Source organism: Prunus avium, chromosome 3, assembly GCF_965620075.1.
Source record: "Prunus avium chromosome 3, drPruAviu1.hap1.1, whole genome shotgun sequence".
Lineage (NCBI taxonomy): Eukaryota > Viridiplantae > Streptophyta > Magnoliopsida > Rosales > Rosaceae > Prunus > Prunus avium.
Genome location: NC_142286.1, coordinates 14879462 through 15023640, shown reverse-complemented (window position 1 = coordinate 15023640; position 144179 = coordinate 14879462).

Here is a 144179-nt window from a genome sequence, read left to right as displayed (position 1 = left end):
GGACAATTCAAGTTCAACGACAGTTCGTTCCTAATTGGAGTGGTTGGTGTATTCCATACTTCTAGCAATTGGATTTCACTCAAAACTCACCAAATGACTCCTCCCACCATATTATGATGTTGCCCAAGTTTTGGGCTCGATCCGAAATCGATTGGTGTTCCAAATTGGACAATTCAAGTTCAACGGCAGTTCGTTCCTAATTGGAGTGGTTGGTGTATTCCATACTTCTAGCGATTGGATTTCACTCAAAACTCACCAAATGACTCCTCCCACCATATTATGATGTTGCCCAAGGTTGGTGCTCGATCCGAAATGAATAGGTGTGGGAAATTGGACAATTCAAGTTGAACGGAAGTTCGTTCCTAATTGAAGTGGTTGGTGTATTCCATACTTCTAGCGATTGGATTTCACTCAAAACTCACCAAACGACTCCTCCTACCATATTATGATGTTGCCCAAGTTTGGGGCTCGATCCGAAATCAATAGGTGTGAGAAATTGGACAATTCAAGTTCAACGGCAGCTCGTTCCTAATTGGAGTGGGTGGTGTATTCCATACTTCTAGCGATTGGATTTCACTCAAAACTCACCAAATGACTCCTCCCACCATATTATGATGTTACCCAAGTTTTGGGCTCGATCCGAAATCAATAGGTGTTCGAAATTGGGCAATTCAAGTTCAACGACAGTGCGTTCCTAATTGGGGTGGGTGGTGTATTCCATACTTCTAGCGATTGGATTTCACTCAAAACTCACCAAATGACTCCTCCCACCATATTATGATGTTGCCCAAGTTTTGGTCTCGATCCGAAATCAATAGGTGTTCCAAATTGGACAATTCAAGTTCAACGGCAATACGTTCCTAATTGGAGTGGTTGGTGTATTTCATACTTCTAGCGATTGGATTTTACTCAAAACTCACCAAATGATTCCTCACACCATATTATGATGTTGCCCAAGTTTTGGCTCGATCCGAAATCAATAGGTGTGAGAAATTGGTCAACTCAATTTCAACGACAGTTCATTCCTAATCGGAGTAGTTGTATTCCATACTTCTAGCGATTGGATTTCACTCAAAACTCACCAAATGACTCCTCCCACGAAATTATGATGTTGCCCAAGTTTTGGGCTCGATCCGAAATCAATAAGTGTGAGAAATTGGACAAGTCAAGTTCAACGGCAGTTCGTTCCTAATTGGATTGGTTGGTGTATTCCACACTTCTAGCGATTGGATTTCACTCAAAACTCACCAAATGACTCCTCCCACCACATTATGTTGTTGCCCAAGTTTCGGGCTCGATCCGAAATCAATAGGTGTAACAAATTGGACAATTCAAGTTCAACGGCAGTTCGTTCCTAATTGGAGTGGTTGGTGTATTCCACACTTCTAGCGATTGGATTTCACTCAAAACTCACCAAATGACTCCTCCCACCATATTATGATGTTGCCCAAGTTTTGGGCTCGATCCGAAATCAATAGGTGTGAGAAATTGGTCAATTCAATTCCAACGACATTTTGTTCCTAATCGGAGTAGTTGTTGTATTCCATACTTCTAGCGTTTGGATTTCACTCAAAACTCACCAAATGACTCCTCCCACCATATTATGATGTTGCCCAAGTTTGGGGCTCGATCCGAAATCAATAGGTGTGAGAAATTGGACAAGTCAACTTCAACGGCAGTTCGTTCCTAATTGGAGTGATTGGTGTATTCCATACTTCTAGCGATTGGATTTCACTCAAAACTCACCAAATGACTCCTCCCACCATATTATGATGTTGCCCATGTTTTGGGCTCGATCCGAAATCAATAGGTGTTCCAAATTGGACAATCAAGTTCAACGGCAGTTCGTTCCTAATTGGAGTGGTTGGTGTATTCCATACTTCTAGCGATTGCATTTCACTCACCACATGACTCCTCCCACCATATTATGATGTTGCCCAAGTTTGGGGCTCGATCCGAAATCAATAGGTGTGAGAAATTGGACAATTCAAGTTCAACGGCAGTTCGTTCCTAATTGGACTGGTTGGTGTATTCCATACTTCTAGCGATTGGATTTCACTCAAAACTCACCAAATGACTCCTCCCACCATATTATGGTGTTGCCCAAGTTTTGGGCTCGATCTGAAATCAATAGGTGTTCCAAATTGGACAATTCAAGTTCAACGGCAGTTCGTTCCTAATTGGTGTGGTTGGTGTATTCCATACTTCTAGCGATTGGATTTCACTCAAAACTCACCAAATGACTCCTCCTACCATATTATGATGTTGCCCAAGTTTTGGGCTCGATCCGAAATCAATAGGTGTTCGAAATTGGACAAATCAAATTCAACGGCAGTTTGTTCCTAATTGGAGTGGTTGGGGTATTCCATACTTCTAGTGATTGGATTTCACTGAAAACTCACCAAATGACTCCTCCCACCATATTATGATGTTGCCCAAGTTTGGGGTTCGATCCGAAATCAATAGGTGTGAGAAATTGGACAATTCAAGTTCAACGGCAGTTCGTTCCTAATTGGAGTGGTTGGTGTATTCCATACTTCTAGCGATTGGATTTCACTCAAAACTCACCAAATGACTCCTCCCACCATATTATGATGTTGCCGAAGTTTTGGGCTCGATCCGAAATCAATAGGTGTTCGAAATTGGACAATACAAGTTCAACGGCAGTTCGTTCCTAATTGGAGTGGTTGGTGTATTCCATACTTCTAGCGATTGGATTTCACTCAAAACTCAACAAATGACTCCTCCCACCATATTATGATGTTGCCCAAGTTTTGGGCTCGATCCGAAATCAATAGGTGTGAGAAATTGAACAATTCAAGTTCAACGGCAGTTCGTTCCTAATTGGAGTGGTTGGTGTATTCTTACTTCTAGAGATTGGATTTCACTCAAAACTAACCAAATGACTCCCCCCACCATATTATGATGTTGCCCAAGTTTTGGGCTCGATCCGAAATCAATAGGTGTGAGAAATTGCACAATTCAAGTTCAACGGAAGTTCGTTCCTAATTGCAGTGGTTGGTGTATTCCATACTTCTAGCGATTGGATTTCACTCAAAACTCAAAAAATGACTCCTCCCACCATATTATGGTGTTGCCCAAGTTTTGGGCTCGATCCGAAATCAATAGGTGTTCCAAATTGGACAATTCAAGTTCAACGGCAGTTCGTTCCTAATTAGAGTGGTTGGTGTATTCCATACTTCTAGCGATCGGATTTCACTCAAAACACAACAAATGACTCCTCCCACCATATTATGATGTTGCCCAAGTTTTGGGCTCGATCCGAAATTAATAGGTGTGAGAAATTGGACAATTCAAGTTCAACGGCAGTTCGTTCCTAACTGGAGTGGTTGGTGTATTCCATACTTCTAGCGATTGGATTTGACTCAAAAGTCACCAAATGACTCCTCCCACCATATTATGATGTTGCCCAAGTTTTGGGTTCGATCCGAAATCAATAGGTGTTCCAAATTGGACAATTCAAGTTTAACGGCAGTTCGTTCCAAATTGGAGTGGTTGGTGTATTCCATACTTCTAGCGATTGGATTTCACTCAAAACGCACCAAATGACTCCTCCCACCATATTACGTTGTTGCCCAAGTTTGGGGCTCGGTCCGAAATCAATAGGTGTGAGAAATTGGACAATTCAAGTTCAACGGCAGTTCGTTCCTAATTGGAGTGGTTGGTGTATTCCATACTTCTGGCGATTGGATTTCACTCAAAACTCACCAAATGACTCCTCCCACCATATTACGATGTTGCCCACGTTTGGGGCTCGATCCGAAATGAATAGGTGTGGGAAATTGGACAATTCAAGTTCAACGGCAGTTCGTTCCTAATTGGAGTGGTTGGTGTATTCCATACTTCTAGCGATTGGATTTCACTCAAAACTCAAAAAATGACTCCTCCCACCATATTATGGTGTTGCCCAAGTTTTGGGCTCGATCCGAAATCAATAGGTGTTCCAAACTGGACAATTCAAGTTCAACGGCAGTTCGTTCCTAATTGGAGTGGTTGGTGTATTCCATACTTCTAGCGATTGGATTTCACTCACTACATGACTACTCCCACCATATTATGATGTTGCCCAAGTTTGGGGCTCGATCCGAAATCAATAGGTGTGAGAAATTGGACAATTCAAGTTCTACGGCAGTTCGTTCCTAATTGGAGTGGTTGGTGTATTCCATACTTCTAGCGATTGGATTTCACTCAAAACTCACCAAACGACTCGTCCCACCATATTACGACGTTGCCCAAGTTTGTGGCTCGATCCGAAATGAATAGGTGTGAGAAATTGGACAATTCAAGTTCAACGCCAGTTCGTTCCTAATTGGACTGGTTGGTGTATTCCATATTTCTAGCGATTGGATTTCACTCAAAACTCACCAAATGACTCCTCCCACCATATTATGGTGTTGCCCAAGTTTTGGGCTCGATCTGAAATCAATAGGTGTTCCAAATTGGACAATTCAAGTTCAACGGCAGTTCGTTCCTAATTGGTGTGGTTGGTGTATTCCATACTTCTAGCGATTGGATTTCACTCAAAACTCACCAAATGACTCCTCCTACCATATTATGATGTTGCCCAAGTTTTGGGCTCGATCCGAAATCAATAGGTGTTAGAAATTGGACAATTCAAGTTGAACGGCAGTTCGTTCCTAATTGAAGTGGTTGGTGTATTCCATACTTCTAGCGATTGGATTTCACTCAAAACTCACCAAACGACTCGTCCCACCATATTACGATGTTGCCGAAGTTTGTGGCTCGATCCGAAATGAATAGGTGTGAGGAATTGGACAATTCAAGTTCAACGGCAGTTCGTTCCTAATTGGAGTGGTCGGTGTATTCCATACTTCTAGCGATTGGATTTCACTCAAAACTCACGAAATGACTCCTCCCACCATATTATGATGTTGCCCAAGTTTGGGGCTCGATCCGAAATCAATAGGTGTGAGAAATTGGACAATTCAAGTTCAACGGCAGTTCGTTCCTAATTGGAGTGGTTGGTGTATTCCATACTTCTAGCGATTGGATTTCACTCAAAACTCACCAAATGACTCCTCCTACCATATTATAATGTTGCCCAAGTTTTGGGCTCGATCCGAAATCAATAGGTGTTAGAAATTGGACAATTCAAGTTCAACGGCAGTTTGTTCCTAATTGGAGTGGTTGGGGTATTCCATACTTCTAGTGATTGGATTTCACTCAAAACTCACCAAATGACTCCTCCCACCATATTATGATGTTGCCCAAGTTTGGGGTTCGATCCGAAATCAATAGGTGTGAGAAATTGGACAATTCAAGTTCAACGGCAGTTCGTTCCTAATTGGGGTGGTTGGTGTATTCCATACTTCTAGCGATTGGATTTCACTCAAAACTCACCAAATGACTCGTCCCACCGTATTATGATGTTGCCCAAGTTCTGGGCTCGATCCGAAATCAATAGGCGTGAGAAATTGGACAATTCAAGTTCAACGGCAGTTTGTTCCTAATTGGAGTGGTTGGTGTATTCCATACTTCTAGCGATTGGATTTCAGTCAAAACTCAACAAATGACTCCTCCCACCATATTACGTTGTTGCCCAAGTTTGGGGCTCGGTCCGAAATCAATAGGTGTGAGAAATTGGACAATTAAAGTTCAACGGCAGTTCGTTCCTAATTGGAGTGGTTGGTGTATTCCATACTTCTAGCGATTGGATTTCACTCAAAACTCACCAAATGACTCCTCCCACTATATTACAATGTTGCCCAAGTTTGGGGCTCGATCCGAAATGAATAGGTGTGAGAAATTGGACAATTCAAGTTCAACGGCAGTTCGTTCCTAATTGGAGTGGTTAGTGTATTCCACACTTCTAGCGATTGGATTTCACTCAAAACTCACGAAATGACTCCTCCCACATATTATGATGTTGCCCAAGTTTGGGGCTCGATCCGAAATCAATAGGTGTTCCAAATTGGACAATTCAAGTTCAGCGGCAGTTCGTTCCTAATTGGAGTGGTTGGTGTATTCCATACTTCTAGCGATTGGATTTCACTCAAAACTCACCAAATGACTCCTCCCACCATATTATGATGTTGCCCAAGTTTTGGGCTCGATCCAAAATCAATAGGTGTTCGAAATTGGACAATTCAAGTTCAACGGCAGTTTGTTCCTAATTGGAGTGGTTGGGGTATTCCGTACTTCTAGCGATTGGATTTCACTCAAAACTCACCAAATGACTCCTCCCACCATATTATGATGTTGCCGAAGTTTTGGGCTCGATCCGAAATCAATAGGTGTTCGAAATTGGACAATTCAAGTTCAACGGCAGTTCGTTCCTAATTAGAGTGGTTGGTGTATTCCATACTTCTAGCGATCGGATTTCACTCAAAACTCAACAAATGACTCCTCCCACCATATTATGATGTTGCCCAAGTTTTGGGCTCGATCCGAAATCAATAGGTGTGAGAAATTGGACAATTCAAGTTCAACGACAGTTCGTTCCTAATTGGAATGGTTGGTGTATTCTTACTTCTAGCGATTGGATTTCACTCAAAACTAACCAAATGACTCCCCCCACCATATTATGATGTTGCCCAAGTTTTGGGCTCGATCCGAAATCAATAGGTGTTCGAAATTGGACAATTCAAGTTCAACGGCAGTTCGTTCCTAATTGGAGTGGTGGGTGTATTCCATACTTCTAGCGATTGGATTTCACTCACCACATGACTCCTCCCACCATATTATGATGTTGCCCAAGTTTGGGGCTCGATCCGAAATCAATAGGTGTGAGAAATTGCAGAATTGAAGTTCAACGGCAGTTCGTTCCTAATTGGAGTGGTTGGTGTATTACATACTTCTAGCGATTGGATTTCACTCAAAACTCACCAAATGACTCCTCCGACCATATTATGAGGTTGCCCAAGTTTGGGGCTCGATCCGAAATGAATAGGTGTGAGAAATTGGACAATTCAAGTTCAACGGCAGTTCGTTCCTAATTGGAGTGGTTGGTGTATTCCATACTTCTAGCGATTGGATTTCACTCAAAACTTACCAAATGACTCCTCCCACCATATTACAATGTTGCCCAAGTTTGTGGCTCGATCCGAAATGAATAGGTGTGAGAAATTGGACAATTCAAGTTCAACGGCAGTTCGTTCCTAATTGGAGTGGTTGGTGTATTCCATACTTCTAGCGATTGGATTTCACTCAAAACTCACCAAATGACTCCTCCCACCATATTATGGTGTTGCCCAAGTTTTGGGCTCGATCTGAAATCAATAGGTGTTCCAAATTGGACAATTCAAGTTCAACGGCAGTTCGTTCCTAATTGGAGTGGGTGGTGTATTCCATACTTCTAGCGATTGGATTTGACTCAAAACTCACCAAATGACTCCTCCCACCATATTATGATGTTGCCCAAGTTTTGGGCTCGATCCGAAATCAATAGGTGTTCCAAATTGGACAATTCAAGTTTAACGGCAGTTCGTTCCAAATTGGAGTGGTTGGTGTATTCCATACTTCTAGCGATTGGATTTCACTCAAAACTCTCCAAATGACTCCTCCCACCGTATTATGATGTTGCCCAAGTTTTGGGCTCGATCCGAAATCAATAGGCGTGAGAAATTGGACAATTCAAGATCAACGGCAGTTTGTTCCTAATTGGAGTGGTTGGTGTATTCCATACTTCTAGCGATTGGATTTCACTCAAAACTCAACAAATGACTCGTCCCAACATATTACATTGTTGCCCAAGTTTGGGGCTCGGTCCGAAATCAATAGGTGTGAGAAATTGGACAATTCAAGTTCAATGGCAGGTCGTTCCTAATTGGAGTGGTTGGTGTATTCCATACTTCTAGCGATTGGATTTCACTCACCACATGACTCCTCCCACCATATTATGATGTTGCCCAAGTTTGGGGCTCGATCCGAAATCAATAGGTGTGAGAAATTGGACAATTCAAGTTCAACGGCAGTTCGTTCCTAATTGGAGTGGTTGGTGTATTCCATACTTCTAGCGATCGGATTTCACTCAAAACTCAACAAATGACTCCTCCCACCATATTATGATGTTGCCCAAGTTTTGGGCTCGATCCGAAATCAATAGGTGTTCGAAATTGGACAATTCAAGTTCAACGGCAGTTCGTTCCTAATTGGAGTGGTTGGTGTATTCTTACTTCTAGCGATTGGATTTCACTCAAAACTAACCAAATGACTCCCCCCACCATATTATGATGTTGCCCAAGTTTTGGGCTCGATCCGAAATCAATAGGTGTTCGAGATTGCACAATTCAAGTTCAACGGAAGTTCGTTCCTAATTGGAGTGGTTGGTGTATTCCATACTTCTAGCGATTGGATTTCACTCAAAACTCAAAAAATGACTCCTCCCACCATATTATGATGTTGCCCAAGTTTGGGGCTCGATCCGAAATCAATAGGAGTTCCAAATTGGACAACTCAAGTTCAACGGCAGTTCATTCCTAATTGAAGTGGTTGGTGTATTCCATACTTCTGGGGATGGGATTTCACTCAAAACTCACCAAATGACTCCTCCCACCATATTATGATGTTGCCCAAGTTTGGGGCTCGATCCGAAATGAATAGGTGTGAGAAATTGGACAATTCAAGTTCAACGGCAGTTCGTTCCTAATTGGAGTGGTTGGTGTATTCCATACTTCTAGCGATTGGATTTCACTCAAAACTCTCCAAAATGACTCCTCCCACCATATTATGATGTTGCCCAAGTTTTGGGCTCGATCCGAAATCAATAGGTGTTCCAAATTGGACAATTCAAGTTCAACGGCAGTTCGTTCCTAATTGGAGTGGTTGGTGTATTCCGTACTTCTAGCGATTGGATTTCACTCAAAACTCACCAAAATGACTCCTCCCACCGTATTATGATGTTGCCCAAGCTTTTGTTTCGATCCGAAATGAATAGGTGTGAGAAATTGGACAATTCAAGTTCAACGGCATTTCATTCCTAATTGCAGTGGTTGGTGTAGTCCATACTTCTAGCGATTGGATTTCACTCGAAACTCACCGAATGACTCCTCCCACCATATTATGATGTTGCCCAAGTTTTGGGCTCGATGCGAAATCAATAGGTGTTCCAAATTGGACAATTCAAGTTCAACGGTAGTTCGTTTCTAATTGGAGTGGTTGGTGTATTCAATACTTCTAGCGATTGGATTTCACTCAAAACTAACCAAATTACTCCTCCCACCATATTATGATGTTGCCCAAGTTTTGGGCTCAATCCGAAATCAATAGGTGTTCCAAATTGGACAATTCAAGTTCAACGGCAGTTCGTTCCTAATTGGAGTGGTTGGTGTATTCCATACTTCTAGCGATTGGATTTCACTCAAAACTCACCAAATGACTCCTCCCACCATATTATGATGTTGCCCAAGTTTTGGGCTTGATCCGAAATCAATAGATGTTCCAAATCGGACAATTCAAGTTTAACGACAGTTCGTTTCAAATTGGAGTGGTTGGTGTATTCCATGCTTCTAGGGATTGGATTTCACTCAAAACTCACCAAATGACTCCTCCCACCGTATTATGATGTTGCCCAAGTTTTGGGCTCGATCCGAAATCAATAGGCGTGAGAAATTGGACAATTCAAGTTCAACGGCAGTCCGTTCCTAATTGGAGTGGTTGGTGTATTCCATACTTCTAGCGATTGGATTTCACTCAAAACTCACCAAATGACTCCTCCCACCATATTACGTTGTTGCCCAAGTTTGGGGCTCGGTCCGAAATCAATAGGTGTGAGAAATTGGACAATTCAAGTTCAACGGCAGTTCGTTCCTAATTGGAGTGGTTGGTGTATTCCATACTTCTAGCGATTGGATTTCACTCAAAACTCACCAAATGACTCCTCCCACCATATTACGATGTTGCCCACGTTTGGGACTCGATCCGAAATGAATAGGTGTGAGAAATTGGACAATTCAAGTTCAACGGCAGTTCGTTCCTAATTGGAGTGGTTGGTGTATTCCACACTTCTAGCGATTGGATTTCACTCAAAACTCACCAAATGACTCCTCCCACCATATTATGATGTTGCCCAAGTTTGGGGCTCGATCCGAAATCAATAGGTGTGAGAAATTGGACAATTCAAGTTCAACGGCAGTTCGTTCCTAATTGGAGTGGTTGGTGTATTCCATACTTCTAGCGATTGGATTTCACTCACCACATGACTCCTCCCACCATATTATGATGTTGCACAAGTTTGGGGCTCGATCCGAAATCAATAGGTGTGAGATATTGGACAATTCAAGTTCAACGGCAGTTCGTTCCTAATTGGAGTGGTTGGTGTATTCCATACTTCTAGCGATTGGATTTCACTCACCACATGACTCCTCCCACCATATTATGATGTTGCCCAAGTTTGGGGCTCGATCTGAAATCAATAGGTGTGAGAAATTGGACAATTCAAGTTCAACGGCAGTTCGTTCATAATTGGAGTGGTTGGTGTATTCCATACTTCTAGCGTTTGGATTTCACTCAAAACTCACCAAATGACTCCTCCGACCATATTATGAGGTTGCCCAAGTTTGGGGCTCGATCCGAAATGAATAGGTGTGAGAAATTGGACAATTCAAGTTCAACGGCAGTTCGTTCCTAATTGGAGTGGTTGGTGTATTCCATACTTCTAGCGATTGGATTTCACTCAAAACTCACCAAATGACTCCTCCCACCATATTACGATGTTGCCCAAGTTTGTGGCTCGATCCGAAATGAATAGGTGTGAGAAATTGAACAATTCAAGTTCAACGGCAGTTCGTTCCTAATTGGAGTGGTTCGTGTATTCCATACTTCTAGCGATTGGATTTCACTCAAAACTCTCCAAATGACTCCTCCCACCATATTATGATGTTGCCCAAGTTTGGGGCTCGATTCGAAATCAATAGGTGTGAGAAATTGGACAATTCAAGTTCAACGGCAGTTCGTTCCTAATTGGAGTGGTTGGTGTATTCCATACTTCTAGCGATTGGATTTCACTCACCACATGACTCCTCCCACCATATTATGATGTTGCCCAAGTTTGGGGCTCGATCCGAAATCAATAGGTGTGAGAAATTGGACAATTCAAGTTCAACGGCAGTTCGTTCCTAATTGGAGTGGTTGGTGTATTCCATACTTCTAGCGATTGGATTTGACTCAAAACTCACCAAATGACTCCTCCCGCCATATTATGATGTTGCCCGGGTTTTGGGGTCGATCCGAAATCAATAGGTGTGAGAAATTGGACAATTCAAGTTCAACGGCAGTTCGTTCCTAATTGGAGTGGTTGGTGTATTCCATACTTCTAGCAATTGGATTTCACTCAAAACTCACCAAATGACTCCTCCCACCATATTATGACGTTGCCCAAGTTTTGGGCTCGATCCGAAATCCATAGGTGTTCGAAATTGGACAATTCAAGTTCAACGGCAGTTCGTTCCTAATTGGAGTGGTTGGTGTATTCCATAATTCTAGCATTTGGATTTCACTCAAAACTCACCAAATGACTCCTCCCACCATATTATGATGTTGCCCAAGTTTGGGGCTCGATCCGAAATCAATAGGTGTGAGAAATTGGACAATTCAAGTTCAACGGCAGTTCGTTCCTAATTGGAGTGGTTGGTGTATTCCATACTTCTAGCAATTGGATTTCACTCAAAACTCACCAAATGACTCCTCCCACCATATTACGATGTTGCCCAAGTTTGGGGCTCGATCCGAAATCAATAGGTGTGAGAAATTGGACAATTCAAGTTCAACGGCAGTTCGTTCCTAATTGGAGTGGTTGGTGTATTCCATACTTCTAGCGATTGGATTTCACTCAAAACTTACCAAATGAGTCCTCCCACAATATTATGTTGTTACCCAAGTTTGGGGCTCGATCCGAAATTAATAGGTGTGAGAAATTGGACAATTCAAGTTCAACGGCAGTTCGTTCCTAATTGGAGTGGTTGGTGTATTCCATACTTCTAGCGATTGGATTTCACTCAAAACTCACGAAATGACTCCTCCCACCATATTATGATGTTGCCAAAGTTTTGGGCTTGATCCGAATTCGATAGGTTTGAGAAACTGGTCAATTCAATTTCAACGACAGTTCTTTCCTAATTGGAGTGGTTGGTGTATTCCATACTTCTAGCGATTGGATTTCACTCAAAACTCACCAAATGACTCCTCCCACCATATTATGATGTTGCCCAAGTTTTGGGCTCGATCCGAAATCAATTAGTGTGAGAAATTGGACAATTCAAGTTCAACGGCAGTTTGTTCCTAATTGGAATGGTTGGTGTATTCCATACTTCTGGCAATTGGATTTCACAAAAAACTCACCAAATGACTCCTCCCACAATATTATGATGTTGCCCAAGTTTGGGGCTCGATCCGAAATCAATTGGTGTGAGAAATTGGACAATTCAAGTTCAACGGCAGTTCGTTCCTAATTGGAGTGGTTGGTGTATTCCATACTTCTGGCGATTGGATTTCACTCAAAACTCACCAAATGACTCCTCCCACCATATTATGATGTTGCCCAAGTTTGGGGCTCGATCCGAAATCAATAGGTGTGAGAAATTGGACAATTCAAGTTCAACGGCAGTTCGTTCCTAATTGGAGTGGTTGGTGTATTCCACACTTCTAGCGATTGGATTTCACTCAAAACTCACCAAATGACTACTCCCACCATATTATGATGTTGCCCAAGTTTTGGGCTCGATCCGAAATCAATAGGTGTGAGAAATTGGACAATTCAAGTTCAACGGCAGTTCGTTCCAAATTGGAGTGGTTGGTGTATTCCATACTTCTAGCGATTGGATTTCATTCAAAACTCACCAAATGACTCCTCCGACCATATTATGATGTTGCCCAAGTTTTGGGCTTGATCCAAATTCAACAGTTTTGAGAAATTGGTCAATCCAATTTCAACGACAGTTCTTTCCTAATTGGAGTGGTTGGTGTATTCCATACTTCTAGCGATTGGATTTCTCTCAAAACTCACCAAATGACTCCTCCCACCATATTATGATGTTGCCCAAGTTTTGGGCTCGATCCGAAATCAATAGGTGTGAGAAATTGGACAATTCAAGTTCAACGGCAGTTCGTTCCTAATTGGAGTGGTTGGGGTATTCCATACTTCTAGCAATTGGATTTCACTCAAAACTCACCAAATGAATCCTCCCACCATATTATGATGTTGCCCAAGTTTGGGGCTCGATCCGAAATCAATAGGTGTTCCAAAATGGACAATTCAAGTTCAACGGCAGTTCGTTCCTAATTGGAGTGGTTGGTGTTTTCCATACTTCTAGCGATTGGATTTCACTCAAAACTCACCAAATGACTCCTCCCACCATATTATGATGTTGCCCAAGTTTTGGGCTCGATCCGAAATCAGTACGGGTGAGAAATTGGACAATTCAATTTCAACGGCAGTTCGTTCCAAATTGGAGTGGTTGGTGTATTCCATACTTCTAGCGATTGGATTTCACTCAAAACTTAGCAAATGACTCCTCCCACCATATTATGATGTTGCCCAAGTTTTGGGCTCGATCCGAAATCATTTGGTGTGAGAAATTGGACAATTCAAGTTCAACGGCAGTTCGTTCCTAATTGGAGTGGTTGGGGTATTCCATACTTCTAGCAATTGGATTTCACTCAAAACTCACCAAATGACTCCTCCCACAATATTATGATGTTGCCCAAGTTTGGGGCTCGATCCGAAATCATTTGGTGTGAGAAATTGGACAATTCAAGTTCAACGGCAGTTCGTTCCTAATTGGAGTGGTTGGTGTATTCCATACTTCTAGCGATTGGATTTCACTCAAAACTCAACAAATGACTCCTCCCACCATATTATGATGTTGCCCAAGTTTTGGGCTCGATCAGAAATCAATACGTGTGAGAAATTGGATAATTCAATTTCAACGGCAGTTCGTTCCTAATTGGAGTGGTTAGTGTATTCCATACTTCTAGCGATTGGATTTCCCTCAAAACTCACCAAATGACTCCTCCCACCATATTATGATGTTGCCCAAGTTTTGGGCTCGATCCGAATTCGATAGGTGTGAGATATTTGTCAATTCAATTTCAACGTCAGTTCTTTCCTAATTGGAGTGGTTGGTGTATTCCATACTTCTAGCGATTGGATTTCACTCAAAACTCACCAAATGACTCCTCCCACCATATTATGATGTTGCCCAAGTTTTGGGCTCGATCCGAAATCAATTGGTGTGAGAAATTGGACAATTCAAGTTCAACGGCAGTTCGTTCCTAATTGGAGTGGTTGGTGTATTCCATACTTCTTGGGATTGGATTTCACTCAAAACTCATCAAATGACTCCTCCCACCATATTATGATGTTGCCCAAGTTTTGGGCTCGATCCGAAATCAGTACGGGTGAGAAATTGGACAATTCAATTTCGACCGCAATTCGTTCCTAATTGGAGTGGTTGGTGTATTCCATACTTCTAGCGATTGGATTCCACTCAAAACTCACCAAATGACTCCTCCCACCATATTATGATGTTGCCCAAGTTTTGGGCTCGATCCGAAATCAGTACGTGTGAGAAATTGGACAATTCAATTTCTACGGCAGTTCGTTCCTAATTGGAGTGGTTGGTGTATTCCATACTTCTAGCCATTGGATTTCACTCATAACTCACCAAATGACTCCCCCCACCATATTTTGATGTTGCCCAAGTTTTGGGCTCGATCCGAAATCAATAGGTGTGAGAAATTGGACAATTCAAGTTCAACGGCAGTTCGTTCCTAATTGGAGTGGTTGGTGTACTCCATACTTCTTGGGATTGGATTTCACTCAAAACTCACCAAATGAATCCTCCCACCATATTATGATGTTGCCCAAGTTTTGGGCTCGATCCGAAATCAATAGGTGTTCCAAATTGGACAATTCAAGTTCGACGGCAGTTCGTTCGTAATTGGAGTGGTTGGTGTATTCCATACTTCTAGCGATTGGATTTCACTCAAAACTCACCAAATGACTCCTCCCACCATATTATGATGTTGCCCAAGTTTTGGGCTCGATCCGAAATCAGTAGGTGTGAGAAATTGGACAATTCAATTTCAACGGCAGTTCGTTCCTAATTGGAGTGGTTGGTGTATTCCATACTTCTAGCGATTGGATTTCACTCATAACTCACCAAATGACTCCTCCCACCATATTATGATGTTGCCCAAGTTTTGGGCTCGATCCGAAATCAATGGGTGTTCCAAATTGGACAATTCAAGTTCAACGGCAGTTCGTTCCTAATTGGAGTGGTTGGTGTATTCCATACTTCTAGCGATTGGATTCCACTCAAAACTCACCAAATGACTCCTCCCACCATATTATGATGTTGCCCAAGTTTGGGGCACGATCCGAAATCAATAGGTGTGAGAAATTGGACAATTCAAGTTCAACGGCAGTTCGTTCCTAATTGGAGTGGTTGGTGTATTCCATACTTCTAGCAATTGGATTTCACTCATAACTCACCAAATGACTCCTCCCACCATATTATGATGTTGCCCAAGTTTTGGGCTCGATCCGAAGTCAATGGGTGTTCCAAATTGGACAATTCAAGTTCAACGACACTTCGTTCCTAATTGGAGTGGTTGGTGTATTCCATACTTCTAGCGATTGGATTTCACTCAAAACTCAAGAAATGACTCCTCCCACCATATTATGATGTTGCCCAAGTTTTGGGCACGATCAGAAATCAATACGTGTGAGAAATTGGATAATTCAATTTCAACGGCAGTTCGTTCCTAATTGGAGTGGTTGGTGTATTCCATACTTCTAGCGATTAGATTTCCCTCAAAACTCACCGAATGACTCGTCCCACCATATTATGATGTTGCCCAAGTTTTGGGCTCGATCCGAATTTGATAGGTGTGAGAAATTGGTCAATTCAATTTCAACGACAGTTCTTTCCTAATTGGGGTGGTTGGTGTATTCCATACTTCTAAGGATTGGATTTCACTCAAAACTCACCAAATGACTCCTCCCGCCATATTATGATGTTGCCCAAGTTTTGGGCTCGATCCGAAATCAGTACGTGTGAGAAATTGGACAATTCAATTTCTACGGCAGTTCGTTCCTAATTGGAGTGGTTGGTGTGTTCCATACTTCTAGCGATTGGATTTTACTCATAACTCACCAAATGACACCCCCCACCATATTTTGATGTTGCCCAAGTTTTGGGCTCTATCCGAAATCAATAGGTGTGAGAAATTGGACAATTCAAGTTCAACGGCAGTTCGTTCCTAATTGAAGTGGTTGGTGTATTCCACACTTCTTGGGATTGGATTTCACTCAAAACTCACCAAATGACTCCTCCCACCATATTATGATGTTGCCCAAGTTTTGGGCTCGATCAGGAATCAATAGGTGTTCCAAATTGGACAATTCAAGTTCAACGGCAGTTCGTTCGTAATTGGAGTGGTTGGTGTATTCCATACTTCTAGCGATTGGATTTCACTCAAAACTCACCAAATGACTCCTCCCACCATATTATGATGTTGCCCAAGTTTTGGGCTCGATCCGAAATCAGTAGGAGTGAGAAATGGGACAATTCAATTTCAACGGCAGTTCGTTCCTAATTGGAGTGGTTGGTGTATTCCATACTTCTAGCGATTGGATTTCACTCATAACTCACCAAATGACTCCTCCCACCATATTATGATGTTGCCCAAGTTTTGGGCTCGATCCGAAATCAATGGGTGTTCCAAATTGGACAATTCAAGTTCAACGGCAGTTCGTTCCTAATTGGAGTGGTTGTTGTATTCCATACTTCTAGCGATTGGATTTCACTCAAAACTCAACAAATGACTCCTCCCACCATATTATGATGTTGCCCAAGTTTTGGGCTCGATCCGAATTCAACAGGTGTGAGAAATTGGTCAATTCAATTTCAACGACAGTTCTTTCCTAATTGGAGTGGTTGGTGTATTCCATACTTCTAGCGATTGGATTTCACTCAAAACCCACCAAATGACTCCTCCCACCATATTATGATGTTGCACAAGTTTTGGGCTCGATCCGAATTCAACAGGTGTGAGAAATTGGTCAATTCAATTTCAACGACAGTTCTTTCCTAATTGGAGTGGTTGGTGTATTCCATACTTCTAGCGATTGGATTTCTCTCAAAACTCACCAAATGACTCCTCCCACCATATTATGATGTTGCCCAAGTTTGGGGCTCGATCCGAAATCAATAGGTGTTCCAAAATGGACAATTCAAGTTCAACGGCAGTTCGTTTCTAATTGGAGTGGTTGGTGTTTTCCATACTTCTAGCTATTGGATTTGACTCAAAACTCAGCAAATGACTCCTCCCACCATATTATGATGTTGCCCAAGTTTTGGGCTCGATCCGAAATCAATAGGTGTGAGAAATTGGACAATTCAAGTTCAACGGCAGTTCGTTCCTAATTGGAGTGGTTGGTGTATTCCATACTTCTAGCGATTGGATTTCACTCAAAACACACCAAATGACTCCTCCCACCATATTATGATGTTGCCCAAGTTTTGGGCTCGATCCGAAATCAATAGGTCTTCCAAATTGGACAATTCATGTTCAACGGCAGTTCGTTCCTAATTGGAGTGGTTGGTGTATTCCATACTTCTAGTGATTGGATTTCTCTCCAAACTCACCAAATGACTCCTCCCACCATATTATGATGTTGACCAAGTTTTGGGCTCGATCCCAAATCAATAGGTGTGAGAAATTGGTCAATTCAATTTCAACGACAGCTCTTTCCGAATTGGACTGGTTTGTGTATTCCATACTTCTGGAGATTGGATTTCACTCAAAACTCACCAAATGACTCCTCCCACCATATTATGATGTTGCCCAAGTTTTGGGCCCGATCCGAAATCAATAGGTCCTCCAAATTGGACAATTCAAGTTCAACGGCAGTTCGTTCCTAACTGGAGTGGTTGGTGTATTCTATACTTCTAGCAATTGGATTTCACTCAAAACACACCAAATGACTCCTCCCACCATATTATGATGTTGCCCAAGTTTGGGGCTCGATCCGAAATCAATAGGTGTGAGAAATTGGACAATTCAAGTTCAACGGCAGTTCGTTCCTAATTGGAGTAGTTGGTGTATTCCACACTTCTAGCGATTGGATTTCACTCAAAACTCACCAAATGACTCCTCCCACCATATTATGATGTTGCCCAAGTTTTGGGCTCGATCCGAAATCAATAGGTGTGAGAAATTGGAAAATTCAAGTATAACGGCAGTTCGTTCCTAACTGGAGTGGTTGGTGTATTCCATACATCTAGTGATTGGATTTCACTTAAAACTCACCAAATGACTCCTCCCACCATATTATGATGTTGCCCAAGTTTTGGGCTCGATCCGAAATCAATAGGTCTTCCAGATTGGACAATTCAAGTTCAACGGCAGTTCGTTCCTAATTGGAGTGGTTGGTGTATTCCATACTTCTAGCAATTGGATTTCACTCAAAACTCACCAAATGACTCCTCCCACCATATTATGATGTTGCCCAAGTTTGGGGCTCGATCCGAAATCAATAGGTGTGAGAAATTGGACAATTCAAGTTCAACGGCAGTTCGTTCCTAATTGGAGTGGTTGGTGTATTCCATACTTCTAGCGATTGGATTTCACTCAAAAGTCACCAAATGACTCCTCCCACCATATTATGATGTTGCACAAATTTGGGGCTCGATCCGAAATCAATAGGTCTTCCAAATTGGACAATTCAAGTTCAACGGCAGTTCGTTCCTAATTGGAGTGGTTGGTGTATTCCATACTTCTAGTGATTGGATTTCTCTCCAAACTCACCAAATGACTCCTCCCACCATATTATGATGTTGCCCAAGTTTTGGGCTCGATCCGAAATCAATAGGTCTTCCAGATTGGACAATTCAAGTTCAACGGCAGTTCGTTCCTAATTGGAGTGGTTGGTGTATTCCATACTTCTAGCGATTGGATTTCACTCACCACATGACTCCTCCCACCATATTATGATGTTGCCCAAGTTTGGGGCTCGATCCGAAATCAATAGGTGTGAAAAATTGGTCAATTCAATTTCAACGACAGTTCTTTCCTAATTGGAGTGGTTAGTGTATTCCATACTTCTAGCGATTGGATTTCACTCAAAACTCACCAAATGACTCCTCCCACCATATTATGATGTTGCCCAAGTTTGGGGCTCGATCCGAAATCAATAGGTGTGAGAAATTGGACAATTCAAGTTCAACGGCAGTTCGTTCCTAATTGGAGTGGTTGGTGTATTCCATACTTCTAGCGATTGGATTTCACTCAAAACTCACCAAATGACTCCTCCCACCATATTATGATGTTGCACAAATTTGGGGCTCGATCCGAAATCAATAGGTGTGAGAAATTGGACAATTCAAGTTCAACGGCAGTTCGTTCCTAATTGGAGTGGTTGGTGTATTCCATACTTCTAGTGATTGGATTTCTCTCCAAACTCACCAAATGACTCCTCCCACCATATTATGATGTTGCCCAAGTTTTGGGCTCGATCCGAAATCAATAGGTCTTCCAGATTGGACAATTCAAGTTCAACGGCAGTTCGTTCCTAATTGGAGTGGTTGGTGTATTCCACACTTCTAGCGATTGGATTTCACTCAAAACTCACCAAATGACTCCTCCCACCATATTATGATGTTGCCCAAGTTTTGGTCTCGATCCGAAATCAATAGGTGTTCCAAATTGGACAATTCAAGTTCAACGGCAGTTCGTTCCTAATTGGAGTGGTTGGGGTATTCCATACTTCTAGCAATTGGATTTCACTCAAAACTCACCAAATGACTCCTCCCACCATATTATGATGTTGCACAAATTTGGGGCTCGATCCGAAATCAATAGGTGTGAGAAATTGGACAATTCAAGTTCAACGGCAGTTCGTTCCTAATTGGAGTGGTTGGTGTATTCCATACTTCTAGTGGTTGGATTTCACTCAAAACTCACCAAATGACTCCTCCCACCATATTATGATGTTGCCCAAGTTTGGGGCTCGATCCGAAATCAATAGGTGTGAGAAATTGGACAATTCAAGTTCAACGGCAGTTCGTTCCTAATTGGAGTGGTTGGTGTATTCCATACTTCTAGCGATTGGATTTCACTCAAAACTCACCAAATGACTCCTCCCACCATATTATGATGTTGCCCAAGTTTTGGGCTCGATCCGAAATCAATAGGTCTTCCAGATTGGACAATTCAAGTTCAACGGCAGTTCGTTCCTAATTGGAGTGGTTGGTGTATTCCATACTTCTAGCGATTGGATTTCACTCAAAACTCACCAAATGACTCCTCCCACCATATTATGATGTTGCCCAAGTTTGGGGCTCAATCCGAAATCAATAGGTGTGAGAAATTGGACAATTCAAGTTCAACGGCAGTTCGTTCCTAATTGGAGTGGTTGGTGTATTCCATACTTCTAGCGATTGGATTTCACTCAAAACTCACCAAATGACTCCTCCGACCATATTATGATGTTGCCCAAGTTTTGGGCTCGATCCGGAATCAATAGGTGTGAGAAATTTGAAAATTCAAGTTCAACGGCAGTTCGTTCCTAATTTGAGTGGTTGGTGTATTCCATACTTCTAGCGATTGGATTTCACTCAAAACTCACCAAATGACTCCTCCCACCATATTATGATGTTGCCCAAGTTTTGGGCTCGATCCGAAATCAATAGGTGTGAAAAATTGGTCAATTCAATTTCAACGACAGTTCTTTCCTAATTGGAGTGGTTAGTGTATTCCATACTTCTAGCGATTGGATTTCACTCAAAACTCACCAAATGACTCCTCCCACCATATTATGATGTTGCCCAAGTTTGGGGCTCGATCCGAAATCAATAGGTGTGAGAAATTGGACAATTCAAGTTCAACGGCAGTTCGTTCCTAATTGGAGAAGTTGGTGTATTCAATACTTCTAGCGATTGGATTTCACTCAAAACTCACCAAATGACTCCTCCCACCATATTATGATGTTGCCCAAGTTTTGGGCTCGATCCGAATTCAATAGGTGTGAGAAATTGGTCAATTCAATTTGAACGATAGTTCTTTCCTAATTGGAGTGGTTAGTGTATTCCATACTTCTAGGGATTGGATTTCACTCAAAACTCACCAAAGGACTCCTCCCACCATATTATGATGTTGCTCAAGCTTTGGGCTCGATCCGAAATCAATAGGTGTTCCAAATTGGACAATTCAAGTTCAACGGCAGTTCGTTCCTAATTGGAGTGGTTGGTGTATTCCATACTTCTAGCGATTGGATTTCACACAAAACTCACCAAACGACAACTCCCACCATATTATGATGTTGCCCAAGTTTTGGGGTCGATCCGAAATCAATAGGTGTTCCATATTGGACAATTCAAGTTCAACGGCAGTTCGTTCCAAATTGGAGTGGTTGGTGTATTCCATAGTTCTAATTGGAGTGGTTGGTGTATTCCATACTTCTAGTGATTGGATTTCTCTCCAAACTCACCAAATGACTCCTCCCACCATATTATGATGTTGCCCAAGTTTTGGGCTCGATCCGAAATCAATAGGTGTGAGAAATTGGAAAATTCAAGTATAACGGCAGTTCATTCCTAACTAGAGTGGTTGGTGTTTTCCATACTTCTAGCGATTGGATTTCACTCAAAACTCACCAAATGACTCCTCCCACCATTTTATGATGTTGCCCAAGTTTTGGGCTCGATCCGAAATCAATAGGTATTCCAAATTTGACAATTCAAGTTCAACGGCAGTTCGTCCCTAATTGGAGTGGTTGGTGTATTCCATACTTCTAGCGATTGGATTTCATTCAAAACTCACCAAATGACTCCTCCCACCATATTATGATGTTGCCCAAGTTTTGGGATCGATCCGAAATCAATAGGTGTGAGAAATTGGACAATTCAAGTTCAACGGCAGTTCGTTCCTAATTGGAGTGGTTGGTGTATTCCATACTTCTAGCGATTGGATTTCACTCAAAACTCACCAAAAGACTCCTCCCACCATATTATGATGTTGCCCAAGTTTTGGGCTCGATCCGAAGTCAATAGGTTTGAGAAATTGGTCATTTCAATTTCAACGACAGTTCTTTCCTAATTGGAGTGGTTAGTGTATTCCATACTTCTAGCAATTGGATTTCACTCAAAACTCACCAAATGACTCCTCCCACCATATTATGATGTTGCCCAAGTTTGGGGCTCGATCCGACATCAATAGGTGTTCCAAATTGGACAATTCAAGTTCAACGGCAGTTCGTTCCTAATTGGAGTGGTAGGTGTATTCCATAGTTCTGGCGATTGGATTTCTCTCAAAAGTCACCAAATGACTCTTACCACCATATTATGATGTTGCCCAAGTTTTGGGCTCGATCCGAAATCAATAGGTGTGAGAAATTGGACAATTCAAGTTCAACGGCAGTTCGTTCCTAATTGGAGTGGTTGGTGTATTCCATACTTCTAGCGATTGGATTTCACTCAAAACTCACCAAATGACTCCTCCCACCATATTATGATGTTGCCCAAGTTTGGGGCTCGATCCGAAATGAATCGGCGTGAGAAATTGGACAATTCAAGTTCAACGGCAGTTCGTTCCTAATTGGAGTGGTTGGTGTATTCCATACTTCTAGCGATTGGTTTTCACTCAAAACTCACCAAATGACTCCTCCCACCATATTATGATGTTGCCCAAGTTTTGGGGTCGATCCGAAATCAATAGGTGTTCCAAATTGGACAATTCAAGTTCAACGGCAGTTCGTTCCAAATTGGAGTGGTTGGTGTATTCCACACTTCTAGCGATTGGATTTCACTCAAAACTCACGAAATGACTCCTGCCACCATATTATGATGTTGCCCAAGTTTTGGGCTCGATCCGAAATCAATAGGTCTTCCAAATTGGACAATTCAAGTTCAACGGCAGTTCGTTCCTAATTGGAGTGGTTGGTGTATTCCATACTTCTAGCGATTGGATTTCACACAAAACTCAACAAATGACTCCTCCCACCATATTATGATGTTGCCCAAGTTTTGGGGTCGATCCGTAATCAATAGGTGTTCCAAATTGGACAATTCAAGTTCAACGGCAGTTCGTTCCTAATTGGAGTGGTTGGTGTATTCCATCCTTCTAGCGATTGGATTTCACTCAAAACTCTCCAAATGACTCCTCCAACCATATTACGATGTTGCCCAAGTTTTGGGCTCGATCCGAAATCAATAGGTGTTCCAAATTGGAAAATTCAAGTTCAACGGCAGTTCGTTCCTAATTGGAGTGGTTGGTGTTTTCCATACTTCTAGCGATTGGATTTCACTCAAAACTCAGCAAATGACTCCTCCCTCCATATTATGATGTTGCCCAAGTTTTGGGTTCGATCCGAATTCAATAGGTGTGAGAAATTGGTCAATTCAATTTCAAGTTCTTTCCTAATTGGAGTGGTTGGTGTATTCCGTACTTCTGGCGATTGGATTTCTCTCAAAAGTCACCAAATGACTCTTACCACCATATTATGATGTTGCCCAAGTTTTGGGGTCGATCCGAAATCAATAGGTGTGAGAAATTGGACAATTCAAGTTCAACGGCAGTTCGTTCCAAATTGGAGTGGTTGGTGTATTCCACACTTCTAGCGATTGGATTTCACTCAAAACTCACGAAATGACTCCTGCCACCATATTATGATGTTGCCCAAGTTTTGGGCTCGATCCGAAATCAATAGGTCTTCCAAATTGGACAATTCAAGTTCAACGGCAGTTCGTTCCTAATTGGAGTGGTTGGTGTATTCCATACTTCTAGCGATTGGATTTCACACAAAACTCAACAAATGACTCCTCCCACCATATTATGATGTTGCCCAAGTTTTGGGGTCGATCCGTAATCAATAGGTGTTCCAAATTGGACAATTCAAGTTCAACGGCAGTTCGTTCCTAATTGGAGTGGTTGGTGTATTCCATCCTTCTAGCGATTGGATTTCACTCAAAACTCTCCAAATGACTCCTCCAACCATATTACGATGTTGCCCAAGTTTTGGGCTCGATCCGAAATCAATAGGTGTTCCAAATTGGAAAATTCAAGTTCAACGGCAGTTCGTTCCTAATTGGAGTGGTTGGTGTTTTCCATACTTCTAGCGATTGGATTTCACTCAAAACTCAGCAAATGACTCCTCCCTCCATATTATGATGTTGCCCAAGTTTTGGGTTCGATCCGAATTCAATAGGTGTGAGAAATTGGTCAATTCAATTTCAAGTTCTTTCCTAATTGGAGTGGTTGGTGTATTCCGTACTTCTGGCGATTGGATTCATCTCAAAAGTCACCAAATGACTCTTACCACCATATTATGATGTTGCCCAAGTTTTGGGCTCGATCCGAAATCAATAGGTGTGAGAAATTGGACAATTCAAGTTCAACGGCAGTTCGTTCCTAATTGGAGTGGTTGGTGTATTCCATACTTCTAGCGATTGGATTTCACTCAAAACTCACCAAATGACTCCTCCCACCATATTATGATGTTGCCCAACTTTTGGGCTCGATACGAAATCAATAGGGGTTCCAAATTGGACAATTCAAGTTCAACGGCAGTTCGTTCCAAATTGGAGTGGTTGGTGTATTCCATTGTTCTGGCGATTGGATTTCACTCAAAAGTCACCAAATGACTCTTACCACCATATTATGATGTTGCCCAAGTTTTGGGCTCGATCCGAAATCAATAGGTGTTCCAAATTGGACAATTCAAGTTCAACGGCAGTTCGTTCCTAATTGGAGTGGTTGGTGTATTCCGTACTTCTAGCGATTGGATTTCACACAAAACTCAACAAAAGACTCCTCCCACCACATTATGATGTTGGCCAAGTTTTGGGCTCGATCCGAAATCAATAGGTGTTAGAAATTGGACAATTCAAGTTCAACGGAAGTTCGTTCCTAATTGGAGTGGTTGGTGTATTCCATACTTCTAGCGATTGGATTTCACTCAAAACTCTCCAAATGACTCCTCCCACCATATTATGATGTTGCCCAAGTTTTGGGCTCGATCCGAAATCAATAGGTGTTCCAAATTGGACAATTCAATTTCAACGGCAGTTCGTTCCTAATTTGAGTGGTTTGTGTTTTCCATACTTCTAGCGATTGGATTTCACTCAAAACGCAGCAAATGACTCCTCCCTCCATATTATGATGTTGCCCAAGTTTTGGGCTCGATCCGAATTCAATAGGTGTGACAAATTGGTCAATTCAATTTCAACGACAGTTCTTTCCTAATTGGAGTGGTTAGTGAATTCCATACTTCTAGCGATTGGATTTCACTCAAAACTCACCAAATGACTCCTCCCACCATATTATGATGTTGCCAAAGTTTGGGGCTCGATCCGAAATCAATAGGTGTGAGAAATTGGACAATTCAAGTTCAACGGCAGTTCGTTCCTAATTGGAGTGGTTGGTGTATTCCATACTTCAAGCGATTGCTTTTCACTCAAAACTCACCAAATGACTCCTCCCACCATATTATGATGTTGCCCAAGTTTTGGGGTCGATCCGAAATCAATAGGTGTTCCAAATTGGACAATTCAAGTTCAACGGCAGTTCGTTCCAAATTGGAGTGGTTGGTGTATTCCATAGTTCTGGCGATTGGATTTCTCTCAAAACTCACCAAATGACTCCTCCCACCATATTATGATGTTGCCCAAGTTTTGGGCTCGATCCGAAATCAATAGTTGTTCGTTCCTAATTGGAGTGGTTGGTGTATTCCGTCCTTCTAGCGATTGGATTTCACTCAAAACTCACCAAATGACTCCTCCCACCATATTATGATATTGCCCAAGTTTTGGGCTCGATCCGAATTCAATAGGTGTGAGAAATTGGTCAATTCAATTTCAACGGCAGTTCGTTCCTAATTGGAGTGGTTGGTGTATTCCATACTTCTAGCGATTGGATTTCACTCAAAACTCTCCAAATGACTACTCCCAACATATTATGATGTTGCCCAAGTTTTGGGCTCGATCCGAAATCAATAGGTGTTCCAAATTGGACAATTCAAGTTCAACGGCAGTTCGTTCCTAATTGGAGTGGTTGGTGTTTTCCATACTTCTAGCGATTGGATTTCACTCAAAACTCAGCAAATGACTCCTCCCTTCATATTATGATGTTACCCAAGTTTTGGGCTCGATCCGAATTCAATAGGTGTGACAAATTGGTCAATTCAATTTCAACGACAGTTCTTTCCTAATTGGAGTGGTTGGTGTATTCCATACTTCTAGCGATTGGATTTCACTCAAAACTCACCAAATGACTCCTCCCACCATATTATGATGTTGCCCAAGTTTTGGGCTCGATCCGAAATCAATAGGTGTTTCAAATTGGACAATTCAAGTTCAACGGCAGTTCGTTCCTAATTAGAGTGGTTGGTGTATTCCATACTTCTAGCGATTGGATTTCACTCAAAACTCACCAAATGACTCCTCCCACCATATTATGATGTTGCCCAAGTTTTGGGCTCGATCCGAAATCAATAGGTGTTCCAAATTGGACAATTCAAGTTCAACGGCAGTTCATTCCTAATCGGAGGGGTTGGTGTATTCCATACTTCTAGCAATCGGATTCCACTCAAAACACACCAAATGACTCCTCCCACCATATTATGATGTTGCCCAAGTTTTGGGCTCGATCCGAAATCAATAGGTGTGAGAAATTGGTCAATTCAATTTCAACGAAAGTTCGTTCCTAATTGGAGTGGTTGGTGTATTCCGTACTTCTAGCGATTGGATTTCACTCAAAACTCACCAAATGACACCTCCCACCATATTATGATGTTGCCCATGTTTTGGGCTCGATCCGAAATCAATAGGTGTTCCAAATTGGACAATTCAAGTTCAACAGCAGTTCGTTCCAAACTGGAGTGGTTTGTGTATTCCATACTTCTAGGGATTGGATTTCACTCAAAACTCACCAAATGACTCCTCCCACCATATTATGTTGTTGCCCAAGTTTTGGGCTCGATCCGAAATCAATAGGTGTGAGAAATTGGTCAATTCAATTTCAACGAAAGTTCGTTCCTAATTGGAGTGGTTGGTGTATTCCGTACTTCTAGCGATTGGATTTCATTCAAAACTCACAAAATGACTCCTCCTACCATATTATGATGTTGCCCAAGTTTTGGGCTCGATCCGAAATCATTAGGTGTTTCAAATTGGACAATTCAAGTTCAACGGCAGTTCGTTCCTAATTAGAGTGGTTGGTGTATTCCATACTTCTAGTGATTGGATTTCACTCAAAACTCACCAAATGACTCCTCCCACCATATTATGATGTTGCCCAAGTTTTGGGCTCGATCCGAAATCAATAGGTGTTTCAAATTGGACAATTCAAGTTCAACGGCAGTTCGTTCCTAATTAGAGTGGTTGGTGTATTCCATACTTCTAGCGATTGGATTTCACTCAAAACTCACCAAATGACTCCTCCCACCATATTATGATGTTGCCCAAGTTTTGGGCTCGATCCGAATTCAATAGGTGTGAGAAATTGGTCAATTCAATTTGAACGATAGTTCTTTCCTAACTGGAGTGGTTGGTGTATTCCGTACTTCTAGCGATTGGATTTCACTCAAAACTCACCAAATGACACCTCCCACCATATTATGATGTTGCCCATGTTTTGGGCTCGATCCGAAATCAATAGGTGTTCCAAATTGGACAATTCAAGTTCAACGGCAGTTCGTTCCAAACTGGAGTGGTTTGTGTATTCCATACTTGTAGGGATTGGATTTCACTCCAAACTCACCAAATGACTCCTCCCAACATATTATGTTGTTGCCCAAGTTTTGGGCTCGATCCGAAATCAAATGGTGTTCCAAATTGGACAATTCAAGTTCAACGGCAGTTTGTTCCTAATTGGAGTGGTTGGTGTATTCCATACTTCTTGCAATTATATTTCACTCAAAACTCACCAAATCACTCCTCCCACCATATTATGATGTTGCCCAAGTTTTGGGCTCGATCCGAAATGAATAGGTGTGAGAAATTGGTCAATTCAATTTCAACGACAGTTCGTTCCTAATTGGAGTGGTTGGTGTATTCCATATGTCTAGCGATTGGATTTCACTCAAAAGTCACCAAATGACTCCTCCCACCATATTATGATGTTGCCCAAGTTTTGGGCTCGATCCGAATTCAATAGGTGTGAGAAATTGGTCAATTCAATTTGAACGATAGTTCTTTCCTAACTGGAGTGGTTAGTGTATTCCATACTTCTAGGGATTGGATTTCACTCAAAACTCACCAAATGACTCCTCCCACCATATTATGATGTTGCCCAAGTTTTGGGCTCGATCCGAAATCAATAGGTGTTTCAAATTGGACAATTCAAGTTCAACGGCAGTTCGTTCCTAATTAGAGTGGTTGGTGTATTCCATACTTCTAGCGATTGGATTTCACTCAAAACTCACCAAATGACTCCTCCCACCATGTTATGACGTTGCCCAAGCTTTGGGCTCGATCCGAAATCAATAGGTGTTCGAAATTGAAAAATTCAAGTTCAACGGCAGTTCATTCCTAATCGGAGGGGTTGGTGTATTCCATACTTCTAGCAATAGGATTCCACTCAAAACACACCAAATGACTCCTCCCACCATATTATGATGTTGCCCAAGTTTTGGGCTCGATCCGAAATCAATAGGTGTTCCAAATTGGACAATTCAAGTTCAACGGCAGTTCGTTCCAAACTGGAGTGGTTTGTGTATTCCATACTTCTAGGGATTGGATTTCACTCCAAACTCACCAAATGACTCCTCCCACCATATTATGTTGTTGCCCAAGTTTTGGGCTCGATCCGAAATCAATTGGTGTTCCAAATTGGACAATTCAAGTTCAATGGCAGTTTGTTCCAAATTGTAGTGGCTGGTGCATTCCATACTTCTAGCGATTATATTTCACTCAAAACTCACCAAATGACTCCTCCCACCATATTATGATGTTGCCCAAGTTTTGGGCTCGATCCAAAATGAATAGGTGTGAGAAATTGGTCAATTCAATTTCAACGACAGTTCGTTCCTAATTGGAGTGGTTGGTGTATTCCATACGTCTAGCGATTGGATTTCACTCAAAACTCACCAAATGACTCCTCCCACCATATTATGATGTTGCCCAAGTTTTGGGCTCGATCCGAAATTAATACGTGTTCCAAATTGGACAATTCAAGTTCAACGGCAGTTCGTTCCTAATTGGAGTGGTTGGCGTTTTCCTTACTTCTAGCGATTGGATTTCACTCAAAACTCAGCAAATGACTCCTCCCTCCATATTATGATGTTGCCCAAATTTTGGGCTCGATCCGAATTCAATAGGTGTGAGATATTGGTCAATTCAATTTCAACGACAGTTCTTTCCTAATTGGAGTGGTTGGTGTATTCCATACTTCTAGCGATTGGATTTCACTCAAAACTCCCCAAATGACTCCTCCCACCATATTATGATGTTGCCAAAGTTTGGGGCTCGATCCGAAATCAATAGGTGTTCCAAATTGTTCAATTCAAGTTCAACGGCAGTTCGTTCCAAATTGGAGTGGTTGGTGTATTCCATAGTTCTGGCGATTGGATTTCACTCCAAAGTCACCAAATGACTCCTCCCGCCATATTATGAAGTTGCCCAAGTTTTGGGCTCGATCCGTCATCAATAGGTCTTCCAAATTGGACAATTCAAGTTCAACGGCAGTTCGTTCCTAATTGGAGTGGTTGGTGTATTCCATACTTCTAGCGATTGGATTTCACTAAAAACTCACCAAATGACTCCTCCCATATTATGATGTTTCCCAAGTTTTGGGCTCGATCCGAAATCAATAGGTGTTCCAAATTGGACAATTGAAGTTCACCGGCAGTTCGTTCCTAACTGGAGTGGTTGGTGTATTCCATACTTCTAGCGATTGGATTTCACTCAAAACCCACCAAATGACTCCTCCCACCATATTATGATGTTGCCCATGTTTTGGGTTCGATCCGAAATCAATAGGTGTGAGAAATTGGACAATTCAAGTTCAACGACAGTTCGTTCCTAATTGGAGTGGTTGGTGTATTCCATACTTCTAGCGATTGGATTTCACTCAAAACTCTCCAAATGACTCCTCCCACCATCTTATGATGTTGCCCAATTTTTGGGTTCGATCCGAAATAAATAGGTGTGAGAAATTGGACAATTCAAGTTCAACGGCAGTTCGTTCCAAATTGGAGTGGTTGGTGTATTCCATACTTCTAGCGATTGGATTTCACTCAAAACTCACCAAATGACTCCTCCCACCATATTATGATGTTTCCCAAGTTTTGGGCTCGATCCGAAATCAATAGGTGTTCCAAATTGGACAATTCAAGTTCAACGGCAGTTCGTTCCTAATTGGAGTGGTTGGTGTATTCCATACTTCTAGCGATTGGATTTCACTCAAAACTCTCCAAATGAGTCCTCCCACGATATTATGATGTTTCCCAAGTTTTGGGCTCGATCCGAAATCAATAGGTGTTCCAAATTGGACAATTCAAGTTCAACGGCAGTACGTTCCTAATTGGAGTGGTTGGTGTATTCCATACTTCTAGCGATTGCATTTCACTCAAAACTCACCAAATGACTCCTCCCACCATATTATGATGTTGCCCAAGTTTGGGGTTCCGTCCGAAATCAATAGGTGTGTGAAATTGGACAATTCAAGTTCAACGGCAGTTTGTTCCTAATTGGATTCGTTGGTGTATTCCATACTTCTAGCGATTGCATTTCACTCAAAACTCACCAAAATGACTCCACCCACCATATTATGATGTTGCCCAAGTTTTGGGGTCGATCCGAAATCAATAGGTGTTCCAAATTGGACAATTCAAGTTCAACGGCAGTTCGTTCCTAATTGGAGTGGTTGGTGTATTCCATACTTCTAGCAATTGGATTTCACTCAAAACTCACCAAATGACTCCTCCCACCATATTATGATGTTGCCCAAGTTTTGGGCTCGATCCGAAATCAATAGGTGTGAGAAATTGGACTATTCAAGTTCAACGGCAGTTCGTTCCTAATTGGAGTGGTTGGTGTATTCCATACTTCTAGCGATTGGATTTCACTCAAAACTCACCAAACGACTCCTCCTACCATATTATGCTGTTGCCCAAGTTTGGGGCTCGATCCGAAATCAATAGGTGTGAGAAATTGGACAATTCAAGTTGAACGGCAGTTCGTTCCTAATTGGAGTGGTTTGTGTATTCCATACTTCTAGCAATTGGATTTCACTCAAAAATCACCAAATGACTCCTCCCACCATATTATGATGTTGCCCAAGTTTGGGGCTCGTTCTGAAATCAATAGGTGTTCCAAATTGGACAATTCAAGTTCAACGGCAGTTTTTTCCTAATTGTTGTGGTTGGTGTATTCCATACTTCTAGCGATTGGATTTCACTCAAAACTCACCAAATGACTCCTCCCACCATATTATGATGTTGCCCAAGTTTGGGGCTCGATCCGAAATCAATAGGTGTGAGAAATTGGACTATTCAAGTTCAACGGCAGTTCGTTCCTAATTGGAGTGGTTGGTGTATTCCATACTTCTAGTGATTGGATTTCACCCAAAACTCACCAAATGACTCCTCCCACCATATTATGATGTTGCCCAAGTTTTGGGCTCCATCCGAAATCAATAGGTGTGAGAAATTGGACAATTCAAATTCAACGGCAGTTCGTTCCCAATTGGAGTGGTTGGTGTATTCCATACTTCTAGAGATTGGGTTTCACTCAAAACTCACCAAATAACTCCTCCCACCATATTATGATGTTGCCCAAGTTTTGGGCTCGATCCGAAATCAATAGGTGTTCCAAATTGGACAATTCAAGTTCAACGGCAGTTCGTTCCTAACTGGAGTGGTTGGTGTATTCCGTACCTCTAGAGATTGGATTTCACTCAAAACTCACCAAATGACTCCTCCCACCATATGATGATGTTGCCCAAGTTTTGGGCTCGATCCGAAATCAATAGGTGTTCGAAATTGGACAATTCAAGTTCAACGGCAGTTCGTTCCTAATTGGAGTGGTTGGTGTATTCCATACTTGTAGCGATTGGGTTTCACTCAAAACACACCAAATGACTCCTCCCACCACATTATGATGTTGCCCAAGTTTTGGGCTTGATCCGAAATCAATAGGTGTTCCAAATTGAACAATTCAAGTTCAACGGCAGTTCGTTCCTAATTCGAGTGGTTGTTGTATTCCACACTTCTTGTTATTGGATTTCACTCAAAACTCACCAAATGACTCCTCCCACCATATTATGATGTTGCCCAAGTTTTGGGCTCGATCCGAAATCAATAGGTGTTCCAAATTGGACAATTCAAGTTCAACGGCAGTTCATTCCTAATTGGAGTGGTTGGTGTATTCCACACTTCTAGTGATTGGATTTCACTCAAAACTCACCAAATGACTCCTCCCACCATATTATGATGTTGCCCAAGTTTTGGGCTCGATCCGAAATCAATAGGTGTTCGAAATTGGACAATTCAAGTTCAACGGCAGTTCGTTCCTAATTGGAGTGGTTGGTGTATTCCATACTTCTAGTGATTGGATTTCACCCAAAACTCACCAAATGACTCCTCCCACCATATTATGATGTTGCCCAAGTTTTGGGCTCCATCCGAAATCAATAGGTGTGAGAAATTGGACAATTCAAATTCAACGGCAGTTCGTTCCCAATTGGAGTGGTTGGTGTATTCCATACTTCTAGAGATTGGGTTTCACTCAAAACTCACCAAATAACTCCTCCCACCATATTATGATGTTGCCCAAGTTTTGGGCTCGATCCGAAATCAATAGGTGTTCCAAATTGGACAATTCAAGTTCAACGGCAGTTCGTTCCTAACTGGAGTGGTTGGTGTATTCCGTACCTCTAGAGATTGGATTTCACTCAAAACTCATCAAATGACTCCTCCCACCATATTATGATGTTGCAGAAGTTTGGGGTTCGATCCGAAATCAATAGGTGTGAGAAATTGGAGAATTCAAGTTCAACGGCAGTTCGTTCCTAATGGGAGTGGTTGGTGTATTCCACACTTCTAGCGATTGGATTTCACTCAAAACTCACCAAATGACTCCTCCCACCATATTATGATGTTGCAGAAGTTTGGGGTTCGATCCGAAATCAATAGGTGTGAGAAATTGGACAATTCAAGTTCAACGGCAGTTCGTTCCTAATGGGAGTGGTTGGTGTATTCCATACTTCTAGCGTTTGGATTTCACTCAAAACTCACCAAATGACTCCTCCCACCATATTACGGTGTTCCCCAAGTGTTGGGCTCGATCCGAAATCAATAGGTGTTCCGAATTGGACAATTCAAGTTCAACGGCAGTTCGTTCCTAATTGGAGTGGTTGGTGTATTCCATACTTCTAGCGATTGGATTCCACTCAAAACTCACCAAATGACTCCTCCCACGATATTATGATGTTTCCCAAGTTTTGGGCTCGATCCGAAATCAATAGGTGTTCCAAATTGGACAATTCAAGTTCAACGGCAGTTCGTTCCTAATTGGAGTGGTTGGTGTATTCCACACTTCTAGCGATTGGATTTCACTCAAAACTCACCAAATGATTCCTCCCACCATATTATGACGTTGCCCAAGTTTTGGGCTCGATCCGAAATCAATAGGTGTGAGAAATTGGTCAATTCAATTCCAACGACATTTTGTTCCTAATCGGAGTAGTTGTTGTATTCCATACTTCTAGCGTTTGGATTTCACTCAAAACTCACCAAATGACTCCTCCCACGATATTATGATGTTGCCCAGGTTTTGGGCTCTATCCGAAATCAATAGGTGTGAGAAATTGGACAAGTCAAGTTCAACGGCAGTTCGTTCCTAATTGGAGTGGTTGGTGTATTCCATACTTCTAGAGATTGGATTTCACTCAAAACTCACCAAATGACTCCTCCCACCATATTATGATGTTGCCCAAGTTTTGGGCTCGATCCGAAATCAATAGGTGTTCGAAATTGGACAATTCAAGTTCAACGGCAGTTCGTTCCTAATTGGAGTGGTTGGTGTATTCCACACTTCTAGCGATTGGATTTCACTCAAAACTCACCAAATGACTCCTCCCACCATATTATGATGTTGCCCAAGTTTTGGGGTCCATCCAAAATCAATAGGTGTGAGAAATTGGACAATTAAAATTCAACGGCAGTTCGTTTCCAATTGGAGTGGTTGGTATATTCCATACTTCTAGCGATTGGGTTTCACTCAAAACTCACCAAATAACTCCTCCCACCATATTATGATGTTGCCCAAGTTTTGGGCTCGATCCGAAATCCATAGGTGTTCCAAATTGGACAATTCAAGTTCAACGGCAGTTCGTTCCTAACTGGAGTGGTTGGTGTATTCCGTACCTCTAGAGATTGGATTTCACTCAAAACTCACCAAATGACTCCTCCCACCATATTATGATGTTGCAGAAGTTTGGGGTTCGATCCGAAATCAATAGGTGTGAGAAATTGGACAATTCAAGTTCAACGGCAGTTCGTTCCTAATTGGAGTGGTTGTTGTATTCCATACTTCTAGCGATTGGATTTCACTCAAAACTCACCAAATGACTCCTCCCACCATATTATGATGTTGCAGAAGTTTGGGGTTCGATCCGAAATCAATAGGGGTGAGAAATTGGACAATTCAAGTTCAACGGCAGTTCGTTCCTAATGGGAGTGGTTGGTGTATTCCATACTTCTAGCGTATGGATTTCACTCAAAACTCACCAAATGACTCCTCCCACCATATTACGGTGTTGCCCAAGTGTTGGGCTCGATCCGAAATCAATAGGTGTTCCGAATAGGACAATTCAAGTTCAACGGCAGTTCGTTCCTAATTGGAGTGGTTGGTGTATTCCATACTTCTAGCGATTGGATTTCACTCAAAACTCACCAAATGACTCCTCCCACGATATTATGATGTTTCCCAAGTTTTGGGCTCGATCCGAAATCAATAGGTGTTCCAAATTGGACAATTCAAGTTCAACGGCAGTTCGTTCCTAATTGGAGTGTTTCGTGTATTCCATACTTCTAGCGATTGGATTTCACGCAAAACTCATCAAATGACTCCTCCCACCATAATATGATATTGCCCAAGTTTTGGGCTCGATCCGAACTCAATAGGTGTGAGAAATTGGACTATTCAAGTTCAACGGCAGTTCGTTCCTAATTGGAGTGGTTGGTGTATTCCATACTTCTAGCGATTGGATTTCACTCAAAACTCACCATATGACTCCTCCCACCATATTATGTTGTTGCACAAGTTTGGTGTTCGATCCGAAATCAGTAGGTGTTTGAAATTGGACAATTCAAGTTCAACGGCAGTTCGTTCCTAATTGGAGTGGTTGGTGTATTCCATACTTCTAGCGATTGGATTTCACTCAAAACACACCAAATGGCTCCTCCCACCATATTATGATAATGCCCAAGTTTTGGGCTCGATCCGAAATCAATAGGTGTTCCAAATTGGACAATTCAAGTTCAACGGCAGTTCATTCCTAATTGGAGTGGTTGGTGCATTCCATACTTCTAGCGATTGGATTTCACTCAAAACTCACCATATGACTCCACCCACCATATTATGATGTTGCACAAGTGTGGTGTTCGATCCGAAATCAGTAGGTGTTTGAAATTGGACAATTCAAGTTCAACGGCAGTTCGTTCCTAATGGGAGTGGATGGTGTATTCCATACTTCTAGCGATTGGATTTCACTCAAAACTCACCAAATGACTCCTCCCACCATATTATGATGTTGCCCAAGTTTTGGGATCGATCCGAAATCAATAGGGGTGAGAAATTGGACAATTCAAGTTCAACGGCAGTTCGTTCCTAATTGGAGTGGTTGGTGTATTCCATACTTCTAGCGATTGGATTTCACTCAAAGCTCACCAAATGACTCCGCCCACCATATTATCATGTTGCCCAAGTTTGGGGCTCGATCCGAAATCAATAGGTGTGAGAAATTGGACAATTCAAGTTCAACGGCAGATCGTTCCTAATCGGAGTGGTTGGTGTATACCGTACTTCTAGCGATTGGATTTCACTCAAAACTCACCAAATGACTACTTCCACCATATTATCATGTTGCCCAAGTTTTGGGATCGATCCGAAATCAATAGGTGTGAGAAATTGGACAATTCAAGTTCAACGGCAGTTCGTTCCTAATTGGAGTGGTTGGTGTATTCCATGCTTCTAGCGATTGGATTTCACTCAAAACTCCCCAAATGACTCCTCCCACCATATTATGATGTTGCCCAAGTTTTGGGCTCGATCCGAAATAAATAGGTGTTCCAAATTGGACAATTCAAGTTCAACGGCAGTTCGTTCCCAATTGGAGTGGTTGGTGTATTCCATACTTCTAGCGATTGGATTTCACTCAAAACTCACCAAATGACTCCACCCACCATATTATGATGTTGCCCAGGTTTTCGGCTCGATCCGAAATCAGTAGGTGTGAGAAATTGGACAATTCAAGTTCAACGGCAGTTCGTTCCTAATCGGAGTGGTTGGTGTATTCCGTACTTCTAGCGATTGGATTTCACTCAAAACTCACCAAATGACTACTTCCACCATATTATCATGTTGCCCAAGTTTTGGGCTCGATCGGAAATCAATAGGTGTGAGAAATTGGACAATTCAAGTTCAACGGCAGTTCGTTCCTAATTGGAGTGGTTGGTGTATTCCATGCTTCTAGCGATTGGATTTCACTCAAAACTCCCCAAATGACTCCTCCCACCATATTATGATGTTGCCCAAGTTTTGGGCTCGATCCGAAATAAATAGGTGTTCCAAATTGGACAATTCAAGTTCAACGGCAGTTCGTTCCCAATTGGAGTGGTTGGTGTATTCCATACTTCTAGCGATTGGATTTCACTCAAAACTCACCAAATGACTCCACCCACCATATTATGATGTTGCCCAGGTTTTCGGCTCGATCCGAAATCAATATGTGTGAAAAATTGGAAAATTCAAGTTCAACGGCAGTTCGTTCCTAATTGGAGTGGTTGGTGTATTCCATACTTCTAGCGATTGGATTTCACTCAAAACTCACCAAATGACTCCTCCCACCATATTATGATGTTGCCCAAGTTTTGGCTCCATCCGAGATCAATAGGTCTTAGAAATTGGACAATTCAAGTTCAACGGCAGTTCGTCCCAAATTGGAGTGGTTGGTGTATTCCACAGTTCTGGCGATTGGATTTCACTCAAAAGTCACCAAATGACTCCTCCCACCATATTATGATGTTGCCCAAGTTTGGGGATCGACCCGAAATTAATAGGTGTGAGAAATTGGACAATACAAGTTCAACGGCAGTTCGTTCCTAATTGGAGTGGTTGGTGTATTCCATACTTCTAGCGATTGGATTTCACTCAAAACTCTCCAAACGACTCCTCCCACCATATTATGATGTTGCCCAAGTTTTGGGCTCGATCCGAAATCAATAGGTGCTCCAAATTGGACAATTCAAGTTCAACGGCAGTTCGTTCCTAATTGGAGTGGTTGGTGTATTCCATACTTCTAGCGATTGGATTTCACTCAAAACTCACCAAATGACTCCTCCCACTATATTATGATGTTGCCCAAGTTTTGGGCTCGATCCGAAATCAATAGGTGTGAGAAATTGGACAAATCAAGTTCAACGGCAGTTCGTTCCTAATTGGAGGGGTTGGTGTATTCCATACTTCTAGCGATTGGATTTCACTCAAAACTCACCAAATGACTCCTCCCACCATATTATGATGTTGCCCAAGTTTTGGGCTCGATCCGAAATCAATAGGTGTTCCAAATTGGACAATTCAAGTTCAACGGCAGTTCATTCCTAACTGGAGTGGTTGGTGTATTCCATACTTCTAAAGATTGGATTTCACTCAAAACTCACCAAATCACTCCTCCCACCATATTATGATGTTGCCCAAGTTTTGGGCTCGATCCGAAATCAATAGGTGTGAGAAATTGGTCAATTCAATTTCAACGAAAGTTCGTTTCTAATTGGAGTGGTTGGTGTATTCCATACTTCTAGCGATTGGATTTCACTCAAAACTCACCAAATGACTCCTCCCACCATATTATGTTGTTGCCCAAGTTTTGGTCTCGATCCGAAATCAATAGGTGTTCCAAATTGGAAAATTCAAGTATAACGGCAGTTCGTTCCTAACTGGAGTGGTTGGTGTATTCCATACTTCTAGCGATTGGATTTAACTCAAAACTCACCAAATGACTCCTCCCACCATATTATGATGTTGCCCAAGTTTTGGGCTCGATCCGAAATCAATAGGTGTTCCAAATTGGACAATTCAAGTTCAACAGCAGTTCGTTCCTAATTGGAGTGGTTGGTGTATTCCGTACTTCTAGAGATTGGATTTCACTCAAAACTCACCAAATGACTCCTCCCACCATATTATGATGTTGCCCAAGTTTTGGGCTCGATCCGAAATCAATAGGTGTTCCAAATTGGACAATTCAAGTTCAACGGCAGTTCGTTCCTAACTGGAGTGGTTGGTGTATTACATACTTCTAAAGATTGGATTTCACTCAAAACTCACCAAATGACTCCTCCCACCATATTATGATGTTGCCCAAGTTTTGGGCTCGATCCGAAATCAATAGGTGTTCCAAATTGGAAAATTCAAGTATAACGGCAGTTCGTTCCTAACTGGAGTGGTTGGTGTATTCCATACTTCTAGTGATTGGATTTCACTCAGAACTCACCAAATGACTCCTCCCACCATATTATGATGTTGCCCAAGTTTTGCGCTCGATCCGAAATCAGTAGGTGTTCCAAATTGGACAATTCATGTTCAACGGCAGTTCGTTGCTAACTGGAGTGGTTGGTGTATTCCATACTTCTAGCGGTCGGATTTTACTCAAAACTCACCAAATGACTCCCCACACCATATTATGATGTTGCCCAAGTTTTGGACTCGATCCGAAATCAATAGGTGTGAGAAATTGGTCAATTCAATTTCAACGACAGTTCGTTCCTAATTGGAGTGGTTGGTGTCTTCCATACTTGTAGCGATTGGATTTCACTCAAAACTCACCAAATGACTCCTCCCACCATATTTTGATGTTGCCCAAGTTTTGGCCTCGATCCGAAATCAATAGGTGTTCCAAATTTGACAATTCAAGTTCAACGGCAGTTCGTTCATAACTGGAGTGGTTGGTGTATTCCATACTTCTAAAGATTGGATTTCACTCAAAACTCACCAAATGACTCCTCCCACCATATTATGATGTTGCCCAAGTTTTGGGATCGATCCGAAATCAATAGGTGTGAGAAATTGGACAATTCAAGTTCAATGGCAGGTCGTTCCTATTTGCAGTGGTTGGTGTATTCCATACTTCTCGCGATTGGATTTCACTCAAAACTCACCAAATGACTCCTCCCACCATATTATGATGTTGCCCAAGTTTTGCGCTCGATCTGAAATCAGTAGGTGTTCCAAATTGGACAATTCAAGTTCAACGGCAGTTCGTTCCTAACTGGAGTGGTTGGTGTATTCCATACTTCTAGCGATCGGATTTTACTCAAAACTCACCAAATGACTCCCCACACCATATTATGATGTTGCCCAAGTTTTGGACTCGTCCCAAATCAATAGGTGTGAGAAATTGGTCAATTCAATTTCAACGACAGTTCGTTCCTAATTGGAGTGGTTGGTGTATTCCATACGTCTAGCGATTGGATTTCACTCAAAACTCACCAAATGACTCCTCCCACCATATTATGATGTTGCCCAAGTTTTGGGCTCGATTCGAAATCAATAGGTGTTCCAAATTGGAAAATTCAAGTATAACGGCAGTTCGTTCCTAACTGGAGTGGTTGGTGTATTCCATACTTCTAGCAATTGGATTTCACTCAAAACTCACCAAATGACTCCTCCCACCATATTATGATGTTGCCCAAGTTTTGGACTCGATCCGAAATCAATAGGTGTGAGAAATTGGACAATTCAAGTTCAACGGCAGTTCGTTCCTAATTGGAGAGGTTGGTGTATTCCGTACTTCTAGCGATTGGATTTCACTCAAAACTCACCAAATGACTCCTCCCACCATATTTTGATGTTGCCCAAGTTTTGGCCTCGATCCGAAATCAATAGGTGTTCCAAATTGGACAATTCAAGTTCAACGGCAGTTCGTTCCTAACTGGAGTGGTTGGTGTATTCCATACTTTTAAAGATTGGATTTCACTCAAAACTCACCAAATGACTCCTCCCACCATATTATGATGTTGCCCAAGTTTTGGGCTCGATCCGAAATCAATAGGTGTGAGAAATTGGACAATTCAAGTTCAATGGCAGGTCGTTCCTATTTGCAGTGGTTGGTGTATTCCATACTTCTCGCGATTGGATTTCACTCAAAACTCACCAAATGACTCCTCCCACCATATTATGAGGTTGCCCAAGTTTTGGGCTCGATCCGAAATCAATAGGTGTTCCAAGTTGGACAATTCAAGTTCAACGGCAGTTCGTTCCTCATTGGAGTGGTTGGTGTATTCCATACTTCTAGCGATTGGATTTCACTCAAAACTCACCAAATGACTCCTCCCACCATATTATGATGTGGCCCAAGTTTTGGGCTCGATCCGAAATCAATAGGTGTTCCAAATTGGACAATTCAAGTTCAACGGCAGTTCGTTCCTAATTGGAGTGGTTGGTGTATTCCATACTTCTAGCGATTGGATTTCACTCAAAACTCACCAAATGACTACTCCCACCATATTATGATGTTGCCCAAGTTTTGGGCTCGATCCGAAATCAATTGGTGTTCCAAATTGGAAAATTCAAGTATAACGGCAGTTCGTTCCTAACTGGAGTGGTTGGTGTATTCCATACTTCTAGCGATTGGATTTCACTCAAAACTCACCAAATGACTCCTCTCACCATATTATGATGTTGCCCAAGTTTTGCGCTCGATCCGAAATCAGTAGGTGTTCCAAATTGGACAATTCATGTTCAACGGCAGTTCGTTCCTAACTGGAGTGGTTGGTGTATTCCATACTTCTAGTGATCGGATTTTACTCAAAACTCACCAAATGACTCCCCACACCATATTATGATGTTGCCCAAGTTTTGGACTCGATCTGAAATCAATAGGTGTGAGAAATTGGTCAATTCAATTTCAACGACAGTTCGTTCCTAATTGGAGTGGTTGGTGTATTCCATACGTCTAGCGATTGGATTTCACTCAAAACTCACCAAATGACTCCTCCCACCATATTATGATGTTGCCCAAGTTTTGGGCTCGATCCGAAATCAATAGGTGTTCCAAATTGGACAATTCAAGTTCAACGGGAGTTCGTTCCTAATTGGAGTGGTTGGTGTATTCCATACTTCTAGCGATTGGATTTCACCCAAAACTCACCAAATGACTCCTCCCACCATATTATGATGTTGCCCAAGTTTTGGGCTCGATCCGAAATCAATAGGTGTTCCAAATTGGAAAATTCAAGTATAACGGCAGTTCGTTCCTAACTGGAGTGGTTGGTGTATTCCATACTTCTAGCGATTGGATTTCACTCAAAACTCACCAAATGACTCCTCCCACCATATTATGATGTTGCCCAAGTTTTGCGCTCGATCCGAAATCAGTAGGTGTTCCAAATTGGACAATTCAAGTTCAACGGCAGTTCGTTCCTAACTGGAGTGGTTGGTGTATTCCATACTTCTAGCGATCGGATTTTACTCAAAACTCAACAAATGACTCCCCACACCATATTATGATGTTCCCCAAGTTTTGGACTCGATCCGAAATCAATAGGTGTGAGAAATTGGTCAATTCAATTTCAACGACAGTTCGTTCCTAATTGGAGTGGTTGGTGTATTCCATACGTCTAGCGATTGGATTTCACTCAAAACTCACCAAATGACTCCTCCCACCATATTATGATGTTGCCCAAGTTTTGGGCTAGATCCGAAATCAATAGGTTCAGAAATTGGACAATTCAAGTTCAACGGCAGGTCTTTCCTAATTGCAGTGGTTGGTCTATTCCATACTTCTAGCGATTGGATTTCACTCAAAACTCACCAAATAACTCCTCCCACCATATTATGATGTTGCCCAAGTTTTGGGCTCGATCCGAAATCAATAGGTGTTCCAAATTGGACAATTCAAGTTCAACGGCAGTTCGTTCCTAATTGGAGTGGTTGTTGTATTCCATACTTCTAGCGATTGGATTTCACTCAAAACACACCAAATGACTCCTCCCACCATATTTTGATGTTGCCAAAGTTTTGGGCTTGATCCGAAATCAATCGGTTTTCCAAATTGGACAATTCAAGTTCAACGGCAGTTCGTTCCTAATTGGGGTGGTTGGTGTATTCCATACTTCTAGCGAATGGATTTCACTCAAAACTCACCAAATGACTCCTCCAACCACATTATAATGTTGCCCAAGTTTTGGGCTCGATCCGAAATCAATAGGTGTTCCAAATTGGACAATTCAAGTTCAACGGCAGTTCGTTCCTAATTGGAGTGGTTGGTGTATTCCATACTTCTAGCGACTGGATTTCACTCAAAACTCACCACATGACTCCTCCCACCATATTATGATGTTGCCCAAGTTTTGGGCTCGATCCGTAATCAATAGGTGTGAGAAATTGGACAATTCAAGTTCAACGGCAGTTCGTTCCTAATTGGAGTGGTTGGTGTATTCCATACATCTAGCGATTGGATTTCCCTCAAAACTCACCAAATGAATCCTCCCACCATATTATCGTGTTGCCAAAGTTTTGGGCTCGATCCGAAATCAATAGGTGTTAGAAATTGGACAATTCAAGTTCAACAGCAGTTCGTTCCTAATTGGAATGGTTGGTGTATTCCATACTTCTAGCGATTGGATTTCACTCAAAACTCACCAAATGACTCCTAAGACCAGATTATCATGTTGCCCTAGTTTTGGGGCTCGATCCGAAATCAATAGGTGTGAGAAATTGGACAGTTCAAGTTCAACGGCAGTTCATTCCTTATTGGAGTGGTTGGTGTATTCCATATATCTAGCGATTGGATTTCCCCCAAAACTCACCAAATGACTCCTCCCACAATATTATCATGGTGCCAAAGTTTTGGGCTCGATCCGAAATCAATAGGTGTGAGAAATTGGACAATTCAAGTTCAACGGCAGTTCGTTCCGAATTGGAGTGGTTGGTGTATTCCATACATCTAGCGATTCGATTTCACTCAAAACTCACCAACTGACTCCTAACAACAGATTATCATGTTGCCCAAGTTTTGGGCTCGATCCGAAATCAATAGGTGTGAGAAATTGGACAATTCAAGTTCAACGGCAGTTCGTTCCTAATTGGAGGGGTTGGTGTATTCCATACTTCTGGTGATTGGATTTCACTCAAAGCTCACCAAATTACTCCTCCCACCATATTACCATGTTGCCCTGGTTTTGGGATCGATCTGAAATCAATTGGTGTGAGAAATTGGACAATTCAAGTTCAACAGCGGTTCGTTCCAAATTGGAGGGGTTGGTGTATTCCATACATCTAGCGATTGGATTTCACTCAAAACTCTCCAAATGACTCCTCCCACCATATGATTATGTTGCCCAAGTTTTGGGCTCGATCCGAAATCAATAGGTGTGAGAAATTGGACAATTCAAGTTCAACGGCAGTTCGTTCCTAATTGGAGTGGTTGGTGTATTCCATACATCTAGCGATTGGATTTCACTGAAAACTCACCAAATGACTCCTCCCACCATATTACGATGTTGCCCAAGTTTGGGGCTCGATCCGAAATCAATAGGTGTGAGAAATTGGACAATTCAAGTTCAACGGCAGTTCGTTCCTAAGTGGAGTGGTTGGTGTATTCCATACTTCTTGCGATTGGATTTCACTCAAAACTCACCAAATGACTCCTCCCACCATATTTTGATGTTGCCCAAGTTTTGGGCTCGATCCGAAATCAATCGGTGTTCCAAATTGGACAATTCAAGTTCAACGGCAGTTCGTTCCTAATTGGAGTGGTTGGTGTATTCCACACTTCTAACGATTGGATTTCACTCAAAACTAACGAAATGAATCCTCCCACCATATTATGATGTTGCCCAAGTTTTGGGCTCGATCCGAAATCAATAGGTGTTCCAAATTGGACAATTCAAGTTCAACGGCAGTTCGTTCCTAACTGGAGTGGTTGGTGTATTCCATACTTCTAGCAATTGGATTTCCCTCAAAACTCACCAAATGACTCCTCCCACCATTTTATGATGTTGCCCATGTTTTGGGCTCGATCCGAAATCAATAGGTGTAAGAAATTGGTCAATTCAATTTCAATGACAGTTCGTTCCTAATTGGAGTGGTTGGTGTATTCCATACGTCTAGCGATTGGATTTCACTCAAAAGTCACTAAATGACTCCACCCACCATATTATGAGGTTGCCCAAGTCTTGGGCTCGATCCGAAATCAATAGTTGTAAGAAATTGGACAATTCAAGTTCAAAGGAAGTTCGTTCCAAATTGGAGGGTTTGGGGTAATTCATAGTACTAGCGATTGGATTTCACTCAAAACACACCAAATATCTCCTCCCGCCATATTATGATGTTGCCCGAGTTTCGGGCTCGATCCGAAATCAATAGGTGTAAGAAATTGGACAATACAAGTTCAACGGCAGTTCGTTCCTAATTGGAGTGGTTGGTGTATTCGATACTTCTAGCGATTGGATTTCACTCAAAACTAACCAAATGACTCCTCCCACCATATTATGATGTTGCCCAAGTTTTGGGCTCGATCCGAAATCAATAGGTGTTCCAAATTGGACAATTCAAGTTCAACGGCAGTTCGTTCCTAATTGGAGTGTTTGGTGTATTCCATACTTCTAGCGATTGGATTTCACTCAAAACTCACCAAATGACTCCTAACACCAGATTATCATGTTGCCCTAGTTTTGGGGCTCGATCCGAAATCAATAGGTGTGAGAAATTGGACAGTTCAAGTTCAACGGCAGTTCATTCCTAATTGGAGTGGTTGGTGTATTCCATATATCTAGCGATTGGATTTCACTCAAAACTCACCAAAATGACTCCTCCCACCATATTATGATGTTGCCCAAGTTTGGGGCTCGATCCGAAATCAATAGGTGTTCCAAGTTGGACAATTCAAGTTCAACGGCAGTTCGTTCCTAATTGGAGTGGTTGGTGTATTCCATACTTCTAGCGATTGGATTTCACTCAAAACTCACCAAATGACTCCTCTAACCATATTATGATGTTGCCCAAGTTTTGGGCTCGATCCGAAATCAATAGGTGTTCCAAATTGGACAATTCAAGTTCAACGGCAGTTCGTTCCTAATTGGAGTGCTTGGTGTATTCCATACTTCTAGCGATTGGATTTCACTAAAAACTCACCACATGACTCCTCCCACCATATTATGATGTTGCCCAAGTTTTGGGCTCGATACGAAATGAATTGGTGTTCGAAATTGGACAATTCAAGTTCAACGGCAGTTCGTTCCTAATTGGAGTGGTTGGTGTATTCCGTACTTCTAGCGATTGGATTTCACTCGAAACTATCCAAATGACTCCTCCCACCATATTATGATGTTGCCCAGGTTTTGGGCTCGATCCGAAATCAATAGGTGTTCTAAATTGGACAATTCAAGTTCAACGACAGTTCGTTCCTAATTGAAGTGGTTGGTGTATTCCATACTTCTAGCGATTGGATTTCACTCAAAACTCACCAAATGACTCCTCCCACCATATTATGATGTTGCCCAAGTTTGGGGCTCGATCCGAAATCAATAGGTGTTCCAAATTGGACAATTCAAGTTCAACGGCAGTTCGTTCCTAATTGGAGTGGTTGGTGTATTCCATACTTCTAGCGACTGGATTTCACTCAAAACTCACCACATGACTCCTCCCACCATATTATGATGTTGCCCTAGTTTTGGGCTCGATCCGTAATCAATAGGTGTGAGAAATTGGACAACTCAAATTCAACGGCAGTTCGTTCCTAATTGGAGTGGTTGGTGTATTCCATACATCTAGCGATTGGATTTCCCTCAAAACTCACCAAATGAATCCTCCCACCATATTATCGTGTTGCCCAAGTTTTGGGCTCGATCCGAAATCAATAGGTGTTAGAAATTGGACAATTCAAGTTCAACAGCAGTTCGTTCCTAATTGGAGTGGTTGGTGTATTCCATACTTCTAGCGATTGGATTTCCCCCAAAACTCACCAAATGACTCCTCCCACAATATTATCATGTTGCCCAAGTTTTGGGCTCGATCCGAAATCAATAGGTGTGAGAAATTGGACAATTCAAGTTCAACGGCAGTTCGTTCCTAATTGGAGTGGTTGGTGTATTCCACACTTCTAGTGATTGGATTTCACTCAAAGCTCACCAAATTACTCCTCCCACCATATTACCGTGTTGCCCAAGTTTTGGGCTCGATCCGAAATCAATAGGTGTGAGAAATTGGACAATTCTAGTTCAACGGCAGTTCGTTCCTAATTGGAGTGGTTGGTGTATTCCATAAATCTAGCGATTGGATTTCACTCAAAACTCACCAAATGTCTCCTCCCACCATATTATGATGTTGCCCAAGTTGTGGGCTCGATCTGAAATCAATAGGTGTTCCAAATTAGACAATTCAAGTTCAACGGCAGTTCGTTCCTAATTGGAGTGGTTGGTGTATTCCATACATCTAGCGATTGGATTTCACTCAAAACTCTCCAACTGACTCCTAACACCAGATTATCATGTTGCCCAAGTTTTGGGCTCGATCCGAAATCAATAGGTGTGAGAAATTGGACAATTCAAGTACAACGGCAGTTCGTTTCTAATTGGAGTGGTTGGTGTATTCCGTACTTCTAGCGATTGGATTTCAATCAAAACTCGCCAAATGACTACTCCCGCCATATGATGATGTTGCCCAATTTTTGGGCTCGATCCGAAATCAATAGGTGTGAGAAATTGGAATGGTTGGTGTATTCCATACTTCTAGCGACTGGATTTCACTCAAAACTCCCCAAAAGACTCCTAACACCAGATTACCATGTTGCCCAAGTTTTGGGCTCAATCCGAAATCAATTGGTGTAAGAAATTGGACAATTCAAGTTCAACGGCAGTTCGTTCCTAATTGGAGTGGTTGGTGTATTCCATACTTCTAGCGATTGGATTTCACTCAAAACTCAACAAATGACTCCTCTGATCGGTTCATAATTGTATATCATTTTGTACCCTTCTAGCTTATGATTTGGTTATGTTTTTGAGTTAAACTTGTGCTTTTAATCCTTTTTGTGTTTATCTTTCAGTTCATTGAGCTTTAGGTAATAATGAGGGCTTTGGATAGTAAATGATGGAATCCATGCATGTTAGGGCCTAATTTGGATGAATGGATGAAGAGCTTAAAGACAAACTCAATTTTGGCTACAGTCCCCTGCTAGCCCAGTTTCGTAGGTCTTATTGCAAGCTTTGTTTCAGCAACCTACATAGCTCGGATGAGGCCACATTCTTCATGAAAGTTGTTCCAATGGGTGTATACTATAACATATCCAAAATTCAGCCCCATTGGATAAATATGGAGTCTGTTACTTAGCAAACACAGAACCATGCTCAGGATGGATTTTATCAGCGCGCAAAATGAGTTAGCAATTTGTTTTGGCCTTAACTTCCTCCTCCTACCTTGGATTGGCCCAAATGATATATGGCTGGAAAGAAGACATTCTGAACTTCAAGTTTGAGTGCTTAAAGTCTTAATTTGCTTAAGGGAAGCCCAATGCGTAAGCCCTTGAAGTTGCTGGTCATGCTGACCTCAGGATGAGCTATTATTTCTGGTTGGAAGCTTGGTCATGGTGACATGAAGATGAGCTAGGGCTGCTGGTGGGATTTATTAGTGAAGTGTATCAACCATTTCAGATTTTATAATGGAAGTGTTGTATGCATTAGTGAAGTGCATCAACCATTTCAGATTTTATAAAACAAGTGTTGTATGCATTAGCCATACTTAATTCAGATTTTCAGCTTCCTTAGGCCTATATATAGTGAGGTTTCCCAAGCTTGTAAACACACCCCAAGGGGGGGAGCTCTCAAACACTTCTCTAGAGCTCCCTTCCCTTCTCTCCCTCAAATTCTCTTAGTTTTGCTTTCTAGTTCTCAATTCTAGCTTTCTTTAATGTTTTCTTAGTTGTAATTTATTTTTCTTGTAATGTACATTCTTTCTTAAGTATTCAAGTTTAATTAGTTTCCAAGTTTCAATTATGGTTTTTGTTCTTATTCATTATGCTTATAAGTTAATATGCTAGTTTGAATGATTGATCACCATTTAGGCTTGCATGTTAGCTATCTTGGTTTGAATTAAGAGTATACACCATGCTTTAATTCGAATTGAACTATGAATAGGAAGAGTATGTATGGACATTCGACAACAGGGATTAGATACATGCTTGGTTGTTTAAATTGTTCTTCTATGCTTAATGGGTTCCTAATGCTTAATTTTAGGTTAGACAACAAATGATCAAATTAGGGAATTAGGAACACAAGGTTATGACCACACACCATGGCTTAATCATACTTTAGCTAGAATCAATCCATTAATCTAAATTGAACTTGGGAACTTATTTGCTTGAGTTACTTATTTCTTTCTTCCTTGTTTTATGTTCTTTGTTTTTGTTTCTATTTTGTGTAGGGAAAATGAATTGGATCATTCAATCACCAATCCTCGTGGGATCGACCTCGCACTTACATACGCTATACTACCGAACGGCTCGTGCACTTGCGAGTATCACAAGTTGAGGATGCAACTGAATCCATTTTGGTGCAGCTGTATCTACGCAACAAGTTTTTGGCGCCGTTGCCGGGGATCGGTAACATTGTTTGATTCTATTTGGCTTTCCTACTTTATTTTTTTTCTTAACTAGACAATTTCAAGTTTTAAAGTTAATGACGTTAATGGACAAGTTGTGTTTGTAGTCCAACAGAAAAGGACAATTGCCCAACAAGCAAGAGAACTGGGTTTAAGTCCCAGCTTACACAACCCATTGGTGCTTGTTGCTTTGAAGCATGGAATTGGACTTGTGTTGATTTTTCCCTTTCATTTTTTTTTTTTTTTTTATATTTCGTAATCCTTTAATTCCGTTTCAAGTTTTTGTATGTGTTTGTTTTAGCAATGTAAATAGCTCAATAAAAATGGAGAGAGATGACAACTTCAAAGAATGGGAAGTGTGGAGCAATGGGAGAAGTCGCGACCTCCAAGTGCATCACATTCGACCTAATCGCTTCAAGGGGGAGCATTTCAATCCTTTCTCTTCTTTGAATTCTGTTTATTTCCGTAGTTGTTTTTGCCTTTTGGTCCCCGCTGAGTTCTTTGTTTTTCTATGCTGAATCCAACCATATAAAGAACGTAAAATTTGGACTTACGGTTGGAAAGTTATAGCCTAAAAACTGAACAGAGGTCGAAGCTGAAAAACAATGAAACGAATCTGTCCAAATGGTGATAAATAGGTGATAGAAAGTGCTGTTTGTTTTTTTTCTTTGGTTTCTTGGTTTGTTTCTTTTAGTACAACAATTTATGTTGTTTGTTTGAATTTGTTTACAGTACTTAGTTCATTTTCGTTTATGGTTTGTTGTTTCATTTTATCTTAATTTGTTTTTGTTTCTTATCTTAAAAATTTAAAAATAAATATTTAAAAAAAAAAAAAAAAATTTCATATGAGCCGACTTATGGTAACCCCAGTGAGCACTTCCGTTAATACAGTGTCTAGGAGTTCTTTAGGCGACACCTTCAGTGTCTAAGAAGTTTGGGTTTTAAGCGGGACCATTGTGACCCCTCCAACCTTCCCGGATCCCCTGGCTGTGTTTTCTGAGGCCCTTAACTGGTCATCCGTGAGTTGCTTGTATATTGTGTGTTTTTAAATTAAGTTTTTTTTTATTTTCTTTGTTTTCTTTTCTGTTGAGTCTTTGTTTTTGTTTTGTTTCTGTTTTTGTGTTGTTATGTTAGTTTATTTATTTATTTACGTGGTATGGTTAGTTAGTTTATTTCTGAGTGTTAAAACACATTTTTATTTCAAACATTGCATAAAAAAAAACAAAAACAAAAACAAAAAAACAAAACAAAACAAAACAAAACAAAAAAAAAAAAAACATCATCATCATCATCTTCATCATCATCTTCTTCATCTTCTTCATCTCCATCATCATCATGGCTTGCCTCTATTTTCTCGCACTTGTAGAATCTGCAGCAGCTCCACATGGTCCTCATTTTTTCTCTGCAGTGCTTCCACGTGCTGATTGGCACAGTAGAGCCGCTTCTGCAAGTCCGCCACCATAGCCTTCAAGGAAGCTATTTCCTCGCTCATCGCGGCACACTCCCTTGTCCTCGCTAGTAGGCGCATGCCCAAATTGGTAGCGGAGACCGCGTGGAGCACAGTTAAATTGTGGGACTCCTCTACCGCTGCCTTGTCAGACCTCTGTGCCACATGCAGATGATCTGTCGGAGTGAGCTTGCTGCTAATCATGCCTCCTAGCAGCACTGCTCTGTTCGGCAGTGCCTCAGAAAAGTTCGGTATTGCCTCAGCAAAGTTTGAGGCCGTACCGTGATGATATGTGGAGTTTGGGAAGACACGGTTTGGAGGAGCCCTTATCTGGGCATTCGGAGGTGCAAGGGACAGCTCAAGGTCGAGATCATCAAGGTGAGTGCATGAGGATGCCATTTTTTTGTTTCTGGATTTTTTTGATGTTTTTCCTTGAGTTTGCAGGAAGAAATGCTGGGTATCATCCGCTTGTAGAGGCGTGCTTTAAATAGACATATGCTGATGAAGGTGCCAACACCATTTCGGATTTCCCGGGCATGCTCGACCTAATCGCTTCAAGGGGGAGCACCTTTACTTTCACTTTACTTTCCTTTTTTCCGTGTTTTCTGGTGTTTTATTGTTTTGCCCGTTACTTTCATTTTCTAGAGCTTTGTGTTTTTGCCTTTCCCTTTCGGCTATCATCTTTATTTTATTTTAGTTAGGGAACTGTGCTTCCATTTCCGTTTGTCGTCTTCGTTTGATTTAAGTTTGGAAAGTGTGCTTTCTTTTCCGTTTTCTTTTTCCTTCTGCAAATTTACTCTTTTATTTCCAAAACAAAATAAAGACAAAAACAACCAAAAAAATAAAATAAATTAAAATAAAAACATCAATAATGCAGTAGAAGTCATTTCTTCACAGTGCTCGGTGTCTCGACCATTGGAGCTTTGAGTTTGGCCCTCTGGCTGTCCTCTTCCTGGGCTTCATGCACAGCCTCTTGGGGCTCACCACTTGAGCTCCCAAAGATCGCAATCTTAGCTTGAGCGTAACTACTCTCACGATCTGCTTGCTTGCGTTTACCCGGTCGGTCTAGGTCTTCCAGCTGTTTTCGCATGTCGCGAGAGTACAACTCTACCATCTTTGATAGGTTTCTATTCTCGTCCCGCAATACTTCTAGCTGGTGTCGATTCACCTCCACTATCCTTGACCTCTCCCTTTTCAAGCTTTTTATAGCAGTCTGACACTCCTCAACCATACTTCGCTCCGCCGCCAACTGACCTTTCAGCACCTCTACCTCATGGGACTTCGCAAGTAGGCGATGACCCAAACTTGCGACTGTTGCCGTACTCTGCACGCTCAGTGCCAGGGCATCGCTCACGACCCGGTTGTCATCTCTTGTCCCCAGAACACGTATATCTTTAGGAGTCACCAGATTTCTGCCCACTCCAATGGCAACATCGTTGTCCAGGAGTATTGAGTCAGTTACTGTCACAGGCCCCCATGCGGAAGCAAAGTAGGGCATCCATACTGGTGCCGCTGCTTGGCCTTGTGTCTGAGTCGGTGGAGCTAGGTTGAGATCCAACGAAAAGGGGTAGGAAGAGGCCATTTGATTTCTCACTCTCTTTTCTTCTTTCTTTCTTTTCTCTTTTGTGTGTTTCTGAGTTTGTGTTTTTTTTACCCTTTCTTTTTACCTTTTATAGACTTAGTCTGCTAAACCCTAGCCGCTGCGGTTCTGAGTTCTGTGCGGCCCTTACTGCTTATCTCTATATGTCGCCGCACCCGTTTCCCAACCCCTTTAATTGCATTTTCACCTTTCACCACCTTCAAGTGAAAAAGTCGTCGCGCCTTCCTACGAGTCTAATAATTCTAGCTTGGGGGATGTGAAAGCGGCCTCTGCACGCCGACACGTCCCTCACCTATTTTCCCCGTGACTTCCCAGGAACCAAGGCATCAAGGACCACACTTTTTCTGTTTCGTAAATACCCGCCTTCGCACTCCCAATTCACGTTTCATTAAATTAAAATAAATAAATAAATAAAAATAAATTAATAACATTGTGGGCTTCGGGTTTTCACCGTTGTTAGGTTTCAAAGTTTGTTAACTTCTTTTGGGTTGGGCTTTCAATCGTTTGGGTTTTGGTTTGTGTAAGACTGTTTGTTTTCTGTTTCGAGTGTTTTACTGTTTCGTTATTTTTATTTTTATTTTTATTTTTTTTATTTTGTTTGTAATTTTTATTTTGTAATTATTTTATTTCAATTCTTGTGTGTTTTGTGATTTTATATTTACTTTAGTACCTTTCATTTCTTGTTATGACATTGCTTGTTCCTAATTTTTAAACATTGAGGACAATGTTCATATCTAGGTTTGGGGGTATTGGAGTTTACCAAGTAAATTTAGTTTCTCTTATTAAAAAAATATATATATATTTCTTGCTTTTTTTTTCTTTTTTTTTTTTCTTTTTTTTTCTATATTTTGAGTCTTGTTTTGTTTTGAGTCACTTTCCGAACACATTTGATGAGATTGTGATAAATGTTTGCATGACTTAAATGAAAATTGAATTTTATTTATTTATTTATTTATTTATTTATTTTATTTATTTTTGTTCCTTGTAAATTCTTCTTGTAAAATAAAAAAATATATAAAATAATTCATTAATTAATTAATTTGGCATCGTTCTAGCATGGTATGTTCGAAACCTTCTTTGCACTTGCCATTTGTTTCATAATTTTCCAATTAAAGGATTTGCATGACCCAAAGAATTGTATCAAGCATAAATTAGACTTATATAACCATATAATGTGAGCTTTTGAGCCTTGTGCTTCATTTCATGAGTGTTATACACATACTCTTATTTTCTTGTCATCAAAGTTGTTGTTTGATCTCATTATTCATTGATTTGGTTGAACACTTAAAAGTCATTCATTCTTATGCAATTTGATTTCATGACATTTAAGAAGTGATATTAAGGCCCTCTTTGGATCGTTTGTGCCTTTCGAGCTAACCTTATGCATGCTTAAGCATGATTTTCCATTGTTAACCATTTTGAGCCTACATGTAAACCTTTTCTTTCATTTTACCAATTATATTTCCTCGCCTTAGCCCGAAAAACAAGAATTTACCTTTCTAAGGAACTCATGAGCTCTAATTCGGTTGTGTTTTTCATGCTAAGTTTGGGAAGGGATATTACATAAAGAAAAAAAAAAAAAAAAATTCACTCAATTGGTGAAAGAAAAGAGAAAAGTTGTGATTAAGTGGTGGTTGAATGAAATTTCATTTTTGGGTTTCATTTTTGGGCCTTCAAAATAAATTGGTGTTTAAGGAAAGGAGTATGAATCATTGTAAATGAAGGTATAAAGAGTTTTGATCGCGTAAAAGAAAAAATCTAATCGTGATGATTCGAAGTCTTGTAAACAATTGTTTTATGCTCTTATATTTTGAGTTTCTTGGACTTTGTTTTATCCATACCCTTCATTTCTTACTCACCTTACACCCTTGGCCCCATTACAACCTATGCTAAAGACCTAAATTGATCTTAAATGTCATGTGGTTGAATTGCATGCATTTTATTACTTTTAAGTGTTTGGCATCCTTCTTGAGATCATATTAATGCAAGTTCTTCATCTTCCTATTTTGAGTTAACTCCTTTATGGTTTAACTCTAATCCCATGTCTATAACTGAGTGTTGCATTGTAGCCCTCTTCTGAGTGATTCATTTGTGAGAGGACAACTTTGGTGAGATTTGAAGTTGCATTTGTGCTTGGTATGATTTTTGAAATTGTGTGGAAACTAAGATTGGGGAATTTGTTGCATTTGGCTATCACACTACTACACTTTGAGCATATTATGTTTTGAACTTTGCCGCTTTGTGAATAATGTCTAAAATTGAGCTTTTATTGTCAAAACGTTTAAGTCATGTGCATGAGTCATTTCTCTTCACAAAATGTTCGGAAAGATTGTTTTGAGTTTTTATTTTGATTTTGATTTTTTTTGTTTTTTGTGTTTTGTGTTTTGTTTTTATTTTTATGTTTGTTTTTGGTTTTGGTTTTGCTTAAGAACTAACAAATCTAATAAGTTTTCTAACCATTTTGTTTTGTAGAGTTAGAAAAACGTTTGTGGGTATCGTAACTGTTAAACCCTCAGGAGACACAACTCCTCCTACTAGGGATGCCTAGAGGTTTAAAGGCTTGTCGCATTCGCTCAATGCAATCGAGTTACCTACGAAAGTGGTCTAGTTAACTTCTTGTTTTGTTTTTAACTTTGTTTTGTGTTGTTTTGCTCGAGGACTAGCAAAATCTAGGTTTGGGGGTATTTGATCGGTTCATAATTGTATATCATTTTGTACCCTTCTAGCTTATGATTTGGTTATGTTTTTGAGTTAAACTTGTGCTTTTAATCCTTTTTGTGTTTATCTTTCAGTTCATTGAGCTTTAGGTAATAATGAGGGCTTTGGATAGTAAATGATGGAATCCATGCATGTTAGGGCCTAATTTGGATGAATGGATGAAGAGCTTAAAGACAAACTCAATTTTGGCTACAGTCCCCTGCCAGCCCAGTTTCGTAGGTCATATTGCAAGCTTTGTTTCAGCAACCTACATAGCTCGGATGAGGCCACATTCTTCATGAAAGTTTTTCCAATGGGTCTATACTATAACATATCCAAAATTCAGCCCCATTGGATAAATATGAAGTCTGTTACCTAGCAAACACAGAACCATGCTCAGGATGGATTTTATCAGCGCGCAAAATGAGTTAGCAATTTGTTTTGGCCTTAACTTCCTCCTCCGACCTTGGATTGGCCCAAATGATATATGGCTGGAAAGAAGACATTCTGAAATTCAAGTTTGAGTGCTTAAAGTCTTAATTTGCTTAAGGGAAGCCCAATGCGTAAGCCCTTGAAGTTGCTGGTCATGCTGACCTCAGGATGAGCTATTATTTCTGGTTGGAAACTTGGTCATGGTGACATGAAGATGAGCTAGGGCTGCTGGTGGGATTTATTAGTGAAGTGCATCAACCATTTCAGATTTTATAATGGAAGTGTTGTATGCATTAGTGAAGTGCATCAACCATTTCAGATTTTATAAAACAAGTGTTGTATGCATTAGCCATACTTAATTCAGATTTTCAGCTTCCTTAGGCCTATATATAGTGAGGTTTCCCAAGCTTGTAAACACACCCCAAGGGGGGGAGCTCTCAAACACTTCTCTAGAGCTCCCTTCCCTTCTCTCCATAAAATTCTCTTAGTTTTGCTTTCTAGTTCTCAATTCTAGCTTTCTTTAATGTTTTCTTAGTTGTAATTTATTTTTCTTGTAATGTACATTCTTTCTTAAGTATTCAAGTTTAATTAGTTTCCAAGTTTCAATTATGGTTTTTGTTCTTATTCATTATGCTTATAAGTTAATATGCTAGTTTGAATGATTGATCACCATTTAGGCTTGCATGTTAGCTATCTTGGTTTGAATTAAGAGTATACACCATGCTTTAATTCGAATTGAACTATGAATAGGAAGAGTATGTATGGACATTCGACAACAGGGATTAGATACATGCTTGGTTGTTTAAATTGTTCTTCTATGCTTAATGGGTTCCTAATGCTTAATTTTAGGTTAGACAACAAATGATCAAATTAGGGAATTAGGAACACAAGGTTATGACCACACACCATGGCTTAATCATACTTTAGCTAGAATCAATCCATTAATCTAAATTGAACTTGGGAACTTATTTGCTTGAGTTACTTATTTCTTTCTTCCTTGTTTTATGTTCTTTGTTTTTGTTTCTATTTTGTGTAGGGAAAATGAATTGGATCATTCAATCACCAATCCTCGTGGGATCGACCTCGCACTTACATACGCTATACTACCGAACGGCTCGTGCACTTGCGAGTATCACAAGTTGAGGATGCAACTGAATCCATTTTGGTGCAGCTGTATCTACGCAACATCCTCCCACCATATTATGTTGTTGCCCAAGTTTTGGGCCCGATCCGAAATCAATAGGTGTTCCAAATTGGACAATTCAAGTTCAACGGCAGTTCGTTCCTAATTGGAGTGGTTGGTGTATTCCATACTTCTAGCGATTGGATTTCACTCAAAACTCAACAAATGACTCCTCCCACCATATTATGATGTTGCCCAAGTTTTGGGCTCGATCCGAAATCAATAGGTGTTCCAAGTTGGCCAATTCAAGTTCAACGGCAGTTCGTTCCTAATTGGAGTGGTTAGTGTATTCCATACTTCTAGCAATTGGATTTCACTCAAAATTAACCAAATGACTCCTCCCACCATATTATGATGTTGCCCAAGTTTTGGGCTCGATCCGAAATCAATAGGTGTTCCAAACTGGACAATTCAAGTTCAACGGCAGTTCGTTCCTAATTGGAGTGGTTGGTGTATTCCATACTTCTAGCGATTGGATTTCACTCAAAACTAACCAAATGACTCCTCCCACCATATTATGATGTTGCCCAAGTTTTGGGCTCGATCCGAAATCAATAGGTGTTCCAAATTGGCCAATTCAAGTTCAACGGCAGTTCGTTCCTAATTGGACTGGTTAGTGTATTCCATACTTCTAGTAATTGGATTTCACTCAAAACTCACCAAATGACTCCTCCCACCATATTATGATGTTGCCCAAGTTTTGGGCTCTATCCGAAATCAATAGGTGTTCCAAATTGGACAATTCAAGTTCAACGGCAGTTCGTTCCTAATTGGAGTGGTTGGTGTATTCCACACTTCTAGCGATTGGATTTCACTCAAAACTCACCAAATGACTCCTCCCACCGTATTACGATGTTGCACAAGTTTGGGGTTCGATCCGAAATCAATAGGTGTTCCAAATTGGACAATTCAAGTTCAACGGTTGTTCGTTCCTAATTGGAGTGGTTGGTGTATTCCATACTTCTAGCGATTGGATTTCACTCAAAACACACCAAAATGACTACTCCCACCATATTATGTTGCTGCCCAAGTTTTGGGCCCGATCCTAAATCAATAGGTGTTCCAAATTGGACAATTCAAGTTCAACGGCAGTTCGTTCCTAATTGGGGTGGTTGGTGTATTCCATACTTCTAGCGATTGGATTTCACTCAAAACTCAACAAATGACTCCTCCCACCATATTATGATGTTGCCCAAGTTTTGGGCTCGATCCGAAATCAAAAGGTGTTCCAAATTGGACAATTCAAGTTCAACGGCTGTTCGTTCCTAATTGGAGTGGTTGGTGTATTCCATACTTCTAGCGATTGGATTTCACTCAAAACACACCAAAATGACTACTCCCACCATATAATGATATTGCCCAAGTTTTGGGCTCGATCCGAAATCAATAGGTGTTCGAAATTGGACAATTCAAGTTCAACGGCAGTTCGTTCCTAGTTGGAGTGGTTGGTGTATTCCATACTTCTAGCGATTGGATTTCACTCAAAACTCACCAAAATGACTCCTCCCACCATATTATGATGTTGCCCAAGCTTTTGGCTCAATCCAAAATCAATAGGTGTTCCAAATTGGACAATTCAAGTTCAACGGCAGTTCGTTCCTAATTGGAGTGGTTGGTGTATTCCATACTTCTAGCGATTGGATTTCACTCAAAACTCAACAAATGACTCCTCCCACCATATTATGATGTTGCCCAAGTTTTGGGCTCGATCCGAAATCAATAGGTGTTCCAAATTGGACAATTCAAGTTCAACGGCAGTTCGTTCCTAATTGGAGTGGTTCGTGGATTCCTTACTTCTAGCGATTGGATTTCACTCAAAACTCACCAAATGACTCCTCCAACCATATTATGAAGTTGCCCAAGTTTTGGGGTCGAACCGAAATCAATAGGTGTTCCAAATTGGACAATTCAAGTTCAACGGCAGTTCGTTCCTAATTGGAGTGGTTGGTGTATTCCATACTTCTAGCTATTGGATTTCACTCAAAACTCAACAAATGACTCCTCCCACCATATTATGATGTTGCCCAAGTTTTGGGCTCGATCCGAAATCAATAGGTGTTCCAAATTGGACAATTCTAGTTCAACGGCAGTTCGTTCGTAATTGGAGTGGTTGGTGTATTCCATACTTCTAGCGATTGGATTTCACTCAAAACTCACCAAATGACTCCTCCCACCATATTATGTTGCTGCCCAAGTTTTGGGCCCGATCCTATATCAATAGGTGTTCGAAATTGGACAATTCAAGTTCAACGGCAGTTCGTTCCTAATTGGGGTGGTTGGTGTATTCCATACTTCTAGCGATTGGATTTCACTCAAAACTCAACAAATGACTCCTCCCACCATATTATGATGTTGCCCAAGTTTTGGGCTCGATCCGAAATCAAAAGGTGTTCCAAATTGGACAATTCAAGTTCAACGGCAGTTCGTTCCAAATTGGAGTGGTTGGTGTATTCCATACTTCTAGCGATTGGATTTCACTCAAAACAAACCAAAATGACTACTCCCACCATACAATGATGTTGCCCAAGTTTTGGGCTCGATCCGAAATCAATAGGTGTTCGAAATTGGACAATTCAAGTTCAACGGCAGTTCGTTCCTAGTTGGAGTGGCTGGTGTATTCCATACTTCTAGCGATTGGATTTCACTCAAAACTCACCAAAATGACTCCTCCCACCATATTATGATGTTGCCCAAGCTTTTGGCTCAATCAGAAATCAATAGGTGTTCCAAATTGGACAATTCAAGTTCAACGGCAGTTCGTTCCTAATTGGAGTGGTTGGTGGATTCCTTACTTCTAGCGATTGGATTTCACTCAAAACTCACCAAATGACTCCTCCAACCATATTATGATGTTGCCCAAGTTTTGGGCTCGAACCGAAATCAATAGGTGTTCCAAATTGGACAATTCAAGTTCAATGGCAGTTCGTTCCTAATTGGAGTGGTTGGTGTATTCCATACTTCTAGCGATTGGATTTCACTCAAAACTCAACAAATGACTCCTCCCACCATATTATGATGTTGCCCAAGTTTTGGGCTCGATCCGAAATCAATAGGTGTTCCAAATTGGACAATTCTAGTTCAACGGCAGTTCGTTCCTAATTGGAGTGGTTGGTGTATTCCGTACATCTAGCGATTGGATTTCACTCAAAACTCACCAAATGACTCCTCCCACCATATTATGTTGCTGCCCAAGTTTTGGGCCCGATCCTAAATCAATAGGTGTTCCAAATTGGACAATTCAAGTTCAACGGCAGTTCGTTCCTAATTGGGGTGGTTGGTGTATTCCATACTTCTAGCGATTGGATTTCACTCAAAACTCAACAAATGACTCCTCCCACCATATTATGATGTTGCCCAAGTTTTGGGCTCGATCCGAAATCAAAAGGTGTTCCAAATTGGACAATTCAAGTTCAACGGCTGTTCGTTCCTAATTGGAGTGGTTGGTGTATTCCATACTTCTAGCGATTGGATTTCACTCAAAACACACCAAAATGACTACTCCCACCATATAATGATGTTGCCCAAGTTTTGGGCTCGATCCGAAATCAATAGGTGTTCGAAATTGGACAATTCAAGTTCAACGGCAGTTCGTTCCTAGTTGGAGTGGTTGGTGTATTCCATACTTCTAGCGATTGGATTTCACTCAAAACTCACCAAAATGACTCCTCCCACCATATTATGATGTTGCCCAAGCTTTTGGCTCAATCCGAAATCAATAGGTGTTCCAAATTGGACAATTCAAGTTCAACGGCAGTTCGTTCCTAATTGGAGTGGTTGGTGTATTCCATACTTCTAGCGATTGGATTTCACTCAAAACTCAACAAATGACTCCTCCCACCATATTATGATGTTGCCCAAGTTTTGGGCTCGATCCGAAATCAATAGGTGTTCCAAATTGGACAATTCAAGTTCAACGGCAGTTCGTTCCTAATTGGAGTGGTTGGTGGATTCCTTACTTCTAGCGATTGGATTTCACTCAAAACTCACCAAATGACTCCTCCAACCATATTATGATGTTGCCCAAGTTTTGGGCTCGAACCGAAATCAATAGGTGTTCCAAATTGGACAATTCAAGTTCAACGGCAGTTCGTTCCTAATTGGAGTGGTTGGTGTATTCCATACTTCTAGCGATTGGATTTCACTCAAAACTCAACAAATTACTCCTCCCACCATATTATGATGTTGCCCAAGTTTTGGGCTCGATCCGAAATCAATAGGTGTTCCAAATTGGACAATTCTAGTTCAACGGCAGTTCGTTCCTAATTGGGGTGGTTGGTGTATTCCATACTTCTAGCGATTGGATTTCACTCAAAACTCAACAAATGACTCCTCCCACCATATTATGATGTTGCCCAAGTTTTGGGCTCGATCCGAAATCAAAAGGTGTTCCAAATTGGACAATTCAAGTTCAACGGCTGTTCGTTCCTAATTGGAGTGGTTGGTGTATTCCATACTTCTAGCGATTGGATTTCACTCAAAACACACCAAAATGACTACTCCCACCATATAATGATGTTGCCCAAGTTTTGGGCTCGATCCGAAATCAATAGGTGTTCGAAATTGGACAATTCAAGTTCAACGGCAGTTCGTTCCTAGTTGGAGTGGTTGGTGTATTCCATACTTCTAGCGATTGGATTTCACTCAAAACTCACCAAAATGACTCCTCCCACCATATTATGATGTTGCCCAAGCTTTTGGCTCAATCCGAAATCAATAGGTGTTCCAAATTGGACAATTCAAGTTCAACGGCAGTTCGTTCCTAATTGGAGTGGTTGGTGTATTCCATACTTCTAGCGACTGGATTTCACTCAAAACTCAACAAATTACTCCTCCCACCATATTATGATGTTGCCCAAGTTTTGGGCTCGATCCGAAATCAATAGGTGTTCCAAATTGGACAATTCTAGTTCAACGGCAGTTCGTTCCTAATTGGAGTGGTTGGTGTATTCCATACTTCTAGCGATTGGATTTCACTCAAAACTCACCAAATGACTCCTCCCACCATATTATGTTGCTGCCCAAGTTTTGGGCCCGATCCTAAATCAATAGGTGTTCCAAATTGGACAATTCAAGTTCAACGGCAGTTCGTTCCTAATTGGGGTGGTTGGTGTATTCCATACTTCTAGCGATTGGATTTCACTCAAAACTCAACAAATGACTCCTCCCACCATATTATGATGTTGCCCAAGTTTTGGGCTCGATCCGAAATCAAAAGGTGTTCCAAATTGGACAATTCAAGTTCAACGGCTGTTCGTTCCTAATTGGAGTGGTTGGTGTATTCCATACTTCTAGCGATTGGATTTCACTCAAAACACACCAAAATGACTACTCCCACCATATAATGATGTTGCCCAAGTTTTGGGCTCGATCCGAAATCAATTGGTGTTCGAAATTGGACAATTCAAGTTCAACGGCAGTTCATTCCTAGTTGGAGTGGTTGGTGTATTCCATACTTCTAGCAATTGGATTTCACTCAAAACTCACCAAAATGACTCCTCCCACCATATTATGATGTTGCCCAAGCTTTTGGCTCAATACGAAATCAATAGGTGTTCCAAATTGGACAATTCAAGTTCAACGGCAGTTCGTTCCTAATTGGAGTGGTTGGTGTATTCCATACTTCTAGCGATTGGATTTCACTCAAAACTCAACAAATGACTCCTCCCACCATATTATGATGTTGCCCAAGTTTTGGGCTCGATCCGAAATCAATAGGTGTTCCAAATTGGACAATTCAAGTTCAACGGCAGTTCGTTCCTAATTGGAGTGGTTGGTGGATTCCTTACTTCTAGCGATTGGATTTCACTCAAAACTCACCAAATGACTCCTCCAACCATATTATGATGTTGCCCAAGTTTTGGGCTCGAACCGAAATCAATAGGTGTTCCAAATTGGACAATTCAAGTTCAACGGCAGTTCGTTCCTAATTGGAGTGGTTGGTGTATTCCATACTTCTAGCGATTGGATTTCACTCAAAACTCACCAAATGACTCCTCCCACCATATTATGTTGTTGCCCAAGTTTTGGGCCCGATCCGAAATCAATAGGTGTGAGAAATTGGACAATTCAAGTTCAACGGCTGTTCGTTCCTAATTGGAGTGGTTGGTGTATTCCATACTTCTACCGATTGGATTTCACTCAAAACTCACCAAAATGACTCCTCCCACCATATTATGCTGTTGCCCAAGTTTTGGGCTCGATCCGAAATCAATAGGTGTGAGAAATTGGACAATTCAAGTTCAACGGCAGTTCGTTCCTAATTGGGGTGGTTGGTGTATTCCATACTTCTAGCGATTGGATTTCACTCAAAACTCACCAAATGACTCCTCCCACCGTATTACGGTGTTGCACAAGTTTGGGGTTCGATCCGAAATCAATAGGTGTTCCAAATTGGACAATTCAAGTTCAACGGCTGTTCGTTCCTAATTGGAGTGGTTGGTGTATTCCATACTTCTAGCGATTGGATTTCACTCTAAACTCACCAAATGACTCCTCCCACCATATTATGTTGCTGCCCAAGTTTTGGGCCCGATCCTAAATCAATAGGTGTTCCAAATTGGACAATTCAAGTTCAACGGCAGTTCGTTCCTAATTGGGGTGGTGGGTGTATTCCATACTTCTAGCGATTGGATTTCACTCTAAACTCACCAAATGACTCCTCCCACCATATTATGTTGCTGCCCAAGTTTTGGGCCCGATCCTAAATCAATAGGTGTTCCAAATTGGACAATTCAAGTTCAACGGCAGTTCGTTCCTAATTGGAGTGGTTGGTGTATTCCATACTTCTAGCGATTGGATTTCACTCAAAACTCAACAAATGACTCCTCCCACCATATTATGATGTTGCCCAAGTTTTGGGCTCGATCCGAAATCAAAAGGTGTTCCAAATTGGACAATTCAAGTTCAACGGCAGTTCGTTCCTAATTGGAGTGGTTGGTGTATTCCATACTTCTAGCGATTGGATTTCACTCAAAACACACCAAAATGACTACTCCCACCATATAATGATGTTGCCCAAGTTTTGGGCTCGATCCGAAATCAATAGGTGTTCGAAATTGGACAATTCAAGTTCAACGGCAGTTCGTTCCTAGTTGGAGTGGTTGGTGTATTCCATACTTCTAGCGATTGGATTTCACTCAAAACTCACCAAAATGACTCCTCCCACCATATTATGATGTTGCCCAAGCTTTTGGCTCAATCCGAAATCAATAGGTGTTCCAAATTGGACAATTCAAGTTCAACGGCATTTCGTTCCTCATTGGAGTGGTTGTTCTATTCCATACTTCTGGCGATTAGATTTCACTCAAAACTCACCAAATGACTCCTCCCACCATATTATGATGTTGCCCAAGTTTTGGGCTCGATCCGAAATCAATAGGTGTTCCAAATTGGACAATTCAAGTTCAACGGCAGTTCGTTCCTAATTGGAGTGGTTGGTGTATTCCATACTTCTAGCGATTGGATTTCACTCAAAACTCACCAAATGACTCCTCCCACCATATTATCATGTTGCCCAAGTTTTGGGCTCGATCCGAAATCAATAGGTGTGAGAAATTGGACAATTCAAGTTCAACGGCAGTTCGTTCCTAATTGGGGTGGTTGGGGTGTTCCATACTTCTAGCGATTGGATTTCACTCAAAACTCACCAAATGACTCCTCCCACCATGATATGATGTTGCCCAAGTTTTGGGTTCGATCCGAAATCAATAGGTGTTCCAAATTGGACAATTCAAGTTCAACGGCAGTTCGTTCCTAATTGGAGTGGTTGGTGTATTCCATACTTCTAGCGATTGGATTTCACTCAAAACTCACCAAAATGACTCCTCCCACCATATTATGATGTTGTCCAAGTTTTGGGCTCGATCGGAAATCAATAGGTGTTCGAAAATGGAGAATTCAATTTCAACGGCAGTTCGTTCCTAATTGGAGTGGTTGGTGTATTCCATACTTCTAGCGATTGGATTTCATTCAAAACTCACCAAAATGACTCCTCACACCATATTATGATGTTGCCCAAGCTTTTGGCTCAATCCGAAATCAATAGGTGTTCGAAATTGGACAATTCAAGTTCAACGGCAGTTCGTTCCTAATTGGAGTGGTTGGTGTATTCCATGCTTCTAGCGATTGGATTTCACTCAAAACTCACCAAAATGACTCCTCCCACCATATTATGTTGTTGCCCAAGCTTTTGGCTCAATCCGAAATCAATAGGTGTTCCAAATTGGACAATTCAAGTTCAACGGCAGTTCGTTCCTAATTGGAGTGGTTGGTGTATTCCATACTTCTGGCTATTGGATTTCACTCAAAACTCACCAAATGACTCCTCCCACCATATTATGGTGTTGCCCAAGTTTTGGGCTCGATCCGAAATCAATAGGTGTGGGAAATTGGACAATTCAAGTTCAACGGCAGTTCGTTCCTAATTGGGGTGGTTGGTGTATTCCATACTTCTAGCGATTGGATTTCACTCAAAACTCACCAAATGACTCCTCCCACCATATTATGATGTTGCCCAAGTTTTGGGCTCGATTGAAATCAATAGGTGTTCCAAATTGGACAATTCAAGTTCAACGGCAGTTCGTTCCTAATTGGATTGGTTGGTGTATTCCATACTTCTATCGATTGCATTTCACTCAAAACTAACCAAATGACTCCTCCCACCATATTATGATGTTGCCCAAGTTTTGGGCTCGATCCGAAATCAATAGGTATTCGAAATTGGACAATTCAAGTTCAATGGCAGTTCGTTCCTAATTGGAGTGGTTGGTGTATTCCATACTTCTAGCGATTGGATTTCACTCAAAACTCACCAAAATGACTCCTCCCACCATATTATGATGCCGCCCAAGCTTTGGCTCAATCCGAAATCAATAGGTGTTCCAAATTGGACAATTCAAGTTCAACGGCAGTTCGTTCCTAGTTGGAGTGGTTGGTGTATTCCATACTTCTAGCGATTGGATTTCACTCAAAACTCACCAAAATGACTCCTCCCACCATATTATGATGTTGCCCAAGTTTTGGGCTCGATCCGAAATCAATAGGTGTACGAAATTGGACAATTCAAGTTCAACGGCAGTTCGTTCCTAATTGGAGTGGTTGGTGTATTCCATACTTCTAGCGATTGGATTTCACTCAAAACTCACCAAAATGACTCCTCCCACCACATTATGATGTCGCCCAAGCTTTGGCTCAATCCGAAATCAATAGGTGTTCCAAATTGGACAATTCAAGTTCAACGGCAGTTCGTTCCTAATTGGAGTGGTTGGTGTATTCCATACTTCTAGCGATTGGATTTCACTCAAAACTCACCAAAATGACTCCTCCCACCATATTATGATGTTGCCCAAGCTTTTGGCTCAATCCGAAATGAATAGGTGTTCCAAATTGGACAATTCAAGTTCAACGGCATTTCGTTCCTAATTGGAGTGGTTGTTGTATTCCATACTTCTGGCGATTAGATTTCACTCAAAACTCACCAAATGACTCCTCCCACCATATTATGATGTTGCCCAAGTTTTGGGCTCGATCCGAAATCAATAGGTGTTCCAAATTGGACAATTCAAGTTCAACGGCAGTTCGTTCCTAATTGGAGTGGTTGGTGTATTCCATACTTCTAGCGATTGGATTTCACTCAAAACTCACCAAATGACTCCTCCCACCGTATTACGATGTTGCACAAGTTTTGGGTTCGATCCGAAATCAATAGGTGTTCCAAATTGGTCAATTCAAGTTCAACGGCAGTTCGTTCGTAATTGGAGTGGTTGGTGTATTCCATACTTCTAGCGATTGGATTTCACTCAAAACACACAAAATGACTCCTCCCACCATATTATGTTGTTGCCCAAGTTTTGGGCTCGATCCGAAATCAATAGGTGTTCCAAATTGGACAATTCAAGTTCAACGGCAGTTCGTTCCCAAGTGGAGTGGTTGGTGTATTCCATACTTCTAGCAATTGGATTTCACTCAAAACTAACCAAATGACTCCTCCCACCATATTATGATGTTGCCCAAGTTTTGGGCTCGATCCGAAATCAATAGGTGTTCCAAATTGGACAATTCAAGTTCAACGGCAGTTCGTTCCTAATTGGAGTGGTTGGTGTATTCCATACTTCTAGCGATTGGATTTCACTCAAAACTCACCAAATGACTCCTCCCACCATATTATGATGTTGCCCAAGTTTTGGGCTCGATCCGAAATCAATAGGTGTGACAAATTGGACAATTCAAGTTCAACGGCATTTCGTTCCTAATTTGATTGGTTGGTGTATTCCATACTTCTAGCGATTGGATTTCACTCAAAACTCACCAAATGACTCCTCCCACCATATTATGATGTTGCCCATGTTTTGGGCTCGATCCGAAATCAATAGGTGTGAGAAATTGAACAATTCAAGTTCAACGGCAGTTCGTTCCTAATTGGAGTGGTTGGTGTATTCCATACTTCTAAAGATTGGATTCACTCAAAACTCACCAAATGACTCCTCCCACCATATTATGATGTTGCCCAAGTTTTGGGCTCGATCCGAAATCAGTAGGTGTGAGAAATTGGACAATTCAAGTTCAACGGCATTTCGTTCCTAATTGGATTGGTTGGTGTATTCCATACTTCTAGCGATTGGATTTCACTCAAAACTCACCAAATGACTCCTCCCACCATATTATGATGTTGCCCAAGTTTTGGGCTCGATCCGAAATCAGTAGGTGTGAGAAATTGGACAATTCAAGTTCAACGGCATTTCGTTCCTAATTGGATTGGTTGGTGTATTCCATACTTCAACCGATTGGATTTCACTTAAAACTCACCAAATGACTCCTCCCACCATATTATGACGTTGCCCAAGTTTTGGGCTCGATCCGAAATCAATAGGTGATCCAAATTGGACAATTCAAGTTCAACGGCAGTTCGTTCCTAATCGGAGTGGTTGGTGTATTCCATACTTCTAGCGATTGGATTTCACCCAAAACTCACCAAATGACTCCCCCCACCGTATTATGATGCTGCACAAGTTTGGGGTTCGATCCGAAATCAATAGGTGTGAGAAATTGGACAATTCAAGTTCAACGGCAGTTCCTACCTAATTGGATTGGTTGGTGTATTCCATACTTCTAGCGATTGGATTTCACTCAAAACTCACCAAATGACTCCTCCCGCCATATTATGACGTTGCCCAAGTTTTGGGCTCGATCCGAAATCAATAGGTGTTCCAAATTGGACAATTCAAGTTCAACGGCAGTTCGTTCCTAATTGGAGTGGTTGGTGTATGCCATACTTCTAGCGATTGGATTTCACTCAAAACTCACCAAATGACTCCTCCCACCGTATTACGATGGTGCACAAGTTTTGGGTTCGATCCGAAATCAATAGGTGTTCCAAATTGGACAATTCAAGTTCAACGGCAGTTCGTTCCTAATTGGTGTGATTGGTGTATTCCATACTTCTAGCGATTGGATTTCACTCAAAACTCACCAAATGACTCCTCCCACTATATTAGGATGTTTCCCAAGTTTTTGGCTCGATCCAAAATCAATAGGTGTTCGAAATTGGACAATTCAAGTTCAACGGCAGTTCGTTCCTAATTGGAGTGGTTGGTGTATTCCATACTTCTAGCGATTGGATTTCACTCAAAACTCACCAAATGACTCCTCCCACCGTATTACGATGTTGCACAAGTTTTGGGTTCGATCCGAAATCAATAGGTGTTCCAAATTGGTCAATTCAAGTTCAACGGCAGTTCGTTCGTAATTGGAGTGGTTGGTGTATTCCATACTTCTAGCGATTGGATTTCACTCAAAACTCACCAAAATGACTCCTCCCACCATATTATGATGTTGTCCAAGTTTTGGGCTCGATCGGAAATCAATAGGTGTTCGAAAATGGAGAATTCAATTTCAACGGCAGTTCGTTCCTAATTGGAGTGGTTGGTGTATTCCATACTTCTAGCGATTGGATTTCATTCAAAACTCACCAAAATGACTCCTCACACCATATTATGATGTTGCCCAAGCTTTTGGCTCAATCCGAAATCAATAGGTGTTCGAAATTGGACAATTCAAGTTCAACGGCAGTTCGTTCCTAATTGGAGTGGTTGGTGTATTCCATACTTCTAGCGATTGGATTTCACTCAAAACTCACCAAATGACTCCTCCCACCATATTATGATGTTGCCCAAGTTTTGGGCTCGATCCGAAATCAATAGGTGTGACAAATTGGACAATTCAAGTTCAACGGCATTTCGTTCCTAATTGGATTGGTTGGTGTATTCCATACTTCTAGCGATTGGATTTCACTCAAAACTCACCAAATGACTCCTCCCACCATATTATGATGTTGCCCATGTTTTGGGCTCGATCCGAAATCAATAGGTGTGAGAAATTGAACAATTCAAGTTCAACGGCAGTTCGTTCCTAATTGGAGTGGTTGGTGTATTCCATACTTCTAGCGATTGGATTCACTCAAAACTCACCAAATGACTCCTCCCACCATATTATGATGTTGCCCAAGTTTTGGGCTCGATCCGAAATCAGTAGGTGTGAGAAATTGGACAATTCAAGTTCAACGGCATTTCGTTCCTAATTGGATTGGTTGGTGTATTCCATACTTCTAGCGATTGGATTTCACTCAAAACTCACCAAATGACTCCTCCCACCATATTATGATGTTGCCCAAGTTTTGGGCTCGATCCGAAATCAGTAGGTGTGAGAAATTGGACAATTCAAGTTCAACGGCATTTCGTTCCTAATTGGATTGGTTGGTGTATTCCATACTTCAACCGATTGGATTTCACTTAAAACTCACCAAATGACTCCTCCCACCATATTATGACGTTGCCCAAGTTTTGGGCTCGATCCGAAATCAATAGGTGATCCAAATTGGACAATTCAAGTTCAACGGCAGTTCGTTCCTAATCGGAGTGGTTGGTGTATTCCATACTTCTAGCGATTGGATTTCACTCAAAACTCACCAAAATGACTCCTCCCACCATATTATGATGTTGCCCAAGTTTTGGGCTCGATCCGAAATCAATAGGTGTTCGAAATTGGACAATTCAAGTTCAACGGCAGTTCATTCCTAATTGGAGTGGTTGGTGTATTCCATACTTCTAGCGATTGGATTTCACTCAAAACTCACCAAAATGACTCCTCCCACTATATTATGATGTTGCCCAAGCTTTTGGCTCAATCCGAAATCAATAGGTGTTCCAAATTGAACAATTCAAGTTCAACGGCAGTTCGTTCCAAATTGGAGTGGTTGGTGTATTCCTTACTTCTTGCGATTGGATTTCTCTCAAAACTCACCAAATGACTCCTCCCACCATATTATGATGTTGCCCAAGTTTTGGGCTCGATCCGAAGTCAATAGGTGTGAGAAATTGGACAATTCAAGTTCAACGGCAGTTCGTTCCTAATTGGAGTGGTTGGTGTATGCCATACTTCTAGCGATTGGATTTCACTCAAAACTCACCAAATGACTCCTTCCACCATATTATGATGTTGCCCAAGTTGTTGGCTCGATCCGAAATGAATAGGTGTTCCAAATTGGACAATTCAAGTTCAACGGCAGTTCATTCCTAATTGGAGTGGTTGGTGTATTCCATACTTCTAGCGATTGGATTTCACCCAAAACTCACCAAATGACTCCCCCCACCGTATTATGATGCTGCACAAGTTTGGGGTTCGATCCGAAATCAATAGGTGTGAGAAATTGGACAATTCAAGTTCAACGGCAGTTCCTACCTAATTGGATTGGTTGGTGTATTCCATACTTCTAGCGATTGGATTTCACTCAAAACTCACCAAATGACTCCTCCCGCCATATTATGACGTTGCCCAAGTTTTGGGCTCGATCCGAAATCAATAGGTGTTCCAAATTGGACAATTCAAGTTCAACGGCAGTTCGTTCCTAATTGGAGTGGTTGGTGTATGCCATACTTCTAGCGATTGGATTTCACTCAAAACTCACCAAATGACTCCTTCCACCATATTATGATGTTGCCCAAGTTGTTGGCTCGATCCGAAATGAATAGGTGTTCCAAATTGGACAATTCAAGTTCAACGGCAGTTCATTCCTAATTGGGGTGGTTGGTGTATTCCATACTTCTAGCGATTGGATTTCACTCAAAACTCACCAAATGACTCCTCCCACCATATTATGATGTTGCCCTAGTTTTGGGCTCGATCCGAAATCAATAGGTGTGAGAAATTGGACAATTAAAGTTCAACGGCAGTTCCTTCCTAATTGTGTTGGTTGGTGTATTCCATACTTCTAGCGATTGGATTTCACTCAAAACTCACCAAATGACTCCTTCCACTATATAATGATGTTGCCCTTGTTTTGGGCTCGATCCGAAATCAATAGGCGTTCCAAATTGGACAATTCAAGTTCAACGGCAGTGCGTTCCTAATTGGAGTGGTTGGTGTATTCCATACTTCTAGCTATTGGATTTCACTCATAACTCACCAAATGACTCCTCCCACCACATTATGATGTTGCCCAAGTTTTGGGCTTGATCCGAAATCAATAGGTGTGAGAAATTGGACAATTCAAGTTCAACAGCAGTTCGTTCCTAATTGGAGTGGTTGGTGTATTCCATACTTCTAGCGATTGGATTTCACTCAAAACTCACCAAATGACTCCTTCCACCATATTATGATGTTGCCCAAGTTGTTGGCTCGATCCGAAATGAATAGGTGTTCCAAATTGGACAATTCAAGTTCAAAGGTAGTTCGTTCCTAATTGGAGTGGGTGGTGTATTCCACACTTCTATCGATTGGATTTCACTCAAAACTCACCGAATGGCTCCTCCCACCATATTATGATGTTGCCCAAGTTGTTGGCTCGATCCGAAATGAATAGGTTTTCCAAATTGGACAATTCAAGTTCAGAGGTAGTTCGTTCCTAATTGGAGTGGTTGGTGTATTCCTTACTTCTAGCGAATGGATTGCACTCAAAACTCACCAAATGACTCCTCCCACCGTATTATGATGTTGACCAAGTTTTCGGCTTGATCCGAAATCAATAGGTGTGAGAAATTGGACAATTCAAGTTCAACAGCAGTTCGTTCCTAATTGGAGTGGTTGGTGTATTCCATACTTCTAGCGATTGGATTTCACTCAAAACTCACCAAATGACTCCTCCTACCATATTATGTTGTTGCCCAAGTTTTGGGCTCGATCCGAAATCAATAGGTGTTCCAAATTGGACAATTCAAGTTCAACGGCAGTTCGTTCCTAATTGGAGTGGTTGGTGTATTCCATACTTCTAGCGATTGGATTTCACCCAAAACTCACCAAATGACTCCTCCCACCGTATTATGATGTTGCACAAGTTTGGGGTTCGATCCGAAATCAATAGGTGTGAGCAATTGGACAATTCAAGTTCAACGGCAGTTTGTTCCTGATTGGAGTGGTTGGTGTATTCCATACTTCTAGCGATTGGATTTCACTCAAACTCACCAAATGACTCCTCCCACCATATTAACAGGTTGCGCAAGCTTTGGGCTCGATCCGAAATCAATAGGTGTTCCAAATTGGACAATTCAAGTTCGACGGCAGTTCGTTCCTAATTGGGGTGGTTGGTGTATTCCATACTTCTAGCGATTGGATTTCTCTCAAAACTCACCAAATGACTCCTCCCACCGTATTATGATGTTGACCAAGTTTTGGGCTTGATCCGAAATCAATAGGTGTTCGAAATAGGACAATTCAAGTTCAACAGCAGTTCGTTCTTAATTGGAGTGGTTGGTGTATTCCATACTTCTAGCTATTGGATTTCACTCAAAACTCACCAAATGACTCCTCCTACCATATTATGATGTTGCCCAAGTTTTGAGCTCGATCCGAAATCAATAGGTGTTCCAAATTGGACAATCCAAGTTCAACGGCAGTTCGTTCCTAATTGTAGTGGTTGGTGTATTCCATACTTCTAGCGATTGGATTTCACCCAAAACTCACCAAATGACTCCTCCCACCGTATTATGATGTTGCACAAGTTTGGGGTTCGATCCGAAATCAATAGGTGTGAGAAATTGGACAATTCAAGTTCAACGGCAGTTCGTTCCTAATTGGAGTGGTTGGTGTATTCCATACTTCTAGCGATTGGATTTCACTCAAACTCACCAAATGACTCCTCCCACCATATTATCATGTTGCCCAAGTTTTGGGCTCGATCCGAAATCAATAGGTGTTCCAAATTGGACAATTCAAGTTCGATGGCAGTTCGTTCCTACTTGGGGTGGTTGGTGTATTCCATACTTCTAGCGATTGGATTTCACTCAAAACTCCCCAAATGACTCCTCCCACCATATAATGACGTTGCCCATGTTTTGGGCTCGATCCGAAATCAATAGGCGTTCCAAATTGGACAATTCACGTTCAACGGCAGTTCGTTCCTAATAGGAGTTGTTGGTGTATTCCATACTTCTAGCGATTGGATTTCACTCAGAACTCACCAAATGACTCCTCCCACCATATTATGATGTTGCCCAAGTTTTGGGCTTGATCCGAAATGAATAGGTGTTAGAAATTTGACACTTCAAGTTCAACGGCAGTTCGTTCCTAATTGGTGTGGTTGGTGTATTCCATACTTCTAGCGATTGGATTTCACTCAAAACTAACCAAATGACTCCTCCCACCATATTATGATGTTGCCCAAGTTTTGGGCTCGATCCGAAATCAATAGGTGTTCCAAATTGGACAATTCAAGTTCAACGGCAGTTCGTTCCTAATTGGTGTGGTTGGTGTATTCCATACTTCTAGCGATTGGATTTCACTCAAAACCCACCAAATGACTCCTCCCACCATATTAGGATGTTTCCCAAGTTTTTGGCTCGATCCAAAATCAATAGGTGTTCGAAATTGGACAATTCAAGTTCAACGGCAGTTCGTTCCTAATTGGAGTGGTTGGTGTATTCCATACTTCTAGCGATTGGATTTCACCCAAAACTCACCAAATGACTCCTCCCACCGTATTATGATGTTGCACAAGTTTGGGGTTCGATCCGAAATCAATAGGTGTGAGCAATTGGACAATTCAAGTTCAACGGCAGTTCGTTCCTAATTGGAGTGGTTGGTGTATTCCATACTTCTAGCGATTGGATTTCACTCAAAACTCACCAAATGACTCCTCCCATCATATTAGGATGTTTCCCAAGTTTTTGGCTCGATCCAAAATCAATAGGTGTTCGAAATTGGACAATTCAAGTTCAACGGCAGTTCGTTCCTAATTGGAGTGGTTGGTGTATTCCATACTTCTAGCGATTGGATTTCACCCAAAACTCACCAAATGACTCCTCCCACCGTATTATGATGTTGCACAAGTTTGGGGTTCGATCCGAAATCAATAGGTGTGAGCAATTGGACAATTCAAGTTCAACGGCAGTTCGTTCCTAATTGGAGTGGTTGGTGTATTCCATACTTCTAGCGATTGGATTTCACTAAAAACTCACCAAATGAGTCCTACCACCATATTATGATGTTGCCCATGTTTTGGGCTCGATCCGAAATCAATAGGTGTGAGAAATTGGACAATTCAAGTTCAACAGCAGTTCGTTCCTAATTAGAGTGGTTGGTGTCTTCCATACTTCTAGCGATTGGATTTCACTCAAAACTCACCAAATGACTCCTCCCACCATATTATGATGTTGCCCATGTTTTGGGCTCGATCCGAAATCAATAGGCGTTCCAAATTGGACAATTCAAGTTCAACGGCAGTTCGTTCCTAATTGGAGTGGTTGGTGTATTCCATACTTCTAGCGATTAGATTTCACTCAAAACTCACCAAATGACTACTCCCACCATATTATGATGTTGCCCAAGTTTTAGCCTCGATCTGAAATCAGTAGGTGTTCCAAATTGGACAATTCAAGTTCAACGGCAGTTCGTTCCTAATTGGTGTGGTTGGTGTATTCCATACTTCTAGCGATTGGATTTCACTCAAAACTCACCAAATGACTCCTCCCACTATATTAGGATGTTTCCCAAGTTTTTGGCTCGATCCAAAATCAATAGGTGTTCGAAATTGGACAATTCAAGTTCAACGGCAGTTCGTTCCTAATTGGAGTGGTTGGTGTATTCCATACTTCTAGCGATTGGATTTCACTCAAAACTAACCAAATGACTCCTCCCACCATATTATGATGTTGCCCAAGTTTTGGGCTCGATCCGAAATCAGTAGGTGTTCGAAATTGGACAATTCAAGTTCAACGGCAGTTCGTTCCTAATTGGAGTGGTTGGTGTATTCCATACTTCTAGTGATTGGATTTCACTCAAAACTCACCAAATGACTACTCCCACCATATTATGATGTTGCCCAAGTTTTGGCCTCGATCCGAAATCAGTAGGTGTTCCAAATTGGACAATTCAAGTTCAACGGCAGTTCGTTCCAAATTGGAGTGGTTGGTGTATTCCACAATTCTAGCGATTGGATTTCACTTAAAACTCACCGAATGGCTCCTCCCACCATATTATGATGTTGCCCAAGTTTTTGGCTCGATCCGAAATCAATAGGTGTTCCAAATTGGACAATTCAAGTTCAACGGCAGTTCGTTCCTAATTGGAGTGGTTGGTGTATTCCATATTTCAAGTGATTGGATTTCACTCAAAACTCAACAAATGACTCCTCCCACGATATTATGGTGTTGCCCACGTTTTGGGCTCGATCCGAAATCAATAGGTGTTCCAAATTGGACAATTCATATTCAACGGCAGTTCGTTCCTAATTGGCGTGGTTGGTGTATTCCACACTTCTAGGGATTGGTTTTCACTCAAAACTCACCAAATGACTCCTCCCACCATATTATGATGTTGCCCAAGTTTTGTGCTCGATCCGAAATCAATAGGCGTTCCAAATTGGACAATTCAAGTTCAACGGCAGTTCGTTCCTAATTGGAGTGGTTGGTGTATTCCATACTTCTAGCGATTAGATTTCACTCAAAACTCACCAAATGACTACTCCCACCATATTATGATGTTGCCCAAGTTTTAGCCTCGATCCGAAATCAGTAGGTGTTCCGAATTGGACAATTCAAGTTCAACGGCAGTTCGTTCCTAATTGGAGTGGTTGGTGTATTCCATACTTCTAGCGATTGGATTTCACTCAAAACTCACCAAATGACTATTCCCACCATATTATGATGTTGCGCATGTTTTGGGCTCGATCCGAAATCAATAGGCGTTCCAAATTGGACAATTCAAGTTCAACGGCAGTTCGTTCCTAATTGGAGTGGTTGGTGTATTCCATACTTCTAGCGATTAGATTTCACTCAAAACTCACCAAATGACTACTCCCACCATATTATGATGTTGCCCAAGTTTTGGCCTCGATCCGAAATCAGTAGGTGTTCCAAATTGGACAATTCAAGTTCAACGGCAGTTCGTTCCAAATTGGAGTGGTTGGTGTATTCCACAATTCTAGCGATTGGATTTCACTTAAAACTCACCGGATGGCTCCTCCCACCATATTATGATGTTGCCCAAGTTTTTGGCTCGATCCGAAATCAATAGGTGTTCCAAATTGGACAATTCAAGTTCAACGGCAGTTCGTTCCTAATTGGAGTGGTTGGTTTATTCCATATTTCAAGTGATTGGATTTCACTCAAAACTCAACAAATGACTCCTCCCACGATATTATGGTGTTGCCCAAGTTTTGGGCTCGATCCGAAATCAATAGGTGTTCCAAATTGGACAATTCATGTTCAACGGCAGTTCGTTCCTAATTGGCGTGGTTGGTGTATTCCACACTTCTAGGGAATGGTTTTCACTCAAAACTCACCAAATGACTCCTCCCACCATATTATGATGTTGCCCAAGTTTTGTGCTCGATCCGAAATCAATAGGTGTTCCGAATTGGACAATTCAAGTTCAACGGCAGTTCGTTCCTAATTGGAGTGGTTGGTGTATTCCACACTTCTAGGGATTGGTTTTCACTCAAAACTCACCAAATGACTCCTCCCACCATATTATGATGTTGCCCAAGTTTTGTGCTCGATCCGAAATCAATAGGTGTGAGAAATTGGACAATTCAAGTTCAACGGCAGTTCGTTCCTAATTGGAGTGGTTGGTGTATTCCATACTTCTAGCGATTGGATTTCACTCAAAACTCACCAAATGACTCCTCCCACCATATTATGATGTTGCCCAAGTTTTGGGCTCGATCCGAAATCAATAGGTGTTCCAAATTGGACAATTCAAGTTCAACGGCAGTTCGTTCCTAATTGGAGTGGTTGGTGTATTCCATATTTCTAGCGTTTTGTTTTCACTCAAAACTCACCAAATGAATCCTCCCACCATATTATGTTGTTGCCCAAGTTTTGGGCTCGGTCCGAAATCAATAGGTGTTCCAAATTGGATAATTCAAGTTCAACGGCAGCTCGTTCCTAATTGGAGTGGTTGGTGTATTCCATACTTCTAGGTATTGGATTTCACTAAAAACTCACCAAATGACTCCTCCCACCATATTACGATGTTGCCCAAGTTTTGGCCTCGATCCGAAATCAATAGGCGTTCCGAATTGGACAATTCAAGTTCAACGGCAGTTCGTTCCTAATTGGAGTGGTTGGTGTATTCCATACTTCTAGCGATTGGATTTCACTCAAACCTCACCAAATGACTCCTCCCACCATATTATGATGTTGCCCAAGTTTTGGGCTCGATCCGAAATCAATAGGTGTAAGAAATTGGACAATGCATGTTCAACGGCAGTTCGTTCCTAATTGGAGTGGTTGGTGTATTCCATACTTCTAGCGATTGGATTTCACTCAAAACTAACCAAATGACTCCTCTCACCATATTATGATGTTGCCCAAGTTTTGGGCTCGATCCGAAATCAATAGGTGTGAGAAGTTGGACAATTCAAGTTCAACGGCAGTTCGTTTCTAATTGGAGTGGTTGGTGTATTCCATACTTCTAGGGATTGGATTTCACTCAAAACTAACCAAATGACTCCTCCCACCATATTATGATGTTGCCCAAGTTTTGGCCTCGATCCGAAATCAATAGGCGTTCCAAATTGGACAATTCAAGTTCAACGGCAGTTCGTTCCTAATTGGAGTGGTTGGTGTATTCCATACTTCTAGCGATTGGATTTCACTCAAAACTCACCAAATGACTCCTCCCACTATATTATGATGTTGCCCAAGTTTTGGGCTCGATACGAAATCAATAGGTGTTCCAAATTGGACAATTCAAGTTCAACGGCAGTTCGTTCCTAATTGGAGTGGTTGGTGTATTCCTTACTTATAGTGATTGGATTTCACTCAAAACTCACCAAATGACTCCTCCCACCATATTATAATGTTGCCCAAGTTTTGGGCTCGATCCGAAATCAATAGGTGTTCCAAATTGGACAATTCAAGTTCAACGGCAGTTCGTTCCTAGTTGGAGTGGTTGGTGTATTCCACACTTCTAGCGATTGGTTTTCACTCAAAACTCCCCAAATGACTCCTCCCACCATATTATGATGTTGCCCAAGTTTTGGGCTCGATCCAAAATCAATAGATGTGAGAAATTGGACAATTCAAGTTCAACGGCAGTTCGGTCCTAATTGGAGTGGTTGGTGTATTCCATACTTCTAGCGATTGGATTTCACTCAAAACTAACCAAATGACTCCTCCCACCACATTATGTTGTTGCCCAAGTTTTGGGCTCGATCCGAAATCAATTGGTGTGAGAAATTGGACAATTCAAGTTCTACGGCAGTTCGTTCCTAATTGGAGTGGTTGGTGTATTCCATACTTCTAGCGATTGGATTTCACTCGAAACTCACCAAATGACTCCTCCCACCATATTATGTTGTTGCCCAAGTTTGGGGCTCGATCCGAAATCAATAGGTGTGAGAAATTGGACAATTCAAGTTCAACGGCAGTTCGTTCCAAATTGGAGTGGTTGGTGTATTCCATACTTCTAGCGATTGGATTTCACTCAAAACTCACCCAATGACTCCTCCCACCATATTATGATGTTGCCCAAGTTTGGGGCTCGATCCGAAATCAATAGGTGTGAGAAATTGGACAATTCAAGTTCAACGGCAGTTCGTTCCGAATTGGAGTGGTTGGTGTATTCCATACTTCTAGCGATTGGATTTCACTCAAAACTCACCAAATGACTCCTCCCACCATATTATGATGTTGCCCAAGTTTGGGGTTCGATCCGAAATCAATAGGTGTGAGAAATTGAACAATACGAGTTCAACAACAATTCGTTCCTAACGGGAGTGGTTGGTGTATTCCATACTTCTAGCGATTGGATTTCACTCAAAACTCACCAAATGACTCCTCCCACCATAGTATGATGTTGCCCAGGTTTTGGGCTCGATCCGAAATCAATAGGTGTTCCAAATTGGACAATTCAAGTTCAACGGCAGTTCGTTCCTAATTGGAGTGGTCGGTGTATTCCATACTTCTAGCGATTGGATTTCACTCAAAACTCACCAAATGACTCCTCCACCATATTATGATGTCGCCCAACTTTTGGGCTCGATACGAAATCAATAGGTGTGAGAAATTGGTAAATTCGATTTCCACGACAGTTTGTTCCAAATTGCGGTGGTTGGTGGATTCCATACTTCTGGCGATTTAATTTCACTCAAAACCCACCAAATGACTCCTCCCACCATATAATGATATTGCCCAAGTTTTGGGCTCGATCCGAAATCGATAGGTGTGAGAAATTGGTCAATTGAATTTCAACGACAGTTCGTTCCTAATTGGAGTGGTTGGTGTATTCCATACTTGTAGCTATTGGATTTCACTCAAAACTCACCAAATGACTCCTCCCACCATATTATGATGTTGCCCAAGTTTTGGGCTCGATCCGAAATCGATAGGTGTTCCAAATTGGACAATTAAAGTTCAACGGCAGTTCGTTCCTAATTGGAGTGGTTGGTGTATTCCATACTTCTAGCGTTTGCATTTCACTCAAAACTCACCAAATGACTCCTCCCACCAAATTTCTATCCGAAATCAATAGGTGTTCCAAATTGGGCAATTCTAGTGCAACGGCAGTTCGTTCCTAATTGGAGTGGTTGGTGTATTCCATACTTCTAGCGATTGGATTTCACTCAGAACACACCAAATGACTCCTCCCACCAAATTATGATGTTGCCCAAGTTTTGGACTCGATCCGAAATCAATAGATATTCCAAATTATACAATTCTAGTGCAACGGCAGTTCGTTCCTAATTGGAGTGGTTGGTGTATTCCATACTTCAAGCGATTGGATTTCACTCAAAACTCACCAAATGACTCCTCCCACCATATTATGATGTTGCCCAAGTTTTGAGCTCGATCAGAAATGAATAGGTGTGAGAAATTGGACAATTCAATTTCAACGGCAGTTCGTTCCTAATTGGAGTGGTTGGTGTATTCCACACTTCTAGCGATTGGATTTCACTCAAAACTCACCAAATGACTCCTCCCACCATATTATGATGTTGGACACGTTTGGGGTTCGATCCGAAATCAATAGGTGTGAAAAATTGGACATTTCAAGTTCAACGGCATTTCGTTCCTAATTGGAGTGGTTGGTGTATTCTTTTCTAGCGATTGGATTTCACTCAAAACTCACCAAATGACTCCTCCCACCATATTATGATGTTTCCCAAGTTTTGGGCTCGATTCGAAATCAATCGGTGTGAGAAATTGGTCAATTCAATTTCAACGATAGTTCTTTCCTAATTGGAGTGGTTGGTGTATTCCAGACTTCTAGCTATTGGATTTCACTCAAAACTCACCAAATGACTCCTCCCACCATATTATGGTGTTGCCGAAGTTTGGGGCTCGATCCGAAATCAATAGGTGTGAGAAATTGGACAATTCAAGTTCAACGGCAGTTCGTTCCTAATTGGAATGGTTGGTGTATTCCATACTTCTGGGGATTTGATTTCACTCAAAACCAACCAAATGACTCCTCGTTCCATATTATGATGTTGCCCAAGTTTGGGGCTTGATCCGAAATCAATAAGTGTGACAAATTGGACAATTCAAGTTCAACGGCAGTTCGTTCCTAATTGGAGTGGTTGGTGTATTCCATACTTCTAGCGATTGGATTTCACTCAAAACTCACCAAATGACTTCTCCCACCAAATTATGATGTTGCCCAAGTTTTGGGCTCGATCCGAAATCAATAGGTGAGAGAACTTGGACAATTGAAGTTCAACGGTAGTTCGTTCCTAATTGGAGTGGTTGGTGTATTCCATACTTCTAGCGATTGGATTTCACCCAGAACTCACCGAAAGACTCCACCCACCATATTATGATGTTGCCCAAGTTTGGGGCTCGATCCGAAATCAATAGGTGTTCCAAATTGGACCATTCAAGTTCAACGGCAGTTCGTTCCTAATTGGAGTGGTTGGTGTATTCCATACTTCTAGCGATTGGATTTCCCTCAAAACACACCAAAGGTCTCCTCCCACCATATTATGATGTTGCCAAAGTTTTGTACTCGATCCGAAATCAATAGGTGTTCGAAATTGGACAATTCAAGTTCAACGGCAGTTCGTTCGTAATTGGAGTGGTTGGTGTATTCCATACTTCTAGCGATTGGATTTCACTCAAAACTCACCAAAGGACTCCTCCCACCATATTATGATGTTGCCCAAGTTTTGGGCTCGATCCGAAATCAATAGGTGTGAGAAATTGGACAATTCAAGTTCAACGGCAGTTCGTTCCGAATTGGAGTGGTTGGGGTATTCCATACTTCTGGGGATTTGATTTCACTCAAAACCAACCAAATGACTCCTCGTTCCATATTATGATGTTGCCCAAGTTTGGGGCTTGATCCGAAATCAATAAGTGTGACAAATTGGACAATTCAAGTTCAACGGCAGTTCGTTCCTAATTGGAGTGGTTGGTGTATTCCATACTTCTAGCGATTGGATTTCACTCAAAACTCACCAAATGACTTCTCCCACCAAATTATGATGTTGCCCAAGTTTTGGGCTCGATCCGAAATCAATAGGTGTGAGAACTTGGACAATTGAAGTTCAACGGTAGTTCGTTCCTAATTGGAGTGGTTGGTGTATTCCATACTTCTAGCGATTGGATTTCACCCAGAACTCACCGAAAGACTCCACCCACCATATTATGATGTTGCCCAAGTTTGGGGCTCGATCCGAAATCAATAGGTGTTCCAAATTGGACCATTCAAGTTCAACGGCAGTTCGTTCCTAATTGGAGTGGTTGGTGTATTCCACACATCTAGCAATTGGATTTCACTCAAAACTCACCAAATGACTCCTCCCACCATATTATGATCTTGCCCAAGTTTTGGGCCCGATCCGAAATCAATATGTGTGCGAAATTGGTCAATTCAATTTCAACGACGGTTCGTTACTAATTGGAGTGGTTGGTGTATTCCATACGTCTAGCGATTGGATTTCACTCAAAACTCACCAAATGACTCCTCCCACCAAAGTATGATGTTTCCCAAGTTTTGGGCTCGATCCGAAATCAATAGGTGTGAGAAATTGGACAATTCACGTTCAACGGCAGTTCGTTCCTAAATGGAGTGGTTGGTGTATTCCATACTTCTAGCGATTGGATTTCACTCAAAACTCACCAAATGACTCCTCCCACCATATTATGATGTTGCCCAAGTTTGGGCTCGATCCGAAATCAATAGGTGTGAGAAATTGGATTCAAGTTCAACGGCAGTTCGTTCCTAATTGGAGTGGTTGGTGTATTCCATAATTCTAGCGATTGGATTTCACTCAAAACTCCCCAAATGACTCCTCCCACCATATTATGATGTTGCCCAAGTTTCAGGCTCGATCCGAAATCAATAGGTGTTCCAAATTGAACAATTCAAGTTCAACAGCAGTTCGTTCCTAATGGGAGTGGTTGGAGTATTCCATACTTCTAGCGATTGGATTTCACTCAAAACTCACCAAATGACTCCTCCCACCATATTATGATGTTGCCCAAGTTTGGGTCTCGATCCGAAATCAATAGGTGTGAGAAACTGGAGAATTCAAGTTCAACGACAGTTCGTTCCTAATGGGAGTGGTTGGTGTATTCCATACTTCTAGCGATTGGATTTCACTCAAAACTCAACAAATAACTACACCCACCATATTATGATGTTGCCCAAATTTGGGGCTCTATCCGAAATCAAAATGTGTGAGAAATTGGACAATTCAAGTTCAACGGCAGTTCGTACGAAATTGGAGTGGTTGGTGTATTCCATACTTCTAGCGATTGGATTTCACACAAAACTCACCAAATGACTACTCCCACCATATTATGATGTTGCACAAGTTTGGGGTTCTATCCGAATTCAATAGGTGTGAGAAATTGGACAATTCAAGTTCAACGGCAGTTCGTTCCTAATGGGAGTGGTTGGTGTATTCCATACTTCTAGCGATTGGATTTCACTAAAAACTCACCAAATGACCCCTCCCACCATATTATGATGTTGCCCAAGTTTGGGGCTCGATCCGAAATCAATAGGTGTGAGAAATTGGACAATTCAAGTTCAGCGGCAGTTCGTTCCTAATTGGAGTCGTTGGTGTATTCCATACTTCTAGCGATTGGATTTCACTCAAAACTCACCAAATGACTCCTCCCACCATATTATGATGTTGCCCAAGTTTGGGATCGATCCGTAATCAATAGGTGTGAGAAATTGGACAGTTCAAGTTCAGCGGCAGTTCGTTCCTAATTGGAGTGGTAGGTGAATTCCATACTTCCAGCGATTGGATTTCACTCAAAACTCACCAAATGACTCCTCCCACCATATTATGATGTTGCCCAAGTTTTGGGCTCGATCCGAAATCAATAGGTGTGAGAAATTGGACAATTGAAGTTCAACGGCAGTTCGTTCCTAAATGGAGTGGTTGGTGTATTCCATACTTCTAGCGATTGGATTTCACTCAAAACTCACCAAATGACTCCTCCCACCATATTATGATGTTGCACAAGTTTGGGGTTCGATCTGAAATCAATAGGTGTGAGAAATTGGACAATTCAAGTTCAACGGCAGTTCGTTCCTAATGGGAGTGGTTGGTGTATTCCATACTTCTAGCGATTGGATTTCACTCAAAACTCACCAAATGACTTCTCCCACCATATTATGATGTTGCCCAAGTTTTGGGCTCGATCCGAAATCAATAGGAGTTAGAAATTGGACAATTCAAGTTCAACGGTAGTTCGTTCCTAAATGGAGTGGTTGGTGTATTCCATACTTCTAGCGATTGGATTTCACTCAAAACTCACCAAATGACTCCTCCCACCATATTATGATGTTGCCCAGGTTTGGGCTCGATCTGAAATCAATAGGTGTGAGAAATTGGATTCAAGTTCAACGGCAGTTCGTTCCTAATTGGAGTGGTTGGTGTATTCCATAATTCTAGCGATTGGATTTCACTCAGAACTCACCAAATGACTCCTCCCACCATATTATGACGTTGCCCAAGTTTTGGGCTCGATCCGAAATCAATAGGTGTTTCAAATTGGACAATTCAAGTTCAATGGCAGTTCGTTCCTAATTGGAGTGGTTGGTGTATTCCATACTTCTAGCGATTGGATTTCACTCAAAACTCACCAAATGACTCCTCCTACCGTATTATGATGTTGCACAGGTTTGGGGTTCGATCCGAAATCAATAGGTGTGAGAAATTGGACAATTCAAGTTCAACGACAGTTCGTTCCTAATGGGAGTGGTTGGTGTATTCCGTACTTCTAGGGATTGGATTTCACTCAAAACTCACCAAATGACTCCTCCCACCATATTATGATGTTGCACAAGTTTGGGGTTCGATCTGAAATCAATAGGTGTGAGAAATTGGACAATTCAAGTTCAACGGCAGTTCGTTCCTAATGGGAGTGGTTGGTGTATTCCATACTTCTAGCGATTGGATTTCACTCAAAACACACCAAATGACTCCTCCCACCATATTATGATGTTGCCCAAGTTTGGGTCTCGATCCGAAATCAATAGGTGTGAGAAATTGGACAATTCAAGTTCAACGGCAGTTCGTTCCTAATTGGAGTGATTGGTGTATTCCATACTTCTGGCGATTGGATTTCACTCAAAACTCACCAAATGACTCCTCCCACCATATTATGATGTTGCCCAAGTTTTGGCCTCGATCCGAAATCAATAGGTGTGAGAAATTGGACAATTCAAGTTCAACGGCAGTTCGTTCCTAATTGGAGTGGTTCATTTATTCCATACTTCTAGTGATTGGATTTCACTCAAAACTCACCAAATGACTCCTCCCACCATATTATGATGTTGCCCAAGTTTGGGTCTCGATCCGAAATCAATAGGTGTGAGAAATTGGACAATTCAAGTTCAACGGCAGTTCGTTGCTAATTGGAGTGGTTGGTGTATTCCATACTTCTAGCGATTAGATTTCACCCAAAACTCACCAAATGACTCTTCCCACCATATTTTGATGTTGCCCAAGTTTTGGGCTCGATCCGAAATCAATAGGTGTTCCAAATTGGACAATTCATGTTCAACGGCACTTCGTTACTAATTGGAGTGGTTGGTGTATTCCATACTTGTAGCGATTGGATTTCACTCAAAACTCACCAAATGACTCCTCCCATTATCTTATCACGTTGCCCAAGTTTTGTGCTCGATCCGAAATCAATGGGTGTGAGAAATTGGACAATTCAAGTTCAACGGCAGTTCGTTCCTAATTGGAGTGGTTGGTGTATTCCATACTTCTAGCGATTGGATTTCACTCAAAACTCACCAAATAACTCCTCCCACCATATTATGATGTCCCCAAGGTTGGGGCTCGATCCGAAATCAATAGGTGTGAGAAATTGGACAATTCAAGTTCAACGGCAGTTCGTTCCTAATGGGAGTGGTTGGTGTATTCCATACTTCTAGCGATTGGATTCACACAAAACTCCCCAAATGACTCCTCCCACCATATTATGATATTGCCCAAGTTTTAGGCTCGATCCGAAATCAATAGGTGTTCCAAATTGGACAATTCAAGTTCAACGGCAGTTCGTTCCTAATTGGAGTGGTTGGTGTATTCCACACTGCTAGCGATTGGATTTCACTCAAAACTCACCAAATAACTCCTCCCACCATATTATGTTGTTGCCCAAGTTTGGGGCTCGATCCGAAATCAATAGGTGTGAGAAATTGGACAATTCAAGTTCAACGGCAGTTCGTTCCAAATTGGAGTGGTTGGTGTATTCCATACTTCTAGCGATTGGATTTCACTAAAAACTCACCCAATGACTCCTCCCACCATATTATGATGTTGCCCAAGTTTGGGGCTCGATCCGAAATCAATAGGTGTGAGAAATTGGACAATTCAAGTTCAACGGCAGTTCGTTCCGAATTGGAGTGGTTGGTGTATTCCATACTTCTAGCGATTGGATTTCACTCAAAACTCATCAAATGACTCCTCCCACCATATTATGATGTTGCCCAAGTTTTGGGCTCGATCCGAAATCAATAGGTGTTCGAAATTGGACAATTCAAGTTCAACGGCAGTTCGTTCCTAATTGGAGTGGTTGGTGTATTCCATACTTCTAGCGATTTGATTTTACTCAAAACTAACCAAATGACTCCTCCCACCATATTATGATGTTGCCCAAGTTTGGGGATCGGTCCGAAATCAATAGGTGTGAGAAATTGGACAATTCAAGTTCAACGGCAGTTCGTTCCTAATTGGAGTGGTTGGTGTATTCCATGCTTCTAGCGATTGGATTTCACTCAAAACTCACCAAATGACTTCTCCCACCATATTATGATGTTGCCCAAGTTTTGGGCTCAATCTGAAATCAATAGGTGTGAGAAATTGGACAATTCAAGTTCAACGGCAGTTCGTTCCTAATGGCAGTGGTTGGGGTATTCCATACTTCTAGCGATTGGATTTCACTCAAAACTCACCAAATGACTCCTCCCACCATATTATGATGTTGCCCAGGTTTTGGGCTCGATCCGAAATCAATAGGTCTTCCAAATTTGACAATTAGAGTTCAACGACAGTTCGTTCCTAATTGGAGTGGTTGGTATATTCCATACTTCTAGCGATTGGATTTCACTCAAAACTAACCAAATGACTCCTCCCACCATATTATGATGTTGCCCAAGTTTTGGGCTCGATCCGAAATCAATAGGTGTTCCAAATTGGACAATTCAAGTTCAACGGCAGTTCTTTCCTAATTGGAGTGGTTGGTGTATTCCATACTTCTAGCGATTGGATTTCACTCAAAACGCACCAAATGACCCCTCCCACCATATTAATATGTTTACCAAGATTTGGGCTCGATCCAAAATCAATAGGTGTTCCAAATTGGACAATTCAAGTTCAACGGCAGTTCGCTCCTAATTGGAGTGGTTGGTGTATTCCATACTTCTAGCGATTGGATTTCACTCAAAACTCACCAAATGACTCCTCCCACCATATTTTGATGTTGCCCAAGTTTTGGGCTCGATCCGAAATCAATAGGTGTTCCAAGTTGGACAATTCATGTTCAACGGCAGTTCGTTCCTAATTGGAGTGGTTGGTGTATTCCATACTTCTAGCGATTGGATTTCACTCAAAACTCACCAAATGACTCCTCCCACCATATTATGATGTTGCCCAAGTTTTGGGCTCGATCCGAAATCAATAGGTGTTCCAAATTGGACAATTCAAGTTCAACGGCAGTTCGTTCCTAATTGGAGTGGTTTGTGTATTCCATAGTTCTAGCGATTGGATTTCACTCAAAACTAACCAAATGACTCCTCCCACCATACTATGATGTTGCCCAAGTTTTGGGCTCGATCCGAAATCAATAGGTGTTCCAAATTGGACAATACAAGTTCAACGGCAGTTTGTTCCTAGTTGGAGTGGTTGGTGTATTCCACACTTCTAGCGATTGGATTTCACTAAAAACTCACCAAATGACTCCTCCCACCATATTATGATATTGCCCAAGTTTTGGGCTCGATCCGAAATCAATAGGTGCTCCAAATTGGACAATTCAAGTTCAACGGCAATTCTTTCCTAATTGGAGTGGTTGGTGTATTCCATACTTCTAGCGATTGGATTTCACTCAAAACTCACCAAATGACTCCTCCCACCATATTATGATGTTGCCCAAGTTTTGGGCTCTATCCGAAATCAATAGGTGTTCCAAATTGGGCAATTCAAGTTCAACGGCAGTTCGTTCCTAATTGGAGTGGTTGGTGTATTCCATACTTCTAGCGATTGGATTTCACTCAAAACTCACCAAACGACTCCTCCCACCATATTATGATGTTGCCCAAGTTTGGGGCTCGATCCGAAATCAATAGGTGTGAGAAATTGGACAATACAAGTTCAACGGCAGTTCGTTCCTAATTGGAGTGGTTGGTGTATTCCATACTTCTAGCGATTGGATTTCACTCAAAACTCACCAAATGACCCCTCCCACCATATTATGATGTTTACCAAGATTTGGGCTCGATCCAAAATCAATAGGTGTTCCAAATTGGACAATTCAAGTTCAACGGCAGTTCGTTCCTAATTGGAGTGGTTGGTGTATTCCATACTTCTAGCGATTGGATTTCACTCAAAACTAACCAAATGATTCCTCCCACCGTATTATGATGTTGCCCAAGTTTTGGGCTCGATCCGAAATCAATACGTGTTCCAAATTGGACAATTCAAGTTCAACGGCAGTTTATTCCTAGTTGGAGTGGTTGGTGTATTCCATACTTCTAGCGATTGGATTTCACTCAAAACTCACCAAATGACTCCTCCCACCATATTATGATGTTGCCCAAGTTTTGGGTTCGATCCGAAATCCATAGGTGTTCCAAATTAGACAACTCATGTTCAACGGCAGTTCGTTCCTAATTGGAGTGGTTGGTGTATTCCATACTTCTAGCGATTGGATTTAACTCAAAACTAACCAAATGACTCCTCCCACCATATTATGATGTTGCCCAAGTTTTGGGCTCGATCCGAAATCAATAGGTGTTCCAAATTGGACAATTCAAGTTCAACGGCAGTTTGTTCCTAGTTGGAGTGGTTGGTGTATTCCATACTTCTAGCGTTTGGATTTCACTCAAAACTCACCAAATGATTCCTCCCACCGTATTATGATGTTGCCCAAGTTTTGGGCTCGATCCGAAATCAATAGGTGTTCCAAATTGGACAATTCAAGTTCAACGGTAGTTTGTTCCTAGTTGGAGTGGTTGGTGTATTCCATACTTCTAGCGATTGGATTTCACTCAAAACTCACCAAATGACTCCTCCCGCCATATTATGATGTTGCACAAGTTTGGGAGTCGATCCGAAATCAATAGGTGTGAGAAATTGGACAATTCAAGTTCAACGGCAGTTCGTTCCTGATGGGAGTGCTTGAGGTATTCCATACTTCTAGCGATTGGATTTCACTCAAAACTCACCAAATGACTCCTCCCACCATATTATGATGTTGCCCAAGTTTTGGGCTCGATCCGAAATCAATAGGTGTGAGAAATTGGACAATTCAAGTTCAACGGCAGTTCGTTCCAAATTGGAGTGGTTGGGGTATTACTTCTAGCGATTGGATTTCACTCAAAACTCACCAAATGACTCCTCCCACCATATTATGACGTTGCCCAAGTTTTGGGCTCGATTCGAAATCAATAGGTGTGAGAAATTGGACAATTCAAGTTCAACGGCAGTTCGTTCCTAATTGGAGTGGTTGGTGTATTCCATACTTCTAGCGATTGGATTTCACTCAAAACTAACCAAATGACTCCTCCCACCATATTATGATGTTGCCCAAGTTTTGGGCTCGATCCGAAATCAATAGGTGTTCCAAATTGGACAATTCAAGTTCAACGGCAGTTCGTTCCTAATTGGAGTGGTTGGTGTATTCCATACTTCTAGCGATTGGATTTCACTCAAAACTCACCAAATGACTCCTCCCGCCATATTATGATGTTGCACAAGTTTGGGAGTCGATCCGAAATCAATAGGTGTGAGAAATTGGACAATTTAAGTTCAACGGCAGTTCGTTCCTGATGGGAGTGCTTGAGGTATTCCATACTTCTAGCGATTGGATTTCACTCAAAACTCACCAAATGACTCCTCCCACCATATTATGATGTTGCCCAAGTTTTGGGCTCGATTCGAAATCAATAGGTGTGAGAAATTGGACAATTCAAGTTCAACGGCAGTTCGTTCCTAATTGGAGTGGTTGGTGTATTCCATACTTCTAGCGATTGGATTTCACTCAAAACTCACCAAATGACTCCTCCCACCATATTTTGATGTTGCCCAAGTTTTGGGCTCGATCCGAAATCAATAGGTGTTCCAAATTGGACAATTCAAGTTCAACGGCAGTTCGTTCCTAATTGGAGTGGTTGGTGTATTCCATACTTCTAGCGATTTGATTTCACTCAAAACTCACCAAATGACTCCTCCCACCATATTATGATGTTGCCCAAGTTTTGTGCTCGATCCGAAATCAATTGGTGTGAGAAATTGGACAATTCAAGTTCAACGGCAGTTCGTTCCAAATTGGAGTGGTTGGGGTATTACTTCTAGCGATTGGATTTCACTCAAAACTCACCAAATGACTCCTCCCACCATATTATGACGTTGCCCAAGTTTTGGGCTCGATTCGAAATCAATAGGTGTGAGAAATTGGACAATTCAAGTTCAACGGCAGTTCGTTCCTAATTGGAGTGGTTGGTGTATTCCATACTTCTAGCGATTGGATTTCACTCAAAACTCACCAAATGACCCCTCCCACCATATTATGATGTTTACCAAGATTTGGGCTTGATCCAAAATCAATAGGTGTTCCAAATTGGACAATTCAAGTTCAACGGCTGTTCGCTCCTAATTGGAGTGGTTGGTGTATTCCATACTTCTAGCGATTGGATTTCACTCAAAACTCACCAAATGACTCCTCCCACCATATTTTGATGTTGCCCAAGTTTTGGGCTCGATCCGAAATCAATAGGTGTTCCAAATTGGACAATTCATGTTCAACGGCAGTTCGTTCCTAATTGGAGTGGTTGGTGTATTCCATACTTCTAGCGATTGGATTTCACTCAAAACTCACCAAATGACTCCTCCCACCATATTATGATGTTGCCCAAGTTTTGGGCTCGATCCGAAATCAATTGGTGTTCCAAATTGGATAATTCAAGTTCAACGGCAGTTCGTTCCTAATTGGAGTGGTTGGTGTATTCCATACTTCTAGCGATTGGATTTCACTCAAAACTCACCAAATGAGTCCTCCCACCATATTATGATGTTGCACAAGTTTGGGATTCGATCCGAAATCAATAGGTGTGAGAAATTGGACAATTCAAGTTCAACGGCTGTTCGTTCCTAATGGGAGTGGTTGATGTATTTCATACTTCTAGCGATTGGATTTTACTCAAAACTCACCAAATGACCCCTCCCACCATATTATGATGTTTACCAAGATTTGGGCTCGATCCAAAATCAATAGGTGTTCCAAATTGGACAATTCAAGTTCAACGGCAGTTCGTTCCTAATTGGAGTGGTTGGTGTATTCCATACTTCTAGCGATTGGATTTCACTCAAAACTAACCAAATGACTCCTCCCACCATATTATGATGTTGCCCAAGTTTGGGGCTCGATCCGAAATCAATAGGTGTGAGAAATTGGACAATTCAAGTTCAACGGCAGTTCATTCCTAATTGGACTGGTTGGTGTATTCCATACTTCTAGCGATTGGATTTCACTCAAAACTCACCAAATGACCCCTCCCTCCATATTATGATGTTTACCAAGATTTGGGCTCGATCCAAAATCAATAGGTGTTCCAAATTGGACAATTCAAGTTCAACGGCAGTTCGCTCGTAATTGGAGTGGGTGGTGTATTCCATACTTCTAGTGATTGGATTTCACTCAAAACTCACCAAATGACTCCTCCCACCATATTTTGATGTTGCCCAAGTTTGGGGCTCGATCCGAAATCAATAGGTGTGAGAAATTGGACAATTCAAGTTCAGCGGCAGTTCGTTCCTAATTGGAGTGGGTGGTGTATTCCATACTTGTACCGATTGGATTTCACTCAAAACTCACCAAATGACTCGTCCCACCATGTTATGATGTTGCCCAAGTTTTAGGCTCGATCAGAAATCAATACGTGTGAGAAATTGGACAATTCAATTTCAACGGCAGTTCGTTCCTAATTGGAGTGGTTGGTGTGTTCCACACTTCTAGCGATTGGATTTCACTCAAAACTCACCAAATGACTCCTCCCACCATATTATGATGTTGCCCATGTTTTGGGCTCGATCCGAAATCAATAGGTGTTCCAAATTGGACAATTCAAGTTCAACGACAGTTCATTCCTAATTGGAGTGGTTGGTGTATTCCACACTTCTAGCGATTGGATTTCACTCAAAACTCACCAAATGACTCCTCCCACCGTATTATGATGTTGCCCAAGCTTTGGGCTCAATCCGAATTCAATAGGTGTGAGAAATTGGTCAATTCAATTTCAACGACAGTTCTTTCCTAATTGGAATGGTTGGTGTATTCCATACTTCTAGCGATTGGATTTCACTCAAAACTCACCAAATGACTCCTCCCACCATATTATGATGTTGACCAAGTTTTGGGCTCGATCCGAAATCAATACGTGTTCCAAATTGGACAATTCAAGTTCAACGGCAGTTCGTTCCTAATTGGAGTGGTTGGTGTATTCCATACTGCTAGCGATTGGATTTCACTCAAAACTCCCCAAATGACTCCTCCCACCGTATTATGATGTTGCCCAAGTTTTGGGCTCGATCCGAATTCAATAGGTGTGAGAAATTGGTCAATTCCTTTTCAACGACAGCTCTGTCCTAATTGGAGTGGTTGGTTTATTCCATACTTCTAGAGATTGGATTTCACTCAAAACTCACCAAATGACTCCTCCCACCATATTGTGATCTTGCACAAGTTTGGGGTTCGATCCGAAATCAATAGGTGTGAGAAATTGATCAATTCAATTTCAACGGCAGTTCATTCCTAATTGGAGTGGTTGGTGGATTCCATACTTCTAGCGATTGGATTTCACTCAAAACTCACCAAATGACTCCTCCCACCGTATTATGATGTTGCCCAAGCTTTGGGCTCAATCCGAATTCAATAGGTGTGAGAAATTGGTCAATTCAATTTCAACGACAGTTCTTTCCTAATTGGAATGGTTGGTGTATTCCATACTTCTAGCGATTGGATTTCACTCAAAACTCACCAAATGACTCCTCCCACCATATTATGACGTTGACCAAGTTTTGGGCTCGATCCGAAATCAATAGGTGTGAGAAATTGGACAATTCAAGTTCAACGGCAGTTCGTTCCTAATTGGAGTGATTGGTGTATTCCATACTTGTAGCGATTGGATTTCACTCAAAACTCACCAAATGACTCCTCCCACCATACTATGATGTTGGGCAAGTTTTGGGCTCGATCCGAAATCAATAGGTGTTCCAAATTGGACAATTCAAGTTCAACGGCAGTTCGTTCCTAATTGGAGTGGTTGGTGTATTCCATACTTCTAGCGATTGGATTTCACTTAAAACTCCCCAAATGACTCCTCCCACCATATTATGATGTTGCCCAAGTTTTGGGCTCGATCCGAATTCAATAGGTGTGAGAAATTGGTCAATTCAATTTCAACGACAGTTCTTTCCTAATTGGAGTGGTTGGTTTATTCCATACTTCTAGAGATTGGATTTCACTCAAAACTCACCAAATGACCCCTCCCACCATATTGTGATCTTGCACAAGTTTGGGGTTCGATCCGAAATCAATAGGTGTGAGAAATTGATCAATTCAATTTCAACGGCAGTTCATTCCTAATTGGAGTGGTTGGTGGATTCCATACTTCTAGCGATTGGATTTCACTCAAAACTCACCAAATGACTCCTCCCACCATATTATGATGTTGCCCAAGTTTTGGGCTCGATCCGAAATCAATAGGTGTGAGAAATTGGACAATTCAAGTTCAACGGCAGTTCGTTCCTAATTGGAGTGATTGGTGTATTTCATACTTGTAGCGATTGGATTTCACTCAAAACTCACCAAATGACTCCTCCCACCATACTATGATGTTGCCCAAGTTTTGGGCTCGATCCGAAATCAATAGGTGTTTCAAATTGGACAATTCAAGTTCAACGACAGTTCGTTCCTAATTGGAGTGGTTGGTGTATTCCACACTTCTAGCGATTGGAATTCACTCAAAACTCACCAAATGACCCCTCCCACCATACTATGATGTTGCCCAAGTTTTGGGCTCGATCCGAAATCAATAGGTGTTTCAAATTGGACAATTCAAGTTCAACGACAGTTCGTTCCTAATTGGAGTGATTGGTGTATTCCATACTTGTAGCGATTGGATTTCACTCAAAACTCACCAAATGACTCCTCCCACCATATTATGATGTTGCCCAAGTTTTAGGCTCGATCAGAAATCAATACGTGTGAGAAATTGGACAATTCAATTTCAACGGCAGTTCGTTCCTAATTGGAGTGGTTGGTGTGTTCCCCACTTCTAGCGATTGGATTTCACTCAAAACTCACCAAATGACTCCTCCCACCGTATTATGATGTTGCCCAAGTTTTGGGCTCGATCCGAATTCAATAGGTGTGAGAAATTGGTCAATTCCTTTTCAACGACAGCTCTGTCCTAATTGGAGTGGTTGGTGTATTCCATACTTCTAGCGATTGGATTTCACTCAAGACTCACCAAATGACTCCTCCCACCATATTTTGATGTTGCCCAAGTTTTGGGCTCGATCCGAAATCAATAGGTGTTCCAAATTGGACGATTCAAGTTCAACGGCAGTTCGTTCCTAATTGGATTGGTTGGTGTATTCCATACTTCTAGCGATTGGATTTCACTCAAAACTCACCAAATGACTCCTCCCACCATATTATGATGTTGCCCAAGTTTTGGGCTCGATCCGAAATCAATACGTGTTCCAAATTGGACAATTCAAGTTCAACGGCAGTTCGTTCCTAATTGGAGTGGTTGGTGTATTCCATACTTCTAGCGATTGGATTTCACTCAAAACTCACCAAATGACTCCTCCCACCGTATTATGATGTTGCCCAAGTTTTGGGCTCGATCCGAAATCAAGAGGTATGAGAAATTGGTCAATTCAATTTCAACGACAGTTCGTTCGTAATTGGAGTGGTTGGTGTATTCCATACTTCTAGCGATTGGATTTCACTCAAAACTCACCAAATGACCCCTCCCACCGTAATATGATGTTGCCCAGGTTTTGGGCTCGATCCGAAATCAATAGGTGTTCCAAATTGGACGATTCAAGTTCAACGGCAGTTCGTTCCTAATTGGATTGGTTGGTGTATTCCATACTTCTAGCGATTAGATTTCACTCAAAACTCACCAAATGACTCCTCCCACCATATTATGATGTTGCCCAAGGTTTGGGCTCAATCCGAATTCAGTAGGTGTGAGAAATTGGACAATTCAAATTCAACGGCAGTTCGTTCTTAATTGGAGTGGTTGGTGTATTCCATACTTCTCACTCAAAACTCACCAAATGACTCCTCCCACCGTATTATGATGTTGCACAAGTTTGGGGTTCGATCCGAAATCAATAGGTGTGAGAAATTGGACAATTCAAGTTCAACGGCAATTCATTCCAAATTGGAGTGGTTGGTGGATTCCATACTTCTAGCGATTGGATTTCACTCAAAACTCACCGAATGACTCCCCCCACCATATTATGATGTTTCCCAAGCTTTGGGCTCGATCCGAAATCAATAGGTGTTCCAAATTGGACAATTCAAGTTCAACGGCAGTTCAAGTTCAACGGCAGTTCGTTCCTAATTGGAGTGGTTGGTGTATTCCATACTTCTAGCGATTGCATTTCACTCAAAACTCACCAAATGACACCTCCCACCATATTATGATGTTGCCCAAGTTTTGGGCTCAATCCGAATTCAGTAGGTGTGAGAAATTGGTCAATTCAATTTCAACGACAGTTCTTTCCTAATTGGAGTGGTTGGTGTATTCCATACTTCTAGCGATTGGATTTCACTCAAAACTCCCCAAATGACTCCTCGCACCATATTAGGTTGTTGCCCAAGTTTTGGGCTCGATCCGAATTCAATAGGTGTGAGAAATTGGTCAATTCAATTTGAACGACAGTTCTTTCCTAATTGGAGTGGTTGGTGTATTCCATACTTCTAGCGATTGGTGTATTCCAAACTTGTAGCGATTGGATTTCACTCAAAACTCACCAAATGACTCCTCCCACCATATTATGATGTTGCCCAAGTTTTGGGTTCGATCCGAAATCAATACGTGTTCCAAATTGGACAATTCAAGTTCAACGGCAGTTCGTTCCTAATTGGAGTGGTTGGTGTATTCCATACTACTAGCGATTGGATTTCACTCAAAACTCACCAAATGACTCCTCCCACGCTATTGTGATGTTGCACAAGTTTGGGGTTCGATCCGAAATCAAAAGGTGTGAGAAATTGGACAATTCAAGTTGAACGGCAGTTCGTTCCTAATGGGAGTGGTTGGTGTATTCCATACTTCTAGCGATTGGATTTCACTCAAAACTCACCAAATGACTCCTCCCACCATATTATGATGTTGCAAAAGTTTTGGGCTCGATCCGAAATCAATAGGTGTGAGAAAGTGGACAATTCAAGTTCAACGGCAGTTCGTTCCTAATTGGAGTGGTTGGTGTATTCCATACTTTTAGCGATTTGATTTCACTCAAAACTCGGCAAATGACTCGTCCCACCATATTATGATGTTGCCCAAGTTTTGGGCTCGATCCAAAATCAATAGGTGTTCCAAATTGGACAATTCAAGTTCAACGGCAGTTCGTTCCTAATTGGAGTGGTCGGTGTATTCCATACTTCTAGCGATTGGATTTCACTCAAAACTCACCAAATGACTCCTCCCACCATATTATGTTGTTGCCCAAGTTTTGGGCTCGATCCGAAATCAAAAGGTGTGAGAAACTGGACAATTCAATTTCAACGACAGTTCGTTCCTAATTGGATTGGTTGGTGTATTCCATACGTCTAGCGATTGGATTTCACTCGAAACTCTCCAAATGACTCCTCCCACCATATTACGATGTTGCCCAAGTTTTGGGCTCGATCCGAACTCAATAGGTGTTCCAAATTGGACATTTCAAGTACAACGGCAGTTCATTCCTAACTGGAGTGGATGGTGTATTCCATACTTCTAGCGATTGGATTTCACTCAAAACTCACCAAATGACTCCTCCCACCATATTATGATGTTGTCCAAGTTTTGGGCTCGATCTGAAATCAATAGGTCTTCCAAATTGGACAATTCAAGTTCAACGGCAGTTCGTTCCTAACTGGAGTGGTTGGTGTATTCCATACTTCTAGCGATTGGATTTCACTCAAAACTCACCAATTGACTCCTCCCACCATATTATGTGGTTGCCCAAGTTTTGGGCTCGTTTTGAAATCAGTAGGTGTGAGAAATTGGACAATTCAAGTTCAACGGCAGTTCGTTCCAAATTGTAGTGGTTGGTGTATTCCGTACTTCTAGCGATTTGATTTCACTCAAAACTCACCAAATGACTCCTCCCACCATATTATGATGTTGCCCAAGTTTGGGGCTCGATCCGAAATCAATAGGTGTGAGATATTGGACAATTCAAGTTCAATGGCAGTTCGTTCCTAATTGGAGTGGTTGGTGTATTCCGTACTTCTAGCGATTGGATTTCACTCAAAACTAACAAAATGACTCCTCCCACCATATTATGTACCTGCCCAAGTTTTGGGCTCGATCTGAAATCAATAGGTGTTCCAAATTGTTCAATACAAGTTCAACGGCAGTTCGTTCCAAATTGGATTGGTTGGTGTATTCCATAGTTCTAGCGATTGGATTTCACTCAAAACTCACCAAATGACAACTCCCACCATATTCTGATGTTGCCCAAGTTTTGGGCTCGATCCGAAATCAATAGGTGTTCCAAATTGGACAATTCAAGTTCAACGGCAGTTCGTTCCTAATTGGAGTGGTTGTTGTATTCGATACTTCTAAACTCAAAACTCTCCAAACGACTCCTCCCACCATATTATGTTGTTGCCCAAGTTTTCGGCTCGATCAGAAATCAACAGGTGTTCCAAATTGGACAATTTAAGTTCAACGGCAGTTCGTTCCTAACTGGAGTGGTTGATGTATTCCATACTTCTATTGATTGGATTTTTCTCAAAACTCACCAATTGACTCCTCCCACGAGATTATGATGTTGCCCAAGTTTTGGGCTCGATCCGAAATCAATAGGTGTTCCAAATTGGACAATTCAAGTTCAACGGCAGTTCGTTCCTAACTGGAGTGGTTGGTGTATTCCATACTTCTAGCGATTGGATTTCACTCAAAACTCACCAATTGACTCCTCCCACAATATTATGAGGTTGCCCAAGTTTTGGGCTCGATTTGAAATCAGTAGGTGTGAGAAATTGGACAATTCAAGTTCAACGGCAGTTCGTTCCTAATTGGAGTGGTCGGTGTATTCCTTACTTCTAGTGATTGGATTTCACTCAAAACTAGCCAAATGACTCCTCCCACCATATTATGATGTTGCCCAAGTTTTGGGCTCGATCCAAAATCAATAGGTGTTCCAAATTGGACAATTCAAGTACAACGGCAGTTCGTTCCTAGCTGGAGTGGTTGGTGTATTCCATACTTCTAGCGATTGGATTTCACTCAACTCACCAATTGACTCCTCCCACCATATTATGATGTTGCCCAAGTTTTGGGCTCGATCCGAAATCAATAGGTGTTCCAAATTGGACAATTCAAGTTCAACGGCAGTTCGTTCCTAACTGGAGTGGTTGGTGTATTCCATACTTCTAGCGATTGGATTTCACTCAACTCACCAATTGACTCCTCCCACCATATTATGATGTTGCCCAAGTTTTGGGCTCGATCCGAAATCAATAGGTGTGAGAAATTGGACAATTCAAGTTCAACGGCAGTTCGTTCCTAATTGGAGTGGTTGGTGTATTCCATACTTCTAGCGGTTTGATTTCACTCAAAACTCACCAAATGACTCCACCCACCACATTATCATGTTGCCCAAGTTTTGGGCTCGATCCGAAATCAATAGGTGTTCCAAATTGGACAATTCAAGTACAACGGCAGTTCGTTCCTAGCTGGAGTGGTTGGTGTATTCCATACTTCTAGCAATTGGATTTCCCTCAAAACCCACCAAATGACTCCTCCCTCCATATTGTGATGTTGTCCAAGTTTTGGGCTCGATCCGAAATCAATAGGTCTTCCAAATTGGACAATTCAAGTTCAACGGCAGTTCGTTCCTAATTGTAGTGGTTGGTGTATTCCGTACTTTTAGCGATTTGATTTCACTCAAAACTCACCAAATGACTCCTCCCACCATATTATGATGTTGCCCAAGTTTGGGGCTCGATCCGAAATCAATAGGTGTGAGATATTGGACAATTCAAGTTCAACGGCAGTTCGTTCCTAATTGGAGTGGTTGGTGTATTCCATACTTCTAGCGATTGGATTTCACTCAAAACTAACAAAATGACTCCTCCCACCATATTACGAAGTTGCCCAAGTTTTGGGCTCGATCTGAAATCAATAGGTGTGTTCCAAATTGGACAATTCAAGTACAACGGCAGTTCGTTCCTAACTGGAGTGGTTGGTGTATTCCATACTTCTAGCGATTTGATTTCACTCAAAATTCACCAAATGACTCCACCCATCCTATTATGATGTTGCCCAAGTTTTGGGCTCAATCCGAAATCAATAGGTGTTCCAAATTGGACAATTCAAGTTCAACGGCAGTTCGTTCCTAATTGGAGTGGTTGGTGTATTCCATACTTCTAGCGATTGGATTTCACTCAAAACTCACCAATTGACTCCTCCCACCATATTATGAGGTTGCCCAAGTTTTGGGCTCGATTTGAAATCAGTAGGTGTGAGAAATTGGACAATTCAAGTTCAACGGCAGTTCGTTCCTAATTGGAGTGGTTGGTGTATTCCATACTTCTAGCGATTGGATTTCACTCAAAACTAACCAAATGACTCCTCCCACCCTATTATGATGTTGCCCAAGTTTTGGGCTCAATCCGAAATCAATAGGTGTTCCAAATTGGACAATTCAAGTTCAACGGCAGTTCGTTCCTAATTGGAGTGGTTGGTGTATTCCATACTTCTAGCGATTGGATTTCACTCAAAACTCACCAGATGACTCTTCCCACCATATTATGATGTTGCCCAAGTTTGGGGCTCGAACCGAAATCAATAGGTGTGAGATATTGGACAATTCAAGTACAACGGCAGTTCGTTCCTAACTGGAGTGGTTGGTGTATTCCATACTTCTAGCGATTGGATTTCACTCAAAACTCACCAGATGACTCTTCCCACCATATTATGATGTTGCCCAAGTTTGGGGCTCGAACCGAAATCAATAGGTGTGAGAAATTGGACAATTCAAGTTCAACGGCAGTTCGTTCCTAATTGGAGTGGTTGGTGTATTCCATACTTCTAGCGATTGGATTTCACTCAAAACTAACCAAATGACTCCTCCCACCCTATTATGATGTTGCCCAAGTTTTGGGCTCAATCCGAAATCAATAGGTGTTCCAAATTGGACAATTCAAGTTCAACGGCAGTTCGTTCCTAATTGGAGTGGTTGGTGTATTCCATACTTCTAGCGATTGGATTTCACTCAAAACTCACCAATTGACTCCTCCCACCATATTATGAGGTTGCCCAAGTTTTGGGCTCGATTTGAAATCAGTAGGTGTGAGAAATTGGACAATTCAAGTTCAACGGTAGTTCGTTGATCGGTTCATAATTGTATATCATTTTGTACCCTTCTAGCTTATGATTTGGTTATGTTTTTGAGTTAAACTTGTGCTTTTAATCCTTTTTGTGTTTATCTTTCAGTTCATTGAGCTTTAGGTAATAATGATGGCTTTAGAGAGCATAATTCATGCAATTCAAGCATGTTAAGGCCTAATTTGGATGAATGGATGAAGAGCTTAAAGACAAACTCATTTTGGCTACAGCCCCCTGCCAGTCCAGTTCCGTAGGTCATATTGCAAGCATTGTTTCAACAACCTACATAGCTCGAATGAGGCCACATTCTTCATGCAAGTTGTTCCAATTGGTGTGTACTATAACATATCCAAAATTCAGCCCCATTGGATAAATCTGGAGTCCGTTACCTAGCAAACACAGAACCATGCTCTGGATGGATCTTATCAGCGCGGAAAATGAGTTAGCAATTTGTTTCGGCCTTAACTTCTTCCTCCGACCTTGGATTGGCCCAAATAACATATGGCTGGAAAGAAGACATTCTGAACTTCAATTTTGAGTGCTTAAAGTCCTAATTTGATTAAGAGAAGCCCAAGTTGTAAGCCCTTGAAGTTTCTGGTCATGCTGACCTCAGCATGTGCTGGTTGGATGCTTGGTCATGGTGAGCTAGGTATGAGCTATCATTTCTGGTTGGAAGCTTGGTCATGGTGACATGAAGATGAGCTAGGGCTGCTGGTGGGATCTATTGGTGAAGTGCATCAACCAATTCAAATTTTCTAATACAAGTGCATCAACCATTTCAAATTTTATAAAACAAGTGTTGTATGCATTAGCCATATTGAATTCAGATTTTTCACTTCCTTAGGCCTATAAATAGGGAGGTTCTCTAAGCTTGTAACAACACCCCAAGGGGGGGGAGCTCTCAAACACTTCTCTAGAGCTCCCTTCCCTTCTCTCCCTCAAATTCTCTTAGTTTCTCTTTCTAGTTTTCAATTGTTGTAATGAAATCTTTTGTGTTGAAATTTTCCTTAAGTTTTTCTTAGTTCCAATTTACTTTTCATTATGTAAATTCTTTTCTTTAGTCTCAAGTTTGATTAGTTTCCAAGTTTCAATTATGGTTCATGTTCTTATTCATTATGCTTATAAGTTAATATGCTAGTTTGAATGATTGATCACCATTAAGGCTTGCATGTTAGCTATCTTGGTTTGAATTAAGAGTATACACCATGCTTTAATTCGAATTGAACTATGAATAGGAAGAGTATGTATGGACATTCGACAACAGGGATTAGATACATGCTTGGTTGTTTAAAATGTTCTTCTATGCTTAATGGGTTCCTAATGCTTAATTTTAGGTTAGACAACAAATGATCAAATTAGGGAATTAGGAACACAAGGTTATGACCACACACCATGGCTTAATCATACATTAGCTAGAATCAATCCGTTAATCTAATTGAACTTGGGAACTTATCTGCTTGAGTTAGTTATTTTCTTTCTTCCTTGTTTTATTTATTTCCTTTCTTTTTCATTTTTGTTTTGTGTAGGGAGAATGAATTGAATCATTCAATCACCAATCCTCGTGGGATCGACCTCGCACTTACATACGCTATACTACCGAACGGCTCGTGCACTTGCGAGTATCACAAGTTGAGGATGCAACTGAATCCATTTTGGTGCAGCTGTATCTACACAACAAGTTTTTGGCGCCGTTGCCGGGGATCGGTACATTGTTTTATTCTATTTGGCTTTCCTACTTTATTTTTTTTCTTAACTGGAAAATTTCTTGTTTTAAAGTTAATGACGTTAATGGACAAGTTGTGTTTGTAGTCCAATAGAAAAGGACAATTGCCCAACAAGCAAGAGAACTGGGTTTAAGTCCCAGCTTACACAACCCATTGGTGCTTGTTGCTTTGAAGCATGAAATTGGACGTGTGTTGATTTTCCTTTTCATTTTAGTTTTTATTTCCTAATCCTTTTAATTCCATTTCAAGTTTGTGTGTTTGTTTTAGCAATTTATGACAGCTTAATAAAAATGGAGAGAGATGACAACCTCAATCATAAGAATGGGAAGTGTGGAGCAATGGGAGAAGTCGCGACCTCCAAGTGCATCACACTCGACCTAATCGCTTCAAGGGGGAGCATTTCAATCCTTTCTCTTTACTTGTTATTATTTTAAATTTCTGTTTCTTTTTTTATAAAAAATTTAAAAAAAATAAAAAATTTAAAAATTTAAAAAGATTTTTCATATGAGCTGACTTATGGTAACTCCAGTGAGCACTTCCGTCAATACAGTGTCTAGGAGTTCTTTAGGCGACACCTTCGGTGTCTAAGAAGTTTGGGTTTTAAGTGGGACCATTGTGACCCCTCCAACCTTCCCGGATCCCCTGGCTGTGTTTTCTGAGGCCCTTAACTGGTCATCCATGAGTTGCTTGTATATTTGTGTGTTTTATAAATAAAATAAAAAATAAAAAATAAAAAAAAATTTAAAAAAATTTAAATTTGAGTTTTTATTTATTTTCCTTGTAAATTGCAATTTGGAACTTCTTCTTTTTTTTTTCTTTGTGTGGTCAGTTAGTTGTAAATAATAATAAATTAAAAAAAAAAAAATCAATTTGGAACTTCTTTGTTTTTTTTGTTTTTGTTTTTGTTTTGTTAAGTTAGTTTATGTATTTATTTACGTGATGTGGTTAGTTAGTTTATTTCTGAGTGTTAAAAACATATTTTTATTTCACTTCAAACACTGCATTACAAACAAAGAAAATAAAAAGGTAAAAAAGTAAATTTAAAAAAAAAAAAAAAAAAACAACAACAACAACTTCTTCTTCTTCTTCTTCATCTTCATCATCATCATCATCATGGCATGCCTTTATTTTCTCTTACTTGCAGAATCTGCAGCAGCTCCACATGGTCCTCATTTTTTCTCTGTAGTGCTTCCACGTGCTGATTGGCACAGTAAAGCTGCTTCTGCAAGTCCGCCACCATAGCCTTCAAGAAAGCAATTTTCTCGCTCATCGCGGCACACTCCCGTGTTCTCGCTAGTAATCGCATACCCAAATTGGTAGCTGAGACCGCATGGAGCACAGTTAAGTTGTGGGACTCTTCCACCGCTGCCTTGTCAGACCTCTTTGCCACGTGCAGATGATCTGTCGGTGTGAGCTTGCTGCCAATCATGCCTTCCAGCAGCGCTGCTCTGTTCGGCACTGCCTCAGAAAAGTTCGGTATTACCTCAGCAAAGTTTGAGGTCGTACCGTGATGATATGTGGAGTTTGGGAAGACATGGTTTTGAGGAGCCTTTATCTGCGCATTCGGTGGCGCAAGGGACAATTCAAGGTTGAGATCATCAAGGTGAGTGCATGAGGATGCCATAGTTTTGTTTTTGGATTTTTTGATGTTTTTCTCTGAATTTGCAGGAAGAAATGTGGGATGCTCTTCTACTTCACCGAGATGAGTTTAAATAGACTTATACAGACGAGGAAGCCGAAAGCACTTCGGATCTCGAGGGTGCTATCCTGTGCTCTTTTCTCTCGGATCCCTTCATTTCCGGCGCAAATTGCGAGCGCGTTTTTTTTAAAAGGGAGCATGTTACACTTTCACTTACTTTTGCCTCCCTGTTTTCTGATGTTTGTGTTTTTGCTTTTTCAGTTGTTATTTTATTTTATTTTATTTTATTTTATTTTCAATTGTTTTCTTCTTGTTTGATAGGTTTCTTAAGAATTTAATTTGAAGAAGAGACAAAATTAAAGATGCGTCTTGGACACCTGGTGCAAGAATTCCATCTCTTCTTTTAAATTCTTGTTTGAATTGAGTGTTTATTTCAGTTTTTATGTATTTATGTATTTATTTTGTTTTTATTTAATTAGGTAGTACAATTTAAACTCATAGGATATTCTTTGAAGGAGCTAAACTTTTGGTAACTCCAGTGAGCAACCGCGGTCTATACACTGTCTAGGAGTTCTTTAGGCGGCACCTTCGGTGTCTAAGAAGTTTGGGTTTTAAGAGGGACCATTGTGACCCCTCCAACCTTCCCGGATCCCCTGGCTGTGTTTTCTGAGGCCCTTAACTGGTCATCCTTAAGTTTTTCTCTTAAAAGAAGAAGTAGTTACTTGTGTGTTTACTTAACTAAAAATAAAAATGCATGTTTGGGTTTTCATGTTTTTGTTTGATCGTCGTTCTTTAAATTTAGGGTCAATTGTCTCTTTGAAATAGCATAACATTTTTTTATTTCCCAATTTAAAAAAAAAACAAAAAAACAAAAAAAACGATTACACTTTAAAATTAAATAATAAATAAAAGCTGAAATCATTTCTTCTTGGCGCTCGGTGTCTCGACCATAGGAGCTTTTAGTTTGGCCCTCTGGCTGTCCTCTTCCGGGGCTTCACGCACAGCCTCTTGGGGCTCATCACTTGAGCTCCCAAAGATCGCAATCTTAGCTTCAGTGTAACTACTCTCGTGATCTGCTTGTTTGCGTTTACCCGGTCTGTCTAAGTCTTCCAGCTGTTTTCGCATGTCGCGAGAGTACAACTCTACCATCTTTGATAGGTTTCTATTCTCGTTCCGCAATACTTCTAGCTGGTGTCGATTCACCTCCACTATCCTTGACCTCTCCCTTTTCAAGCTCTTTATAGCACTTTGACAATCTTCAACCATACTTCGCTCCACCGCCAACTGAGCTTTCAGCACCTCTACCTCATGGGACTTCGCAAGTAGGCGATGACCCAAACTTGCGATTGTTGCCGTACTCTGCACGCTCAGTGCCAGGGCATCGCTCACGACCCGGTTGTCATCCCTTGTCCCCAGAACACGTATATCTTTAGGAGTCACTAAATTTCTAGCCACTCCAATGGCAACATCGTTGTCCAGGAGTATTGAGTCAGTTACTGTCACAGGCCCCCGTGCGGAAGCAAAGTAGGGCATCCATACTGGTGCTACTGCTTGGCCTCGTGTTTGAGTCGGTGGAGCTAGGTTGAGATCCAACGAAAAGGGGTAGGAAGAAGCCATAGATTTCTCACTTTTCTTTTTCTTTTTCTTGCTTGTTTTCTCTTTTGTGTGTTTTTGCGTTTGTGTTTTTCCCCTTCTTTTTCTTTCTTATAGATGTAGTCTTTGACAAACCCTAACCATTGCAGCGTCTAAGCATTTTCTGAATCCCCAGCGTTCCTCGAGTCCCACAACCTTCTCACTTTCCAACCGTTTCCAACTCATTTGTCACGACTTGCTTTGTCTGAACGGACGCGTTCAGCAAAGTCGTCGCGCCTTTCCATGGCCCCGTAATTTCTGCTTGTGGAGTCTGCGGCGCCTCTATGCGTCGACACGTGTCTCGCCCTTTCTGTTGGTCCCTTACACTGAACCGAGACAAAATTAGGACCCATGTTTCAGAATCCAATTCACGTTTCATCTTAAATTTTAAAAAAAAATTATAATTAAAATTTAAACGTGTGGGCTTCAGATTTCATTTTGGGTCGGGTTTTACCGTTGTTGGGTTAATTTCATTTTGGGTTGGGCTTTCAATTGTTTGGGTTTCAGTTTGTGTAAGACTATCTGTTAGGGCTTACTGTTTTGAGTGTTTTACTGTTTCGTGTTTTTTTTTATTTGATTGTTTGTTTTGTAATTTTTATTTTGTAATTGTTTTATTTTATTTTTGTATGTTTTGTGATTTTTATTTGCTTTAATACCCTTCATTTGTTGTTATGACATTGTTTGTGGCTAATTTTTAAACATTGAGGACAATGTTCATTTCTAGGTTTGGGGGTATTGGAGTTTAGCAAGTAAATTTGGTTTTTCTTAAAATTAAAAAAAAATTAAAAATAATAATAATTGAAAAAAAAAATTATTTATTTTTTTGCTTGTTTTTATTTTAAGTATTGTTTTGTTTTGTTTTTGTTTTGAGTCACTTTCCGAACACTTATGATGAGATAGTGATAAATGTTTGCATGACTTAAATGAAAATTGGATTTCATTTTATTTTAGTGTTTTTTTTCTTTATTAAAAAATAATAAATAAAAAAATTTGGCATTGTTCTAGCATGATATGTTTCAAACCTTCTTTACACTTGCCATTTGTTTCATAATTTTCCAATTAAAGAATTTGCATGATCTAAAGAATTATATCAAGCATAAATTAGACTTATATAACCATATAAAGTGAGCTTTTGAGCCTTGTACTTCATTTCATGAGTGTTATATACATACTCTTATTTTCTTGTCATCTAAGTTGTTGTTTGATCTCATTATTCATTGATTTGGTTGAACACTTAAAAGTCATTCATTCTTGTGCAATTTGACTTCATGACATTTAAAGAAATGATATTAAGGCCTTCTTTGGATCGTTTGTGCCTTTCAAGCTAACCTTATGCATGCTTAAGCATGATTTTCCATTGTTAACCATTTTGAGCCTACATGTAAACCTTTTTCTTTCATTTACCAATTATATTTCCTCGCCTTAGCCTGAAAAACAAATATTTACCTTTCTAAGGAACTCATGAGATTTAATTGAGATGTGTTTTTCACACTAAGTTTGGGAAGAGGTGTTACATTTCGAAAAAAAAAAAATTCACACAATTGGTGAAAGAAAAGAGAAAAGTGGTGGTTGAATGAAATTTCATTTTTGGGCCTTCAAAATAAATTGGTGTTTGTTGAATTAAAGGAAAGGAGTGAATCAATGTAAATGAAGGTATAAGGAGTTTTGATCATGTAAAAGAAAAAATCTAATCGTGATGATTCGAAGTCTTGTAAACAATTATTTTATGCTCTTACATTGCGAGTTCCTTGGACTTTGTATTATCCATACCTTTCATTTCTTACTCACCTTACTCCCTTGGCCCAATTACAACCTTTACTAAAGACCTAAATTGATCTTAAATGTCATGTGGTTGAATTGCATTCATTTTCTGCTTTTAAGTGTTTGACATCCTTCTTGAGATCATATTAATGCAAGTTCTTCATCTTTCTATTTTGAGTTAAGTCTTTATGGTTTAACTCTAATCTCATGTTTATAACTGAGTGTTGCATTATAGCCCTCTTCTGAGTGATTCATTTGTGAGAGGACAACTTTGGTGAGATTTGAAGTTGAACTTGTGCTTTGTATGATTTTTGAAATTGTGTGAAAACTAAGATTGGGGAATTTGTTGCATTTGGCTATCACACTACTACACTTTGAGCATATTATGTTTTGAACTTTGCCGCTTTGTGAATAATGTCTAAAATTGAGTTTTTATTGTTAAAAACTTTTGAGTCATGTGCATGAGTCATTTCTCTTCAGAAAATGTTCGGGAAGATTGTTTTGAGTCTTACTTTTGTTTTGTTTTTATTTATTTATTTTATTTATTTATTTTTTGGTTTTTGGTTTTATTTTTGTTTGTATAATTATTTTTATTTTTATTTTGCTTAAGGACTAACAAATCTAATAAGTTTTCTAACCATTTTGTTTTGTAGAGTTAGAAAAACGTTTGTGGGTATCGTATCTGTTAAACCCTCAGGAGACACAACTCCTCCTACTAGGGATACCTAGAGGTTTAAAGGCTTGTTGCATACGCTCAATGCAATCGAGTTACCTACGAAAGTGGTCTAGTTAACTTCTTATTTTGTTTTATTTTTCTTCGTTTTCCTTTTGTTTTGCTTGAGGACTAGCAAAATCTAGGTTTGGGGGTATTTGATCGGTTCATAATTGTATATCATTTTGTACCCTTCTAGCTTATGATTTGGGTATGTTTTTGAGTTAAACTTGTGCTTTTAATCCTTTTTGTGTTTATCTTTCAGTTCATTGAGCTTTAGGTAATAATGATGGCTTTAGAGAGCATAATTCATGCAATTCAAGCATGTTAAGGCCTAATTTGGATGAATGGATGAAGAGCTTAAAGACAAACTCATTTTGGCTACAGCCCCCTGCCAGTCCAGTTCCGTAGGTCATATTGCAAGCATTGTTTCAACAACCTACATAGCTCGAATGAGGCCACATTCTTCATGAAAGTTGTTCCAATTGGTGTGTACTATAACATATCCAAAATTCAGCCCCATTGGATAAATCTGGAGTCCGTTACCTAGCAAACACAGAACCATGCTCAGGATGGATCTTATCAGCGCGGAAAATGAGTTAGCAATTTGTTTCGGCCTTAACTTCTTCCTCCGACCTTGGATTGGCCCAAATAACATATGGCTGGAAAGAAGACATTCTGAACTTCAATTTTGAGTGCTTAAAGTCCTAATTTGATTAAGAGAAGCCCAAGTTGTAAGCCCTTGAAGTTTCTGGTCATGCTGACCTCAGCATGTGCTGGTTGGATGCTTGGTCATGGTGAGCTAGGTATGAGCTATCATTTCTGGTTGGAAGCTTGGTCATGGTGACATGAAGATGAGCTAGGGCTGCTGGTGGGATCTATTGGTGAAGTGCATCAACCAATTCAAATTTTCTAATACAAGTGCATCAACCATTTCAAATTTTATAAAACAAGTGTTGTATGCATTAGCCATATTGAATTCAGATTTTTTACTTCCTTAGGCCTATAAATAGGGAGGTTCTCCAAGCTTGTAACAACACCCCAAGGGGGGGGAGCTCTCAAACACTTCTCTAGAGCTCCCTTCCCTTCTCTCCCTCAAATTCTCTTAGTTTCTCTTTCTAGTTTTCAATTGTTGTAATGAAATCTTTTGTGTTGAAATTTTCCTTAAGTTTTTCTCAGTTCCAACATTCGATTGGATTTCATACTTCTAGCGATTGGATTTCACTCAAAACTAGCCAAATGACTCCTCCCACCATATTATGATGTTGCCCAAGTTTTGGGCTCGATCCGAAAACAATAGGTGTTCCAAATTGGACAATTCAAGTTCAACGGCAGTTCATTCCTAATTGGAGTGCTTGGTGTATTCCATACTTCTAGCGATTGGATTTCACTAAAAACTCACCACATGACTCCTCCCACCATATTATGATGTTGCCCAAGTTTTGGGCTCGATACGAAATCAATAGGTGTTCTAAATTGGACAATTCAAGTTCAACGACAGTTCGTTCCTAATTGAAGTGGTTGGTGTATTCCATACTTCTAGGGATTGGATTTCACTCAAAACTCACCAAATGACTCCTCCCACCATATTATGATGTTACCCAAGTTTGGGGCTCGATCCGAAATCAATCGGTGTTCCAAATTGGACAATTCAAGTTCAACGGCAGTTCGTTCCTAATTGGAGTGGTTGGTGTATTCCATACTTCTAGCGATTGGATTTCCCTCAAAACACACCAAATGAATCCTTCCACCATATTATCGTGTTGCCCAAGTTTTGGGCTCGATCCGAAATCAATAGGTGTTAGAAATTGGATAATTCAAGTTCAACTGCAGTTCGTTCCTAATTGGAGTGGTTGGTGTATTCCGTACTTCTAGCGATTGGATTTCACTCAAAAATCACCAAATGACTCCTCCCACCATATTATGATGTTGCCCAAGTTTTGGGCTCGATCCGTAATCAATAGGTGTAAGAAATTGGACAATTCAAGTTCAACGGCAGTTCGTTCCTAATTGGAGTGGTTGGTGTATTCCATACATCTAGCGATTGGATTTCCCTCAAAACTCACCAAATGAATCCTCCCACCATATTATCATGTTGCCCAAGTTTTGGGCTCGATCCGAAATCAATAGGTGTTAGAAATTGGACAATTCAAGTTCAACAACAGTTCGTTCCTAACTGGAGTGGTTGGTGTATTCCATACTTCTAGCGATTGGATTTCACTCAAAACTCACCAAATGACTCCTAACACCATATTATCATGTTGCCCTAGTTTTGGGGCTCGATCCGAAATCAATAGGTGTGAGAAATTGGACAATTCAAGTTCAACGGCAGTTCGTTCCTAATTGGAGTGGTTGGTGTATTCCATACTTCTAGTGATTGGATTTCACTCAAACCTCACCAAATAACTCCTCCCACCATATTACCATGTTGCCCAAGTTTTGGGATCGATCCGAAATCAATTGGTCTGAGAAATTGGACAATTCAAGTTCAACAGCGGTTCGTTCCAAATTGGAGGGGTTGGTGTATTCCATACATCTAGCGATTGGATTTCACTCAAAACTCTCCAAATGACTCCTCCCACCATATTATCATGTTGCCCAAGTTTTGGGCTCGATCCGAAATCAATAGGTGTGAGAAATTGGACAATTGAAGTTCAACGGCAGTTCATTCCTAATTGGAGTGGTTGGTTTATTCCATACGTCTAGCGATTGGATTTCACTCAAAACTCACCAAATGACTCCTTCCACCATATTATGATGTTGCCCAAGTTTTGGGCTCGATCCGAAATCAATAGGTGTTCCAAATTGGACAATTCAAGTTCAACGGCAGTTCGTTCCTAATTGGAGTGGTTGGTGTATTCCGTACTTCTAGCGATTGGATTTCACTCAAAACTCACCAAACGACTCCTCAAACCATATTACGATTTTGCCCAAGTTTTGGGCTCGATCCGAAATCAATAGGTGTTCTAAACTGCAGAATTCAAGTTCAACGGCAGTTCGTTCCTAATTGGAGTGGTTGGTGTATTCCATACTTTTAGCGATTGGATTTCACTCAAAACTCACCAAATGACTCTTCCCACCATGTTATGATGTTGCCCAAGTTTTGGGCTCGATCCATAATCAATAGGTGTGAGAAATTGGACAATTCAAGTTCAACGGCAGTTCGTTCCTAATTGGAGTGGTTGGTGTATTCCATACATCTAGCGATTGGATTTGCCTCAAAACTCACCAAATGAATCCTCCCACCATATTATCATGTTGCCCAAGTTTTGGGCTCGATCCGAAATCAATAGGTGTGAGAAATTGGACAATTCAAGTACAACGGCAGTTCGTTTCTAATTGGAGTGGTTGGTGTATTCCGTACTTCTAGCGATTGGATTTCAATCAAAACTCGACAAATGACTCCTCCCGCCATATTATGATGTTGCCCAATTTTGGGGCTCGATCCGAAATCAATAGGTGTGAGAAATTGGAATCGTTGGTGTATTCCATACTTCTAGCGACTGGATTTCACTCAAAACTCCCCAAATGACTCCTAACACCAGATTACCATGTTGCCCAAGTTTTGGGCTCAATCCGAAATCAATTGGTGTGAGAGATTGGACAATTCAAGTTCAACGGCAGTTCGTTCCTAATTGGAGTGGTTGGTATATTCCATACATCTAGCGATTGGGTTTCCCTCAAAACTCACCAAATGACTCCTCCCACCATATTATCATGTTGCCCAAGTTTTGGGCTCGATCATAAATCAATAGGTGTGTGAAATTGGACAATTCAAGTTCAACGGCAGTTCGTTCCTAATTGGAGTGGTTGGTGTATTCCATACTTTAGCGATTGGATTTCACTCAAAACTCACCAAATGACTCCTTACACTATATTATGATGTTGCCCAAGTTTTGGGCTCGATCTGAAATCAATAGGTGTGAGAAATTGGACAATTCAGGTTCAACGGCAGTTCGTTCATAATTGGAGTTGTTGGTGTATTCCATACTTCTAGCGATTGGATTTCACTCAAAACTCACCAAACGACTCCTAACACCATATTATCATGTTGCCCAAGTTTTGGGGCTCGATCCGAAATCAATAGGTGTGAGAAATTGGACAGTTCAAGTTCAACGGCAGTTCGTTCCTAATTGGAATGGTTGGTGTATTCCATACTTCTAGAGATTGGATTTCACTCAAAACTGACCAAATGACTCCTCAGACCATATTATGATGTGGCCCAAGTTTGGAGCTCGATCCGAAATCAAAAGGTGTGAGAAATTGAGCAAATTCAAGTTCAACGGCAGTTCGTTCCTAATTGGAGTGGTTGGTGTATTCCATACTTCTAGCGATTGGATTTCACTCAAAACTCACCAAATGACTCCTAACACTATATTATGATGTTGCCCAAGTTTTGGGCTCGATCTGAAATCAATAGGTGTGAGAAATTGGACAATTCAAGTTCAACGGCAGTTCGTTCATAATTGGAGTTGTTGGTGTATTCCATACTTCTAGCGATTGGATTTCACTCAAAACTCACCAAATGACTCCTCCCACCATATTGTGATGTTACCCAAGTTTTTGGCTCGATCCGAAATCAATAGTTGAAAGAAATTGGACAATTCAAGTTCAACGGCAGTTCGTTCCTAATTGGTGTGGTTGGTGTATTCCATACTTCTAGCGATTGGATTTTACTCAAAACTCACCAAATGACTCCTCCCACCATATTTTGATGTTGCCCAAGTTTGGTGCTCGATCCGAAATCAATTGGTGTGAGAAATTGGTCAATTAATTTTCAACGGAAGTTCGTTCCTAATTGGAGTGGTTGGTTTATTCCAAACTTCTAGTGATTGGATTTCACTCAAAACTCACCAAATGACTCCTCCCCCCATATTATCATGTTGCCGAAGTTTTGGGCTCGATCCGAAATCAATACGTGTGAGAAATTGGACAATTCAAGTTCAACGGCAGTTCGTTCGAAATTGGAGTGTATTCTATACTTCTAGCGATTGGATTTCACTCAAAACTCACCAAATGACTCCTAACACCATATTATGATGTTGCCCAAGCTTTGGGCTCGATCCGAAATCAATAGGTGTGAGAAATTGGACAATTCAAGTTCAACGGCAGTTCGTTCCAAATTAGAGTTGTTGATGTATTCCATACTTCCAGCGATTGGATTTCACTCAAAACTCACCAAATGACTCCTTCCACCATATTATCATGTTGCCGAAGTTTTGGGCTCGATCCGAAATCAATACGTGTGAGAAATTGGACAATTCAAGTTCAACGGCAGTTTGTTCCAAATTGGAGTGTATTCTATACTTCTAGCGATTGGATTTCACTCAAAACTCACCAAATGACTCCTAACACCATATTATGATGTTGCCCAAGTTTTGGGCTCGATCCAAAATCAATAGGTATGAGAAATTGGACAATTCAAGTTCAACGGCAGTTCGTTCCGAATTGGAGTGGTTGGTGTATTCCATACTTCTAGGGATTCGATTTAACTCAAAACTCACCAAATGACTCCTCCCACCATATTATGATGTTGCCCATGTTTTGGGCTCGATCCGAAATCAATAGGTGTGAGAAATTGGACATTTCAAGTTCAACGGCAGTTCGTTACTAATTGGAGTGGTTGGTGTATTCCATACTTCTAGCGATTGGATTTCACTCAAAACTCACCAAATGACTCCTCCCACCATATTAAGATGTTGCCCAAGTTTTGGGCTTGATCCGAAATCAATAGGTGAAAGAAATTAGACAATTCAAGTTCAACGGAAGTTCGTTCCTAATTGGAGTGGTTGGTGTATTCCATACTTCTAGCGATTGGATTTCACTCAAAACTCACCACATGACTCCTCCCACCATATTATGAGGTTGCCCAAGTTTTGGGCTCGATCCGAAATCAATAGGTGAAAGAAATTGGACAATTCAAGTTCAACGACAGTTCGTTCCTAATTGGAGTGGTTGGTGTATTCCATACTTCTAGCAGTTGGATTTCACTCAAAACTCACCAAATGACTCCTCCCACCATATTATGATGTTGCCCAATTTTGGGGCTCGATCCGAAATCAATAGGTGTGAGAAATTGGACAAATCAAGTTCAACACCAGTTCGTTCCTAATTGGAGTGGTTGGTGTATTCCGTACTTCTAGCGATTGGATTTCCATCAAAACTCGCCAAATGACTCCTCCCGCCATATTATGATGTTGCCCAATTTTGGGGCTCGATCCGAAATCAATAGGTGTGAGAAATTGGAATGGTTGGTGTATTCCATACTTCTAGCGACTGGATTTCACTCAAAACTCACCAAATGATTCCTAACACCAGATTACCATGTTGCCCAAGTTTTGGGCTCAATCCGAAATCAATTGGTGTGAGAAATTGGACAATTCAAGTTCAACGGCAGTTCGTTCCTAATTGGAGTGGTTGGTGTATTCCATACATCTAGCGATTGGGTTTCCCTCAAAACTCACCAAATGACTCCTCCCACCACATTATCATGTTGCCCAAGTTTTGGGCTCGATCCGAAATCAATAGGTGTGAGAAATTGGACAATTCAAGTTCAACGGCAGTTCGTTCCTAATTGGAGTGGTTGGTGTATTCCATACTTCTAGCGATTGGATTTCACTCAAAACTCACCGAATGACTCCTCCCACAATATTATGATGTTGCCCAAGTTTTGGGCTCGATCCGAAATCATTAGGTGTGAGAAATTGGACAATTCAAGTTCAATGGCAGTTCGTTCCTAATTGGAGTGGTTGGTGCATTCCCTACTTCTAGCGATTGGATTTCACTAAAAACTCACGAAATGACTCCTCCCACCATATTATGATGTTGCCCAAGTTTTGGGCTCGATCTGAAATCAATAGGTGTGAGACATTGGACAGTTCAAGTTCAACGGCAGTTCGTTCCAAATTGAAGTGGTTGGTGTATTCTATACTTCTAGCGATTGGATTTCACTCAAAACTCACCAAACGACTCCTAACACCATATTATGATGTTGCCCAAGTTTTGGGCTCGATCTGAAATCAATAGGTGTGAGAAATTGGACAATTCTAGTTCAACGGCAGTTCGTTCCAAATTGGAGTGTATTCTATACTTCTAGCGATTGGATTTCACTCAAAACTAACCAAATGACTCCTCCCACCATATTATGATGTTGCCCAAGTTTTGGACTCAATCCGAAATCAATAGGTGTTCCAAATTGGACAATTCAAGTTCAACGGTAGTTCGTTCCTAATTGGAGTGGTTGGTGTATTCCATACTTCTAGCGATTGGATTTCACTCAAAACTCGCCATATGACTCCTCCCACCATATTATGCTGTTGCCCAAGTTTTGGGCTCGATCCGAAATCAATAGGTGTTCCAAATTGGACAATTCAAGTTCAACGGCAGTTCGTTCCTAACTGGAGTGGTTGGTGTATTCCATACTTCTAGCGATTGGATTTCACTCAAAACTCACCAAATGACTCCTCCCACCATATTTTGTTGTTGCCCAAGTTTTGGGCTCGTTCCGAAATCAGTAGGTGTTCCAAATTGGGCAATTCAAGTTCAACGGCAGTTCGTTCCTAATTGGAGTGGTTGGTGTATTGATCGGTTCATAATTGTATATCATTTTGTACCCTTCTAGCTTATGATTTGGTTATGTTTTTGAGTTAAACTTGTGCTTTTAATCCTTTTTGTGTTTATCTTTCAGTTCATTGAGCTTTAGGTAATAATGATGGCTTTGGATAGTAAATGATGCAATCCATGCATGTTAGGGCCTAATTTGGATGAATGGATGAAGAGCTTAAAGACAAACTCAATTTTGGCTACAGTCCCCTGCCAGCTCAGTTTCGTAGGTCATATTGCAAGCTTTGTTTCAGCAACCTACATAGCTCGGATGAGGCCACATTCTTCATGAAAGTTGTTCCAATGGGTGTGTAATATAACATATCCAAAATTCAGCCCCATTGGATAAATATGGAGTCTGTTACCTAGCAAACACAGAGCCATGCTCAGGATGGATTTTATCAGCGCGCAAAATGAGTTAGCATTTTGTTTTGGCCTTAACTTCCTCCTCCGACCTTGGATTGGCCCAAATGATATATGGCTGGAAAGAAGACATTCTGAACTTCAAGTTTGAGTGCTTAAAGTCTTAATTTGATTAAGGGAAGCCCAATTCGTAAGCCCTTGAAGTTGCTGGTCATGCTGACCTCAGGATGAGCTATTATTTCTGGTTGGAAGCTTGGTCATGGTGACATGAAGATGAGCTAGGGCTGCTGGTGGGATTTATTAGTGAAGTGCATCAACCATTTCAGATTTTATAATGCAAGTGTTGTATGCATTAATGAAGTGCATCAACCATTTCAGATTTTATAAAACAAGTGTTGTATGCATTAGCCATACTTAATTCAGATTTTCAGCTTCCTTAGGCCTATATATAGTGAGGTTTCCCAAGCTTGTAAAAACACCCCAAGGGGGGGAGCTCTCAAACACTTCTCTAGAGCTCCCTTCCCTTCTCTCCCTCAAATTCTCTTAGTTTCCTTTGTAGTTCTCAATTGTTGTAATAAGATCATTCTACTAAATTTTCTTCTCCAAATCTCTCAAACACTTCTCCCATCTCTAAAGTTCTCCAAACACTTCTCCTCCCTTCTCCAAATTTCCCAAACACATTTCCCTTCTCTTCCAAAAGTCTCCATGTCTCAAACACTTCACAAACACCTTTCTCTCCACTCCCTAAGTTCCCAAAGTCTCCAAGTTCACAAACATTCTCCATGTTCTCCAAACACTTTCTCAAACAACTCTCTACTTCTACTTTCTTCTCCAAAAAGCCTCCATATCCTCAAACACTTTTCCCAAACACTTCTCCTTTCTTCCTCAAAGTTCTCTTAGTCTCTCTTTAATATTTTCTTAGTTGTAATTTATTTTTCTTGTAATGTACATTCTTTCTTAAGTATTCAAGTTTGATAAGTTTCCAAGTTTCAATTATGGTTTTTGTTCTTATTCATTATGCTTATAAGTTAATATGCTAGTTTGAATGATTGATCACCATTTAGGCTTGCATGTTAGCTATCTTGGTTTGAATTAAGAGTAGACACCATGCTTTAATTCGAATTGAACTATGAATAGGAAGAGTATGTATGGACATTCGACAACAGGGATTAGATACATGCTTGGTTGTTTAAATTGTTCTTCTATGCTTAATGGGTTCCTAATGCTTAATTTTAGGTTAGACAACAAATGATCAAATTAGGGAATTAGGAACACAAGGTTATGACCACACACCATGGCTTAATCATACTTTAGCTAGAATCAATCCATTAATCTAATTGAACTTGGGAACTTATCTGCTTGAGTTAGTTATTTTCTTTCTTCCTTGTTTTATTTATTTCATTTTTTTTTCATTTCTGTTTTGTGTAGGGAAAATGAATTGGATCATTCAATCACCAATCCTCGTGGGATCGACCTCGCACTTACATATGCTATACTACCAAACGGCTCGTGCACTTGCGAGTATCACAAGTTGAGGATGCAGCTTAATCCATTTTGGTGCAGCTGAAATCCACACAACAAGTTTTTGGCGCCGTTGCCGGGGATTGGCAACATAGTTTGGTTCTATTTCTTTTCCCTACTTGTTTTATTTTTATTTTTCATTTTCATGTTTTTCTAGACAATTTCAAGTTTTAAAGTTAATGACGTTAATGGACAAGTTGTGTTTGTAGTCCAACAGAAAAGGACAATTGCCCAACAAGCAAGAGAACTGGGTTTAAGTCCCAGCTTACACAACCCATTGGTGCTTGTTGCTTTGAAGCATGGAATTGGATGTGTGTTGATTTTCCGTTTCATTTTAGTTTTTATTTCTTAATCCTTTTAATTCCATTTCAAGTTTGTGTGTTTGTTTTAGCAATTTATGATAGCTTAATAAAAATGGAGAGAGATGGCAACCTCAATCATAAGAATGGGAAGTGTGGAGCAATGGGAGAAGTCGCGACCTCCAAGTGCATCACATTCGACCTAATCGCTTCAAGGGGGAGCATTTCAATCCTTTCTCTTCTTTGAATTATGTTTCTTTCCGTCATTGTTTTTACCTTTTGGTCCACGTTGAGTTCTTTTTTTTTCTGTGCTGAATCCAACCATATAAAGAACGTAAAATTTGGACTTACGGTTGGAAAGTTATAGCCTAAAAACTGAACAGAGGTCGAAGCTGAAAAACATAGAAACGAATCTGTCCAAATGGTGATAAACGGGTGATAGAAAGTGCTGTTTGTGTTTTTCTTTGGTTTATTGGTTTGTTTCTTTTAGTACAACAATTTTTGTTGTTTGTTTGAATTTGTTTAGAGTACTTAGTTCATTTTCGTTTATGGTTTGTTGTTCCATTTTATCTTAATTTGTTTTTGTTTCTTATCTTAAAAATTTTAAAAAGATTTTTCATATGAGCTGACTTATGGTAACTCCAGTGAGCACTTCCGTCAATACAGTGTCTAGGAGTTCTATAGGCGACACCTTCGGTGTCTAAGAAGTTTGGGTTTTAAGCGGGACCATTGTGACCCCTCCAACCTTCCCGGATCCCCTGGCTGTGTTTTCTGAGGCCCTTAACTGGTCATCCATGAGTTGCTTGTATATTCGTGTGTTTTTAAATTAAGTTTTTTTATTTATTTTTTTTTATTTTTTTTATTTTTTATTTTCTTTGTTTTTGTTTTGTTAAGTTAGTTTATGTATTTATTTACGTGGTATGGTTAGTTAGTTAGTTTTTTTTCTCTGAGTGTTAAAAACAAACTTTATTTCAATTCAAACATTGCATAAAAACAAAAAAAACAAAAAAACAAAAAAAACAAAAACAAAAAAAACAAAATAACAAAATAACAACATCATCATCATCTTCATCATCATCTTCTTCATCTTCTTCATCTCCATCATCATCATGGCTTGCCTCTATTTTCTCGCACTTGTAGAATCTGCAGCAACTCCACATGGTCCTCATTTTTTCTCTGCAGTGCTTCCACGTGCTGATTGGCACAGTAGAGCCGCTTCTGCAAGTCCGCCACCATAGCCTTCAAGGAAACTATTTCCTCGCTCATCGCGGCACACTCCCTTGTCCTCGCCAGTAATCGCATGCCCAAATTGGTAGCGGAGACCGCGTGGAGCACAGTTAAATTGTGGGACTCCTCTACCGCTGCCTTATCAGACCTCTGTGCCACATGCAGATGATCTGTCGGAGTGAGCTTGCTGCTAATCATGCCTCCTAGCAGCACTGCTTTGTTCGACAGTGCCTCAGAAAAGTTCGGTATTGCCTCAGCAAAGTTTGAGGCCGTGCCGTGATGATATGAAGAGTTTGGAAAGACAGTGTTTGGAGGAGCCCTTGTTTGGGCATTCGGTGGTGCAAGTGAGAGCTCAAGGTTGAGATCATCAAGGTGAGTGCATGAGGATGCCATTTGTTTTGCTTCTGAATTTTTTGATGTTTTTCCTTGAGTTTGCAGGAAGAAATGCTGGGTATCATCCGCTTGCAGAGGTGTGGTTTAAATAGACATATGCTGATGAGAGAGAGCCAACACCATTTCGGATTTCCCGGGCATGCTCGACCTAATCGCTTCAAGGGGGAGCACCTTTACTTTACTTTTCTTTTTTTTTCCTCCGTGTTTTCTGGTGTTTAATGTTTTTGCCCGTTACTTTCATTTTCTAGAGCTTTGTGTTTTTGCTTTTCCCTTTCGGCTATCATCTTTAGTTTATTTTAGTTAGGGAAATGTGTTTTCTTTTCCGTTTGTCGTCTTTGTTTTATTTTAGTTGGGAAGTGTGTTTTCTTTTTCTTTTTCTTTCTGCAACCTTACTCTTTTATTTCCGAAACAAAATAACGAAAATACAAAAACAACAAAATAAAATAAAAACAACAATAATGCAGTAGGAAATCATTTCTTCTCGGTGCTTGGTGTCTCGACCATTGGAGCTTTGAGTTTGACCCTCTGGCTGTCCTCTTCCGGGGCTTCACACACAGCTTCTTGGGGCTCATCACTTGAGCTCCCAAAGATCGCAATCTTAGCTTGAGCGTAACTACTCTCGCGATCTGCTTGTTTGCGTTTACCCGGTCTGTCTAGGTCTTCCAGCTGTTTTCGCATGTCGCGAGAGTACAACTCTACCATCTTTGATAGGTTTCTATTCTCGTCCCGCAATACTTCTAGCTGGTGTCGATTCACCTCCACTATCCTTGACCTCTCCCTTTTCAAGCTTTTTATAGCAGTCTGACACTCCTCAACCATACTTCGCTCCGCCGCCAACTGACCTTTCAGCACCTCTACCTCATGGGACTTCGCAAGTAGGCGATGACCCAAACTTGCGACTGTTGCCGTACTCTGCACGCTCAGTGCCAGGGCATCGCTCACGACCCGGTTGTCATCTCTTGTCCCCAGAACACGTATATCTTTAGGAGTCACCAGATTTCTGCCCACTCCAATGGCAACATCGTTGTCCAGGAGTATTGAGTCAGTTACTGTCACAGGCCCCCGTGCGGAAGCAAAGTAGGGCATCCATACTGGTGCCGCTGCTTGGCCTCGTGTCTGAGTCGGTGGAGCTAGGTTGAGATCCAACGAAAATGGATAGTTAGAGGCCATTTGATTTCTCACTCTCTTTTCTTCTTTCTTTCTTTTCTCTTTTGTGTGTTTCTGAGTTTGTGTTTTTTTTACCCTTTCTTTTTACCTTTTATAGACTTAGTCTGCTAAACCCTAGCCGCTGCGGTTCTGAGTTCTGTGCGGCCCTTACCGCTTATCTCTATATGTCGCCGCACCCGTTTCCCAACCCCCTTAATTGCATTTTCACCTTTCACCACCTTCAAGTGAAAAAGTCGTCGCGCCTTCCTACGAGTCTAATAATTCTAGCTTGGGGGATGTGAAAGCGGCCTCTGCACGCCGACACGTCCCTCACCTATTTTCCCCGTGACTTCCCAGGAACCAAGGCATCAAGGACCACACTTTTTCTGTTTCGTAAATACTCGCCTTCGCACTCCCAATTCACGTTTCATTAAATTAAAATAAATAAATAAATAAAAATAAATTAATAACATTGTGGGCTTCGGGTTTTCACCGTTGTTAGGTTTCAAAGTTTGTTAACTTCTTTTGGGTTGGGCTTTCAATCGTTTGGGTTTTGGTTTGTGTAAGACTATTTGTTTTCTGTTTCGAGTGTTTTACTGTTTCGTTATTTTTATTTTTATTTTTATTTTTTTATTTTGTTTGTAATTTTTATTTTGTAATTATTTTATTTCAATTCTTGTGTGTTTTGTGATTTTATATTTACTTTAGTACCTTTCATTTCTTGTTATGACATTGCTTGTTCCTAATTTTTAAACATTGAGGACAATGTTCATATCTAGGTTTGGGGGTATTGGAGTTTACCAAGTAAATTTAGTTTCTCTTATTAAAAAAATATATATATATTTCTTGCTTTTTTTTTTCTTTTTTTTTTCTTTTTTTTTTCTATTTTTTTTCTATATTTTGAGTCTTGTTTTGTTTTGAGTCACTTTCCGAACACATTTGATGAGATTGTGATAAATGTTTGCATGACTTAAATGAAAATTGAATTTTATTTATTTATTTATTTATTTATTTAATTTATTTTTGTTCCTTGTAAATTCTTCTTGTAAAATAAAAAAAAATATATAAAATAATTCATTAATTAATTAATTTGGCATCGTTCTAGCATGGTATGTTCGAAACCTTCTTTGCACTTGCCATTTGTTTCATAATTTTCCAATTAAAGGATTTGCATGACCCAAAGAATTGTATCAAGCATAAATTAGACTTATATAACCATATAATGTGAGCTTTTGAGCCTTGTGCTTCATTTCATGAGTGTTATACACATACTCTTATTTTCTTGTCATCAAAGTTGTTGTTTGATCTCATTATTCATTGATTTGGTTGAACACTTAAAAGTCATTCATTCTTATGCAATTTGATTTCATGACATTTAAAGAAATGATATTAAGGCCTTCTTTGGATCGTTTGTACCTTTCAAGCTAACCTTATGCATGCTTAAGCATGATTTTCCATTGTTAACCATTTTGAGCCTACATGTAAACCTTTTTCTTTCATTTACCAATTATATTTCCTCACCTTAGCTTGAAAAACAAATATTTACCTTTCTAAGGAACTCATGAGCTTTAATTGGGATGTGTTTTTCATACTAAGTTTGGGAATTTCGAAGAAAAAAAAAAATCACACAATTTGTGAAAGAAAAGAGAAAAGTTGTGATTAAGTGGTGGTTGAATGAAATTTCATTTTTGGGTTTCATTTTTGGGCCTTCAAAATAAATTGGTGTTTAAGGAAAGGAGTTTAAATCATTGTAAATGAAGGTATAAGGAGTTTTGATCGTGTAAAAGAAAAAATCTAATCGTGATGATTCCAAGTCTTGTAAACAATTTTTTTTATGCTCTTACATTGTGAGTTCCTTGGACTTTGTATTATCCATACCTTTCATTTCTCACTCACCTTACACCCTTGACCCCATTACAACCTATAATAAAGACCTAAATTGATCTTAAATGTCATGTGCTTGAATTGCATTCATTTTTCTACTTTTAAGTGTTTGGCCTCCTTCTTGAGATCATATTAATGCAAGTTCTTCATCTTCCTATTTTTGAGTTAAGTACCTTATGATTTAACTCTAATCCCATGTCTATAACTGAGTGTTGCATTGTAGCCCTCTTCTGAGTGATTCATTTGTGAGAGGAAAACTTTGGTGAGATTTGAAGTTGCATTTGTGCTTGGTATGATTTTTGAAATTGTGTGGAAACTAAGATTGGGGAATTTGTTGCATTTGGCTATCACACTACTACACTTTGAGCATATTATGTTTTGAACTTTGCCGCTTTGTGAATAATGTCTAAAATTGAGCTTTTATTGTCAAAACGTTTAAGTCATGTGCATGAGTCATTTCTCTTCACAAAATGTTCGGAAAGATTGTTTTGAGTTTTTATTTTGATTTTGTTTTTTTTGTGTTTTGTGTTTTGTTTTTATTTTTATGTTTGTTTTTGGTTTTGGTTTTGCTTAAGAACTAACAAATCTAATAAGTTTTCTAACCATTTTGTTTTGTAGAGTTAGAAAAACGTTTGTGGGTATCGTAACTGTTAAACCCTCAGGAGACACAACTCCTCCTACTAGGGATGCCTAGAGGTTTAAAGGCTTGTTGCATTCGCTCAATGCAATCGAGTTACCTACGAAAGTGGTCTAGTTAACTTCTTGTTTTGTTTTTAACTTTGTTTTGTGTTGTTTTGCTCGAGGACTAGCAAAATCTAGGTTTGGGGGTATTTGATCGGTTCATAATTGTATATCATTTTGTACCCTTCTAGCTTATGATTTGGTTATGTTTTTGAGTTAAACTTGTGCTTTTAATCCTTTTTGTGTTTATCTTTCAGTTCATTGAGCTTTAGGTAATAATGATGGCTTTGGATAGTAAATGATGCAATCCATGCATGTTAGGGCCTAATTTGGATGAATGGATGAAGAGCTTAAAGACAAACTCAATTTTGGCTACAGTCCCCTGCCAGCTCAGTTTCGTAGGTCATATTGCAAGCTTTGTTTCAGCAACCTACATAGCTCGGATGAGGCCACATTCTTCATGAAAGTTGTTCCAATGGGTGTGTAATATAACATATCCAAAATTCAGCCCCATTGGATAAATATGGAGTCTGTTACCTAGCAAACACAGAGCCATGCTCAGGATGGATTTTATCAGCGCGCAAAATGAGTTAGCATTTTGTTTTGGCCTTAACTTCCTCCTCCGACCTTGGATTGGCCCAAATGATATATGGCTGGAAAGAAGACATTCTGAACTTCAAGTTTGAGTGCTTAAAGTCTTAATTTGATTAAGGGAAGCCCAATTCGTAAGCCCTTGAAGTTGCTGGTCATGCTGACCTCAGGATGAGCTATTATTTCTGGTTGGAAGCTTGGTCATGGTGACATGAAGATGAGCTAGGGCTGCTGGTGGGATTTATTAGTGAAGTGCATCAACCATTTCAGATTTTATAATGCAAGTGTTGTATGCATTAATGAAGTGCATCAACCATTTCAGATTTTATAAAACAAGTGTTGTATGCATTAGCCATACTTAATTCAGATTTTCAGCTTCCTTAGGCCTATATATAGTGAGGTTTCCCAAGCTTGTAAAAACACCCCAAGGGGGGGAGCTCTCAAACACTTCTCTAGAGCTCCCTTCCCTTCTCTCCCTCAAATTCTCTTAGTTTCCTTTGTAGTTCTCAATTGTTGTAATAAGATCATTCTACTAAATTTTCTTCTCCAAATCTCTCAAACACTTCTCCCATCTCTAAAGTTCTCCAAACACTTCTCCTCCCTTCTCCAAATTTCCCAAACACATTTCCCTTCTCTTCCAAAAGTCTCCATGTCTCAAACACTTCACAAACACCTTTCTCTCCACTCCCTAAGTTCCCAAAGTCTCCAAGTTCACAAACATTCTCCATGTTCTCCAAACATTTTCTCAAACAACTCTCTACTTCTACTTTCTTCTCCAAAAAGCCTCCATATCCTCAAACACTTTTCCCAAACACTTCTCCTTTCTTCCTCAAAGTTCTCTTAGTCTCTCTTTAATATTTTCTTAGTTGTAATTTATTTTTCTTGTAATGTACATTCTTTCTTAAGTATTCAAGTTTGATAAGTTTCCAAGTTTCAATTATGGTTTTTGTTCTTATTCATTATGCTTATAAGTTAATATGCTAGTTTGAATGATTGATCACCATTTAGGCTTGCATGTTAGCTATCTTGGTTTGAATTAAGAGTAGACACCATGCTTTAATTCGAATTGAACTATGAATAGGAAGAGTATGTATGGACATTCGACAACAGGGATTAGATACATGCTTGGTTGTTTAAATTGTTCTTCTATGCTTAATGGGTTCCTAATGCTTAATTTTAGGTTAGACAACAAATGATCAAATTAGGGAATTAGGAACACAAGGTTATGACCACACACCATGGCTTAATCATACTTTAGCTAGAATCAATCCATTAATCTAATTGAACTTGGGAACTTATCTGCTTGAGTTAGTTATTTTCTTTCTTCCTTGTTTTATTTATTTCATTTTTTTTTCATTTCTGTTTTGTGTAGGGAAAATGAATTGGATCATTCAATCACCAATCCTCGTGGGATCGACCTCGCACTTACATATGCTATACTACCAAACGGCTCGTGCACTTGCGAGTATCACAAGTTGAGGATGCAGCTTAATCCATTTTGGTGCAGCTGAAATCCACACAACATGTATTCCATACTTCTAGCGATTGGATTTCACTCAAAATTGACCAAATAACTCCACCCACCATATTATGATGTTGCCCAAGTTTTGGGCTCGATCCGAAATCAATAGGTGTGAGAAATTGGACAATTCAAGTTCAACGGCACTTCATTCCTAATTGGAGTGGTTGGTGGATTCCATACTTCTAGCGATTGGATTTCACTCAAAACTCACCAAATGACTCCTCCGACCATATTATGATGTTGCCCAAGTTTGGGGCTCGATCCGAAATCAATACGTGTGAGAAATTGGACAATTCAAGTTCAACGGCAGTTCGTTCCTAATTGGAGTGGTTGGTGGCGATTGGATTTCACTGAAAAATCACCAAATGACTCCTCCCACCATAATATGATGTTGCCCAAGTTTTGGGCTCGATCCGAAATCAATTGGTCTTCCAAATTGGACAATTCAAGTTCAACGGCGGTTCGTTCCTAACTGGGGTGGTTCGTGTATTCCATACTTCTAGCGATTGGATTTCACTCAAAACTCACGAAATGACTCTTCCCACCATATTATGATGTTTCCCAAGTTTTGGGCTCGATCCGAAATCAATAGGTGTGAGAAATTGGATAATTCAAGTTCAACGGCAGTTCGTTCCTAATTGGAGTGGTTGGTGTATTCCATACTTCTAGCGATTGGATTTCACTCAAAACTCACCAAATGACTCCTCCCACCATATTATGATGTTGCCCAAGTTTGGGGCTCGATCCGAAATCAATAGGTGTGAGAAATTGGACAATTCAAGTTCAACGGCAGTTCGTTCCTAATTGGAGTGGTTGGTGTATTCCATACTTCTAGCGATTGGATTTCACTCAAAACTCACCAAATGACTCCTCCGACCATATTATGATGTTGCCCAAGTTTTGGGCTCGATCCGAAATCAATAGGTCTTCCAAATTGGACAATTCAAGTTCAACGGCAGTTCGTTCCTAATTGGAGTGGTTGGTGTATTCCATACTTCTAGCGATTGGATTTCACTCAAAACTCGCCATATGACTCCTCCCACCATATTATGATGTTGCCCAAGTTTTGGGCTCGATCCGAAATCAATAGGGGTTCCAAATTGGACAATTCAAGTTCAACGGCAGTTCGTTCCTAATTGGAGTGGTTGGTGTATTCCATACTTCTAGCGATTGGATTTCACTCAAAACTCGCCATATGACTCCTCCCACCATATTTTGTTGTTGCCTCAGTTTTGGGCTCGTTCCGAAATCAGTAGGTGTTCCAAATTGGACAATTCAAGTTCAACGGCAGTTCGTTCCTAATTGGTGTGGTTGGTGTATTACATACTTCTAGCGATTGGATTTCACTCAAAACTCACCAAATGACTCCTCCCACCATATTATGATGTTGCCCAAGTTTGGGGCTCGATCCGAAATCAATAGGTGTGAGAAATTGGACAATTCATTTTCAACGGCAGTTCGTTCCAAATTGGAGTGGTTGGTGTATTCCATACTTCTAGCGAATGGATTTCACTCAAAACTCACCAAATGACTCCTCCCACCATATTTTGTTGTTGCCCAAGTTTTGGGCTCGATCCGAATTCAATAGGTGTTCCAAATTGGACAATTCAAGTTCAACGGCAGTTCGTTCCTAATTGGAGTGGTTGGTGTATTCCATACTTCTAGCGATTGGATTTCACTCAAAACTCACCAAATGACTCCTAACACTATATTATGATGTTGCCCAAGTTTTGGGCTCGATCTGAAATCAATAGGTGTGAGAAATTGGACAATTCAAGTTCAACGGCAGTTCGTTCATAATTGGAGTTGTTGGTGTATTCCATACTTCTAGCGATTGGATTTCACTCAAAACTCACCAAATGACTCCTCCCACCATATTCTGATGTTGCCCAAGTTTGGTGCTCGATCCGAAATCAATTGGTGTGAGAAATTGGTCAATTAATTTTCAACGGAAGTTCGTTCCTAATTGGAGTGGTTGGTTTATTCCAAACTTCTAGTGATTGGATTTCACTCAAAACTCACCAAATGACTCCTCCCCCCATATTATCATGTTGCCGAAGTTTTGGGCTCGATCCGAAATCAATACGTGTGAGAAATTGGACAATTCAAGTTCAACGGCAGTTCGTTCGAAATTGGAGTGTATTCTATACTTCTAGCGATTGGATTTCACTCAAAACTCACCAAATGACTCCTAACACCATATTATGATGTTGCCCAAGTTTTGGGCGCGATCCGAAATCAATAGGTGTGAGAAATTGGACAATTCAAGTTCAACGACAGTTCGTTCCAAATTAGAGTTGTTGATGTATTCCATACTTCTAGCGATTGGATTTCACTCAAAACTCACCAAATGACTCCTTCCACCATATTATCATGTTGCCGAAGTTTTGGGCTCGATCCGAAATCAATAGGTGTGAGAAATTGGACAATTCAAGTTCAACGGCAGTTCGTTCCAAATTGGAGTGTATTCTATACATCTAGTGATTGGATTTCACTCAAAACTCACCAAATGACTCCCCCCACCATATTATCATGTTGCCCAAGTTTTGGGCTCGATCCGACTTCAATAGGTGTTCCAAATTGGACAATTCAAGTTCAACGGCAGTTCGTTCCTAATTGGAGTGGTTGGTGTATTCCATACTTCTAGCGATTGGATTTCACTCAAAACTAACCAAATGACTCCTCCCACCATATTATGATGTTGCCCAAGTTTTGGACTCAATCCGAAATCAATAGGTGTTCCAAATTGGACAATTCAAGTTCAACGGCATTTCGTTCCTAATTGGAGTGGTTGGTTTATTCCATACTTCTAGCGATTGGATTTCACTCAAAACTCACCAAATGACTCCTCCCACCATATTATGATGTTGCCCAAGTTTTGGGTTCGATCCAAAATCAATAGGTGTTCCAAATTGGAGAATTCAAGTTCAACGGCAGTTCATTCCTAATTGGAGTGGTTGGTGTATTCCATACTTCTAAGGATTGGATTTCACTCAAAGACCACCGAATGACTCCCCACACCGTATTATGATGTTGCACAAGTTTGGGGTTCGATCCGAAATCAATAGGTGTGAGAAATTGAACAATTCAAGTTCAACGGCAGTTCGTTCCTAATTGGAGTGGTTGGTGTATTCCACACTTCTAGCGATTGGATTTCACTCAAAACTCAACAAAATGACTCGTCCCACCATACTATGATGTTGCCCAAGTTTTGGGCTCGATCCGAAATCAATAGGTGTTCCGAATTGGACAATTCAAGTTCAACGGCAGTTCGTTCCTAATTGGAGTGGTTGGTGTATTCCATACTTCTTGCGATTGGATTTCACTCAAAATTCAACAAAAGGACTCCTCCCACCATATTATGATGTTGCCCAAGTTTTGGGCTCGATCCGAAATCAATAGGTGTTCCGAATTGGACAATTCAAGTTCAACGGCAGTTCATTTCTAATTGGAGTGGTTGGTCTATTCCATACTTCTAGCGATTGGATTTCACTCAAAACTCACCAAATGACTCCTCCCACCATATTATGATGTTGCCCAAGTTTTGGGCTCGATCCGAAATCAATACGTGTGAGAAATTGGACAACTCAAGTTCAACGGCAGTTCGTTCCTAATTGGGGTGGTTGGTGTATTCCATACTTCTAGCGATTGGATTTCACTCAAAACTCACCAAATGACTCCTCCCACCATATTATGATGTTGCCCAAGTTTTGGGCTTGATCCGAAATCAATAGTTGTTCCAAATTGGACAATTCAAGTTCAACGGCAGTTCGTTCCTAATTGGAGTGGTTGGTGAATTCCACACTTCTAGCGATTGGATTTCACTCAAAACTCACCAAATGACTCCTCCCACCGTATTACGATGTTGCACAAGTTTGGGGTTCGATCCGAAATCAATAGGTGTTCCAAATTGGACAATTCAAGTTCAACGGCAGTTCGTTCCTAATTGGAGTGGTTGGTGTATTCCATACCTCTAGCGATTGGATTTCACTCAAAACTCACCAAAATGACTCCTCCCACCATATTATGATGTTGCCCAAGTTTTGGGCTCGATCCGAAATCAATAGGTGTTCGAAATTGGACAATTCAAGTTCAACGGCGGTTCGTTCCTAATTGGAGTGGTTGGTGTATTCCATACTTCTAGCGATTGGATTTCACTCAAAACTCACCAAAATGACTCCTCCTACCATATTATGATGTTGCCCAAGCTTTTGGCTCAATCCGAAATCAATAGATGTTCCAAATTGGACAATTCAAGTTCAACGGCAGTTCGTTCCTAATTGGAGTGGTTGGTGTATTCCATACTTCTAGCTATTGGATTTCACTCAAAACTCACCAAATGAGTCCTCCCACCATATTATGATGTTGCCCAAGTTTTGGGCTCGATCCGAAATCAATAGTTGTGAGAAATTGGACAACTCAAGTTCAGCGGCAGTTCGTTCCTAATTGGGGTGGTTGGTGTATTCCATACTTCTACCCATTGGATTTCACTCAAAACTCACCAAATGACTCCTCCCACCGTATTACGATGTTGCACAAGTTTGGAGTCCGATCCGAAATGAATAGGTGTTCCAAATTGGTCAATTCAAGTTCAACGGCAGTTCGTTCCTAATTGGAGTGGTTGGTGTATTACATACTTCTAGCGATTGGATTTCACTCAAAACTCACCAAATGACTCCTCCCACCGTATTACGATGTTGCACAAGTTTGGGGTCCGATCCGAAATGAATAGGTGTTCCAAATTGGTCAATTCAAGTTCCACGGCAGTTCGTTCCTAATTGGAGTGGTTGGTGTATTCCATACTTCTAGCGAATGAATTTCATACAAAACTCACCAAAATGACTCCTCCCACCATATTATGATGTTGCCCAAGCTTTTGCCTCGATCCGAAATCAATAGGTGTGAGAAATTGGACAATTCAAGTTCAACGGCAGTTCGTTCCTAATTGGGGTGGTTGGTGTATTCCATACCTCTAGCGATTGGATTTCTCTCAAACTCACTAAATGACTCCTCCCACCATATTATGATGTTGCCCAAGTTTTGGGCTCGATCCGAAATCAATAGGTGTTCCAAATTGGACAATTCAAGTTCAACGGCAGTTCGTTCCTAATTGGAGTGGTTGGTGAATTCCACACTTCTAGCGATTGGATTTCACTCAAAACTCACCAAATGACTCCTCCCACCGTATTACGATGTTGCACAAGTTTGGAGTCCGATCCGAAATGAATAGGTGTTCCAAATTGGTCAATTCAAGTTCAACGGCAGTTCGTTCCTAATTGGAGTGGTTGGTGTATTACATACTTCTAGCGATTGGATTTCACTCAAAACTCACCAAATGACTCCTCCCACCATATTATGATGTTGCCCAAGTTTTGGGCTCGATCCGAAATCAATAGGTGTGAGAAATTGGTCAATTCAATTTCAACGACAGTTCGTTCCTAATTGGAGTGGTTGGTGTATTCCATACTTCTAGCGATTGGATTTCTCTCAAACTCACTAAATGACTCCTCCCACCATATTATGATGTTGCCCAAGTTTTGGGCTCGATCCGAAATCAATAGGTGTTCCAAATTGGACAATTCAAGTTCAACGGCAGTTCGTTCCTAATTGGAGTGGTTGGTGTATTCCATACTTCTAGCGAATGAATTTCATACAAAACTCACCAAAATGACTCCTCCCACCATATTATGATGTTGCCCAAGCTTTTGCCTCGATCCGAAATCAATAGGTGTGAGAAATTGGACAATTCAAGTTCAACGGCAGTTCGTTCCTAATTGGGGTGGTTGGTGTATTCCATACCTCTAGCGATTGGATTTCTCTCAAACTCACTAAATGACTCCTCCCACCATATTATGATGTTGCCCAAGTTTTGGGCTCGATCCGAAATCAATAGGTGTTCCAAATTGGACAATTCAAGTTCAACGGCAGTTCGTTCCTAATTGGAGTGGTTGGTGAATTCCACACTTCTAGCGATTGGATTTCACTCAAAACTCACCAAATGACTCCTCCCACCGTATTACGATGTTGCACAAGTTTGGGGTTCGATCCGAAATCAATAGGTGTTCCAAATTGGACAATTCAAGTTCAACGGCAGTTCGTTCCTAATTGGAGTGGTTGGTGTATTCCATACCTCTAGCGATTGGATTTCACTCAAAACTCACCAAAATGACTCCTCCCACCATATTATGATGTTGCCCAAGTTTTGGGCTCGATCCGAAATCAATAGGTGTTCGAAATTGGACAATTCAAGTTCAACGGCGGTTCGTTCCTAATTGGAGTGGTTGGTGTATTCCATACTTCTAGCGATTGGATTTCACTCAAAACTCACCAAATGACTCCTCCCACCATATTATGATGTTGCCCAAGTTTTGGGCTCGATCCGAAATCAATAGGTGTGAGAAATTGGTCAATTCAATTTCAACGACAGTTCGTTCCTAATTGGAGTGGTTGGTGTATTCCATACTTCTAGCGATTGGATTACACTCAAAACTCACAAAATGACTCCTCCCACCATATTATGTTGTTGCCCAAGTTTTGGGCTCGATCCGAAATCAATAGGTGTTCCAAATTGGACAATTCAAGTTCAACGGCAGTTCGTTCCTAATTGGAGTGGTTGGTGTATTCCATACTTCTAGCGATTGGATTTCACTCAAAACTAACCAAATGACTCCTCCCACCATATTATGATGTTGCCCATGTTTTGGGCTCGATCCGAAATCAATAGGTGTTCCAAATTGGACAATTCAAGTTCAACGGAAGTTCGTTCCTAATTGGAGTGGTTGGTGTATTCCATACTTCTAGCGATTGGATTTCACTCAAAACTCACCAAATGACTCCTCCCACCATATTTTGGTGTTGCCCAAGTTTTGGGCTCGATCCGAAATCAATAGGTGTTCCAAATTGGACAATTCATGTTCAACGGCAGTTCGTTCCTAATTGGAGTGGTTGGTGTATTCCATACTTCTAGCGATTGGATTTCACTCAAAACTCACCAAATGACTCCTCCTACCATATTATGATGTTGCCCAAGTTTTGGGCTCGATCCGAGATCAATAGGTGTTCCAAATTGGACAATTCAAGTTCAACGGCAGTTTGTTCCTAATTGGAGTGGTTGGTGTATTCCATACTTCAAGCGATTGGATTTCACCCAAAACTCACCAAATGACTCCTCCCACCGTATTATGATGTTGCACAAGTTTGGGGTTCGATCCGAAATCAATAGGTGTGAGAAATTGGACAATTCAAGTTCAACGGCAGTTCGTTCCTAATTGGAGTGGTTGGTGTATTCCATACTTCTAGCGAATGAATTTCATACAAAACTCACCAAAATGACTCCTCCCACCATATTATGATGTTGCCCAAGCTTTTGCCTCGATCCGAAATCAATAGGTGTGAGAAATTGGACAATTCAAGTTCAACGGCAGTTCGTTCCTAATTGGGGTGGTTGGTGTATTCCATACCTCTAGCGATTGGATTTCTCTCAAACTCACTAAATGACTCCTCCCACCATATTATGATGTTGCCCAAGTTTTGGGCTCGATCCGAAATCAATAGGTGTTCCAAATTGGACAATTCAAGTTCAACGGCAGTTCGTTCCTAATTGGAGTGGTTGGTGAATTCCACACTTCTAGCGATTGGATTTCACTCAAAACTCACCAAATGACTCCTCCCACCGTATTACGATGTTGCACAAGTTTGGGGTTCGATCCGAAATCAATAGGTGTTCCAAATTGGACAATTCAAGTTCAACGGCAGTTCGTTCCTAATTGGAGTGGTTGGTGTATTCCATACCTCTAGCGATTGGATTTCACTCAAAACTCACCAAAATGACTCCTCCCACCATATTATGATGTTGCCCAAGTTTTGGGCTCGATCCGAAATCAATAGGTGTTCGAAATTGGACAATTCAAGTTCAACGGCGGTTCGTTCCTAATTGGAGTGGTTGGTGTATTCCATACTTCTAGCGATTGGATTTCACTCAAAACTCACCAAATGACTCCTCCCACCATATTATGATGTTGCCCAAGTTTTGGGCTCGATCCGAAATCAATAGGTGTGAGAAATTGGTCAATTCAATTTCAACGACAGTTCGTTCCTAATTGGAGTGGTTGGTGTATTCCATACTTCTAGCGATTGGATTTCACTCAAAACTCACAAAATGACTCCTCCCACCATATTATGTTGTTGCCCAAGTTTTGGGCTCGATCCGAAATCAATAGGTGTTCCAAATTGGACAATTCAAGTTCAACGGCAGTTCGTTCCTAATTGGAGTGGTTGGTGTATTCCATACTTCTAGCGATTGGATTTCACTCAAAACTAACCAAATGACTCCTCCCACCATATTATGATGTTGCCCATGTTTTGGGCTCGATCCGAAATCAATAGGTGTTCCAAATTGGACAATTCAAGTTCAACGGAAGTTCGTTCCTAATTGGAGTGGTTGGTGTATTCCATACTTCTAGCGATTGGATTTCACTCAAAACTCACCAAATGACTCCTCCCACCATATTTTGGTGTTGCCCAAGTTTTGGGCTCGATCCGAAATCAATAGGTGTTCCAAATTGGACAATTCATGTTCAACGGCAGTTCGTTCCTAATTGGAGTGGTTGGTGTATTCCATACTTCTAGCGATTGGATTTCACTCAAAACTCACCAAATGACTCCTCCTACCATATTATGATGTTGCCCAAGTTTTGGGCTCGATCCGAGATCAATAGGTGTTCCAAATTGGACAATTCAAGTTCAACGGCAGTTTGTTCCTAATTGGAGTGGTTGGTGTATTCCATACTTCAAGCGATTGGATTTCACCCAAAACTCACCAAATGACTCCTCCCACCGTATTATGATGTTGCACAAGTTTGGGGTTCGATCCGAAATCAATAGGTGTGAGAAATTGGACAATTCAAGTTCAACGGCAGTTCGTTCCTAATTGGAGTGGTTGGTGTATTCCATACTTCTAGCGAATGAATTTCATACAAAACTCACCAAAATGACTCCTCCCACCATATTATGATGTTGCCCAAGCTTTTGCCTCGATCCGAAATCAATAGGTGTGAGAAATTGGACAATTCAAGTTCAACGGCAGTTCGTTCCTAATTGGGGTGGTTGGTGTATTCCATACCTCTAGCGATTGGATTTCTCTCAAACTCACTAAATGACTCCTCCCACCATATTATGATGTTGCCCAAGTTTTGGGCTCGATCCGAAATCAATAGGTGTTCCAAATTGGACAATTCAAGTTCAACGGCAGTTCGTTCCTAATTGGAGTGGTTGGTGAATTACACACTTCTAGCGATTGGATTTCACTCAAAACTCACCAAATGACTCCTCCCACCGTATTACGATGTTGCACAAGTTTGGGGTTCGATCCGAAATCAATAGGTGTTCCAAATTGGACAATTCAAGTTCAACGGCAGTTCGTTCCTAATTGGAGTGGTTGGTGTATTCCATACCTCTAGCGATTGGATTTCACTCAAAACTCACCAAAATGACTCCTCCCACCATATTATGATGTTGCCCAAGTTTTGGGCTCGATCCGAAATCAATAGGTGTTCGAAATTGGACAATTCAAGTTCAACGGCGGTTCGTTCCTAATTGGAGTGGTTGGTGTATTCCATACTTCTAGCGATTGGATTTCACTCAAAACTCACCAAATGACTCCTCCCACCATATTATGATGTTGCCCAAGTTTTGGGCTCGATCCGAAATCAATAGGTGTGAGAAATTGGTCAATTCAATTTCAACGACAGTTCGTTCCTAATTGGAGTGGTTGGTGTATTCCATACTTCTAGCGATTGGATTTCACTCAAAACTCACAAAATGACTCCTCCCACCATATTATGTTGTTGCCCAAGTTTTGGGCTCGATCCGAAATCAATAGGTGTTCCAAATTGGACAATTCAAGTTCAACGGCAGTTCGTTCCTAATTGGAGTGGTTGGTGTATTCCATACTTCTAGCGATTGGATTTCACTCAAAACTAACCAAATGACTCCTCCCACCATATTATGATGTTGCCCATGTTTTGGGCTCGATCCGAAATCAATAGGTGTTCCAAATTGGACAATTCAAGTTCAACGGCTGTTCGTTCCTAATTGGAGTGGTTGGTGTATTCCATACTTCTAGCGATTGGATTTCACTTAAAACTCACCAAAATGACTCCTCCCACCATATTATGATGTTGCCCAAGTTTTGGGCTCGATCCGAAATCAAAAGGTGTTCGAAATTGGACAATTCAAGTTCAACGGCAGTTCGTTCCTAATTGGAGTGGTTGGTGTATTCCATACTTCTAGCGATTTGATTTCACTCAAAACTCTCCAAAATGACTCCTCCCACCGTATTATGATGTTGCCCAAGCTTTTGGCTCAATCCGAAATCAATAGGTGTTCCAAATTGGACAATTCAAGTTCAACGGCAGTTCGTTCCTAATTGGAGTGGTTGGTGTATTCCTTACTTCTAGCGATTGGATTTCACTCAAAACTCAACAACTGACTCCTCCCACCATATTATGATGTTGCCCAAGTTTTGGGCTCGATCCGAAATCAATAGGTGTTCCAAATTGGACAATTCAAGTTCAACGGCAGTTCGTTCCTAACTGGAGTGGTTGGTGTATTCCGCACTTCTAGCGATTGGATTTCACTCAAAACTCACCAAATGACTCCTCCCACCATATTATGATGTTGCCCAAGTTTTGGGCTCGATCCGAAATCAATAGGTGTGAGAAATTGGACAATTCAAGTTCAACGGCAGTTCGTTCCTAATTGGGGTGGTTGGTGTGTTCCATACTTCTAGCGATTGGATTTCACTGAAAACTCACCAAATGACTCCTCCCACCATATTATGATGTTGCCCAAGTTTTGGGCTCGATCCGAAATCAATAGGTTTTCCAAATTGGACAATTCAAGTTCAACGGCAGTTCGTTACTAATTGGAGTGGTTGGTGTATTCCATACTTCAAGCGATTGGATTTCACTCAAAACTCACCAAATGACTCCTCCCACCATATTATGATGTTGCCCAAGTTTTGGGCTCAATCCGAAATCAATAGGTGTTCCAAATTGGACAATACAAGTTCAACGGCAGTTCGTTCTTAATTGGAGTGGTTGGTGTATTCCATACTTCTAGCGATTGGATTTCACTCAAAACTCACCAAATGACTCCTCCCACCAAATTATGATGTTGCCCAAGTTTTGGGCTCGATCCGAAATCAATAGGTGTGAGAAATTGGACAATTCAAGTTCAACGGCAGTCCGTTCCTAATTGGAGTGGTTGGTGTATTCCATACTTCTAGCGATTGGATTTCACTCAAAACACACCAAATGACTCCTCCCACCATATTATGATGTTGCACAAGTTTGGGGTTCGATCCGAAATCAATAGGTGTGAGAAATTGGACAATTCAAGTTCAACGGCAGTTCGTTCCTAATTGGAGTGGTTGGTGTATTCCATACTTCTAGCGATTGGATTTCACTCAAAACTCACCAAATGACTCCTCCCACCATATTATGATGTTGCCCAAGTTTTGGGCTCGATCCGAAATCAATAGGTGTTCCAAATTGGACAATTCAAGTTCAACGGCAGTTCATTGCTAATTGGAGTGGTTGGTGTATTCCATACTTCTAGCGATTGAATTTCACTCAAAACTCACGAAATGACTCCTCCCACCATATTATGTTGTTGCCCAAGTTTTGGGCTCGATCCGAAATCAATGGGTGTTCGAAATTGGACAATTCAAGTTCAACGGCAGTTCGTTCCGAATTGGAGTGGTTGGTGTATTCCATACTTCTAGCGATTGGATTTCACTCAAAACTCACCAAATGACTCCTCCCACCATATTATGATGTTGCCCAAGTTTTGGGCTCGACCCGAAATCAATAGGTGTGAGAAATCGGACAATTCAAGTTCAACGGCAGTTCGTTCCTAATTGGAGTGGTTGGTGTATTCCATACTTCTAGCGATTGGATTTCACTCAAAACTCACCAAATGACTCCTCCCACCATATTATGATGTTGCCCAAGTTTTGGGCTCGATCCGAAATCAATAGGTGTTCCAAATTCGACAATTCAAGTTCAAAGGTAGTTCGTTCCTAATTGGAGTGGTTGGTGTATTCCATACTTCTAGCGATTGGATTTCACTCAAAACTCACCAAATGACTACTCCCCCCATATTATGATGTTGCCCATGTTTTGGACTCGATCCGAAATCAATAGTTGTTCCAAATTGGACAATTCAAGTTCAACGGCAGTTCGTTCCTAATTGGAGTGGTTGGTGTATTCAATACTTCTAGCGATTGGATTTCACTCAAAACACACCAAATGACTCCTCCCACCATATTATGATGTTGCACAAGTTTGGGGCTCGATCCGAAATCAATAGGTGTGAGAAATTGGACAATTCAAGTTCAACGGCAGTTCGTTCCGAATTGGAGTGGTTGGTGTATTCCATACTTCTAGCGATTGGATTTCACTCAAAACTCACGAAATGACTCCTCCCACCATATTGTGTTGTTGCCCAAGTTTTGGGCTCGATCCGAAATCAATAGGTGTTCCAAATTGGACAATTCAAGTTCAACGGCAGTTCATTGCTAATTGGAGTGGTTGGTGTATTCCATACTTCTAGCGATTGAATTTCACTCAAAACTCACGAAATGACTCCTCCCACCATATTGTGTTGTTGCCCATGTTTTGGGCTCGATCCGAAATCAATAGGTGTTTGAAATTGGACAATTCAAGTTCAACGGCAGTTCGTTCCGAATTGGAGTGGTTGGTGTATTCCATACTTCTAGCGATTGGATTTCACTCAAAACTCACCAAATGACTCCTCCCACCATATTATGATGTTGCCCAAGTTTTGGGGTCGATCCGAAATCAATAGGGGTTCCAAATTGGACAATTCAAGTTCAACGGCAGTTCGTTCCTAATTGGAGTGGTTGGTGTATTCAATACTTCTAGCGATTGGATTTCACTCAAAACACACCAAATGACTCCTCCCACCATATTATGATGTTGCACAAGTTTGGGGCTCGATCCGAAATCAATAGGTGTGAGAAATTGGACAATTCAAGTTCAACGGCAGTTCGTTCCTAATTGGAGTGGTTGGTGTATTCCATACTTCTAGCGATTGGATTTCACTCAAAACTCACCAAATGACTCCTCCCACCATATTATGATGTTGCCCAAGTTTTGGGCTCGATCCGAAATCAATAGGTGTTCGAAATTGGACAATTCAAGTTCAACGGCAGTTCGTTCCTAATTGGAGTGGTTGGTGTATTCCATACTTCTAGCGATTGGATTTCACTCAAAACTCACCATATGACTCCTCCCACCATATTATGATGTTGCCCAAGTTTTGGGCTCGATCCGAAATCAGTAGGTGTTCGAAATTGGACAATTCAAGTTCAACGGGAGTTCGTTCCTAATTGGAGTGGTTGGTGTATTCCATACTTCTAGCGATTGGATTTCACTCAAAACTCACCAAATGACTCCTCCCACCATATTGTGTTGTTGCCCATGTTTTGGGCTCGATCCGAAATCAATAGGTGTTCGAAATTGGACAATTCAAGTTCAACGGCAGTTCGTTCCGAATTGGAGTGGTTGGTGTATTCCATACTTCTAGCGATTGGATTTCACTCAAAACTCACGAAATGACTCCTCCCACCATATTGTGTCGTTGCCCAAGTTTTGGGCTCGATCCGAAATCAATAGGTGTTCCAAATTGGACAATTCAAGTTCAACGGCAGTTCATTGCTAATTGGAGTGGTTGGTGTATTCCATACTTCTAGCGATTGAATTTCACTCAAAACTCACGAAATGACTCCTCCCACCATATTATGTTGTTGCCCAAGTTTTGCGCTCGATCCGAAATCAATAGGTGTGAGAAATTGGACAATTCAAGTTCAACGGCAGTTCGTTCCTAATTGGAGTGGTTGGTGTATTCCATACTTCTGGCGATTGGATTTCACTCAAAACTCACCAACTGACTCCTCCCACCATATTATGATGTTGCCCAAGTTTTGGGCTCGATCCGAAATCAATAGGTGTTCGAAATTGGATAATTCAAGTTCAACGGCAGTTCGTTCCGAATTGGAGTGGTTGGTGTATTCCATACTTCTAGCGATTGGATTTCTCTCAAAACTCTCGAAATGACTCCTCCCACCATATTGTGTTGTTGCCCAAGTTTTGGGCTCGATCTGAAATCAATAGGTGTTCGAAATTGGACAATTCAAGTTCAACGACAGTTCGTTCCTAATTGGAGTGGTTGGTGTATTCCATACTTCTAGCGATTGGATTTCACTCAAAACTCACCAAATGACTCCTCCCACGATATTATGATGTTGCCCAAGTTTTGGGGTCGATCCGAAATCAATAGGGGTTCCAAATTGGACAATTCAAGTTCAACGGCAGTTCGTTCCTAATTGGAGTGGTTGGTGTATTCCATACTTCTAGCGATTGGATTTCACTCAAAACTCACCAAATGACTCCTCCGACCATATTATGATGTTGCCCAAGTTTTGGGCTCGATCCGAAATCAATAGGTGTGACAAATTGGACAATTCAAGTTCAACGGCAGTTCGTTCCTAATTGGAGTGGTTGGTGTATTCCATACTTCTAGCGATTGGATTTCACTCAAAACTCACGAAATGACTCCTCCCACCATATTGTGTTGTTGCCCAAGTTTTGGGCTCGATCTGAAATCAATAGGTGTTCGAAATTGGACAATTCAAGTTCAACGACAGTTCGTTCCTAATTGGAGTGGTTGGTGTATTCCACACTTCTAGCGATTGGATTTCACTCAAAACTCACGAAATGACTCCTCCCACCATATTGTGTTGTTGCCCAAGTTTTGGGCTCGATCCGAAATCAATAGGTGTTCGAAATTGGACAATTCAAATTCAACGGCAGTTCGTTCCGAATTGGAGTGGTTGGTGTATTCCATACTTTTAGCGATTGGATTTCACTCAAAACTCACCAAATGACTCTTCCCACCATATTATGATGTTGCCCAAGTTTTGGGCTCGACCCGAAATCAATAGGTGTGAGAAATTGGACAATTCAAGTTCAACGGCAGTTCGTTCCTAATTGGAGTGGTTGGTGTATTCCATACTTCTAGCGATTGGATTTCACTCAAAACTCACCAAATGACTCCTCCCACCATATTATGATGTTGCCCAAGTTTTGGGGTCGATCCGAAATCAATAGGGGTTCCAAATTTGACAATTCAAGTTCAACGGAAGTTCGTTCCTAATTGGAGTGGTGGGCGTATTCCATACTTCTAGCGATTGGATTTCACTCAAAACTCACCAAATGACTCCTCCCACCATATTATAATGTTGCCCAAGTTTTGGGCTCGATCCGAAATAAATAGGTGTTCCAAATTGGACAATTCAAGTTCAACGGAAGTTCGTTCCTAATTGGAGTGGTGGGTGTATTCCATACTTCTAGCGATTGGATTTCACTCAAAACTCACGAAATGACTCCTCCCACCATATTGTGTTGTTGCCCAAGTTTTGGGCTCGATGCGAAATCAATAGGTGTTCGAAATTGGACAATTCAAGTTCAACGACAGTTCGTCCCTAATTGGAGTGGTTGGTGTATTCCATACTTCTAGCGATTGGATTTCAATCAAAACTCACGAAATGACTCCTCCCACCATATTGTGATGTTGCCCAAGTTTTGGGCTCGATCCGAAATCAATAGGTGTGAGAAATTGAACAATTCAAGTTCAACGGCAGTTCGTTCCTAATTGGAGTGGTTAGTGTATTCCATACTTCTAGCGATTGGATTTCACTCAAAACTCAACAAATGACTCCTCCCACCATATTATGATGTGGCCCAAGTTTTGGGCTCGATCCGAAATCAATAGGTGTGAGAAATTGGACAATTCAAGTTCAACGGCAGTTCGTTCCTAATTGGAGTGGTTGGTGTATTCCATACTTCTAGCGATTGGATTTCACTCAAAACTCACCAAATGACTCCTCCCACCATAGTATGATGTTGCCCAAGTTTTGGGCTCGATCCGAAATCAATAGGTGTTCCAAATTGGACAATTCAAGTTCAACGGCAGTTCGTTCCTAATTGGAGTGGTTGGTGTATTCCATACTTCTAGCGATTGGACTCACGAAATGACTCCTCCCACCATATTGTGTTGTTGCCCAAGTTTTGGGCTCGATCCGAAATCAATAGGTGTTCGAAATTGGACAATTCAAGTTCAACGACAGTTCGTTCCTAATTGGAGTGGTTGGTGTATTCCATACTTCTAGCGATTGGATTTCACTCAAAACTCACCAAATGACTCCTCCCACCATATTATGATGTTGCACAAGTTTTGGGCTCGATCCGAAATCAATAGGGGTTCCAAATTGGACAATTCAAGTTCAACGGCAGTTCGTTCCTAATTGGAGTGGTTGGTGTATTCCATACTTCTAGCGATTCGATTTCACTCAGAACTCACGAAATGACTCCTCCCACCATATTGTGATGTTGCCCAAGTTTTGGGCTCGATCCGAAATCAATAGGTGTTCGAAATTGGACAATTGAAGTAAAACGGCAGTTCGTTCCTAATTGGAGTGGTTGGTGTATTCCATACTTCTAGCGATTGGATTTCACTCAAAACTCACCAAATGACTCCTCCCACGATATTATGATGTTGCCCAAGTTTTGGGGTCGATCCGAAATCAATAGGGGTTCCAAATTGGACAATTCAAGTTCAACGGCAGTTCGTTCCTAATTGGAATGGTTGGTGTATTCCATACTTCTAGCGATTGGATTTCACTCAAAACTCACCAAATGACTCCTCCGACCATATTATGATGTTGCCCAAGTTTTGGGCTCGATCCGAAATCAATAGGTGTGACAAATTGGACAATTCAAGTTCAACGGCAGTTCATTGCTAATTGGAGTGGTTGGTGTATTCCATACTTCTAGCGATTGAATTTCACTCAAAACTCACGAAATGACTCCTCCCACCATATTATGTTGTTTCCCAAGTTTTGGGCTCGATCCGAAATCAATAGGTGTGAGAAATTGGACAATTCAAGTTCAACGGCAGTTCGTTCCTAATTGGAGTGGTTGGTGTATTCCATACTTCTAGCGATTGGATTTCACTCAAAACTCACCAAATGACTCCTCCCACCATATTATGATGTTGCACAAGTTTTGGGCTCGATCCGAAATCAATAGGTGTTCGAAATTGGACAATTCAAGTTCAACGACAGTTCGTTCCTAATTGGAGGGGTTGGAGTATTCCAAACTTCTAGCGATTGGATTTCACTCAAAATTCACCAAATGACTCCTCCCACCATATTATGATGTTGCCCAAGTTTTGGGCTCGATCCGAAATCAATAGGTGTGAGAAATTGGACAAGTCAAGTTCAACGGCAGTTCGTTCCTATTTGGAGTGGTTGGTGTATTCCATACTTCTAGCGATTGGATTTCACTCAAAACTCACCAAATGACTCCTCCCACCATATTATGATGTTGCCCAGGTTTTGGGCTCGATCCGAAATCAATAGGTGTTCCAAATTGGACAATTCAAGTTCAACGGTAGTTCGTTCCTAATTGGAGTGGTTGGTGTATTCCATACTTCTAGCGATTGGATTTCACTCAAAACTCACCAAATGACTCCTCCCACCATATTATGATGTTGATCAAGTTTTGGGCTCGATCCGAAATCAATAGGTGTTCCAAATTTGACAATTCAAGTTCAATGGCAGTTCGTTCCTAATTAGAGTGGTTGGTGTATTCCATACTTCTAGCGATTGGATTTCACTCAAAACTCACCAAATGACTCCTCCCACCGTATTATGATGTTGCCCAAGTTTTGGGCTCGATCCGAAATCAATAGGTGTTCCAAATTGGACAATTCAAGTTCAACGGCAGTTCGTTCCTAATTGGAGTGGTTGGTCTATTCCACACTTCTAGCGATTGGATTTCACTCAAAACTCACGAAATAACTCCTCCCACCATATTGTGTTGTTGCACAAGTTTTGGGCTCGATCCGAAATCAATAGGTGTTCGAAATTGGACAATTCAAGTTCAACGGCAGTTCGTTCCTAATTGGAGGGGTTGGAGTATTCCAAACTTCAAGCGATTGGATTTCACTCAAAACTCACCAAATGACTCCTCCCACCATATTATGATGTTGCCCAAGTTTTGGGCTCGATCCGAAATCAATAGGTGTGAGAAATTGGACAATTCAAGTTCAACGGCAGTTCGTTCCTAATTGGAGTGGTCGGTGTATTCCATACTTCTAGCGATTGGATTTCACTCAAAACTCACCAAATGACTCCTCCCACGATATTATGATGTTGCCCAAGTTTTGGGGTCGATCCGAAATCAATAGGGGTTCCAAATTGGACAATTCAAGTTCAACGGCAGTTCGTTCCTAATTGGAGTGGTTGGTGTATTCCATACTTCTAGCGATTGGATTTCACTCAAAACTCTCCAAACGACTCCTCCCACCATATTATGATGTTGCCCAAGTTTGGGGCTCTATCCGAAATCAATAGGTGTGAGAAATTGGACAATTCAAGTTCAACGGCAGTTCATTCCTAATTGGAGTGGTTTGTGTCTTCCATACTTCTAGCGATTGGATTTCACTCAAAACTCAGCAAATGACTCCTCCCACCATATTATGATGTTGCCCAAGTTTTGGGCTCGTTCCAAAATCAATAGGTGTTCGAAATTGGACAATTCAAGTTCAATGGCAGTTCGTTCCTAATTGGAGTGGTTGGTGTATTCCATACTTCTAGCTATTGGATTTCACTCAAAACTCACCAAAAGACTCCTCCCACCATATTATGATGTTGCCCAAGTTTGGGAATCGATCCGAAATCAATAGGTGTGAGAAATTGGACAATTCAAGTTCAACGGCAGTTCATTCCTAATTGGAGTGGTTTGTGTATTCCATACTTCTAGCGATTGGATTTCACTCAAAACTCACCGAATGACTCCTCCCACCATATTATGATGTTGCCCAGGTTTTGGGCTCGATCCGAAATCAATAGGTGTTCCAAATTGGACAATTCAAGTTCAACGGCAGTTCGTTCCTAATTGGAGTGGTTGGTGTATTCCATACTTCTAGCGATTGGATTTCACTCAAAACTCACCAAATGACTCCTCCCACCATATTATGATGTTGCCCAAGTTTTTGGATCGATCCGAAATCAATAGGGGTTCCAAATTGGACAATTCAAGTTCAACGGCAGTTCGTTCCTAATTGGAGTGGTTGGTGTATTCCATACTTCTAGCGATTGGATTTCACTCAAAACTCACCAAATGACTCCTCCGACCATATTATGATGTTGCCCAAGTTTTGGGCTCGATCCGAAATCAATAGGTGTGACAAATTGGACAATTCAAGTTCAACGGCAGTTCATTGCTAATTGGAGTGGTTGGTGTATTCCATACTTCTAGCGATCGAATTTCACTCAAAACTCACGAAATGACTCCTCCCACCATATTATGTTGTTTCCCAAGTTTTGGGCTCGATCCGAAATCAATAGGTGTGAGAAATTGGACAATTCAAGTTCAACGGCAGTTCGTTCCTAATTGGAGTGGTTGGTGTATTCCATACTTCTAGCGATTGGATTTCAC